This window comes from Coffea arabica, chromosome 3c (genome assembly GCF_036785885.1).
Source record: "Coffea arabica cultivar ET-39 chromosome 3c, Coffea Arabica ET-39 HiFi, whole genome shotgun sequence".
NCBI lineage: Eukaryota > Viridiplantae > Streptophyta > Magnoliopsida > Gentianales > Rubiaceae > Coffea > Coffea arabica.
The window spans coordinates 5,816,415-5,959,356 of record NC_092314.1 but is presented as its reverse complement, the minus strand read 5'-3'; the positions used below and the strand labels follow the sequence as shown (position 1 = coordinate 5,959,356).

The 142,942-nt window shown below is 35.1% G+C and overlaps 15 protein-coding genes across 29 annotated transcripts; 7 read left to right on the top strand and 8 right to left on the bottom strand.

Annotated features, from left to right (window-relative positions):
• Nucleotides 1–10,546: 10,546 nt before the first annotated feature.
• Nucleotides 10,547–13,458, top strand: LOC113735449 (uncharacterized). Its single transcript, XM_072082891.1, has 4 exons — nt 10,547–10,564; nt 11,112–11,235; nt 11,375–11,415; nt 12,814–13,458. The coding sequence occupies exons 1-4, from the start codon at nt 10,547–10,549 to the stop codon at nt 13,342–13,344; spliced, it is 714 nt and encodes a 237-aa protein (XP_071938992.1). The 3' UTR covers nt 13,345–13,458.
• A 3,670-nt stretch (nt 13,459–17,128) lies between these two features.
• LOC113735446 (F-box/kelch-repeat protein KIB1-like) lies at nt 17,129–18,241 on the top strand. Its single transcript, XM_027262451.2, has one exon. It carries the CDS (start codon nt 17,129–17,131, stop codon nt 18,239–18,241), a length of 1,113 nt encoding a protein of 370 aa, XP_027118252.2.
• Nucleotides 18,242–22,282: 4,041 nt separating this feature from the next.
• On the top strand, nt 22,283–25,279 carry LOC113735445 (uncharacterized). Of its 2 annotated transcripts, none has more exons than XR_011841520.1 (2): nt 22,283–22,685; nt 24,111–25,279. XR_011841520.1 is itself a non-coding variant. In XM_027262450.2 (2 exons), the coding sequence occupies exons 1-2, from the start codon at nt 22,326–22,328 to the stop codon at nt 24,644–24,646; spliced, it is 891 nt and encodes a 296-aa protein (XP_027118251.2). In that variant the 5' UTR covers nt 22,283–22,325; the 3' UTR covers nt 24,647–25,279. The 2 variants fall into 2 exon arrangements, 1 of the variants encoding a protein (XP_027118251.2); XM_027262450.2 differs by having other exon boundaries at nt 24,116–25,279.
• A 275-nt stretch (nt 25,280–25,554) lies between these two features.
• LOC113735444 (carboxyl-terminal-processing peptidase 2, chloroplastic-like) lies at nt 25,555–31,460 on the bottom strand. Of its 2 annotated transcripts, XM_072082073.1 has the most exons (12): nt 31,269–31,460; nt 30,802–30,951; nt 30,035–30,117; nt 29,699–29,907; nt 29,237–29,305; nt 28,718–28,836; nt 27,998–28,073; nt 27,839–27,880; nt 27,230–27,338; nt 26,423–26,520; nt 26,228–26,321; nt 25,555–26,142 (listed from the first exon to the last, which is right to left on the bottom strand). In XM_072082073.1, the coding sequence occupies exons 1-12, from the start codon at nt 31,312–31,314 to the stop codon at nt 26,017–26,019; spliced, it is 1,221 nt and encodes a 406-aa protein (XP_071938174.1). In that variant the 5' UTR covers nt 31,315–31,460; the 3' UTR covers nt 25,555–26,016. The 2 variants fall into 2 exon arrangements, with proteins under 2 accessions (XP_071938174.1, XP_071938175.1); XM_072082074.1 differs by lacking the exon at nt 31,269–31,460 and having other exon boundaries at nt 29,699–29,911; nt 30,802–30,942.
• Nucleotides 31,461–41,279: 9,819 nt separating this feature from the next.
• On the bottom strand, nt 41,280–43,280 carry LOC140037598 (ammonium transporter 1 member 1-like). Its single transcript, XM_072082071.1, has one exon. The coding sequence runs from the start codon at nt 43,157–43,159 to the stop codon at nt 41,657–41,659; it is 1,503 nt and encodes a 500-aa protein (XP_071938172.1). The 5' UTR covers nt 43,160–43,280; the 3' UTR covers nt 41,280–41,656.
• An 11,585-nt stretch (nt 43,281–54,865) lies between these two features.
• Nucleotides 54,866–65,913, bottom strand: LOC140004541 (DEAD-box ATP-dependent RNA helicase 13-like). 3 transcript variants are annotated; one of them, XM_072082068.1, is made up of 15 exons: nt 65,618–65,913; nt 64,805–65,116; nt 63,793–63,965; nt 63,517–63,711; nt 62,452–62,628; nt 61,248–61,630; nt 60,878–61,058; nt 59,369–59,491; nt 59,174–59,290; nt 58,381–58,485; nt 57,900–58,040; nt 57,600–57,665; nt 56,362–56,520; nt 55,498–55,579; nt 54,866–55,405 (listed from the first exon to the last, which is right to left on the bottom strand). In XM_072082068.1, exons 1-15 carry the CDS (start codon nt 65,802–65,804, stop codon nt 55,353–55,355), a joined length of 2,454 nt encoding a protein of 817 aa, XP_071938169.1. In that variant the 5' UTR covers nt 65,805–65,913; the 3' UTR covers nt 54,866–55,352. The 3 variants fall into 3 exon arrangements, with proteins under 3 accessions (XP_071938169.1, XP_071938170.1, XP_071938171.1); XM_072082069.1 differs by having other exon boundaries at nt 61,248–61,555; XM_072082070.1 differs by lacking the exon at nt 55,498–55,579.
• Nucleotides 65,914–71,585: 5,672 nt separating this feature from the next.
• Nucleotides 71,586–75,099, top strand: LOC140037597 (haloacid dehalogenase-like hydrolase domain-containing protein At2g33255). Its single transcript, XM_072082067.1, has 5 exons — nt 71,586–72,037; nt 72,443–72,485; nt 73,297–73,357; nt 73,882–74,016; nt 74,606–75,099. Exons 1-5 carry the CDS (start codon nt 71,602–71,604, stop codon nt 74,768–74,770), a joined length of 840 nt encoding a protein of 279 aa, XP_071938168.1. The 5' UTR covers nt 71,586–71,601; the 3' UTR covers nt 74,771–75,099.
• Nucleotides 75,100–77,653: 2,554 nt separating this feature from the next.
• On the top strand, nt 77,654–79,657 carry LOC140038027 (uncharacterized). Its single transcript, XM_072083213.1, has 4 exons — nt 77,654–78,438; nt 78,527–78,652; nt 78,993–79,164; nt 79,288–79,657. The coding sequence occupies exons 1-3, from the start codon at nt 77,872–77,874 to the stop codon at nt 79,149–79,151; spliced, it is 852 nt and encodes a 283-aa protein (XP_071939314.1). The 5' UTR covers nt 77,654–77,871; the 3' UTR covers nt 79,152–79,164; nt 79,288–79,657.
• A 2,271-nt stretch (nt 79,658–81,928) lies between these two features.
• Nucleotides 81,929–83,188, bottom strand: LOC140037776 (F-box/kelch-repeat protein At3g23880-like). Its single transcript, XM_072082890.1, has one exon. The coding sequence runs from the start codon at nt 83,186–83,188 to the stop codon at nt 81,929–81,931; it is 1,260 nt and encodes a 419-aa protein (XP_071938991.1).
• Nucleotides 83,189–88,460: 5,272 nt separating this feature from the next.
• LOC113736242 (probable folate-biopterin transporter 9, chloroplastic) lies at nt 88,461–93,010 on the top strand. 10 transcript variants are annotated; one of them, XR_011841519.1, is made up of 4 exons: nt 88,461–89,384; nt 90,443–91,716; nt 91,829–91,927; nt 92,532–93,010. XR_011841519.1 is itself a non-coding variant. In XM_027263122.2 (2 exons), the coding sequence occupies exons 1-2, from the start codon at nt 88,877–88,879 to the stop codon at nt 91,597–91,599; spliced, it is 1,665 nt and encodes a 554-aa protein (XP_027118923.2). In that variant the 5' UTR covers nt 88,462–88,876; the 3' UTR covers nt 91,600–93,010. The 10 variants fall into 10 exon arrangements, 3 of the variants coding, with proteins under 3 accessions (XP_027118923.2, XP_027118926.2, XP_027118925.2); XR_011841518.1 differs by having other exon boundaries at nt 92,455–93,010; XR_011841517.1 differs by having other exon boundaries at nt 92,443–93,010.
• Nucleotides 92,812–93,686, bottom strand: LOC140037775 (uncharacterized). The gene is made up of 2 exons (XM_072082889.1): nt 93,467–93,686; nt 92,812–93,146 (listed from the first exon to the last, which is right to left on the bottom strand). The coding sequence occupies exons 1-2, from the start codon at nt 93,684–93,686 to the stop codon at nt 92,812–92,814; spliced, it is 555 nt and encodes a 184-aa protein (XP_071938990.1).
• Nucleotides 93,687–95,172: 1,486 nt separating this feature from the next.
• LOC113736241 (UPF0481 protein At3g47200-like) lies at nt 95,173–97,590 on the bottom strand. Of its 2 annotated transcripts, none has more exons than XM_072082065.1 (2): nt 97,325–97,590; nt 95,173–96,628 (listed from the first exon to the last, which is right to left on the bottom strand). In XM_072082065.1, the coding sequence occupies exon 2, from the start codon at nt 96,587–96,589 to the stop codon at nt 95,324–95,326; it is 1,266 nt and encodes a 421-aa protein (XP_071938166.1). In that variant the 5' UTR covers nt 96,590–96,628; nt 97,325–97,590; the 3' UTR covers nt 95,173–95,323. The 2 variants fall into 2 exon arrangements, with proteins under 2 accessions (XP_071938166.1, XP_071938167.1); XM_072082066.1 differs by having other exon boundaries at nt 95,173–96,625.
• Nucleotides 97,591–105,317: 7,727 nt separating this feature from the next.
• LOC113735429 (UPF0481 protein At3g47200-like) lies at nt 105,318–108,088 on the bottom strand. Its single transcript, XM_072082063.1, has 2 exons — nt 107,828–108,088; nt 105,318–106,721 (listed from the first exon to the last, which is right to left on the bottom strand). Exon 2 carries the CDS (start codon nt 106,683–106,685, stop codon nt 105,423–105,425), a length of 1,263 nt encoding a protein of 420 aa, XP_071938164.1. The 5' UTR covers nt 106,686–106,721; nt 107,828–108,088; the 3' UTR covers nt 105,318–105,422.
• Nucleotides 108,089–110,783: 2,695 nt separating this feature from the next.
• Nucleotides 110,784–114,000, bottom strand: LOC140037774 (UPF0481 protein At3g47200-like). The gene is made up of 3 exons (XM_072082888.1): nt 113,774–114,000; nt 111,281–111,845; nt 110,784–111,170 (listed from the first exon to the last, which is right to left on the bottom strand). Exons 1-3 carry the CDS (start codon nt 113,998–114,000, stop codon nt 110,784–110,786), a joined length of 1,179 nt encoding a protein of 392 aa, XP_071938989.1.
• A 20,744-nt stretch (nt 114,001–134,744) lies between these two features.
• On the top strand, nt 134,745–135,260 carry LOC140038187 (uncharacterized). Its single transcript, XM_072083291.1, has one exon. It carries the CDS (start codon nt 134,745–134,747, stop codon nt 135,258–135,260), a length of 516 nt encoding a protein of 171 aa, XP_071939392.1.
• The last annotated feature ends 7,682 nt before the right edge of the window (nt 135,261–142,942 follow it).

The following is a 142,942-nucleotide window of genomic DNA, read 5'->3' as shown; positions in this document are numbered from 1 at the left end:
GCGGGCACTGGGGAGCTAATTGGCAAGAAGAGGACGTTTACGTTTAAGTCAAAAGAGGAGACTCAGGGCCAATGGACTATGTACGAGTACTATATTGATGGTGATTGTTTGGAAAGGCTAAACAACGAATTAGATACTTCTTTAGTACTTTGTCGGATAAAGAGAGATGACTCCAAAAGCTCTAAAGGAAGAAAACTAGTATCAAGATCAAGATATGGCATTGTCGAATCCAATGATCAGGGGTTGACTAAATCAGCAAAGAGAAAATCGGACATTGATCAATTTGGAAGCACTAAGAATTTGAGAACTAACCCTACTGATTCGCCTGACGTCCAGGAATTGATGATATCAGACTCTAGTGCTAACGATTGCTCTGATTGGAGTACTAGTATGGTACTAAGTACCAGTACTCCACCTACAGCATCAAACATGAACAATGAGGAGCCAGATATTGCCGGCAGCTGTGGAGCTATTATTGATGCAGCCCTTGGAGATATTGTGCATGACCCTTCTTTTTCAATGTTTTACCAGTTGAAGACGATTCTAATGGTTGGATCACCATGGAGGAACTGGATCCTAATTGGATACCAAGTATGCCTCTAATTGTTTAACAGAAGAATCTAGTAGTCCATTTAAAAACTTAATTAGTATTTGATTCCTAAATTTGATACCTAATGATGTTATTTAAATATTTTGTTCCAAGATCATCAGCCATGTCTGACAACATTCTATGAGAAATCACACTTGGTTTTGACCTCTATGGATAATTTGATAACAAAGTTCAAAGAAACTAAGATACAAATTGAAGAGTTATATTAGTTTCTTTTCCTCCTATTTCGATGTAATTACTTTACTTTTTATGTACGTATATGTATTGGAAAATAGATCTTTTCTTGTGCATAAAGCCCAAAGTATGGTTTTTTTTTATAAATGGCTGTCAAAATGTAGCATGTGAGAATCATATCCTACTTTTTGTTAATAATTCCACTCTAATTCCTGTGAAGAAGGAAAACCATTTCCTATCAATTCAATATAAAGAAAAAAAAGAAGAAGTAAGTATTTCATTTGTATCATTTTTGTGCATTAAACCACCTAACTAATTATTCTATACAATGTGTCACAAAAAGTGTTATCTAACTTTAATTTGCGCATTAGCATATTGAATGTGCACATTCACTTATGAAGCTGGATATATGTATAACAAAATAGGAATGTACATATTTCATTCTTCTTATTTGCAGGCGTGATGTTTTCCAAATCATTCATGTTTCTAGTATCCAAACTTATGTTTCAACTCCTTAGATTATTATTGTTCTTGCCCTTAATCCCAACTCTTATGGTATACGTACTAAGCAATACAGGTTTTACTATAAATATGGAAGAATAAAGTCTTTTACATATTCTCACCTAATGCATTTGTGAGTGAAAATTATGTAACTTTTGTTTCAGATATTTTGTATAATTTTTTAATTAATGTATTTTGGTTAGATTTTTTTCTTAACAATTTTCATTCTCTAACAATTCCGTATGGATTGTTATTTTCTGGAGTTTTTGTAGAAAAATATATTATGTATAACGATTTGATGTATGTAAGATAAAAAGGTAATTGAGAATATATTCATGGAGAAGTAAAAATTTGTTTTTAGAAAACTCCAATCCAAATATGTCCTTAGATCACGAAGTTAACAAAAACAATTTTCTTTGAAAGTCTAAGTTAGTTCAAAATAAAAAGTCTCCCTGTTATAAATATTCCTTTAATATCTATTTAATTTTTGGGCCATCACAAGACAATGTTCAATTTCGATGGACATAGCACCCTATACAACAAATCCCTTCCAATTCAAGATTTTGTTCCTCAAAAAACAAATTAAAAAAGCTAAATTTGTGCTGAAAAATTTATGTCACTATACTGTACTACCTACAAACCGCATTTAACTGTTTGCTTGAAGTGAAATAATTGCAAGAAAGATCACTACAAAACATAAATTGGCACCTAATGGATCTCAGCTAAAGAGAATTTTTCAACTTTTCCAATTCCAAAACTATTTCCTTCCAATTCAAGATTTTATTCCTAAAAAAAATTAGAAACTCTTTTCTTGTAAAACTTTATATCAACATTAAATGGAAAACCACATTTACTGTTTTTTTAGGTACCACATTTACTATTTGCTTGAAGTAAAATAATTTCGGAAACATCGCAATGGATCATCCGTTAGTGCATAATAGACCTTAACTAAAGAGAATATTTTTAACTTTTCCATGATGCAAACCTTTCCGAATTTCTTTGGGAGAAAAAGAAGAAAATAGAAAAGTGGAATAGGGACAATTTCCACTTACTTGGGGTTTGTAATATGAGTATAACATTGAGGTTTAAAGTGGCGTTTTGGTGAAAGACATAACCTAATGAAACCACTATTCAATTAGTCTCAATCTGAATAACATTCCAATTCCAATTCCAAGTAGCATTGGCCTTACTTGATTACAATTCCAAATTCAGTAGTATTTCCAAAGCAATGTCCTTTTCTTAACAAATTGACATAAAGGTAATTTTATTTCGAATCTAACTATAATTCCAAATTTACTCTAAAATAAACAAATACCCTCAAAAATATTAGAATGGCATTATAATTTGCAACCATAGAACAATTACAATTAATCTTAGGCAACGATATTATTGAAAAGTGAAAACTAAGTCACCAAATCACCAAATCATATTGATGCTTTTAATGTAGTACAGATATAGATAAAATATAGTATAGATAAGAGAAAATTGAAACAAAAACAAGAAAACCAAAATCAGAGTTTATTTTATTGAGTTCAGAGGGCATCCCAAATCCCACTAGGGCCAATCTCATCTTTTGCCTTATTGTCTTGTTTAAGGTCTAGCCTTCCAAACTAGTTGGACCAAGATCCGCATTAATTAAACACCCTTGATAATAACAATTTGGTGGATAACAATTAGGTAAATTATTAGAATTCAATTGAATCTTGAATATCTCAGAGTTTCGTACATCACGAGTTACAAAAGTTAAAGGCAATGTCTGAAGACAAGGCCAATGCTTTTCCCCAAAAAAAAAAAAAAAAAGGAATGCCAATGTAATAATCTCTATAGATTTGCATTGACAAAAAAAAAATTTTATATCAACCCTTCTCTGAAGAGAAGTTCAGCAAATTAACTAAAACTATATGTTCAGGAACGTAAACCCTTCATACGATGATACTCGAATCTATCTTGAACAAACTCGACAAACAAACATAAGGGTAAAAAAAACTCTGCTGAATTTATTCTATGAAGACAACCTCACTGTGTATACGGCTGTATATCTTAGTCAAAAAACCTACCATGCTGATGATGGTGGCTTTATATGGACAATGAAAACTAACAAGTTATCACAACAAATTTACAGGTTGAAATTGAAACAAATCATCCATAGTTGATGAAGAATCCCCGTTTGAGTTTACTTGCTTTACATTCTTCAGATCAAACGGGTTTGAGTAGTTGTTAACACTTGCACTTGACTCCTCCTGGACTAATTTCAAGCCAGAAGACTCAATCCCATCTCCACGATACTGGATATAACCTCTTCTGAAATTCTCAGTCTCCTCAGGTTGTTTGCCTTCCCCAGAAACTGATTTTCTCTTGCCTAATGTTGCCTTAGGAACTGAATTTCCCATCATTGGTTCGACTATTACCTCGTCATCTTCATTAAATTGCACCATGGCAAACCTGGAATTCTTCCAAGATAGAAGTCTTCCTCCCTTGGAGCTTTTCGAGTCATCCCTCTTTATCTTACAAAGTACATAATTGTTTTCTAAATTTATCCCTTGCAAACCTGCACCAGCAAGCTCATACTCGTGCATCGTCCAATGGCCGACAGTCTCCTCCTTGGATCGATAGGTGAACGTCCTCTTGTTGCCAATCAGCTGATAACCCCATCCCCAGTTCTTCATGATAGGCTCTGGCGCTGAATTGTTATGCCAATTGCCACAACCCGCGATTCTCTTCTTATTCTTGTCGCTGAACTTTCCAACATTCAACAGCTTTGTGAAAACATATAGTACCTTCTGATGAACAAACACCTTACCAAAAGCATCCACCACTGGTGTCTGCCATGGAGCATCCTCGCCAAACAGAATCCAAGGCGTTGCTGTCTCGTTCTCCCCATAGATATCTCTTTCTATCGTGAATTTGTCTGATGGTAATGGCTGTTCCGTTGCCTTGTTCTTTAGATAGTAGATGATCAACTCTTCATCTGTGGGGCAGAAACGTACTCCAAAAGGTAAATTGTCCATGTTGGATTTCGTTGCTATTCCTTCTCAGAAAGAACGCTCAATTTCCAAATTCTGTTTGCTTGGCGCCAATGAGTCACTGATTGGCTTTTCGTGATGGTTAGGAAATTCTGATGTTATTTAAACGGGAAATTCTGATGGTATTTAAATTGCATTTTTGTTATTGATTTATTGTTTCCTATTCTTTCTATGATTCCCTAAGTTGGCTGGTCCCAAAAGGAAACTGGACTCCAAGTCCAAGTCAGATTTGGATTTGATATTCGCAATAGGGAACAGGGAGACTTATAAATACCACAACTTCAAAGACAGAGAAAACCACTGGCTTCATGATCTTTCCCTCTGATTTGTTCCGATATTTTCTCCGGAATTATTTATTATTTGTGGGAACCGAGCAGAGAAGATTCTGGACTTTAAAAGAAGGGGATTAAGATTTTTCATAAAATTTGAGTGCAGTCCCTGAAGGAAGCCTGTAATTTACTTTGGAGACCAAAAGTTCTAAAAATTGTTGTAGCACCACATGAGTAATTCTTTTTCCTTTCATTCTCTTGGGTAAATTGGACTACTCTCCGACTCCTCCTCAATTTCAAATGGTTATCACTTTATGCCAAATTCCAATTCTAAGAGTTTTAACCTAACTTAAATTAAAAGGAGACAAATTGGTGATTTTTTTAAGCATCACTTTATTGCTTTTATTATTTTCCTATCAACATACAAAAATTGAAAGCATAAAATGCTCTACATTCAACAAAACTCGGTGGCAAATTGTGTTATGTTTAGTGAAAAAGCTTTTGTAACATAAGGCCAAGCTAATATTAATTAATTTGGTTTTATGGACCAAAAATAGGAGCTCAAGATTTTTTATTTGATAACTATTAACAACCATGCTTCAAGGCTTATTTAGTTGCACACTAGAATTTGTAGAAGAAGAGGAGCTAATAAGGGAAGACAGTTAAGAGATTCTTAGGATTGGAAAAAAAGATTTCAAAAATTATCATTAAACATTTGAAGTAATGTAGAAGATTACAAAACAAATACTATGCTATCGAATAAGAATTGGATCTCATGATTATAAGAATGTAATATTGCTAACCAAATCAATTTGGACGGTTAATTTTAACATTAATTAGTTATGAGTTGCAAATTTTCTAAAGTAACTATCTCTTCATCTTTGACCTCAATGATCAGATGTTAGTTTCTAAAAAATATTAAATCACGAAAGTGCATAATTATAAATGGTAACAATAAATATGAATAAGCACACTTAGACTAAAAAAAATTGTGCGCTTGAAAAATAAAAAATACAATAGAAAATATTCATATCACTTAATAAGACACAAATGATAAAATTACAGTGAAAATTTTTCACATACACCCGTCTAATCTATGTGGAGCCTGGAGTTTAGCATAACTGTAACAAAGTCCACTCCTTACAAGTCCAAGAGGTTCGGTTTATTTATAAAGTACAATTGCAAGGGTAAATATAAAGAAGATGACAGGAAAGAAATGCGTAAATACAAGTTGTGTTGGGGACAAAAGCTAATATTCATAACGATCCCTTTTCCTAAAGCTTGAGGATGGTAACGACTAACGACTAATGAAGACCACTAACACTTGTGGTCTTCTCCTCCAACCGTGTCATTCTCCCTCTCCTCCACTTCTCATACTGCACCACCACCACTACCACCGTCAACAACCACCAGGAAGTTGGCAGCCACCCCTTCAGCTCATGTCCACCGCAACCACTACTGTTAGGGTTAGCCCAAGAATAAACAAACTAAAGTTAGAACAAAATAGGCGGTATAACCGACCATATAAGAATTAGGCGGTAGACACCAGCCATATAATACTTAGCCGGTAAAATCGACCATATAAAAGGGTTGTGGCAATCCAATAAAGACAAATAACAAAGCAAAATAAAAGACACAGAAATTTACGTGGTTCGATTAAATTGACCTACGTCCATGGGCGGAGGAGGAGCGAAGAACATATACAAAAATCGTAGGAAAGTGGTTCCTAAACCAAAAGACACCTAATACTAAAACACAAGAGAACCCAAATATTTCTACTACAAAAGGTTTAATGACCCAAAGACCCAAATAGCCTACTAATACTCTCTTAGTTTGGTGCACTTGAAACCTTCAATAACATCTTCTATTTATAGGAAACTAAAGGGAGGCTTTCTTTGTCTTCTGTCGATGTGGGACGAAACATTGGTCAATAAATCTCCACCTTGATGAGTCCCCAACATCGAGAGATTATAAACTTGTTCCACCTTCTCCATATAAGCCCCAACGGGCCATATCACAAACAATGAACACCAACCAAGTCCAAGCACTGCTTGAACTCGTAAACTTGAAGAGGTTTTGTAAACATGTCAGCAGGATTCTCCTTGGTATTGATCTTTCGAACAAGGACTTTCCCTGTAGCAATGATATCCCGGATAAAGTAATATTTTATACCAATATGCTTTGTTCTCTCATGATACATCTGGCCTTTAGTCAAGTGTATAGCATTTTGATTATCACAGTGAATAACCGTAACACCCTGATGTAGATTAAACTCGCCAAATAATTCCTTCAACCATAAGGCTTCTTTGATTGCCTCGGTCACTGTCATGTATTCTGCCTCAGTAGTAGATAGAGGCACAACGGGTTGTAAAGTAGCTTTTCAACTGACTGCACAACCACAAATGCAGAATACGTAGCCTGAAAGTCATTTTCTTCTGTCAAGATCCCCGGCGTAATCTGAATCTACAAAACCAACCAGAGTGGTTTTATTTTTGCCAAACTCCAAACAAGCATTTGAAATCCCTTGGAAGTATCAGAGAATCCACTTCACAATCTGCCAATGTTCTTTACCTGGACAAAACATATAACTACTAACAATACTGACTACTTGTGAAATATCTGGATGACTACAAACCATTACATACATAATACTGCCAACTGCAATGGAATAAGGAACCCGTGCCATATAATCTTCCTATTCATCTAACTGTGGTGACTGAGTAGCAGATAACCGAAAATGGTTAGCAAGAGGAGTACTTACAGGTTTTGCATCTTTCATGTCAAAACGCTCCAAGACTTTTTTCAGGTAATTTTCTTGGATCAAATACAACTTCGCTGCTCCTCGATCTCGCTTAATATCCATGCCAAGAATTTTCTTAGCTGCTCCCAAATCTTTCATACCAAATTCACTTCTTAGCTGTAATTTCAATTTGTGAATTATCGACAAATTCTTGGCAGCAATGAGTATGTCATCAATATACAGCAATAAATAGATAAAAGAATCATCATCTAACTTTCAGAATTAAACACAACTATCATACATACTTCTCAAATAACCATGACTCAACATAAAGGAATCAAACCTTTTATATCATTGTCTTGGAAACTGCTTCAATCCATATAAGGATTTTTTCAACAAACAAATATGGTCTTCCTTACCTTCAATCTCAAAATCCTGGAGTTGTTTCATATAAATTTGTTCTTCAAGTTCGCCATGTAATCTAACTCCAAATTATACATGGCAACTAAAACAAGTAAAACATGAATAGAGCTATGTTTAACAACGAGTGAAAACACATCATTAAAATCAACACTTTGTACCTGACTATAGTCCTTTGCAACCAATCGTGTTTTATTCCTTGCATTTTCAACCTCTGGAATACCTTCTTTCTTCTTGAAGACTCATTTGTATCCAACAATTTTCTTATCTGACGGCGGCTTTACAAGAACCCAAGTTTCATTCTGATGAAAAGATTCAATTTCTTCATTCATCGCAATCAATCACTTTGCAGAATCATTACAAGAAACTACTTCTGAATAACTAGAAAGGTCACCAACTGTGTCAGTTTCTTCAGAAATAGACAAAGCATATGCAGCTAAATTTGCATATCTTTGTGGTGGTCGAATATCTCTCCTTAGTCTATCTCTGGCTATGAAATACTACTCTTCTTTTGAACTATCTTCAATAGTAGATTCAGATGCATCTACTGGCACTTGCTGAATAGAAGAGTTAGAAGGATCACAACTACCGATTTCAAATTCCACCTGCTTCTATGTACTATCATCGGTATCACAAGAACTAGAAGACTCCTTCTTGGAAGATAACATAGACAATTCATCAAAAGTAACATCTCTACTGATCACAAATTTTGGAGATTTGGGATCAGAACACCATAATCTGTATCATTTCACCCCAAAAGCATACCCAAGAAAAATAAACTTTTTAACTCTAAACTCCAATTTTTCATCATTCACATGCATGTATGCTGGACATCCAAAAACTTTCAAATTGAAGTAATCAGTAGGAGTACCTGATCAAACTTCCTCAGGAGTTTTGAAATTAAGAGATGCAGAAGGAGAACAGTTGATAATATAACAGGCCATATTGATCGCCTCTGTCCAAAAGTCGTTTGTCAACCCTGCATTAGAGATCATACATCTCGCTCTCTCCAAAAGCGTTCTGTTCATATGTTCGGTCACACCATTTTGTTGAGGCGTCATTCTGACAGTGCAATGGCAAACAATTTCTTCATTTTTATAGAATCTATCAAATTCACCTCCACAAAATTTTATGCCATTATCTGTTCTCAACCGCTTAATATATTTTCCTATTTGCTTCTTAATCAAAACTTTTCAGTACTTGAAAGTTAGGAAAACATCATTTTTATACTTAAGAAAATATACCCAAATTTTCCTTGAATAATCATCAATGAAAGTCAACATGTACCTGACACCTCCTTTAGAAGGAGCACGAGAAGGCCCCCAGAGATCTGAATGAATGTAGTCTAAAGTTCTTTGTCCTGTGAACTGCCGGCAACTGGAAGCTAACTCTCTTCTGCTTTCCAAAAATGCAATATTCACAGAATCCCATCTTTCCAATACTTTGACTATCAAGAAGACCTCGTTTGCATAAAATAGATAAGCCTTTCTCGCTCATATGCCCCAATCTCATGTGCCATAATTTGGTGAAATTGGAATCGGACAAAGTTGATGTAGAAACAGCAGCAGCACCTATAACAGTAGATCCCTGCAAAATATATAAAATACCAGATCTGTGTGTCTTCATAACAACAAAAGCATCTCGACTGATTTTGAGAACTCCACCTCCAAATAAATGCCTGCACCTAATAGACTTAAGAGTGCCCAAAGAGATGAGGTTTTTTCTTCAAATCTGGAATATGTCTAATATTTGTGAGCATCCTCACAATATCATCATACACTTTAATCAGGATTGTGCCTTTGCCAACAACTTTACAAACAGCGTTGCTACCCATTAGGACAACTCCACCTTCAGTTGATTCATATGTTAAAAATCAATCCCTATTGGGACACATATAATATGAACAATCTGAATCTAAAATTCACTCATTGTTAGACCTAAAATTATTTTCTGTTGCACAGAAAATGGTTCCACCATTCTCATCAACTGTAATATTAGCATCGGTGGTCTCACTCTTTTTCTCCTTTTACTTTTCTTTAATTTTCAATTTAAAGCAATCAGAGATAACATGGCCCTTCTTTTTACAATAGCTGCGCACCACATTTTTATGTCTGGATTTAGATCTACTTCTATTTTCTATATTTCTCATTTCAGATCTATCTCGAACAAACAAGCCATCGACTTAACTCCCACTAGTTTCCCTTGTAATATCCATATCTATCTGCTCTTTAGATTTTAATGCAGATTTAATTTTCAGATACGAATTGTTTCCATTCCAAAAATCATAATATCACGGAAATACTTAAAGGACTGGAGAAAGGAACACAAAGGTAATAGGACTTGATCTTCATCATTAATTTTTGAATCTAGATTCTCCAAATCCATTATAATGGAATCAAATTTATCAAGATGGGAGAGTATAGATGTACTTTCAGACATCCGAAACATGTACAAACTCTACTTCAGATATAGGCAATTCTCGACTGTTTTCTTCATATACAAGACTTTCAATTTATCCCACATAACCTTGGCCGAATTCTTCATTGCTACCTCATGCAATACCTCATCGAAGAGATTTAAAATTATGTTGGATCTGGTCTTCTTATCCATATCGGCGAAATCCGCATCCTTTATATCTTCTGGCTTTTTCTCAATTCTTTGAATTGCCAAATCAACTCCGTCTTGAACAAGAATGGCTTTCATTTTGAGTTGCCACATTCCGAAGTTGACATTCCTGTTGAATTTCTCGACAACCGTTTTTGTTATCGTTATTGTCTCAAAAAACTGGTCAAACAAATATGCAAGTCTCATGAGTAGGTCCCACAGGGTAAGCGGGCCCCACAGGTTGAATGGGTCCTACCAGATGAACAGGCCCCACAGGATGAATGGGCCCCACCAGATGAACCTGTCTTACAAAATATATCAATCAACTCTGATATCAGTTTGTTAGAACTGACTCAGGAATAAACAAACTAAAGTTAGAACAAAATAGGTGGTATAACCGACCATATAAAACTTAGGTGGTAGACACCTGTCATATAATACTTAGGCGGTAAAATCGACCATATAAAAGGGTTGTGGTAACCCAATAAAGACAAATAACAAAGTAAAATAAAAGACACAGAAATTTACGTGTTTCGGTCAAATTGACCTATGTCCACAGGCGGAGGAGGAGCAAATCTTTCATTATGAAAAAGATATACAAAAGCCGTGAGAAAGTGGTTCCTAGGCCAAAAGACACCTAACACTAAAACACAAGAGAGTCCAAAGTATTTCTACTACAAAAGATTTAATGACCCAAAGACCCAAATAGCCTACTAATGCTCTCTTGGTTTGGTGCACTTGAAACCTTCAATAACCTCTTCTATTTATAGGAAACTAAGGGGAGGCTTTCTTTGTCTTCTGATGATGTGGGACGAAGCATCGGTCAACAACTACTATACTGTACAACCATAACCTTCTTCTCCAACCAGTGCTCCAAATTTGTAGGTGTCGCAGGTGGGACTCCAATGCAGAGTCTTACAGAACCCGGAACTTCAATCATAGTTTTGATGAAAAAGAAGATGATGATGATGATGATGATGATGATGATGATGATGATGACACTGGAAATGATGACATTGTGGAATAAGGCTAGGGGTTCTTGAAGATTATATTGACAGTATCTGGATTATTAAGGTATTCCTTTCTTTGTTTTTCTGTGCTTTTCTTATAAGAGAATGGTTATTCTTGTGTTGAAATTGAAGTTTTCAGTTCCATATTAAGTTAATTATGTTTTTAAGCATGGACTTAGAGGAATTGTTTATGCTAATGGTTTTCTTGGATGTATGAAAGTTTTAACTGGCACTGTTTTTGAAGTGTTTCTCTTGTAAATGGTTCCTTTAATATCTGCTAAGCAGGTACTTAATCTGAATTTCCTTGAGTTTGATGTAGTGGTACAGAAAAATGAGTACTTAAGAATTTAGCTAATCAGATGTTAATTGCAGTTGATGATGTAATTATGCTTGATCCTACAATAAGTGCTAAAAGAAATTGCAAAAGAAAAGGTAATGATTGGGGAAGGGAAGAAACTAAAACTAACTCGATTTCTCCTGATCAAAGTGTTTCATAATTTCCTGCATCTTTTACCAAACAAATTTACTGTGACAAAGAACCAAATATGTCGGGAATCCAATTCTAATTCATTGCAAATGAGAAGTCTGCAATAGCATAGAATTCCAAATAAATTGCTGATTTTGGCTGTTCTGTTGCATATAGTACTTTTGTGCACTGTAGTATATGTATTACTTTATACATTCCCCTGCATTCTTCACATAGCTACAGACCAAATAGACATCTAACTTTTTCTAACTCATGTTTCCTTTAATAGTGGCTAGATTACATTCAGTGATTACTAAATTCTGGACTTAGATGAAGAGACAACAACTGGAGTAGAGACCATGTATGCATAAGAATGTTGTCAGATCAAGCCTCAAGGTCTTTGCTAGAAAAGAACTATCGACCTTTATCATCCCATTTTTATTTGGTAAAAAGCTATACAACATAAAATTTTTCATAGAGGTCAAACCGACTTTACAATGGAGAACAATTGGTGAAACTTTAGAAAGGAATTAAACTACATCAAGTGTAACTACAATTTTGTAAACTCTACAACCATATTATTCTGAAATTTTAACATTGAATTGTTAAATGTCTTGAGAGTTTATGACGCGTGCTAAATTTTAAACTAAATATAGGTCAAACAGTGTCTAAATGGAATGCTAGAAAAATAGAATGTTAATAGAATGCAAGGACTTGCAGGCATCAAATCCAACACATTGAAGGTGATCAATGGTGAAATTTTGCATTCCTCACATGTAACATGTAATTAAGTAGAGTAAGTTCGATTCTACCCATGAGTTGTTAAGCAATATAGCACTTCAAATGTACTCTTTTGGGGTTTTATCCAATTAATGCTTCAAATGAAGCTACACTTTGCATTATCCAAATAAAGGCATTTCCACAGCTTTTGGTTTCAAGTTGGAATAAAACTGGTCTAAGTTGTGTTTTTAAAAAATCTCCTGTTGGCCAGTGCAGGTCTTCAGATCGTTTGGTTGTGCACTTCCCTTCATCCTTGTTTCAATACTGCTAGCAACTGGTCCGAAAGCATTTCTTATGGCTTTAGCGCTTCCTCTTGGGCAGTCTACTTTTTCATTTGCAATCCAAAAGATGCGGGGTGGGAAAGACAAGAGACCAAAGCGCAAGACCAAGACTAAGAGTAGATCATATCCCCGTTCTTCAAGAACTGTCAAGCGGGGTAAAGAAAAAAGAGCAACGAATCCAGGGAAGAAAAAAGCAAAGATGGGGTATCAATCATGGGTTCCTGGACGTGATGATTCAACTGATCAAGTTGAAAAGAATGCACCAACATTTGGCGGATGGGATGAGCTAGACGGTTTGAGTGAGTTTGATATAGGATCTTCAAGTAGTTCAGGTCAAAGTGTAGGCAAATCAAAGAATTCACCTCCAGAGAACGGTAGGTTGAGTATGAGAACTGAGAAAAGTGATACACCTTTGTTGTTGAGATTGCTCATCGCGGTTTTCCCATTTTTGGCTAAGATGCTGTAGTTATAGGGAAAAAAAAAATCTTGAATCTGCAGCACTATTTGGTGTCATTTCCCGCATATTTCACTTTGGTCAGTGAAACCTAAAAGGCTGGGAAAGACAAGTTACAAGCAATTTTACAATACATACATGTAGGTACGGTTTTGACTTATGAATCTACAATGAAACCCTGGGTTTGTAGGATGACTTCAAGGCTATGTTTTGGTATCGTTGATTAAAAACCATACCAGAATTGAACCAACGCCAGTCGATGCAGTAGTTGGTGCGTTTTACTGGCACTCAACTGGGGAAGGAATGTCAGCTATGGGGACGCTGGAACCGAAGTCTATACCTCAAATCAACATTGCATTATAGGGCTTTTCTAGTCTCAGCATTTTCTGGTAAATGTCATCTCTCAAGTAGCATTTGGACTTGAAACTCTCAAGATTCTTATATGATGCAGAATGCCCCAAAGATTGGAAGTGGAGTTCCGGTTCTCAAGATTCCAACTTGACTCCACCTTTTCTCTAGTTCAACCCAACCCCACCCCAGGGCAACAGCCCTGTCGAGTTCCACCTCTGAATCATTTCAAAACAACAGAAATGCAAGACTAATAATCCAGGATACATCTTAAATTAGTATGCAACTGCACTAATCTGTTTTTTTTGTTCACTTTCTGTTTTGTCATGGAACTTCTCATACGCCAGATTTAATAGCTCCCGTGCCACTGGTGTAGGAGAATTTAGGGTAGGTATCTTATTCCTCCAACCAGTTTAACGTTACAACCATGCTTGAGGGGTTTATGATACGAAAGAATAAGGCCATCAAGCTGATTTTAATATGTCAATGATTACAAAAATTTCTGCCGAAAATCCCAATTGGATTGTAAAAATTGTTGCTGCTCTAACATCTGAATGAAACTTTTAACTTTAATATTCCTTTAATATCTATTTAACTTTTTGGGCCATCACAAGACAATGTTCAATTTCGATGGACATACCACCCTATACAAAAATTTCCTTCCAATTTAAGATTTTGTTCCTCAAAAAACAAATTAAAAAAGCTAAATTTGTGCTGAAAAAATTTATGTCACTATACTGTACTACCTACAAACCGCATTTACTTGTTTGCTTGAAGTGAAATAATTGCAAGAAAGATCACAACAAAACATAAATTGGCACCTAATGGATCTCAGCTAAAGAGAATCTTTCAACTTTTCCAATTCCAAAACAATTTCCTTCCAATTCAAGATTTTATTCCTAAAAAAAATTAGAAACTCTTTTCATTGTAAAACTTTATATCAACATTACATGGAAAACCACATTTACTGTTTTTTTTAGGTACCACATTTACCATTTGCTTGAAGTAAAACAATTTCGGAAACATCACAATGGATCATCCGTTAGTGCCTAATAGACCTTAACTAAAGAGAATATTTTTAACTTTTCCATGATGCAAACCTTTCCGAATTTCTTTGGGAGAAAAAGAAGAAAATAGAAAAATGGAATGGGGACAATTTCCACTTACTTGGGGTTTGTAATATGAGTATAACATTGAGGTTTAAAGTGGCGTTTTGGTGAAAGACATAACCTAATGAAACCACTATTCAATTAGTCTCAATCTGAATAACATTCCAATTCCAATTCCAAGTAGCATTGGCCTTACTTGATTACAATTCCAAATTCAGTAGTATTTCCAAAGCAATGTCCTTTTCTTAACAAATTGACATAAAGGTAATTTTATTTCGAATCTAACTATAATTCCAAATTTACTCTAAGATAAACAAATACCCTCAAAAATATTAGAATGGCATTATAATTTGCAACCATAGAACAATTACAATTAATCTTAGGCAATGATATTATTGAAAAGTGAAAACTAAGTCACCAAATCATATTGATGCTTTTAATGTAGTACAGATATAGATAAAATATAGTATAGATAAGAGAAAATTGAAACAAAAACAAGAAAACCAAAATCAGAGTTTATTTTATTGAGTTCAGAGGGCATCCCAAATCCCACTAGGGCCAATCTCATCTTTTGCCTTATTGTCTTGTTTAAGGTCTAGCCTTCCAAATTAGTTGGACCAAGATCCGCATTAATTAAACACCCTTGATAATAACAATTTGGTGGATAACAATTAGGTAAATTATTAGAATTCAATTGAATCTTGAATATCTCAGAGTTTCGTACATCACGAGTTACAAAAGTTAAAGGCAATGTCTGAAGACAAGGCCAATGCTTTTCCGGGAAAGGGAAAAAAAAAAAAAAGAATGCCAATGAAATAATCTCTATAGATTTGCATTGACCAAAAATAAATAAAAAAAAAATTTAAGAACGTCAACCCTTCATACGATGATACTCTCGTCTATCCCGAACAAACAAACATAAGGGTAAAAAAATCTCTGCTGAATTTATTCTACGAAGGTTGGACAACCTCACTGTGTATACGGCTGTATAGCTTAGTCCAAAAACCTACCATGCTGATGATGGTGGCTTTATATGGACAATGAAAACTAACAAGTTATCACGACAAATTTACAGGTTGAAATTGAAACAAATCATCCATAGTTGATGAAGAATCCCCGTTTGAGTTTCCTTGCTTTACATTCTTCAGATCAAACGGGTTTGAGTAGTTGTTAACACTTGTACTTGACTCCTCCTGGACTAATTTCAAGCCAGAAGATTCAATCCCATCTCCACGATACTGGATATAACCTCTTCTGAAATTCTCAGTCTCCTCAGGTTGTTTGCCTTCCCCAGAAACTGATTTTCTCTTGCCTAATGTTGCCTTAGGAACTGAATTTCCCATCACTGGTTCGACTATTACCTCGTCATCTTCATTAAATTGCACCATGGCAAACCTGGAATTCTTCCAAGATAGAAGTCTTCCTCCCTTGGAGCTTTTCGAGTCATCCCTCTTTATCTTACAAAGTACATAATTGTTTTCTAAATTTATCCCTTGCAAACTTGCACCACCAAGCTCATACTCGTGCATCGTCCAATGGCCGACAGTCTCCTCCTTGGATCGATAGGTGAACGTCCTCTTGTTGCCAATCAGCTGATAACCCCATCCCCAGTTCTTCATGATAGGCTCTGGTGCCGAATTGTTATGCCAATTGCCACAACCCGCGATTCTCTTCTTATTCTTGTCGCTGGACTTTCCAACATTCAACAGCTTTGTGAAAACATAGAGTACCTTCTGATGAACAAACACCTTACCAAAAGCATCCACCACTGGTGTCTGCCATGGAGCATCCTCGCCAAACAGAATCCAAGGCGTTGCTGTCTCGTTCTCCCCATAGATATCTCTTTCTATCGTGAATTTGTCTGATGGTAATGGCTGTTCCGTTACCTTGTTTTTTAGATAGTGCGTGATCAACTCTTCATCTGTGGGGCAGAAACGTACTCCAAAAGGTAAATTGTCCATGTTGGATTTCGTTGCTATTCCTTCTCTGAAAGAACGCTCAATTCCCAAATTCTGTTTGCTTGGCGCCAATGAGTTACTGATTGGCTTTTCGTGATGGTGAGAAAATTCTGATGTTATTTAAACGGGAAATTCTGATGGTATTTAAATTCCACTTTTGTTATTGATTTATTGTTTCCTATTCTTTCTATGATTCCCTAAGTTGGCTGGATCCAAAAAGGATGCTAGACTCCAAGTCCAAGTCAAATTTGGATTGATATTCGCAATAGGGAACAGGGAGACTTATAAATACCACAACTTCAAAGACAGGGAAGACCACCGCTTCAAATACTTGAATCCTTCCACTTCATATCTTATTTTTTCTAAGAATCAAGAATCAATATGGCGAATAATAAGAAACCCGTTTCTTCATCATCAGGTCCACTTCTGATCGTTCCTCTCGATAAAATAACTAGTCAGCCTAATTGCAGACTTGGCTTATTCAGTCTGAAAGACAAGACAGCCTATGATCTCAACCTTGTTTTTGAAGAATCTGAAGATGTTATTGCTTCAGAATACGAGGATAATCGGATTGTCGGCTCCTCTCATGGATGGGTGATGATATTAAGCAAGAATTCTGAGTTTACTCTGATGAATGTACTCTCAAGGAGTATTATTCAACTTCCGCAGGCAAAAGTAAAGCCTAGTTCCCATACATCTTCAGAACAGTTACGACGAACCCTGATTGATAAAGCAATTTTATCTGTTGATCCATCTCACAATGACAACTACAAGGTCATAATCATTTATGGTTTGAACAAGAAACTTGCTTTTCACTGTTGTGGAGACAAAACATGGACAACCTTTGGTGAGACTCAATATTACCATGATCTTGTATGGTTTAGCAATATGCTCTATACGTTGAGAGGAGGGATTACAATCGAGGGATGGGATTTTGCTGATTCTTGTACACCTACGAGAAAGGTATGTGTACAGTGCAGCTATACACCAATCTTGTCTTTTCCTTCTGATCGTTGTACTACTCAATGGTACTTAGTGCCATTGTTGGGGGAGATGTTGTTCATTGTTAGGTTCGTTGGGGAGTTCGTGAATCATGAAGGTGAGCTGCTTTGTGAAGGAGATCTTCTAGGTGAAGAAGATATCCATCCTTTGACTTGTCCATATAGGACGTTTTACTTCCAAGTTTACAAGGTAGATGTGATTGAAAAGAAAGTGGAAGAGGTCCGATCTTTGAAGGATCAAGTGATTTTTCTTGGCGGAAATCATAGCATTTCAGTTTCTGCTAGAGATTACCAAGAGCTCAAGGGAAACTCAATTTATTTCACAGATGATTATTGGGACCGGATGTTTGAAGATTACTTGTATGGAGGTCATGATATTGGCGTCTTTAGCTTAGAAGATAAGAGTATTAGTCCAATTTATGAGTGTGATTTTGTGCAAAGATTTTACCCAACACCCTTTTGGATCATGCCCAATAATTGTAACTGGAGTTAGTGATTCTCAGGAAACTCATGACGTACCGGTCAGACTATAAGTTCAACTTTAGTAAATTTGCAGATACTTTGAACCAATACCCTTCAAGCCTCAAGATAGATTATATGTTTCTTTGGCCGCTTTAATTTTCGTAAGTTTTTAGCTTGTCTCGACACTTTGGCATCAAGCAGACTAGAGAACTCAAACGCGTACACTGAAAAACATCTGCATAAATCTTGGAAGATTGGATTCTAGCTTCTGATTGCTTTATGCTTGTTCCGAGAAACAAGGATAAAACATCATCACAACCTCCCAGTCACCACTTAATAGTGTGTAGTCATAATGACAAGTCCAATTGCTCCCTCCATAACATGCCACAGAGGAGGCCAAGACCAAGGCCAGTCATGCTAGACTTGTTCTTACCATAATGCAATCAATCATGAGCACAATTAGAGAACTACTTCAGGTAAAAGGGGTTTATCAACAAACAGGACATCAATACTTGGACGAAGTGTTAGAAAGTACCACAACAAAGAAATATGCATTTTCACAGAAATCCATTCAGATCATACACTCATTCAATGCATCTCATTATGAGTTCCCCTCTGCTCGATCAAAAAAGATGAAACAATGATATTCTGTAATACCAATGCATTAACGCATTCACAAGATGCACAACAGTATCATCAAGAGATTGTCCATGATCAAACAAAGATTTAAGTAAGAATGCAATCTCTCCAACAGTTTCACCCTTCAATCACCAACCATGAAAATTTATGCCACACACACAATCCTTGATAATAAACCTCTAAACTGAGCCACACACATTCTCAAAATTGAGGAACAAAACTAAAGAGCTGATAGTTTACTTCATTCCTTCCAAATTGTAATAACAATTGCAGAAACTTCCTTTGAGATAAAATTACACACACTACTGTTTTGAAGAGAGCGTATATGAGTGTACCTAAGAAGCCTAGCACGCAGTAAATTTATCATGGAAGCCCAGATGCCAATTTGCCAGATAAAACTAAAAACTATCAATACTTGTAACTAATTCACCCATTTCTCAGATAACACAGACAGAGAATAGAACAAGAAAAAAAATTCCAATGAATTTCAGCAGCAGAAATTCAATTATGTATATAAAATTCCATAATCCAACATCCACAAAACCACTATTTCATCAATAATTCTCATAACTAATTACATAACATAGGCAATTAGGGTTTAGAAATCGAAATTTCAAAATTAGCATATTCTGTAACTGTAATTAGTGTATTTTGCTAAAAAATTTTAATTTACAGGTTATATCGTACACACTAGTGATTTACAGGTCACCCTTTTGGGTTCTCTACCAAATTAGCTTAGCTGAATTAGCGTTCCCACATCGGTATAACTGTCATCAATATCCTGAGGTACATTAGGATGTAATAACAGATATACTGATTAAATTTAGCTATTTATTTGGCTGTTACCATTTTCCATAGTTTTTAGCTTATCTTGATAGTTTTCCATGTTCTGTTATGCAGACTAAAGAACTCAAAACATATCCACTGAAACATCTGCAAAAATCTTGAACTATGGATTCTAGCTTTTGATAGCTTGATGCTTGCTTCCAAAGCAACAATAACCAAAATCATCACAGCCTCCCCAATCCCCAGTTTAAGAGTATGTAGTTTCATCCATTTAAGTGCAATTTGCTCCCTCCAAAACATGCTACAGGGGAGGCCGAGGAAAATCATGCTGGACTATGGCTCACCGGATTGCAAACAAGCATAAGCACTATTAGAGAACTACTCCAGGTGAAAGGTTTCTATGAGAAATCATAAAGGTACTAAGCCCAAAAATAAATAAATAAATAAATTGCAAGCAAACAGTGCATAAAGTAATAGGCATTTTCTCAGAAATCCAATTAGATTAAGATTCCCCTCTACTTGATCAAAAAAGATTCAACAACGATTATATCTAACACTAATGCATTGATGGGTTAACAAAATGACGAAAATATCAATACATCGTCCTTAATCAAACAAGATGAAGTAAGAAAGCAACCTCTCAAACAGATTCATGCTCCATTCCTGTTCCAACTATGAAATTCTGTACCACACGTAAAATTCTTCAAAATAAACCTCTCAATCAAGCCTCATTCTCAAAAAATGAGGAAGGAAACTTAAGAGCTGATGGTTGAATTCGTTCCTGCCAATTCATTAAAACCTAGTTGCTGAAACTTCCTTAGAAATAAAAACCCACAAAACTACTGCTTTGGAGAAAGCATACATTCCTGCAAATGAAGTCTTAACAGGCAGTAAATTTGTCCAGAAAATGCAGACGCCAATCCCACAGCTTAAACTAGAAATTAGCAAAAAGAAGTAATTAATACCCACAGAATTCAAATAAACAACCAGAAAAAAATACGAGAACAAAAACAAATTGAAAAACTTCAGCAGCGGATAATTCAATTATCTTTATAAAATTCCATAATCCAACATCCACAAAACCACCATTCCATCAACAGCCTCATAACTAATCACATAACATACGTAATTAGAGTTTAGAAACCGAAAATTCAAAACCCTGGGGATGGGCGATTAAGGACTGGTAATAACTAGCAATTGATTATTATTTTAGTTGATGTCGGAGTCGTCGAAGTCGTCCTGGAAAGAATTGAAGAAATCAGCATCGGCGAGACGGTGGTGTTCCATGGCGGCGATAGGCCCTTCTCCGCCGCCGAAGATCTCTAGGGCTTCAGCATCGTCCACGTCCATAGCGACGGTTGTTCCTTGCTCCTCCAGGTCCGCAAAGAAATCGATCGGCATTGGCTTCATAATCTTTCCCTCTGATTTTTTCTGATTTTTTTTTCCTGAATTATTTATTATTGTGGGAACCGAGAAGAGAAGATTCTGGACTTTAAAAGAAGGGGATGAAGATTTTCATAAAATTTGAGTGCAGTCCCTGACGGAAGCTTGTAATTTACTTTGGAGACCGCAAGTTCTAACAATTGTAGTAGCACCACATGAGTAATTCTCTGTCCTTTCATTCTCTTGGATAAGTTGGACTACTCTTCCACACCTCCTCAATTTCAAATGGTTATCACTTTATGCCAAATTCCAATTCTAAGGGATTTAACCTAATTTAAATTAAAAGGAGACAAATTGGTGATTTTTTTAAAGCTTTACTTTATTGTTTTTATTATTTTCCTATCAACATACAAAAACTAAAAGTATAAAATGCTCTACATTCAACATAATTCGATAGCAAATTGTGTTATGTTTAGTAAAAAAAAGTTTATGTAACATAAGGCCAAGCTAATATTAATTAATTTGGTGTTATCAACCAAAAATATGAGCTCAAAATTTTTTAGTTGATAACTATTAACAGCCATGCTTCAAGTCTTATTTGGTTGCACACTAGAATGTGCAGAAGAAGAGGAGCTAATAAGGGAAGAAAGTTAGGAAATTCTTAGGATTGGAAAGAAAGATTTCAGAAATTATCATTAACCATTTGAAATAATGTATAAGATTACAAAAAAAAAATTACTATACTATCGAATAAGAATGGGATCTCATGATTATGAGAACGTAAAATTGCTAACCAAATCAATTTGGACAGTTAATTTTGACATTAATTAGTTATGAGTTGCAAAATTTCTAAAGTAACTATCTCTTCATCTTTGACCTCAATGATGAGATGTTAGTTTCTAAAAAAAATTAAATCAAGAAAGTGCATAATTATAAATGGTAACAATAAATATGAACAAGCACACTTAGATTAACAAAATGTGTGTGCTTGGAAAATAAAAAATACAAAAAAGAGTATTCATATAGCTTATTAAGATACAAATAACAAAATTACAGTAAAAATTTTTCACACACACCTGTCTAATCCATGCGGAGCCTCGAGTTTAGTATAACTATAACAAAGTCCCCTCCTCACAAATCCATGAGGTTTGGTTTATTTATCCCAAATCTAAAGTTGCAATCACAAGGGTAAATATAAAGAAGATGACAGGAGAGAAATGCGTAAATATAAGTTGTGTTGGGGACAAAAGCTAATATCAGAACGATCCCTTTTCCCAAAGCTTGAGGATGGTAACGACTAACGACTAATGAAGACCACTAACACTTGTGGTCTTCACCTCCAACCGTGTCATTCTCCCTCTCCTCCACTTCTCATACTCCACCACCACTACCACCGTCAACAACCACCAGGGAGTTGGCAGCCACCCCTCCAGCTCACGTCCACCGCAACCACTACTATACCGTACAACCATAATCTTCTTCTCCAACCAGTGCTCCAAATTTGCAGGTGTCGCAGGTGGGACTCCAATGCAGAGTCTTTCAGAACCCGGAACTTCAATCATAATTTTGATGAAGAAGAAGATGATGATGACACTGGAAATGATGACATTGTGGAACAAGGGCTGGGGGTTCTTGAAGATTATATTGACAGTATTTGGATTATTAAGGTATTCCTTTCTTTGTTTTTCTGTGCTTTTCTTATAAGAGAATGATTATTCTTGTGTTGAAATGGAAGTTTTCAGTTCCATATTAAGTTAATAATGTTTTTAAGCATGGACTCAGAGGAATTGTTCATGCTAATGGTTTTGTTGGATGAATGAAAGTTTTAACTGGCACTATTTTTGAAGTGTTTCTCTTGTAAATGGTTCCTTTAATATCTGCTACGTAAGTACTTAAGCTCAACTTCCTTGAGTTTGATGTAGTGGTACAGAAAAATGAGTACTTAAGAATTTAGCTAATCAGATGCTAATTGCAGTTGATGATGTAACTATGCTTGATCCTACAATAAGTGCTAAAAGAAATTGCAAAAGAAAAGGTAAACATTGAGGAAGGGAAGAAACTAAAACTAACTCGATTTCTCCTGATCAAAGTGTTTCCTAATTTCCTGCATCCTTTACCAAACAAATTTACTGTGACAAAGAACCAAATCTGTTGGGAATCCAATTCTAATTCATTGCAAATGAGAAGTCTGCAATAACATAGAATTCCAAATAAATTGCTGATTTTGGCTGTTCTGCTGCATATTGTACTTTTGTGCACTGTAGTACATGTATTACTTTATACCTTCCCCTGCATTCTTCACATAGCTACATGACAATTTTCTGCAGACCAAATAGACATCTAACTTTTTCCAACTCATGTTTCCTTTAATAGTGACTAGACTACATTCAGTCATTACTAAATTCTGGACTTAGATGAAGAGACCACTTCCACTTCGCTATGTATGCAAAAGAATGCTGTCAGATGGAGCCTCAAGGTCTTTGCTAGAAAAGTACTATCGGCCTTTATCATCCGATTTTTATTTGGTAAAAGGCTACGCAACATAAAATTTTTCATAGAGGTCAAACCGACTTTACAATGGGGAACAATTGGTGAAACTTTAGAATATACCCATGATATTCAGAAAAGGAATTGAATTACATCAAGTGTAACTACTATTTTGTAAACTCTACAAGCATATTATTCTAAAATTTTACCATTGAATTGTTAAATGTCTTGAGAGTTTATGATGCATGCTAAATTTTAAACTAAATATAGGTCAAACAGTGTCTAATTGGAATGCTGGAAAAATAGAATGTTAATAGAATGCAAGGACTTGCAAGTATCAAATCCAACACATTGAAGGTGATCAATGGTGAAATTTTGCATTCCTCACATGTAACATGTAATTAAGTAGAGTAAGTTCGATTCTACCCATGAGTTGTTAAGCAATATAGCACTTCAAATGTACTCTTTTGAGGTTTTATCCAATTAATGCTTCAAATTAAGCTACACTTTGCATTATCCAAATAAAGACATTTCCACAGCTTTTGGTTTCAAGTTGGAATAAAACTGGTCTAAGTTGTGTTTTTAAAAAATCTCTTGTTGGCCAGGGCAGGTCTTCAGATCGTTTGGTTGGGCACTTCCCTTCATCCTTGTTTCAATACTGCTAGCAACTGGTCTGAAAGCATTTCTTATGGCTTTAGCGCTTCCTCTTGGGCAGTCTACTTTTTCATTTGCAATCCAAAAGATGCGGGGTGGGAAAGACAAGAGACCAAAGCACAAGACCAAGACTAAGAGTAGATCATATCCCCGATCTTCAAGAACTGTCGAGCGGGGTAAAGAAAAAAGAGCAACAAATCCAGGAAAGAAAAAAGCAAAGATGGGGTATCAATCATGGGTTCCTGGACATGATGATTCAACTGATCAAGTTGAAAAGAATGCACCAACATTTGGCGGATGGGATGAGTTAGACGGTTTGAGTGAGTTTGATATAGGATCTTCAAGTAGTTCAGGTCAAAGTGTAGGCAAATCAAAGAATTCACCTCCAGAGAACGGTAGGTTGAGTATGAGAACTGAGAAAAGTGATACACCTTTGTTGTTGAGATTGCTCATCGCGGTTTTCCCATTTTTGGCTAAGATGCTGTAGTTATAGCGAAAAAAAAAATTTCTTGAATCTGCAGCACTATTTGGTGTCATTTCCCGCATATTTCACTTTGGTCAGTGAAACCTAAAAGGCTGGGAAAGACAAGTTACAAGCAATTTTACAATACATACATGTAGGTACGGTTATGAATCTACAATGAAACCTTGGGTTTGTAGGATGACTTCAAGGCTATGTTTTGGTATCGTTGATTAAAAACTATACCAGAATTGAACCAACGCCAGTCGATGCAGTAGTTGGTGCGTTTTACTGGCACTCAACTGGGGAAAGAATGTCAGCTATGGGGACGCTGGAACCGAAGTCTATACCTCAAATCAACATTGCATTATAGGGCTTTTCTAGTCTCAGCATTTTCTGATAAATGTCATCTCTCAAGTAGCCTTTGGACTTGAAACTCTCAAGATTCTTATTTGATGCAGAATGCCCCAAAGATTGGAAGTGGAGTTGCTGTTCAAACATAAAGTGCCTTACTTGTGACTCCACCTTTTCTCTAGCTCAACCCAACCCTAACCCAGGGTAGCAGCCCTGACGAGTTCCACCTCTGAATCAATCCAAAACAACAGATATGCAAGACTAATAATCCAGGATATATCTTAAATTAGTATGCAACTGCACTAATCTGTTTTTTTTTTTGTTCACTTTCTGTTTTGTCATGGAACTTCTCATACGCCAGATTCAATAGTTCGCGTACCACTGGTGTAGGAGAATTTAGGGTGGGTATCTTATTCCTCCAGCCAGTTTAACGTTACAACCATGCTTGAGAGGTTTATGATACGAAATAAGGCCATCAAGCTGATTTTAATATGTCAATGATTACAAAATTTCTCCCGAAAATCCCAATTGGATTATAAAAATAGTTGCAGCTCTAACATCTGAATGAAACTTTTGTATCATCGGAGAAAGAAGAATCAGTTATTGCTTTAATATCCCACAGTACCAAAAGTTATGGTGCTTCTGGCTCCCTTGCAGGGTTTTGGACTAATATTTGTATCAGTGTGGTTACAACAATTCCACCCATCCAAATGAAGGATTGTGCTTAGGGAATTACAGCATGAGACAAATGTTCTAGATTTGGAGTACATCAGCGGACAATTTATGGCTCAATCAATTCCTCTTTCTATAGTTTCAAAGGGCCAAATCTCAGGAAGAAAAAAGCAAAAAAAAAAGGGGGGGGGGGGGGGGTCTTCGACTCCTCGTAGAGCGCACCCGAAGCGAGAAGTCTGGAGTTTCTGTATTTCCCAATTGGGGAGAAACAATGTAAGATTGCACGTTAAACCAGTAATTTGTCAGCTCGCTCTGCCGGCATATCTACAGTTGCAAAAGAATCCAAAGTGACCACATTTGGAAGGATTCTGTCATCTTGCGAAGAGTTTAACTTCGTCAAGATAGCAAGCAGAGACTGGGTCCTGAAGGCAGCCGCAAAAACTCTCATCATCTCTAGGAAATGATGCTGGAAGACGATAATCCGGGATTATGCCAATCTACAATAAATAATAAATGTATTATGTTTATCAGACAATAGGATTTTCTTTTATAAGAAGACATGGAATATGTGCCATGATAGACCTTGTCTATATCTGTATGAGCTGGAGTCTCATAACGAGCAACTGTTACTGCCAAGCCAGAGCCATCAGATAGCTCAAAAACAGACTGAATCTTGCTGTACATAGGAAGCAATCAAGCCTAGTTAGAACAACATAAGAATACTATAACATTTTGATAGAAGTACCAACATGTGAGTAAAAAGTATGTGCAGCCCACCCTTTTCCAAAAGTTTGTTCTCCAAAAAGCGTAGCTCGCTTATTATCCTTCAAAGCACCAGCCAGAATTTCACTTGCACTGGCAGTTCCTTTATTCACCTTCAAGTAGCATGGGAAAGAAAATGAGAAGAAAAGGAACAGATACTAATATTTTGTTCTGATAATTGGCAACTAAATTTTGTAATTCAAACAGCAGGATCCCTGGGTTTGAACATAATGGGTTTCAAAACACTATGTCAGATCAACTGCACAACATTTGAGATGGATGAAGTTGTTGAGCGATAAATTCCATCAAAGATTTTGACTGACTTCCTTTTCAGGGATGATAAAAACATCATATCTAATTGTAATCTGAAATCCGCTCTCGATCTTTATTAACTTCGAAATGATGGATTGCAACTCTTTGAGAAACTTTTGGTTACCACAGTCATAACAATGCTAAATTATAAGCTTTACATCCCACCCAAAAATCATATCCAGCCCAACAGTAACATAGAAACTCTAATGCCCAACTTTCCATTTTTTTCAAGTATAAACACACAACAGAAAACTGATTTATATGTTTATATCTTATACGTTTATATCAGTTGTAGGATATCATCGAGCAAGTTAAGGTATCAGGACTTGGAATCTAGATCCTTGAAGTTATGAGTCTCGAGCAAACCAACTCTATCAGCTAAACACAGTAAATAGCATAGGGACTCTTTTCATACAATTTAGTAGCTGATTGTATAGTAGAATACGGAAATATTCAATCAAATTGCCGAGCTTAAAATTACTCGAGTGGTTGAGAAACTGCTCAGCGTACCAGCACTACTAGAGGCTCTGAAGCTGCTACTGCATTGCTTCCATCTGTATCATATATATCTCGAACACCACGACTATCACAGATGTACACAATCACTCCTTTGTCCAGCCTGGTTAGGAACAGGAAGCAGAGGGAGTAAGGTGATTTTTGAAGATTTTTTTTTCCAAGCAAATAATCAACCTTGTTAAAAAATCAGTTCCTGATACATGCAAGGACGAATGAACAAGTTGATAAGCATGCATTCCTTCCAAAAGATACTCATGACAAGGGGTTTAAGAAAGCTACAAACTTCAAAGATTTCATACCTAGTTAAAACATCTAACATTAACAGTTTGCTGTTCAAAGATGCTATGAAGTATTTAACAGTAAGAAGCGTAAAATATAAACAAAAAGAACTGAAATAATGTTAAAACATCTACCAAAAATACTCATGACAAGGGGTTTAAGAAAGCTACAACACTTCAAGGATTTCATACCTAGTTAAAACATCTAATGTTAACTTAGTCTACTGTTGAAAGACGCTATGAAGTACTTAACAGCAAGAAGCATAAAATATAAATAAAAACAACTGAAATAATGTTGTGTGCAAGTATGCAGTAAGAAACTCACCAAATCTTGGCAATCTCAATTCCTTCTGGGAAAAGACCACCACTGCACCAAAATTTTAGTTTTTTAGAAAGCAAAACAGTGGAATAACTATAAGATGAAGCACATCAAAAGCAAAACAATGGAATAAATCTACGATGAAGCACATCAAAAGCATGTCACCTATTATCTCGGAGATCTAATACAAAGGCACTGACATTGTCCTTTCTCAGAGTTTCAATTGCTTCTTTTACTGCACCTAAAATGGATATTTGGCAGACGAAGGATTAAAGAGATATATTATCTAAATAGATCACTATATTAGCACAATGACGACAAAAGACAAAGGAATTTCACCATGCCCTCTGCCCTTAGTGAGGCATAGCTGCATCATCAAAGAACAAGAGTTTATTTTCAATAAGAAACTTTTATTAGTATGCTGTTTGCCTCTGAGGCAAAATTGAAAGACCATATTTCCAAAGGCCAGACAAAGTAGTAATGAAATTCCAGAAGGACACAATATTTCCCAAGTTACATATAGCTATAGGTACCAAAAACCACGTTCCAGTATGTGATGGGAACAGAACGATGTTTCAGAAGGGAACCAAAACATTTAGAGCAGGATTGTTAGTAAAGTAACAACATTGAAAATGGTTCAAAATAGCAGAATGACAAAGTTCAGATATTAAAAGGATTCTTCATAGATTGAACAGATATTAAAAGGATTCTTCCTATATTGAACAACTAACCAAAGGCTCGAAGGATGTTAGGGAAGATTTGTAAAAGTGAATTATTACCAAGTAGAAGTCAAGACAATAAAGATTGCTTCTCAAGCAGAAGAAAAGATTATATGAACTCAAATAATTTTCAAAATCTGATGTCAAATAAGTAGCTAAATTATACCAGATGCATTTTGGTTGAAAGATGTTAATTTGATATATCCAACCCGAGCGCCGTCCTTCCCCATACCAGGAGTCTTGCAAATTTTTGACTTCACAGGATTCAGTGAAACTCTCTCGCGTCTGAAAAGCAGCAGTAATTTTTTTCAATGAGTAAAAGTTTAAAATAGGACTTCGTAAAGTGTCAAGCATGTGATATCGACAAGCATGCCAATATAAACATATATCCAATCAATCTCTTCAAGTAGTAAATCATGTCCTTCGTGCCCCTTTTCCTCCAAAAAGAAAGTCAAAAGGAACTTCAGACATGAAGACCAATTTTTTTGAAAAATCTGATACTATATGCAACTTTATACCAATGGAGAGCACTAATTCGTACATATTTCTGATCAAGCAAAATCCATGATGCGGTATTTAAAAGAAAAATAAGCCAACGCAAAGATAATGGCATGAAAATTCAGACAAAGAACATGTCATTTTAGGCTAATAATTGTTTAAAATAAAGCAAACATGGTCAACGTACATCAAAGGGACATTCCTTATCTCTGAACCCTGACGTACAGTTAGGTCTACTCCTGTTCCTTCAGGTCCCCTGCATTCAGCTCAAATTTAGACCCACACAGCCACTTGAAATTTTCCATTAAAAAAATCTCGAATCTTTAGTTATCACTGCTTATCCAGGAAAGGACATTAAATACATGATACAAGTCCAGGTATCTATTGGTTTGTTTTGCTCGTCTCTTTTGCCCCCCCATCCCCCCCCCCCCCCCCAAAAAAAAAAAATCTTTCACATTCTTTTTTTGGGGGTGTGTGGAATTTCAGTTGTTCCCTTTTTTTCGCATTCATGTAATGAGAAAACAAAAACTCTATGTCAGTTCATCCCTTCTCCTGGAATATCTTGTATGATTCAGTTAAAGAAGCAATGGCCCCACCCCACTTCATTTATTGTTGGATAAAGCAGGCAATTGGTATAAAACAAACTCACTGCAAGTGCTCAGCAGCATCATAAATGGTCATGCTTTCTGTACTTTTATCATCAATTGCCAGGATCAAATCACCAGGAGAAATTCCCGCTCTATATGCAGGACCTCCTGGAGCAGCTGAAATAACCACCAGTCCAGAGGATAATCCATCCTTTCCTGTAGGATAGCCAATTGACAGCCCTACTCCAGTCAGAGAACTTTGTGTTCCTGACTGCCTTCAAAGAATGTTTAAGACTTTTTAATTTCAGGGAGCATCGGTGAAATCAATGATTGTTCAAGCTAATTTGCCACACAAACTGAATATAGCATACAGGAAACAGAAGTTAAGAGCTCCATACCCGCAGATTCTTGAACTTTTCAGGCTCCAGAAACCGGCTGAAAGGATCATCTAAAGTAGAAATCATCTTCCTTATCGCTGCATCTGAAAGGAAGTGAACAAAGGCGACACATTCTATAAATGGTAAAAGAAAATTGTACCAATGAGTATAAACAAGAAAATACAAATTCTTCAGCTTTAGTATTCTTTTTCTTTCTTTCTTTCTTTCTTTCTTTCTTTCTTTCTTTTCCTTATTAGGACCTGCAAGCTTGTAGATCTGCAAAATTGCATTTTTTTTGTAGGTATACAAATTTAAAACTTAATGGAAATTTCCCAGATGTTCGAAATGCATAATCTTTTCTAAACCATATGCAGTAAAACATCATGATGTTAGCTTCAGAAATTTATAGTAGCTGAGAAAGACTATGTAAACAATAGGGCGAAAGTAGAATGAAACTCGAGTTCCCCATGAGAAAACTATAAAACAATACAAGGTCCATATTTGTTCATTTGGCCATGTAAAGATATGCAGATGTCCTCTCACCCAAAGAAAGCACAAATGTATCGAAAAGACAAGCTAGTAATCAACCGTTCAGCAAATGATAACCACCATATATTAATCCTACAAAATTTCTTAACACAATATTGACTCAGTGGATGCTGTTGGTTAAAGAAATTTTTGACCATCACATAGGGATGCAAGGAAAACATGCTGATTCTACCATACTAATTTATATGCAATGACAGGTATATCTACCTATTACAGCTCAAGGAGATCAAAATTCGTACATGTCTCTTCTCGAGTGGTCATTGGCTCGTTGCGCAGCGCATTTTCCCTGTATCTAAACCAACTCTGTCCATTGAATGTTTTATCAACATAAGCCCTATCAATTGTTCTCCATGCTTCCAGAAAAAGAAGATTTTCTTCACTCAAGGCCCCTACAGTGTACCATTCTTAATCATATCAACAAAGTACATCATCAAATCATTCATCATCAAAGAACAGTTAACAAACACTAACAAAAGTTACATCTTGTTTTATTCATGTCATTTTAGGATATCCCATCAATAATAATTATATAACCACAAAACCAAAAACACCAAACATGCATTTGCCACATCAAGAAAAAGGGCCATAATCAAGGGGTAATAACAACTTCATCACTGTATGTCAGCTAAAAATATGCAATAATGTCAACTTATAGGAAAACTGGGTATATTATAAAACAGCAATGCAGGCAAGCAGAAACACTTACAACAAGGACTTTTGCTAACAGCAGCAGAAAGTGTCACAGCCAACATTACTCCACAAACCACCCGGCAGAAGGAAAGAAGAAATCTTTCATTAAATTTTGCTGACAATTTACTCAAACTCTTGCTACATTGCTGAAAAGTGAATCTTTTATTAAACCTCCAAACTGGTTGGAGATCAAATTTCTTCTTCCGGGAAGCATTTTTATGGTAGTAAACTTTATTTACACGACAAAGGGACACCAAAGACCCGGTCTTTTCAGTTGGTCTCAGCAATTTTTGAGACTTCCATGGAAGCTCCTACATATATCAAAATGATCAAACTTAGGCCGATAAATCAATTGAGAATTGATTATTTTTCCGGATTTTTATTAACGGTGGTGAAGAGTTCCAGTACCTGAGAATCGATTGGGGGATTTTTGAGATGATTAAAGATCGGGAAGAAATTGAAGCAGCAGTGGTTGTAAAAGTTCCCAAGATTAGTTCCATTGATAAGTGGTTCTTTCCAGCCAGAAATATGATTTATAATTTTGAAATGGGATAATTTTAGAAACCTACTTTGAGGTTTCTGACCATTTCACTGGGCTCCCTTCAAGTTTTGAAAACTGCACTAATCTCCCCTAAGGTTTATTATTTTGTAATATTTAGATCCAATCAACAATTAAAAATTGATATTACGAGAAAAGATAACATGATTCCACCGTTGCCCGTCGTCTACTAAATTATTTAGTTAATCTAATATCAGTCCAAATATTAAAGAATATATTAAAATTTGTTGTTTATCATTAGGGATTAAATCGCATATGGCATCAAAAAGAGTATATCATTGTATATATTTCACTAAATATAAGATTCAAATAACTCATTTCAATTACAAATCTATTGTCAAATATGATTAACAATAATTAATCAAAAAAATCTGTAACCAAAATATTACAAAAAGTGAACCTCAATACCATAAAAATCTTAATGACTAACCGCAATATGCTAACAAGAATGTTTATGATATTAAAGTTTGTTCACTGTAATATTTTGATTGGAAATATTTTGATTATTGGTTGTTGATCATCTTTGACAATGGGTATGTAACTAAAAAAGAATAATTTGGATCTTATATTAAATGAAGAATATAAAATAATATATTCTTTGATATTATAAAATATTTTTTGATAATATATTCTTTGATATTAATGTAACTAAAATATTTTTTGATATTATATGTGATTTGATTTCTAATGATAAACAGTAAATTTTTTGGTGTTTTTCTTTAATGTGTGAGTTTGTATTAAATTAATTAAATAATATAGCAAATGAGGGACAATGATGAAATCATATTATTTTCACTTTTCTAATATCACTTTTCAATTATTGATTGGGACATAAATGTTACAAGATAATTAATTTCAAAAGAGGTTAGCATAATTTTTGAAATCTAAAGGGAAAGCTAGTGAAATAGTTAAAAATCTCAAGGAAGGTTTTTGAAATTTCGTTTTAATTTTAATATACTAGAAAATTTTATTTTATTTTGGGCCTTTAATTTTTTATTCTTTATATGAAAAGTAAAGGTTTTTATATACAATACCCACGAACTGACCTTTTTTCCTTTTCATTTTAAAATAGGTTATCAGAATTTGGTGGTGTAGGATTATTCTTAGCATTTTTCTTTTTCTTGTGGTGATGATCGTTTTTGGACTTTTTATACTCCATTATATTCCTTCTTCATGTGTGGTTGGAGCTTTGAAGTTCACTTATTTTATTGTAGGATTTCGTAAATTGTTTCTTGTTAAAGTAAATGATACTTATCTTACCATTAGAAAAACCAACAACAAAAATGGGACTAATCTTGAACATATTAGTTAGGAGACCAAAATTTACTCGTAGAGCAGTTATAATAAAACACAAATTTTATTGGTAAACTAATTGATTGCATATTGGTTAATTGATATCAGCAAATTTGTTTCTACCACATAACTACTAATGGTATTATCTTAATATATTTTGCTGAATAAACTTCCTTTCAATATCAACTTTTTCTTTGGAAACTTTCCGAAGGAAAAAAAAAAAGTTTTTCCTTTGGAAGGGAAACAAAGATCATCTTGTCTTTTTTTTTTCTAATTACAAAAAAGTAATCTAGTCCCAAAACAAAAGCACCCCAGTATTTCAAAATTTTTCCCTTATGAAAAAAAAAAACCATCATAATTCATATAAATGCACTTCTTAGGTTGTATAATTATAATAGTCAACCTCATTTACAAAAAAAAAAAATTATAATCAACCACCTGAAAAAGTTTCAAATTTTATTTGGGTTAGCTAAAATAGTAATCTTGATAGTTGGTTACAAACAAACCAAACCCTTAATGATGATTCAAACTCAATTAATTCATTAAGGGCTTGATTTTAGTTTGACTTTCAATGCATTCGATCTCGAATTCAAATAAGTATTAAAATTCAATCAAAGTATCGAATCAAATTTGAATTTGTATATATTCGGTTCATTAAATCTTGTATATTGAAATATTTTTTATTTAAAATATTTATTATTATTTTATGTAAAATTATACATGTGTAATTTGTTGTATCGATATTATATATGCAACACTAATAATCTAATATTTTAATTAAATAAATTTCTAGGTTGAGAATCGAATCAAGCCTATCAAATATAAAGCCGAATTTGAGTTTATAAGATTTTAACTGAATTTGAGCTCGAGTCCAAAAATTCGAATTGGAACTAACAATTTGAAATGGAGTATCATTGTGGATCTTAAACGCAACAAGCGCAAGGAATGTTGGATCTTCAACTTGTCCCGGACTCGTCTTTTCACTCTGTAGGAGTCAAAAACTTGTTGTGGGCCTGTTCCAAGCCCATAGACTTTAAGTTAATAAATTTTGTAGACATTTAGAGCAAGAAAATACTGATTTATCTCAGACAAAAAAATAATAATAATAAATACCAATTTTGGGCATGGCCATGAGATTTGAACCAGGGAATATTGTGCGGGGCATGAAGGTAAATCCACTTTACCCAACAACATACCAACAAAAGATTTAAGTATGTGCTACTTATAGACTGTCCTTTTTGGGGGACAAAAATAATTTACTTAGACTAACATCATGCTTTTTTAAAATTGCAAAATATGATTCTTTTTTCTTTTTTTTTGTCAAGAGAGACTCCAAACTTTACAAAGAGAAAAGGGAAAAGGGGTAAAGTTGAGAGTTTAACTAGAAATGACATACTTATTGTTTCTACTAGCTAAATTAGGTCTTGATGATAGATAATGCGATTTTAGCAGGGGATGTATATATTAGCACAAAATAATCGATCTCTTATTTCGATTGAAAAAGAAAATAAATTGTCTCTGGATTTTGAGTTTGTACATCTATTATTAAGAAATTAGGGTGTCCATTTTCCCATATCTATCACAGTTAAATCATTTAGTTTATTTTTAGGACAATTTTCAATTGTACCCACCTATGCCTTGTTTATCACTATTGCCCAATGTGAATCGACGCTACCTTCGGTCTCCAACGGGTAGCTCAATCGATGTGATTGTTCTTCTTTAGATATGTCCACTAAAATTCGAGTCCCACTGTTAAATCACTCGAAAAGGATTGGGGGCCCTCTCCCGAATCGCAGGAAATTAGTCGGGCCAAAGTCCCGAACACCCCGTCAACGAAAAAAAAAATCGACCCTACCTTAATGTTGTTGTCGTCATAGTACCCAAAAGACCGCCAACTAGAATGATAATTTATGTCTCAACACTATTTGTTGAGTTGCCTTTTCAAAAGATTTGGACTAAGTCAACTTCAAATTGATTGTAATTTTTTTTCACAAGCAAAGGTATCCCTCAGACTCTATAAGAAATTGACACCAATATCCATATCATGTTTGCACCACTAAAATTTGTGCCCCTCTTTATTTTTTTTTTCTTTTCTTTTGTGGGGTTAATGCTTTCAACAGGTTATTTAGGAACCTTCCTTGCAATGTTGTTTGATGTTCTTTGTTAAAAAGAGGTTCATTCATTATTGTTGCTTTGGAAATTTTCCTTTGCAACAGTCAACAGATGTGCATATAAAGCTAAAGCAGCTCTCAAAAGTCTTCCACGACATTGATGCATACCAAACAACAGCCCACCAAACTATTGTAGCTTTGCATTTAGGATTCAACTTTTGACTGAAATTTTCTTTTTTTTCCAAAGAAGTGGTTGGATAAGTGAGAAGTTTCCAAGGGCTGATGGCATAAGTGGTAAGTAAAAATTTGCATTTCAGAGAAAACGATCTACTAAATGCAACACTGTAGGCAATGAATGATAATGATCAGATGAAAAAAAAAAACTTACAACACATGTCCCACTCTTCTCTACTTGTGAAAGCAAAGGAAAAAAGGTAAAGGTCCCCTTTTACCTTCCTTTCCATAAAGTTATACCTGTTTTATTTGAGTAAGTGTTATAATTATCGAGTGAAACAAAATTAAGGAAGTCCTTAAATCATCAAAAATAAAGTGTCTAAAGAATAAAGAACCAGATATAAATAGAGAAAGGGATAATATCATAAATCTCTTCTGAAGTTTATGACAATTTCACTGAGTTTCTTTGAAATTTTTTAAAAAATTACACATACGTCCCTTGAATTGACATTTTTGATAACCAAACCTTACATTTTGTCAAAATTTAAGTGAAAATCCTAAAATGCTCTCAGTTCATAAAGTTTTTATTAATTATCCCAAATAATTTAGCACAATGGTAAGAAAATAGTGTCAAGTTTCTAATACCCGTTTAGTATTTGATAAGCAACAATAACAATTCCATTATTATTATAAACAATTTTTCATTGTGTGTTGATTGTGGTTTTATATTCTTTCTAATTAGAGAAGAAGGTATTGTCATAATTCTTTTAGAGCTTCTCGAAATTTTGACCAGTGGAACTATTATGATTTGAAAGGAGTTTTGGGTGATTTCCTTTTTAGAGTTATTGTTGCTTTTGATATAAAAGAAAAAGATTGAAAAAAAATTGGTCACGTGCAAAGTTGTCCCAAAAAAAAAAGTCACTAGTCTAACATATGATATTGATACAGGCTAAAATCAATATTGATAGTTATGTCATACGTGGCTTTACTAGCAAGATATATAAAAGGATAATTAAGAAGAGAAAAAGAAAAAAATAAAAAATAAAAAACTCATTTTTTGTATAGGCATACACCCAACAAGGAGTTTTATTGAAATGTCAAGGCTATTATCATTTCAAATGAATACGGGTAACATGTGTAATTTATAAAAATCTCGAGGGAACTTAGTAAAATTATCAAAAACTCAGGAGAGGTTTCTGGAATTATCCTTAAGATAAAATACAACAAATTGACAAAAATCTTAACTGATAACTTTAAGATCAGATGCGCATCCCATTAATGTATCACAGTCGTAGAGTTGATTGGAAATCGAGCTCAAATTCAAAAAAAAAAAAAAATGAGCTCCTTAAAAAATAAACTTCTGTTGAGTTTTCTACTGGTGGGGCACAGGCAAAATTCAATAAAATAAATGAGTGATTCCAATTGACAAAAAGCTCTCTCGAATTGTCTATCATTAATCTTGAAAAATAGAATGCTCAATGTATTGTTGTCATTGTAAACCTTTTGGTGTCCCGCGATTGCATTATGTTTCGACTAATTTAAAATCGAGTACTGTCTCGCTTGATCTCTTTCAGAGGATGTCTTCTAATGTTATTTTCTCTATTTAGAAGATTAAAATCCGAAATCATATTTAAGGAGAATCAAATTCTTTGTCGCTTGACTAAAAAACATTAATAAATAGCATGGTTAATATAGTGTACCTTATATGTCATGATGCTATTTCAATTATGACAAGGGACATGTACGCGTCCAAATCCAGCTAGTCAGGAGTCATGATTGTTGTCTTATTTATTTCTTTATTAAAGTTGTGCAACTTTACTTGCTATTCCACAGCGTGAGCAGTATTGCAAAGCTTGACTTGCTTTTCTACCAAATTGGAACTTTAATGATTTGTCTGAGGTTGCATGCTTTACACCACAATAATTGGAGATACAAAACATCGATCGGGTGATTATTTTTTCAAATATATTTATTTATATTATTGTTAGAATTTTTAATACATCTTTTTATTTTTCTAATTACCTTTTTATCTCATTTTCTGAACAGCGATTTCTTCTGAATACCGCAGGTTACAGAGATTTTCTGTTGAATTTTTTTAGAACTTATGTCGATTACTTAACCAAAAAAAAAAAGGAATTTATAGTGATTACTGATAATTTGACTTGGGAGAGTGAAAATCAAAAAGTTATTTGAAAAAAATTAGAAGGCCCAATAATGAGAATGCGGATATTTGCTCCCTTAACAAATTTTCGAAGTTTAAGGACAATTTCAATCCGCTTGATTTTTCGTTACTTTGTAAACAAAAAATTACCTGAATTTATTAGATTCAATTGACTAGTTCCAAGGCCTATGGGTGTCTTCAAGGGAGAATCTTCATAAATGCTACGTTTAGCACCCTTTGAATTTACAATGCATGCACTTCAAAGAAGGACGCAATGTCAAGAATATCATCAAATTTAGAGGGCCAACTTAAATGGGATTTTGGAAAATCAGCAGCTGAAACATTACATCCTAGACCTTTACATAAACCTGGTTGGGTTCATGTTGAACTTGAGCTTTATAGTTTCAATTGACAAAAAGGAATTCTCTTATGTAAAATCATACTGATTCTTGACGAGGAGAAGTATCTAGGTCACAATTCCTTAGAAACTAATTAGGTTTTCCCAGGACTTGAGGTGATTTGTTGATGTTTGGATTAATCAAGAAAATTAGGCGCGCCATTAGAAGTGCCGTGTTAATGTCTATTTAGATATGAAGCAGTTGTGATTACCCTTGTTTGGATTGCTGTTTTCCATCGAAAAATTACGTCGTTTTCCGTAAACACATTTTCCTATTACCTTTTTCCCTCACATACATCAAATCGTTACAGTAATTTTTCCATGAAAAATGATGAAAAATGCAATCCAAACGGGTAAATTTCAGTATTATACATGCTAAGTATAATTGAATATGATCAGACATGAAACTTAGACATAATTTTTGACGAAACTGAAAGTTAGAAATGGCAAACAGAATGGACGTTTTACTTGTTTGTCCACTGGCATAAATGTCTATTTCCTCTTTCAAGAAATATTACTACTGTAAGCTGTGAAGTCCTTTGGCACGAGGTTAACAAGAGGGAAATTTCCTTACCTTCATCTTTATGAATGTATCTTTGAGATTCACTGGAAAAAACCAAAAGAAAAGAAACTATAGATTTAAAGTTCTTATAGCTTTTACTGCCTAGTCCAACTTTTGTGGACTTTGGGTTTATTCTCAGTTGATTATTTTAATTGATTATAGATTCTAATTTTGAATAATCAGTTTTTGTGTTTTGATTAAAGGTTTTTTAATGACCAAAAAACCCAAAATCTATAATCACCAAAAGAATAGCTTTTGCTAATTCTATAATCAGTTTCTATAATTAGATTTTGTAAAATCTAAAGCAACCGAAAACAAAGCTTTAATCCTGAGTCTCATCTACATTCTACAGATGATGATTGTTAAAGCAACTCATGAGATTTTTGCTATATCAAATAAGATTCCACTTATAACAAGTGATTTTAAATCACGATATTATTAAGCGATGCATATAAATATGAGAATAATTTCTAAAATCAAGAAAGTGGATTATACATTAATTAATTCGTTTCTATCGCTTGATGTAGGATTTTTCAAAATCTTTTCTGTTATCATCAGTGTTGGGGGACCAGTGGATGCGTTGTCTTCAGGTAATTATAGCTTACATTATTGTTAGATAAAACAGATTATTTTTTTTGGGAAAGGCCAAGAGGAATTCTCTTGACCAAAGGATAAAACAAATTAATTGACCAAAGGAATTCTCTTATGTAAAATCATACTGATTCTAGACAAGAGGAGATGTATGTGGGACACAATTCCTTAGAAAGTAATATGTAACTAATTAGGTTTTTGCAGGACTTGAGGTTATTTGTTGATGTTTGGATTAATCAAGAAAATTAGGTGTGCCATTAGAAATGCCGTATTAATGTCTATTTAAAGTAGATGTGAATACCAGGACACTTAAATTTCAGCATTGTACACGCTAAGTATATAATTGAATATGATCAGACATGAAACTTGACATAAATTCCGACTCCTGCATATTACATGACACCTTGAAAATCTTTGGACTAGGCCTTCATTCCCGATTAAGAGTTGAACTCTGCAAGTGCTCCTCGAGCTGAATCGAGATTAGTTTCAATGAAGGTGAAGATACCGGATACTTAAAGCAAAAAAAAAAAAAAAAAAGGTTAGAAAATGTTATGATTTTTTTTTATTGTTTTTGTGTTCTGGTTAAAGATTTTTTAATGACAAAAAAAAACTAAAATATATAATCACCAAAGGAGTAGCTTTTGCTGATTCTAATTCTTCTTTATAATCAGTGTCTATAATTAGATTTTGTAAAATCTAAAACAAAGCTTAATCCTGAGTCTCATGTACATTCTACGGATAATGATTGTTAAAGCAACTCATAAGATTTGTGCGATATCAAATAAGAGTCCACCTATAACAAGTGATTCTAAATCATGATACTGTTTTTAAAGGATGGATACAATCATTAGAATTCCTAAAATCAAGGAAGTAGATTATTCATTGGTTGGTTTGTTTCTATCGCTTAACGTATGATTTTTCAAAATCCTATCTATTATATATATATATATATATATATATATATATATATATATATATATATATAAAGTTTTGTGTGACCATCCAAGCCTACTGTCACTGTTGGGGCCAGTGAATGCGTTGTCTTCAAGTAAATATAGCTTACATTATTGTTAGGTAAAACAAAAAAAAAAAATTTTGGGGAAGGCCAAAATAAAATAAAATCAATTACATGTTTGACAGGCAAGAGATGTACTAATAATTGAGCAAAAAAACTAAGAACATGACAAAGAAAAAAAAATAAAGAGGACAAAGAAAATTAATTGTAGTTCCGACGTGTATACTTTCGCGACCTGTCACAACGTGTATGGATTCCGATTCTCGGTATTCTTCAGTCTCAGTCGGATATCCATTCCCTGACAACCATAATTTTCCCAGGTTTTTAGCATCACAAGAGATTCTTTCCAGTTCACATAAAAGTGTCTGGTCCCCGTGACAGTAGGAATAGATGCTCTCAATCTGAGAATCTTCCACCATATTTGATTAACTGAATGACTGATTCTGTAATTATCACCAATAAAAATCAATGCATGTGATTCCCACTCAAAGAATTAATTAATTTAGCAATTCATATTTTTTAATGTTTCAGAGTTTGTTAAGTGGTTTTTTAATCTGCCATCCCATCTCATCTAAGCACCCATATATATTACAAGAATACTTTTGCCAAAATTAATTGAGGACCCCGATGGTTTAATTAATTGGGTTTTTCTAATGAGTGCTTATTAGATTTACACTTAATTTATCACGTGAATGTACACAGTAACAATTACTGTTCTTACTTGTATATATACACATTTCCTCGTTTACCTTACTTCTTTTTTTTTTTTGATTAATTTAATGCCTAAACTAGATTTTAGTGAGTGTTTATTAGACAAACAACAGCTAATTTGAGCGTTCGAATTTTTTGCATTCTACGATTGAAACTGGTGTGTTATCCATTTTTGTTTCATACTTTTATATTCTACGGTATAGTATTCAATTTTCACATCTGTTCTTTGATATCTATGTATCGATTTGTCCATGTTTCATATTCTACAATATAGTATCCATTTTTCACATATGTTATTTGATATCTATATATGTAAAGAAAAACCATGATGTACTATGCAATGTATATGGGTAAAAACTATTATTGAATCAACATCGGGTTAAAGATCCTCTAAAGCAAAGCTCATTGGTTCCAATAATCTTTGCTTTTTTCATCAATCTAAAGGACAAAAAATTAAGAATGCAAAGATTATTTAATTCCAACAAGGATTCAACTGCTGGTTGAAAACCGCACAAAGAACAAGAAAAGTCTCATAGTCATAGTCTCAATTCTCCACATAGATGATGAAATGATAGTGGCTTCATGGACCTCTGAACTATGGCATGGAAGTCAAAGAAGTAACAATTAAATACAGTCCATGCTCACATTATCTTCAACATCATCCACCCAATACCAACCCAAAAGGACAAAAAAAGTCTTATCTTACATTCATTTCACTGCCATTCTTTTTTGGGTTTTTTGGTAATCTTCTACCTAGACACCCTAATAACTATGCTAGTAGTAGTGATAAAATAAAATAAAATCCTCAAGAGAAGACAATAATAAAATCCCTAACTTGAACCAGCTGGTTCAATCTTCCTCATTGGAATTGAATTCTTATTTGAATCCTCTTCATCATGGTAAACATATGCAAATCCACCATGCCGGGTCATATCCATACCCGCCGTTTCATCCTCAGCTGAGATTCTAAGAAGCTTCAACTTATGAAGAATGAAGAAAAGAGGACCCATTGTGGCACTGACCCATCCCAAAATCACCAGAACCTGAATCACATGAGCAGCCAATAGCCTTCCACCGCCGCCCATAAACAACCCGTATGGCCGGGTCGATTTACCCGGAATCGGGTAAACTTCATTCACGTACTTCTCAGCAGCGAACAACGCCGTAAAAATCACTCCCCAGGCCCCACATCCTCCATGCAGCTGAGCAGCCTCCAGTGGATCGTCAAATTTGACTTTCTCGGCCAACATGTTGCACCCAATCAACACCAACGCCGCCACGAACCCGCAGACGATCGCCGCCCACGGCTCCACCACCGAACACCCTGCTGTGATGGCAGCGAAGCCGCCCAAAAGGCCGTTACAAACGTCCGTGACATTCCAATGTCCAGACAAAATTCTCTTCCCAAACAATGTGGTCAGCGCGGCGGTGCAGCCCGCCAAGGTGGTGGTGACCGCGGTGCGCCCCACGGCACTCCACTGACCATAATAAGGTTGGTTTCCTACGTTGTAAGTAACAAAAATCTTGTTAAACGAACCGGGATTAAATCCGTACCATCCAAACCATAACAAGAAAGTGCCCAGAACAACCAATGATGCGCTGTGGCCGCGCAAGGCAACAGAACGGCCTGTCCGGTCGAACCGGCCGATTCTCGGTCCCTCCACCAGTGCACCGTACAAGCCCGCGATTCCTCCGACCATATGAACAACCCCAGACCCCGCGAAATCTATCACCCCGGATCCGAATAAGAGGTTTCCGTTGTTACTAGCGCTCGCCCAGCCATCGGCTGACCAGAACCAATGGGAAACCACCGGGTAAACAAACCCGGTTAGGAATGATGAGTAGATTAGATAAGCGACGAACTGGGTTCTTTCAGCTATGGAGCCGCTGGTGATGCCGGCGGCTGCTATAGCAAAAGCCCATTGGTAGAGGAAATTACTGTAGTCGAAAGATGAAGATGGGATTTGTTTAAGTCCGAAGAAGTGTTTGCCGATGAAGCCGTTGGAGGGGCCGCCGAAGGCGAAGGCAAAGCCGAAGAGGTAGTAGAAGAGACCGCCGGCTGCTGCGTCAAGCACGTTGGTGAGCATGATATTCATGGTGTTCTTGGCCCTGACGGAACCGGCGCAGAGCATGGCGAATCCCAACTGCATGGAGAAGACCAAGTAAGCAGAGAAGAGAAGGTATGTGGTGTCGATGGCATAGCCGGTGTCGGTGAACCTGTCGGAGACGGCTGTGAACTGGTTGCAGATGTATTCGGCTGCTGCGGTGGCGTTGGTGGTGTTGGGGCCGAAAAAGGGTGCTAGCTGATCCGCCGAGCAGCTCAGGGACGCCATGGGGAAAGTATTTTTCTCTGAGAATTTATTCAGTAATTTTGAGAATGAAAATATATGGAGAGAGTTTTTTGTGTTTTAGCGCACAAGGAAAGGAGGTGTCATAGGAAGCTTAGAAGTCAGAATTTGGTGGGTATTAGACTATTAGATGGGGATTGGATCCTGTTTTATAGCGAGGCGGTCTTTGACTTGTCTTCGTTTTGTTTTGGTTTTAGAGTCCTAGTATTAGTGGGAAATTAGCAATTGTTAAGAGTAAGTAATTTATCATATGGTGATTTTGCTCTTTGAATCAAATGTGTTTGATATAACAATTACTACTTCAAATACATTATTTTGCTTGCATTTTAAAAGGTGCTATCGTAATTATTTTAAAATAATATTTCAAATGATCTCTATTAAAATGCATAAATTATTTTTGTACTCGACATTGTCAAGAACAAACTTTTTGGCACTATGGCACTATCAAAATAAATTTTTCTTTTGAAATTTAAGAATTTTGCCTTAGTTTGGATGTTCTTTTGATGAGAGTAAAATAAATCTAAAATACAAGAAAATAATCAATATAAATGTGTGCATTTGAAATGTAAGTATTGATACTCTTTTTTTTTAAAAACAAAAACAAAAAACGGACTAAATTTGCACCCTACAGTTTTAATTTATTGCCCTAATGTATTAATAATTTGTACGACGAGCATTGATAACTCGCACTATTAGTATTAAAAGTTATATCAAAAGTTGTGAATTAAGGCTATAGGAGTTGGATTAATTAGGATTTAGATGAATGATGCGCTGCTAATCTAAAGGAAGGTACATTATTGATGCTTTTGAATTGGCTTTAAAAAAGATTAAACCATTAATTAGGGTGTGAATAAGTGATTTGCTGCTAATCTAAAGGTGGGTCCCTTAGATTTTCGGAGTTGGATGGCTGGAAAAGTCAAGAGGGAAATTTGCACGTGGTGTTCATACGGGGTTAAAAGTACAGTAGATTCATGGGGGAGATTACTGTATTTTTCTTTTCTGTTCTGGTAAATCACTGAAGTCACCTGAGATTTATGGTAATTAATGGCCTTTGTAAAAGAAAGGACCTTCATGATTATTACCGTTGCTTTTAATTTGACAGAGATCATATAGGTAATTAATCACTTGAGCAGGTTGGCTATGAGGATTTTATCTCTCCCGTCTTTTTTGGGGAGGGAAATTTATATACTGTCATATATATAAAATCTATTTAAATATATATATACAAGCACACGTACACACACATATTGCTCCTTTTACATTTAGACACTTTTTTTGTCTAACTTGTTGGAGGAAAAATTATTGGTGAAACTGTTTTTACTCTGTCTTAGCAAACAGACTATAATACCCTTCATATTTGGTCACGCGTCTTACAAGATGATAATTCCCGTTAGAGCATCCCCTCCATGACACGGCTCCAATGGGGAGCCGTGTCATGCGGATTACACGCATCATACATATGATGCGTGTAATCCTTTGATTTTTCTTCCCAATCATTTGTTTAATTTCTTACATAATTATTTTTAAAAAAATAACAATATATTATTTTTGAAACATAGAAAAAGATATATTATTCAAACTTAAAAATTAATAATATCATTTTTAGAAAATAAAAAAATTCAAAATGTACAAAATTTAACGAAAGTTAGTACTTTATTTTTTAAAAATAACAAAATTAGTTTTAAAAATTACTTTATTTATTTATGGGATATGAGTTATGCATTATTAAAATAAATATTTGATTAATTGTGGGCCCATGCTATTACACCTTGTGGAGTGTAATCCATTGTGAATGAAAGTGTAATAAAAGAGGAGAAAGTGAAATGCTGACGTGGCATGTGGATTACACTCCACAAAGTGTAATCCATTGTGGATGCTCTTATAGTTAACTGCTGGATTTGACAGAAGGGCCACTAATATGCTATTTTGTTAGATCGAGGACCAAACCTTTATGTTTAATTGTTGGAGGGCCATTGAGACTCTTTTCCCTACCCAATAAGTACCTTTCAATGCATCAGTTTTTCATCAACACGGTTCAGTATTATTTTAATGTAGGAGGAAGGAAGGGGCGTAAACTGCAGGATATTGAAGGAGGAATGAATCTACAAGACTAATCTAAGAAATCCAGATTAAATTAAACTAACAATACCAAATTAATAGTATATCATAAGCAGAAACCCCGGATAAACAATAATAATAAATAAATACGATTAAAGTCAAGATGATAAGCCATAGTTGAAGAGTCAGCAGTACACCAATCCTGATTATCACCTTGCTAATTATTTAAGCAATGAATGTCATTATCTGTATTACTATTACTTATCATTCAACAAACATGCCATTATGATGCAATATTTGACCTCTAGTACAGTTGACTTGCGCCTTAATCAGCTGGGCTGTCTCTGTTAATCCGTACTTAAACCAAAGTCCACTATTCTGCTAGCAAGAAAGTCCATTTTTGCTTCTAGAATTTGGGTTAATTTTTCTTACATGGTATACGTAAAAAGATATATATATTTTTTTTTACATTAGCATGTTTCAACGAATGATGGGGGAGGTATTGGTTGGTTGGTTGGTACGGGAGGATGGATTGTAAGTGAAAGGTCTTCAATTTGAGACCTCCCATTTATACTGTCAAAAAAAAAAAAAACGAATGATACACGACCTATTATTTGTTTGTTTATTTTTACACGTGTGACATGCATCCACAATTCTGTACCTGCTGATTCAAATAAAAACGATAGTGTAGAAAAGATGGTTAATTAATTGTTTTAATAAATTTGATTAACCAATTTGTAATGATCCATGAATTCGTCAACAAGTTACCAACTCGCTAAACATTTTTATTTTTGCATAAATCCTTCCATTTGCATACATGTACGTAATCAATGACGAAGGGAATTACAGAAGCTGCAACTTGAGAGGAAAGAAAGCAAAATTGAAGCTGACTCTTGAGAATTACTATAAAGAAACACAAATTGATAGGATTCCGCGATTAAATGAAGATCAATTAGAAGTGATTTAAAGAATTATTCCACTAATTGTCGCTGGGTGATAACCAAAACATTCTTAATCATCAGAGGGCAGCTAATGATAATTGGTGCAAAGTATTAATTAATTCTTGGTTGGTTGTACATTCTCGAATGAATTAACTAGTTGACAATGTAGAAGCCCAAGGCATTTGGCGAAAGGAAGTTTAGCTAGTTGTACTCAGTAAATTTAGCATCTAATTGTCCTTTTAAAAAAAAAAAAAAATCTTTAGTGGTTTCTATATGTTGCTAGAAAGAAAACTTTTGAAAAATGTCTTCTGTCAGCTCTTCGACCATGAACACTTGCTATTGTTTTCACTATTTGTATGGGGTACTTGTAGTGTTGACTATATTTACCAGGTAGGAATGATGCAGCTCAGAGGTATAACACTTCAAACAAGATCATCAAACTGATAGACCCGCATTCACTTGTAGATTAAGGAAAAAAAAGGAAAGAAAATGACTAGTTTTTGGACAAATTCCTCATGAATTAGACAAAGCAAAATTTTTTAAATTCCTATAACGTTTGCTTCATTTCTTTTGATTCGATTCAAGAATGAAAGCCCTTAAGAACATGTTGTAAGAGAGTCTGAATGGATGAATCTCAGCTGAGGTTCATAGTCTCTTGAGCCCGTTTCCATCAACCAAATAAGATAAAATAAAGGTCAAAATTGCCTTTTACTTTCCTAAAAAGATAATCCCAAAATTCCAAATAATAATATCAACATCAACTTCTGTAAATCAATTTTAGTAACTTGACGTCCATGTTGTGATATGAATCCGGAGTTTTGAAGATTCCGTTCAAATTATACGCGTTGTTGTTAGTTAATTGACCGAATTTGCTCCACACATTTGCGATAAACTATTGACAATTAATAATATTTGTGACTTGTGAGAAAGGATCAAGTGACGTGTACGGTAGCAACTCGATTGAAGTCCTTGGAACTTATTGCTTGCTTTTGTCAAGCAAATAGTACTGGACGATTTCTAGAAAGTCTCATAAATAAAATTTTTTCTTTTTTTTTTAAACAAAAAAAGTGACATGGATGGTTTTCCCCCACCAGAAATTATTCAAGTAGAAAGTTTTAATTTGTAAAATATGTTTGGTTTGAGAAACCTGTTTTGAATTTTAATGATGAAAGCTTGGTACAAGAATTTTTTTTTGTATTATGTAGAGTCAAACATGAATTTTACAATGCATACAAGTATCTATCACTCTCTAGGTTAGTTGCTTAACTTGGAACATTCTCATTTTCATATGTAGCAATTAATCAAAAGTTTATTGAACCCACAAATTTCATCTTTATGTAACAGACCAAAATCAAACTACAGTAATAGAATTATTCTCAAAATTAAAAAAAAAAATATATATATATATATACAATTTTAATTCTCACCATCCCTAATCATTAATTATAGAAAAATTAGGAACTGTTTGGTAAGTGAGTTTTCAAGACAAGGAATGAATTTCAATTTCAATCATAACCATACATAATATTTGTGTCAGGCCAATTAGAGTCAATTAATGGATTTCATAGACCCCTTCTACAAGTTTCATGATTGACAACTAAAGAGCACAGTTTCACTTATCCATTATTTTTGTGTTACCAAAGCTCATTGCTGTAAATTTACCCTTCATGAGGACCCAGGCGATATCGCTCATCCTCTGTGACTTCCTCTCATATCGTAATCTCTGAAGCTAATAGCCCTATGTTGATCCTTCAAACATCAACTCCTTACCCAATTTACAGTTAGTGTTGTTCCAAAAATGGGGAAAAAAGAGTAAAACTTACTTTAGTGGTATTGAGTTTAATTATTTTATTAACAGGATGAGGTTTTATATGCAAAAATAATCTGCATATAAATATATGCCATCATTTTGCCTTTTTTTTGTGTGTTGAAAGTTTTAATGTGTTTAATTGCTGTAGATGGCAAAGAAGGATGACGACTGCTACGGGAGACTCTCACGGATCAGTACAAACGAGTCTCCAGAGCTAGTTGATGACTTATATTCTGGGATAGTAAGTGTTAGTTGATTTTTTTTAGTTAATTTCTTGTTACCTTTTCCTTTCGAACATGTTTTTGACTTATTTCACCTTCAATTTTAAACACTCTAATATTTGTTAATTGCGAAATTTAGTCACGCGGGAAAGTGTTAAAGAAAGGAACACATGCGCGTAGATTTGGGTATGATCAAGTCATGTCATATAACCAAGAAAAGGTAAATCTTAACTCGTCTTTTTGTACAGTGACAACTCGATTGAATCCCTTCGGAACTTATCGCTTGCTTTTATCAAGCAAATAGTGCTGGACGATTTCTATGAAGTCTCATAAATAAAATTTCATCATTATTTTAATAAAAAAAAGTGACATGGATGGTTTTCCCCCCACCAGAAATTATTCAAGTAGAAAGAAAATGGATGGAACTCATTGTGGACCTTCGTGATACTCAGGAGACTCTCACGGATCAATACAAACGAGTTCCCAGAACTAGTTGATGACTTATACTCTGAGACAGTGACTGGTAGTTAATTTCTTGTTAACTTTTCCATTCAATCATGTTTTTGACTTATTTCACCTTCAATTTTAGACACTCAAATATTTGTTAATTGAGAAATCTAGCCACGCGGGAAAGTGTTAAAGAAAGGAACACATGCACGTAGATCTATCTTAACTCGTCTTTCTTAACGGAGGCAACTCGATTGAATCCCTTCGGAACTTGTCACATGCTTTTGTCAAGCAAATAGTGCTGGACGATTTCTATGAATTCTCATAAATAAAATTTCTTCTTTTTTTAATAAAAAAAAAAGTGGCATGGAAGGTTTTCCCCTTACTAGAAATTATTCAAGTAGAAAGTTTTGACTCGTAAAATATGTTTGGTTCGAGAAATTGGTTTTGAATTTTAATGATGAAAGCTTGGTACAAGAATTTTTTTTGTATTATGTAGAGTCAAACATGAATTTTACAATGCATGCAAGTATCTATCACTCTCTGTGTTAGTTGATTTAACTTGGAACATTCTCGTTTTCAAATGTAGCAATTAATCAAAAGTTTATTGACCACACAAGTTTCATCTTTAAATAACAGACCAAAATCAAACTACAGTAACAAAATTATTCTCAAAATTTAAAAAAATATATACAAGTTTAATCCTCACCATCCTTAACAATTAATTATAGAAAAGTTAGAAACTGTTTCGTAAGTGAGTTTTCAAGACAAGGAATGAATTTCAATTTCAATCATAACCATACATATATATTTGTGTAAGGTCAATTAGAGTCAATAAATGGATTTCATAGACCTCTTCTATAGGTTTCATGATTTACTACTAAAGTGCATAGTTTCACTTATCCATTATTTTGTGCTACCAAAGCTCATTGCTGTAAATTTACCCTTCATGAGAACCCAGGCGATATCGCTTATCCTTTGTGACTTCCTCTCATATCGGAATCTCTCAAGCTAATGGCCCTATGTTAATCCTTAAAACATCAACTCTTTACCCAATTTACAGTTAGTGTTGTTTTAAAAATGGGAAAAAAGAGAAAAACTTACTTTAGCGGAATTGAGTTTAATTATTTTACTAATAGGATGTGGTTTTGTACGCAAAAATAATCTGCATATAAATATGTGCCATCATTTTGCCCTTTTTTTTTTTTGAAAGTTTTAATGTGTTTAATTGCTGTGGATGGCGAAGAAGGATGACAACTGATGCAGGAGACTCTCACGGATCAGTACAAACGAGTCCCCAGAGCTAGTTGATGACTTATACTCTGAGATAGTAACTAGTAGTTAATTTTTTTTAGTTAATTTCTTGTTCTTTTTCCATTCGATCATGTTTTTTACTTATTTCACTTTTAACTTTAGATACTCTAATATTTGTTAATTATGAAATCTGGTCAAGTGGAAAAGAGAGAAACACATGTGCGTAGATCTGGGTATGATCAAGTCATGTCACATAATCAGGAAAAGGTAAATCTTAACTCGTCTTTCTGTACGGTAGCAACACGATTGAATCCCTTCGGAACTTATCGCTTGCTTTTGTCAAGCAAATCATGTTTGACGATTTCTTGGAAGTCTCATAAATAAAATTTCTTATTTTTTTTTAATAGAAAAAGTGACATGGATAGTTTCCCCCCACTAGAAATTATTCAAGTAGAAAGTTATAACTTGTAAAATATGTTTGGTTCGAGAAATTGGTTTTGAATTTTAATGATGAAAGCTTGGTACAAGAATTTCTTTTGCATTATGTAGAGTCAAACATGAATTTTAGAATGCATGCAAGTATCTATCACTCTCTAGGTTAGTTGATTTAACTTGGAACATTCTCATTTTCAAATATAGCAATTAATCAAAAGTTAATTGACCCCACAAGTTTCATCTTTATATGACAGACCAAAATCAAACTACAGTAACAAAATTATTCTCAAAACAAAAAAATATATATACAAGTTTAATCCTCACCATCCCTAATAATTAATTATAGAAAAGTTAGGAACTGTTTGGTAAGTGAGTTTTCAAGACAAGGAATGAATTTCAATTTCAATCATAACCATACATAATATTTGTGTCAGGTCAATTAGAGTCAATTAATGGATTTCATAGACCCCTTCTATAGGTTTCATGATTAATAACTAAAGAGTAGAGTTTCACTTATCCATTATTTTTGTGTTACCAAAGCTCATTGTTGTAAATTTACCCTTCATGAGGACCCAGACAATATTGCTTATCTTTTGTGACTTCCTCTCATATCGTAATCTCTGAAGCTAATAGCCCTATGTTGATCCTTGAAACATCAACTCCTTACCCAATTTACAGTTAGTGTTGTTCCAAAAATGGGGAAAAAAGAGTAAAACTTACTTTAGTGGTATTGAGTTTAATTATTTTATTAACAGCATGAGGTTTTATACGCAAAAATAATCTGCATATAAATATGTGCCATCATTTTGCCTTTTTTTTTGTGTGTTGAAAGTTTTAATGTGATTAATTGCTGTAGATGGCAAAGAAGGATGACGACTGCTGTAGGAGACTCTTACGGATCAGTACAAATGAGTCCCCAAAACTAGTTGATGACTTATATTCTGAGATAGTAACTAGTAGTTAATTTTTTTAGTTAATTTCTTGTTACCTTTTCCATTCGATCATGTTTTTGACTTATTTCACCTTCAATTTTAGACACTCTAATATTTGTTAATTGCGAAATCTGACCGCACGGGAAAGTGTTAAAGAAAGGAACACCTGCGCGTAGATCTGGGTATGAATAAGTCATGTCACATAACTAGGAAAAGGTAAATCTTAACTCGTCTTTCTGTACGGAGGCAACTCGATTGAATCCCTTCGGAACTTATCGCTTGCTTTTTGTCAAGAAAATAGTGCTAGACGATTTCTATGAAGTCACATAAATAAAATTTCTTCTTTTTTTTTTAATAAAAAAAGTGACATGGATGGTTTTCCCCCTACCAGAAATTATTCAAGTAGAAAGTTTTAATTTGTAAATTATGTTTGGTTCAAGAAACCGGTTTCGAATTTTAATGATGAAAGCTTGTCAAACATGAATTTTACAACGCATACAAGTATCTATCACCTTCTAGGTTAATTGATTTAACTTGGAACATTCGCTTTGTCATATGTAGCAGTTAATCAAAAGTTTATTGACCCCACAAGTTTCGCCTTTATATAACATACCAAAAGCAAACTACATTAACAGAATTATTCTCAAAATTAAAAAAAATGTATGCAATTTTAATCCTCACCATCCCTAATAATTAATTATAGAAAAGTTAGGAACTGTTTGGTAAGTGAGTTTTCAAGACAAGGAATGAATTTCAATTTCAATCATAACCATACATAATATTTGTGTAAGGTCAATTAGAGTCAATGAATGGATTTCATAGACCCCTTCTACAGGTTTCATGATTACTCACTTATTCATTATTTTTGTGTTACTAAAACTCATTGCTGTAGATTTACCTGACACTTTATGGGTTTTTATCAAACTTATTACCACTAGCATTTTAACCCGTGCTATGCACGGGGTTATATTTTAAATCAAAATAATATTGTATATATTTATATATTGTGGTACAGAATATATATACTAAAAGTTTTTAAGAAGTGTATGCTTAATATGTTGAAAAAAATTTTAATTTATAATATTTACATGATAGAGGAATTGTTAACGCATTTAATGAGAGGGTTAGGTTGGATGGTAAGGTGAGAAGAATTTTTTTTTAAAAATAATTTATCAATATCCGACAAAATATATTATGTTATACCCATATATCAAAACTTATAATATAAAAAAAATAAATTATAACCAATTTATTTTCTTCAATTTTTAGAAAAAAAATTCTTTCTCCTATCTTGTGCCCCTAAAATTGTTGACTGCATTTAGATTAGCATTTGTCATAAACTTTAACGTAGATTTTTAAAAAAATCTCTGCAATATGTATTTTTAGAGTTCTCAAAATTATTAAAAATCACCATTCTTGTGTATATTTCATATCCCTGCGGTTGCGACCCTTTCGGCTTTTCTCCTTTCTCCGCCCATCATTGTAATCCACATTTTTTTCTTCAGCCTTTCCTGCCACTTGTCAACTCCTCACCATTCCCTTCCCTCTCCCACCCACCTAACCTCTAGATTTATATCCTTGCAACCCAATATATTTAACTTTACCTACCATAATGAAAATATAAAACTAAAAATTGATTACAACAGTTGCAATTATTAGCATCTAAAAATTGAAATGAAAAACTGATAATATCTATAATACCTTCAAGTACTACAATCAATAAATATATATATATATATATATATATATATATAAACATAGGAAATACATATTTACATATGAAGATAGCAATAAGACTACATAAATAATTAATGATGCCAAAAGATATCCTTAGTGTTTGGGTTTTGCATTCTTATTCAAATGTAATCAGGGTCAAATTTGACTTAGATATATAGAAATTAATTAGTATCTTAGGGTCAAATATTTTATATCTTTCTCTTAAACTATAATCTTACTTTTTAAAAATTTTTGGTAGAATTAGTATTGTTATTATCATTATTTTTATCAAAAATGAATCTTTCAAATAAAATTTCCACGTTAAAAGGCCAGTAGTGCTTTTTTTATATTTAGTGATTTCATAATTTAGATTTCATGAATGGTACTATTCATAATTTTTTATATCCCTGACATTATTTCTTTTCTTTTTTGTTTTCTATTTAATTTCGCCATTTTACTTAGAATTACTAAGTTAAAAGATAAAATATTATCATTTACTTTTTTTACTTTTACTAAGTTTGGCAATGTTTTATCCTTATTTACCCTCCCACTAATAAATTTCAAATCAAATTCCTATATAATTGGAGTCACTTCTTACTTATTTAAATTAGAAAGGCACGAAAGCCACTTCTTATTTAGGAAAATATTATTTGCACTCCATTTTTTTATAATTTGCAATTCTGTCATTTATTTTATCATATAGTCTAATTAATAAAAACCATAATCAAAATGATTATGGAAGTGTAAATAATATTTCCCCTTACTTATTATTTAAATTAAGAAGGCACGAAAAGGATGTTATATTTGTTATCTCTTCTTATGATCTTATAGAAGTCTTAATTGGAGTAGAATTGTAAATAACACACTGCAATCAGGAAATGTGATGAGCTGAAGTTTAAATAGGATAACATGCGCATTAACTAACAATTTGAAATGAAATGATTTTAAAAAATAACAAATTATTTCAAATCTGAAGAGTAGATGTGGAGGTTTGTTGCTGAAAACCCCTTCTCAAATTTGGTAAATAGCTGTTTCTAGTGAAATTATGTTGTTATATCTTATTATTGGGTTGGTGGAGTTTTAATTGGAGTGAAATTGTTAATTGGAGGAGTATTAATTGGAGTGGGAAGATGTGCGAAGGAAGGAGTGTTAGTCGGAGTAGAATTCTTATTTAATGGAAACTTAGTGGTATGTCTCAATCGTGAACATGATATATTTTACGAAATAAATTAAATATAAAATGCTAGAAAATTAGAATTGAGGGTGGAAAGGTGTGCGGAAGTTTATTGCTAAAAATCCCTTCTCAAATTTATATAGATATAGATTCCTCAGTTTATCATACCCCCATGCAGTGATAGTTTTTGTGAAACTTGAATCAAATGGCTCCTTACGCTTAATCAATTACGGTTGGTTCCAATAATATTCAGCCTGTCTTAGTCGTACCGCACGCTCTAAAAGTGAACAATGTCAAGGTCTGTTATGCAGATGAATACATGACTAATCGAGAACCACACAAATGGATGCAAAAGTCTACAGCTAAAATTCAAAAAACTCATGCAAGTTGTTTGCCCGTTTTCTGCCCTGCATTTAAGAAATGCACGTAATCATAGTCAAATGCAAACTCATTACCAGATCGTTTGCTTTTCATAGGAAAATGACTAATAAATGTCAAAGCTTGAGCCCAAAATTAGCACCACCATCCATATAACAAAAGCGGAAAAAAGAAAGGTTTGATTGATTCCCATATTTTCAGTGAAGTTGACGGATTGAAATTTTCCAGTGTGCGCCTAATGCACTCTGCCAATGATTAGAAGAAACACAAGGGCATGGCAGAGCCTTTAATCAGAATTACCAGAGTTACAGGTAAACCCATAGAATGGAGCAAAAAACATATAAAATCAAACAACTAAAATAGGTTCCCACAGGAATAGGTGGGACTTCCAAGTACAAGTATAGGCATTCTACTGGGATGCTATGACAAGAATTGCATTTAAAAGAAAACAACTAGTATATGTTAGTGTAATTTTCTTTGACAATGCCTTGGCACTTTCAGAAAGGAAACATACAATCAAGTATTGCCATCAAAATATCCCTAAACACCTAAGTAAATCTTTGTGTCAAGAATGAAAATGATTTTTTCACTAATTGAAGCTGTAGAATAGTTGTGGAGCTATCCATGAGATGTTTTTCGTAAAGTTGCTGCCATTGCAAAAAGAATCAACCAACAATGCATGGTGTCGACTAGATTCCTTTCCCATCATTCCCCCCAGGACCAGGCTGTGCCACTGTTAAACTGACCTATCAGAAGAATTACGTGCTGAATCGTTTTCTTTTAGAATCTTTAGTAGTACTCCAACGGCTTCACTAACTTCCCCCTTTTAGCTTCTTCCTCTGCTTTCGCCTTTGATCATGCAAACCTGGATGGGTGAAAAGAAATATCAATGAGTATTATGCTCTAGAAAAAGAAATGGGATGAAGATGAGAACTGTCATGATAAGATAAACACTACGTTTTTTCTGTTCTTTCCTCTTCCTTCTCAAGTTTTCCATGTTCTTTCTTTTCTCTGCAATCTCTTTCAGATCTTGGCAGGCCTGAATATGAGAAAGAATGCAGTGATTTTAGTGAATGCAAAGATGCATAATCACCAGCTTTAAAGAAAGTTAAAAGCGTAAAATCATTTGGAAGGTTGAATAGGACACCAAGCAGTAAGCTGTGCACAAGTTGGCATATGGTGAAGATTTTAGCATGCAGAACTAAAGTTAATCTCCATTAACAGAGTAGAAACCCGAAAAAAATCTTCCCTGTCTGACCAAACCTAGACAGAAAGGTAACCAATATTTAGTTCAGAAGACCAAAAAATTGGTTTAGATTGGGTTTCCTGTACTTAAAAGTGGAGAAACCAAACCAAACTTGAACTTCAAAAGTACCATATCATGCACTGGAGAAAACCATTTACCTATTATAAGTTCATAACTGGCATAGTGAAGAACTATGTAATATGTATTAGCAAAATTAATCAGCATGTATAAATGACTTGCTGTGGCAATGCTATGGATGCAAATTGCTCCAAATCAGCAGAACACACATTGACCTGAATGGAGAGCGAGTAGCCTGGTTATTGGTCCCAACCTTCATTAAAATATGATTTGAGTAAATTAACACTGAAAAAACCAAAATTCAAGACCACACCGCAGTACGCTCTGGGTAAAATTTTTGGAAACTCCATCATTGTGGATATTGGTACATCAACAGAAAAAGTAAGAGTTATCATCTATCGAAATAGAGCACATAACACTCAACAACACAGATGGGTCTGATTATACATACTAAAACACTGAAAAGGACAAAACAGTTCAGAAAACTGCAGCATTACCTCTTCTCCAATGCTTCTAAGTGCCTGAAGAGGTTCCACGCAATCCTGGCCAATAATCACCAATTTTCTCCTTTTGTTTTGTGCTGAAGTATTTGAATCTGCAAGTTTCTGCCTAGCTAATTCCTCAAGTTGGTTTTGAAGGACAGGTGAAACACCAGCCTGAGAAAAAATCAGTCATCTGCTTTCTGTTTTAGAACTAACAAAAGCTAAGCTAGTTTTTATTCAGAAAATCATCAAGGTAATTAGAAGTATGTTTCCACTGAACTATGTTACACACCCTCTGTGACAAAATCATGATGAGGATCTTAAGTTTCACTGTATAGCTGTATAATCAAGTTTTCCCGACAGTCCATCACAAGTCTCTACAGCCATTAAAAAGAAAACAACAGCACATTGCAATAAACAAGTACCAAATGTATATTATAAGCCTCAAATCTTCACTTTCAGAAACTTCAAACTGCATCTGTGAATGACATCTTATTTTCACCCTGTTATTGAAATTTCAATGCTTCACATTGAAGTCAGAAATTCAAATTCTTCAAGATAAAACATGAAGCTTGATTCTCCACTATGTAAATCTGACATGACTTCCTGAATGTAACAGCTAGATATTTTTTCAAGAAACACGCTTAAAACACAGAGAGCTAATGAATGAGAAAATTCAAAGTGTACAATAGGCTCAATATACTCAAAATATTCACTTCAATTTACATATGCATCCAGTTTGTCTTCAATAGAGCTATAACTTCTTAAGCCAAAGCTTTCTTCACCTCAATCACCAACTCTTTTTTGAACAAGAGCAATCCAAATAAACTGAATAGGAACTCTCAAACTCAGCCCATGGTACTTACAACTTCTGTATCATTGATCATTTTACAAATAGATTTCTTCAATTTTGCTATTCAAGAGGATAAACTTATGTTGTGTCACCAAAGTAGAAATAAAATTTGTAATTTCATGTTATTGAGCACCTCAAAATATGATCTAAATTAATGCTCTTATTTTCAAATTATTTTACTCTGATCTCTCTGATTCATAAATTGCACCCACCAGTTGAAACTAACTGAAGTAAACTAAGTCCTAGCTTAATTGAACCATACAGACATGTACAAGAAAATATACATACTATTACCGAGTAAAAACCCAAAAAACATAAATCTGTATTGTACACATAGATTACTGTATGTAGGCATATGTGTATAAAGATATCTATACAAGTCTAAACCTTATTCACTTACCCCTGCCAAGAAGCGATTCGAAAATGTTTTGGGTTGCAATGGCCGAGAGAGAAGAGTATTCAACTCCTGCAAATTTAGAAAAGGAAAAAAAAAAAAAAAACCACCTTTAAAATGATGCACTCATTAAGTGAATTTAACTTCATAAACTTACTTCGCTACGATTAAATCCAATATAAAGTATCAGCTGATAACAACAAAGGGTACATATGAAGATTCAATTATGGTGCAGTGACAAATAAAAAATGACAAAGAAGTGTCTGCAGTGTGCAATGGCAAAGGATAGCTATGAGAAGAGGATACCTGTTGCATCTTTTTTAGGTGAGCAGAAGAGGCTTTCTTCTGTTTGTGTTTGTTCACTCTTTCATCCTCACTATCATTATCATCTAGAACTAATTCAATTGACTCTGCATTCCTCTCAAGCCAGCTCTTCTTGGCTTTTTCCTGGAACATAAAATTTAGAAATGTAGTAAATGCACAAGAAAAGGAGAAATGAAGAAAATTGGTGCAGAAAATCACAGCTAAAGACAACCATTCACTTCAAATCTCCGGTAATCAGTTATCCCTGAAATATTAAAACTTGATAAAGACAATAACACATCTGAACAATTCCAATCCTATTGTAACAGGATGATGTGGATATCCTACTACTCATTTTAATTTTAGATCACTGCCTCCAAGTGCTAATTGTTATTTTTTTACAAAAAGAAATTCTGATAATAAAAACATGAAATATAAATCCCATAGGTCGACCGAAAATGAAAAACACAAATAGTTTTAATACCTGGGAGTCTTTCCGCAAGATTTTATCTATTTGACGAGCAAGAGATAATCGTTTCATAACCTCCGGCATGTATGAAATGTCTATAGGAAATCTCCGAAAATTTTCCTGTAAAAAAAAAAAGTAATGGCATCTTAATGAAAATTTAAATATGACTCAAAATTTTTTTTTTTCTGAAGTAAGCATGTCAGGGCAATTTAATCTAACCCTACATGTCAAACGGCTCCCTCCTTCCTCTCCTAATACACCCATTGAAACATTGAAAACAAAGGCATCCACAGAGAGGACTATAAGAAGGAGAACCAGCAAAGCTAAGCAAAAACTTTTTGCAAACTTCATAGCCTGTTCCATGGTTATATTAAATCATGTAGAGGATAAGGCAAGCAACCACCACCGTGATAACATGTGTAAAATGAGGGAGAGGACCAGTCTGTCAATATAAGATTACAGGGTATGCGAACAAATTGGTTCATAATTATCTTTTAGTCACAAACTTGAGCATGAAGTACTCCAATGAATCAGAAAAAACAAATTCCAGACAACACTTGAGTACATATACATGTTACTGGCCAGACAGTTTCATCTAGCTGCCCTCTATAAGACAGTTAAAACTCATCTTGTACCATAAACCATGCAGTATGTCAGACATGTAACAACTTCAACTGCACTCTTTCATAACATCCCAGTCTATAAAGATACACTAATTCCATTCCATTTATACACTAATAATCTCTTCCGTCAGATAGTCAATGCATCTACCAACCATGAGTGAAGTCAAACAAAAATTAACACTTACCTTTGCAAATGATTTGCACAAACCAGCAAATTTTGATGTTTCATTTGGGGAGATTAGAGCGATACTGCATCCATCAGAAAGAGCCCTGGCTGTTCTTCCACTTCTATGAACATAAACCTATGAAAATGATGTTCATTCAGTCAACATAGTAACATCCCACAAATTTACTCATATTTATTGTTGGAGTTTACTAACTTCAGCTGAATGCGGAAGCTGGTAGTGAATGACGGTTCGTACACCAGGAATATCAAGTCCTCTTGCTGCAACATCAGTGGCAATAAGTATACCATGCTCAGTAGCACGAAAACGATCAACTGCCTGCAATGACGAGTAGGACTAAGAACAGATGGTACAAAAGTAGAAGGGAAGCTAGATTTGGATGAAAAATTCTAACAAAGAAGAGACTTCACAACAGGAAAAAAGAGAATATGATCTTCCTTGTTTCGCTGTCTTCTAATAGTTATAAATTGAGCAAAAAATTTTGAGTTCTCTCCTGCAGAAAATTACAGGGACCATTATCCTTCCCTCAAGTTTAGACTTAACAACCTCAAAGAGACAATCAGTTACATGTTAACCATTATACTGCAGAACCAAGGACAAGAAACACCAGCAATTCTACAATTGCTAATAACTGAAAAGAATAAGGTCTTTGATGACATTGTTTGTCTGAAATATATAGCACAAGCAAGCAGTAGTATGATCCAAGGAACCAATAGCAGATCCCCTTTAACTTCAGCTTTAGAAGGCTAGGCACTTTATTAAATTATCAAATTAACTAATAAGAAAAGGTCAACCTTAGATATTAGTTTTTTATACAAAAGGAAAATCCCTTTACATCAACCTCTCCATTCTGTTGTTGAGCAAGTGCTCGAAATCTTATGTCCTAGTCCTGGTGAATTGACTTTCTCATTAAAATTATCCCAAGTGAATGAAATGTATGACGTGTCTTAGCTGTTACATTTGTACTTTTTAGGTGGAATGAGGTTCTCTTGCTAAAAGTCCAAAACAAGGAAAATGGTTTGAATGAACCACCTAAGTCTCTTGGTATTAGTTCAACCCAACTATATGAAAGCCTCATTCCATACCACATACAGTTACCCATTATCTTCTATTGTACTTTCAATTCTACTCTTCTCCTAGCTTTAAGTGTCAATAATTATCAAACCCACTCTTCTTAAATGGTTTGTAGATGCCATAAATAATAATGAAAAACTTATCTGATTTCCTAGAGAGATTCGTAAGTTCTCTCTAATTACACCTTATATAACCAATATTTCATCAGATTGTTCCAAATTCTTCCACCTCCTACCATATCCATCCCAAGATTATCCCACAAAATATAGTTTATGTTTTCAAACACATCACAATTAGTTAATCTGAATTGTTTTCTCCAAATTTTGCATGTTACTACCAGACGAATCCACAAATTATACAAGATACCATGGGATCCACAAATAAGGTTATCTCATATTACACTGGTATCAACATTGTTAAAAGAGTCTTCATCAAATTTTGAAGGGCATAGGGAAATCAGCAAAGAGCACTTAGGTCAACTGGATGTTTGTTTTTAATAGAAAACATTTGTGGGCGTGGTAATGTCTTAAAATCCTGTAAACCGAATCCTGGAACATATCTCAGAAAGAAAACAAGTACGTGCAAGGGAGCACATAAAACCAAAAATCCAAGAGTAACTGAAGGACAAACCTTAAGGCGTGCTCGCTGCTGCATTTGGGCATGCAGGGTCCAAACGTTTATGTCAAGGATGCGCAGAATGGAAGATATGTGGCGTAAAGCCGCAATTGATGTGCAGAAAATAATGGTTCGGCCTTGTCCATGGAGGCTTAATAGATAGAATAAATAAGCATCTTTATCTTCTTCCTTGCACCTGCAAACTTAATGCAACAGTTAAATCTAACTGGAGAGATTAGGACAACCAACAGAAGGATGAGAAATACGGAACCCAGCAATAAATTTCAAGGAAATTTCCAATGCTAATTAAGTCAGATACCCAAGCCTTCTATAAGAGCAAAAATTTTGAATGCCAAACAAAGAAGTTAAAGAGAACAAAACATACTCAATAAATGATTCCTCCAAATTATGTGCCAGAATTGAGGCGTTGGTTAGATCAATAATAGCAGCACTTGCCCTCATTCCAGCTCGCTCAGAGAGAGTTTCTATGGAATTTAACCCGTCATTTGGCTTAGACTTCAGGGATCCATGCTTTAGCTTCTTACGAAAATCAGCAGAAAGCGCAATAGTAGCAGAGAAAACAAAAGTTTGCCTTTTCTTTCTTTGCAAGCTTGAAACTGTAACACAGTTTTCTGTATTATGAGATTGAGCATCATCTGATCCACTAGTCACCGGAAGCATATCAATTATGGACTGCAACTCACGAAAATGGCCATTTTCAATCATGCGATCAGCCTCATCCAGCACAAAAAAAGACAGCGAATGAAGCTGCAGAAGCGATTGGGTGGGTGAAGAAATAGTTTGAAGAAAATTTTCAAAAAGAAAATTAAATGCTAGACTCATGATGCTGCAAAAAAAAAAGGCAACAAAAGCCCTGGTGGAAGTGACTTTGGGACTTGATGCTGACCACAGAATTCAAGATACTACACATCAGGAAACAGTGCTTCAACAGACAAAGGTGGTCCCAAGTTTAGTGATATTGACAATAGGATCAGCAACTGCAAAGAAAATTTTTCATTTTCCAATGGCACTTTTGCATCCTCTCTGACCACTCTTTAACAATGCAGTGTACCATCTTCTTCCCATCCCCCAAAAAAACAACCAAAAAGAAAAAAAGGATGAGATAAAACTCTCCACACGTGAATATAATATCATTTTTGGGACACCATTTTAACCCATCAGCTTTTTACACTTCTCACGGATATTATCATGTCTGATTAGCTTACTTCTAAACTACCATGAGGCATGATCACTGTAGCCTTTGTGTCAATGAACACTCTTAAATGACAATAAAAAGTTATTAATTATCTAGTTCCATAATGTGATATTGTCAGAACCTTAAATAAGTACTGGAATCAGAATTCAAAGCATTTATCAGGATGATGAGATATGAAAGCACAACCCACGAGGGAAACTTGACAACTTAAGTGGTAGCCCATGATTCTGCAATTCATTCAAATAACTAAAAACACAATTAGCAATGAAAGCAAATGCTTTGAACACCTCTTCCCCACTTAGCAAACTGTAAAACTAGCATAAAAATCTTTTATCAGTTGCATACCAAGTATACCAAGTAAATGAGCACAAACCTCTGTAAGATGAACCGCTCCACCTGACATGAGCTCCCATAATCTCCCTGGAGTTCCAACAACAATCTCAGGCCTTGATTTAAGTAGTCTTTCCTGTTTCTCTGTTGACATCCCACCAACAATGGGCACCACCCTAACATTGGTAGGCTTTGCAACTTCCTTGAGATGATCTGTGACCTATAGGAAAGAGCCAAGAAAGACAACAACGACAATTAGCATTACAGACAACAAAAACGTCTAAAGCTCACCTTTTTCTTTTTATTTATCTTCCGACTTAGGATTTCAATTTTCTTTTTCAATATCACAGGATATGTATAGCTTGATGATCAGTCATAGTACCACTTGCAGTAATCCTGTTTAGGCAAAGTCTGAGATGTTAAACAATTCAAACAAATGCATAGCTAACTAATCCAGCCAACACTCCAAAACTAGCCAGGTTAATACTCATTCTCCTGCAGAATACAGTAACTACAAGGCAGGATGGGAAACTTTCATAGAGTAAGTATAGCCTACCTTACCTTTGATTCTAAATGGAGACTACAGTAACTACAAGGCAGGAAACTTTAGCACTCTTGGATCATGTGGTTGATTCTGAGCCACCCAAGCAAGATCCAACAATAGCAATCCATGCTACATTAACTATTAAAGAACAGACTAATAATGACATAACCAGCAGGCCGATTTTCTGACTAGGACTAAATATCATTACTGCCCCCACAAATTTCCAATTCTTAACTTCATACAGTCATGTATAAGAAACAAGCATTTGTTAATCAAGCCTTCCTTGCAGATGATGATCAGGACCTCTAACCACATCCAGAAAAATGTGAGATTTCTTATAATCTATATGATAAATTCAAATTCAACTTCAACGTGATAATAACCAAACATTAAAAGTAGGAATAGAAGTAAACAAGATACTAGAGGAGTTGTAGTGCAGTTTACCCCAAATCAAATAAGTCTTACAACCTCAAGAGAGCATAGAATGGTAAATCAGCTAATTCTTTATTCCATAGGATTGACAAACCAAATGATCAGAAGCATGAGAGAAGTCTATAGGAGTACCTGAAGTGCAAGTTCTCTAGTAGGAGTAATTATGAGAGCCCGTAAAAAGCCTCTTGAAGCAATTCTTTCATCTGCCTCTTCATATTCTGAAATCAGCCTCTCAACTTTGTCTCGTTCTTCTAGAAGTCGTTGTAGAATGGGCAAACCAAATGCAAGTGTTTTACCAGACCCAGTCTCTGCAGCACCGACAACATCCTGTCAACCAAACTCAACAACATGAATATCATATTATCTTTGCTTTAAGCAAAAGTTACAACCGGTCAATTAAAACTCAACCTTTCCTTGATGAGCTGCAGCAGGAATACATGCTTTCTGTATTGGTGTTGGTTCTTTAAATTTCAGCCTGTGTATTGATTTCATTAGCAGAGGATGAAGTCTAAGCTCATTCCATGCCAAGTATTCACTTTCATCAACCGATTCCTCATCAACATCCTCCTTGCCATCGGCAACTAAAGAGCAACATTTTTTAGGTCACGTTTCTTTAGAACTACATAGTATTTAACAGCAACAGTCCGATGGAATTACCCAATCACAGCCAAACATTCACTAAAGCCGAAAAAATAATCAATCAAATCCACTAGGAACTGTCTACCAAAAAATAAGTTCCTATTAAATAAACTCAACAACAACAAATATATTGTCAGACCTGAGGAAATGATTCGCAGACATGATAGACAAGATAATATCAGCAGAATACCAACATATCAGCTAATTTTTCTTCTTAAACACATACTATGCATCTCAAAGTATAACTCACGGTAGTTGCATTTCAATGTTGAGTTTATGAGGTTTTTACTGTTATTATCCAAAATGGAAAAAAAAATAAAAGTCACAACACCGTCAGACGTGCATCAAAAGTTTTTGAAGAGTCCAAGTGTTTCACATATGTGCAAAAATGCATGTACTTTGATTATGAGAATATTCATGTTTCCAAGAAATAAAACCATAGTAAAACAAATCCATCACCAACACACTAATACTCTATGTATGATATTAAATTAGAAGAAATGAAGTCCACATGGTGCTGACCACTGATACTTGACGAATGTAAAAAGTCAGAAATTGAATCCCTAATCAGTAGCACATTATATGAATTATATTGCAACTAAGAAAAGCCACCTTGGAATATTAACAAATGACCACATTCAGTATATACATAAGATAAGCAAGTATTAGTAACATACAGTTAAAAGAGGACCTAGAACTTGATAGCAGTAATATCACATATAAGGAACAACAGAAAGAGCGGTATCACCTAAACAGGCAAGAAGACTAATGCAACACTCACCGGCTGCTAGTTCTGCATTTTCCTCAGCTGCATTTTCCAACTTACCCTTCTTTTGAGTTTTATTCTTTTTTTTCTTCTTTCTCTTCTTATTTTGTTTCAATTCTTTCAGTTCCCACTCCACCACCTCCTCCTCTTCAGGTCTCTCTTCATTTCCACCCTCATCCTCAGCCACAGAACTGTCATCATGTTCACTTACCTTCCTTTTCTTCGATTTTGACTTCCTTTTCAATATTTTCTCTGCGCTTTCATTTTGGGGCTTTGGAATGTCCAATGCATACTCTGTCTCATCAATTTCTTCGAGCGACAGAAATCCTACATTCATTAAAAATCGAAACCAACATCAAAAAAATCAAACAAAAAGCTCCATCTCAGTCCAACAATCATAAAATTCAAATTAATAACAAGACAACCTTAAAACTCAGCAACAAAAAACTAAACTTTCACAAAGTATCTAAATTATAGTAACAACCTCCATTCAATTCCCTAAAAGAGCTTAACTTTTACTTTGCTTTTCTGGTATAATAATTTAAGCAAAAAAAAAAAATTCAATCTTTAGAAACTGGAAGTTTTCAAAGCTTAATAGTTATCACAATTTCCACAAGAAAACCGTGAAAATCCAATGACTTGATGCAATTAAGTTAACTAACACGGACTTTAATCAAGAGTAAGCATAAAAACAAAATGGTCTTATTTTTCACGCAAGTTTGATCTAAATCTTCTTCTCCCAATAAAAATCTAACCATACAAGTCAGAAAAAGAATTGAAATTTATCACCAAATTTAAATTTGATAAGAAAAGGTAGGGGGAGGGAACCTCCTTCGAGCTCATTGGAGCCAATAAGGAAAGAATAAGCATCGTCTTTATCGGGGAGAGATGGGTTCCAGGGAAGTGAGTCAAACCGTTCGAGTTGCTCCTCCGATTTAACTCGGGCTCGTTTCTTTTCCTTCTTTAGCTTCTTCTTGGTCTGGTTATTTCTGCCACTGGAAGGCCCGGAAGCCATTTTGGTCTTCAAAGGAAAAAGGAGAAAACAAGAGAGAAGACAGGGTTTAACAGTGTTTGAACGGCCTCCGCTGGAGGCGTTGCATTAAGGAGTGGCACCTTAGAACGGTGATTTTGCAGCTTAAGTACTTTTTTTTTTTTTTACAATTTGTTTTTTATTGAAAGAAAATAAATAAATTCTACTTATGAATTTATTTTGATTAGCAATTTAGTGGTATGTAAAATAAATATTGCCTAAGATAAATGGTTTTCAATTGTTTTAAGAGTTTAGTTGGAGAGAAGAAAAGAAAAGAATTACTAGTTTTCACTGTTGCTCAAGTTGGCTTCTTGGCTTGTACGTTTATCCTTTTATATTATGCTTAGTGATAAATTCTACTCATAAATTTACAAAGGAAAAGAAAAGCAACAAAGAGACAGTTTAAAAATATATAATGGGTGTAAAACTTAGTAGTTTTCTTGAATACAATTAGATGAAAACATACTAGTTTTTTTTTTTTTTTTGGTTCCAACTCATAGTTTCTTTATTTTTGCAATTGCAATTTAGAATTACAAAGACATCGAGAAAAAAAATTACCACAAAGTAAGCAAGGTAAGAACATAGTTTAATGGTCAAATTTTGTGTTGACAATAAAATCTCTATAAATTAATAATCTTGAAACCATACAAATTACAGAGGTATTAATTAATTGACAAATTAATAATTTATTAATTTATCAAGGGTACTTAAAATTGAAAAAAAAAACCCATTTAATCAATTAAAATTTTATTTTATTTTATAAAAATATAAATTATTCTATTAATAAAAGGAGGCTAAAAGTCTATAGAATATAAACTAATCCATATCTACTTGATTTGCAAATATAATTCAATTCTATTAATGTATGTAGCTGATTAAACTTTTATTTTGGTTTATAAAAATATATATCCTTATATTATATAAGATTGAGTTTTGATCAAAGAGGAGGTTGAATTTCAACCACATAGATAGGGACTTTTTGGGAATTCCTTATATTATGAAGTGTTTTGCAAGCTGAAGGTACAAGTCAGGAAAGCCTGTAATTGGGTATATTAACCGAAATGGTCTCCTTTATAGACATTAAAAACTTTAAATGTGGTTGCGTGTTTGGGTATTTATAGTATGTGCAATTAATCTGGAGTCATTTGTTGCTTTTGGTACAACTCATATAAGCATGTGGGTTTGTGTAATTATTGAAATGGCCTTTACACAGCACACATTCAGCTCTTGAGCCGCAGACAGATGTTTGGGACTCGCGCTTTGGCTGAAATTGCCTAAAATGAGTCTTGGCCGCTCTCACAGACAACCGTTTGTGTTTGTAACTTGAACAGCCTTTTTCCTCGTTGTTCTTGGCCACTGTTGCCTAATGTTTCATGAGCTTTCCGGATAGCTTCATGTTTGCATTTGGGTATTAGTTTTTGTATTCATTGGATGTTGTCTCGTGATATTGTTAGCTTTGCCGTCCTGATTCCCAGCTTGTCTTTTCATTCTTTCTCAGGTGTGAACTCCGCTATGTTGCTGTCATTTATGCCTGAATTTAACGGCCATAAACATGGGTTTATTAATGACTCCATGTCTGGCCTTTGGGATTGGGTCTGTTTCCCCCCTTTCAGCTTCGGGGATTGGGATTTTCCATGCCTCTTCCTTTCCCTTCTCATCCGAGTTCATGCCCGAATGACCCTATTTCTTTGACATTATAGCCTCAATTAAATAGCCAAGCGTTTGTAAGTTAATGCCTAAACGGCTGAGCATTGATTATGCTTATTTCAATGCCTCATCTTTCGTCTTCTTCGATTTTACCCTTTTAATATTCTGGGATTTGAGCTATTTTTTATGCCTTTCTACCGAGTATCTCAGAAATGCTCTTTAGCCGCAACTACTCCCGGTGGTTCAGCTTGAGGTAAGATTTTTTCCGCAATTTTGTCGTTCATGTGGGTGGTTTGGGCCGTGTGTGGCATCGATGTGTGCTTAATTCCTAAACTTTGACACTTGGCCCTTGTAATTTAGCTGCAACATATAGATTTTTTCACAAATTTAGAAGGCCTCTGTAATTTGACTGGTTTGCTTATAATGTTATAGGTTCGGGATAACAGTAAGAAAAAGCTCTCGGTGGGGTTTCTGAAATAAGGTTAGCTTTCTGGGTATCAAGTCATTTGTGTGGTTTTCTAATATTTGTCATTACGGAACAACATCTGCATCCTGGAATACCGGAAGTGCAATAAGCGCAACTGAAGTAGCCGACAACCCAGACTTCAACTCTAAAGGAACACAAATGGATGTTGTAATACAAGCAGTGGAGACAAAGAAAAGAGACAGCACAACCACTTTGGCACCCTCATTGTCTACAAAATCCAGTGAAGGAACCAATGGTACAACCCCTGCAAAACAAAATGAAGAAATCACCAAAAAGCAACGTATCTGAATGCTGCCTATTACAGCATCTAAAAGATTTTACTACTATTACTATCACTAAATAAGTGGACATACATAATGTCCTTTTGAACTACTTTATTATTTACTGGATCATGGGAAACCTATTTGTCGGTACATTTTTGGGAATTTGCTGCATCTACTTATTTGTCTTTGGAAACTTGCTGATTCTAATATTGGGTGGTTCTTATGTTGTTTGTCTCGTAATTGTATCTGCCTCTAATTATGTCGCACAGTGTACTATTTTTAGTTCAATGAAAACACTTCTTTAACCACATGTACTAAACACCCGCGCGATGTGCGGGCACTGCCCCCTAGTTCTATTAATAAAAGGAAGCTAAAAGTCTATAGAATATAAACCAATTCATATCTACTTGATTTGCAAGTATAATGTAATTCTATTAATGCAGGTAGCTGATAGACTCAAGAATATTAAATATAAACCAATATATATCTACTTGATTTGCAAGTACAATTTAATTCTATTAATGTATGTAGTTGATAGACTTAAGCATATTAAAGGACAGATGTCTACCCTCACATTATTAAATGCATACCATGGGTCAAATTAACAATATTATGTATACAAATGATACGGAAGTGTTATTATAATAAACAAATAATTGATCAAATGCATAAAGCATTATGTGAGTATAGTAAGGAACGCCCACATGTACTTAAAAACAATTCTAGTAATGATTTTGAAAAAAAAAATAACAATAGACTCATATTTTAGGAAAAAATGATATTTAATTTTAGTGAATTATTAATTTATGATATGAACGGCATCAAAGTGTTATGTAAAGTTTTTTTTTAAAAAAATTATTATCTTATTATTTTATCAAAATTATTAATTTGGCTTATTAACCTAAGTTGAGATGGAAAAAATTATTAATCAATAGAGATTATTAATTATTATTCAACAAACAAATCTAGAGTTGTGACACCACAAGACTAAAACACTTCTCTGCCATTGAGGCTGGGCAAAAGATGGTTTGCCCATTCATACTCCCAGATTCTTATTGCATATTTAGCTCAAAACTAATGGAAATAACTTGATGTTTGATACGCCAATTTGATTGTTTACCAGATCATTTGAAGCAAAAACATAATAATGAATGGACTCTCCATCTGATGAAGATAGTGAAGAGACTTGAGGATGTGTCATAATACCATGGCGACACACTCTTCAGGCAGATTTATTTGGAAAACCTATAATGGATCGGAGAGAACTATGTCTGTATTTGGAGTAGGGCATTAAGAATGCAGCATGCTGTTCTTGATTCCGATAAGAAATTTACGAGCATTTGAGTGTTGTCACAATCGACTATTTTCACCACTTGATTGTGTATCATTTCCCATCCAGATTCTCCTATCTCCGTAACGCTCCAACTTCAGAGTTACATGATCATCCGGTTGCTCCTATCGAATGTGTGGTCATCTCTAGTAAAAAAGATTTGGCAAATTGGAGACACACCTCGATCCACATTAATTTTCAAATTAAACATTTCTTTCCAAATTGTCGATTCTCTTGATTTCAGGTGGATCATTTGAAATTGATAATGAAATATCGGATTAATCAATCTCAACTTTTTGATGGATTTTTGAGCCATGTTTTTGGCCTTTGTTGAATGAATCTTGATCGCTGGAGAACTATATACGATGATATTAGCAGCTGCTCTACTCTGCTTCACTCTCATATCTACTCTACTCTGCTAGGTTGGATTGATTTTATTTACAGTTCTTAAAAAGAAACTGTCAATAGTAGACGGAGAAACTGTTTTCACCAAAATCAAATCATGAAAGAATTTGATTTGAAAGTGACTAGTACAAATCAAAATTTACATTAAGACTCCAAATGAGTCGTGTGGAGTCTAATAGAGTCAAGTTTTGACTAAACGAGTTAAGTTCGACTCAATTTTAATTTGGTTCGAACCCGAACTTGAGTTCAATGAGCTTTCATTCTAAAACTCGAGTTTGAGTTCGAACTCCAATTCGAGCCTTGTGAGCTTGAGTGTGTACCTATTTGACCTTAAATAAAATAAAAAATAATTTTTATATTTTTCAAAATGGACAATATTGACATTTCACCCTAATTAAACAATAAAAATATGGGGGACATGCATGTAATTTCACCATTGAAAATATAAAGTATTAAAACTAAATTCGAATTGGCTCGACGAGCTAACGAGTTGAGTATCGACCCTACTTACTCACCATGCTAGCTCAACTTTGACCATATTCGAGTCAAACTTTAACTGAGTCAACTTGCAAGCGCTCGCAAACTGACTTGACTCGTTTCTAAGTTCTAACCCTAATCAAGACCGAGGTGGACAGTGGAGGATATTATAATAATATTGATTGATACATCAATTTTTGCATTGTTAAAATTTGATTGGATGTTCTTCGCCTTTCTTCAATCTTGAATGGTTGAGAATGTATCACCATGATAGTAAGAGCTGCACTGCTCCGTTCTGCTGTCTACTTTGGCGGGCCAATTTTGTTAAATGGTTTCTTGATTTTGATTTTTCTTCAGAACAAGAGAATGTAAGCTGAATTGGATATTGAGAATCTGATAGAGCTTGAAAAGAAACATATCCACTCGTGGATACTTGTGGATTGGTGATGCTTCTGGCTATTGTGGGGAGGAGTAACCGTTGAGGTAGATACAGACTTATAGGTGGTGGTGGGAAATAACTGATTTAACCCAAAGAGAAAAATTTGAAGATGGAAAATAGAAAAAGGAAAGATCTGCCAACCCTTTTGCCAAAGATGAAAGTTCTTTTCATATACCTGTTGAGTGGTAGAATGAAAAACTTCCATTCTATAACATCTTCTTCTCCAGATGAATTTATTAAGTAACATTTGAGCATCTATAAATAAAGTGGAAGCCAAGAAGGAAAGATTTTTAAATTCCTTAATAAATTGAGAGAAATGGAATGTAACAAAACAAAAATCAAAACAGAGGATGGCTTGGGTTTCATGAGGAATTTTTTTCTTTCTCTCATAATGACATTCAACAAAAATAGGCATCTTTAGTACAACTAGTTTATTTCAAAATTATACATTACGAATTTCTCGTAACGTCGAGTTTTGGACTTACTATCTAATTATATGCTGCCAATACCAAAAAAAAAAGAAAAAACAACTACCCTAAACAATAGAATTTCTAACTATCATGCTAACTAATATAATCTTTTAGGAAAAAATAATTAAAACATCAAAATCTTTTTTTTAATAGTAAAAAATTTTATATAAACTTAATTCATATAAAAATAATTTATTTTTAAATTGTGCACACACTAATAAGAGCGTCTACCACGCAGTCACACACTATTATTCCCTTATCCAAATGTTCAATGGCCTTAATCCTCCTCACTATCAGACCATTCCCACGCTCCCACTTGTATCGGCTCCCAATTTCCATCAGATGCCCTTGCTCCCCGCCCTTTCTAGAGCCATCTTCTCCTCCTCAGTTCACCCCCTCCCAAGGTCATTTTCGTCAATGAGCAACTTTGTCACCCCTTCCTCTTCCTCCGTCAAGGCCCGTTTGAGAGGCGTGGTGTTTGACATGGACGGAACCCTGACGGTCCCCGCCATCGACTTCCCGGCAATGTACAAGGCCGTACTGGGAGAAGAGGAGTATGTATCAATTCGAAAGCAGAAACCTTCGGGCATTGATATTTTGCAGCAAATTGAAGATTGGAGCCCGGATAAACAGCGTCAGGCTTACGAAATTATTGCTGATTATGAAAAGCAAGGCCTTGATCGCCTCGAAATCATGCCTGGTCAGCCTCCATTTTTTTATTTTTAAGTTTCTTGGTGTTTTTGTGAGTTGATTCATCTGTTATTGTGTCTAATTCAATGCATTTGTGAGAATGTACGAGTCTCTCAGCACGTGGCCCCAGTTCTGTTATGTCCGATCATCATGCCTAATATGCAGTTAAAGAATGTACAAGCTTTTAGCATGTGGTACAAGTTGATACAGGGTTAGTCATAGTGGAGTGGCAGGAGTTTCTGCATTGTGACATGGAACTTTAAAACATCAAAATGAACAAAAAAAAAAGATCTTGGATTTGCGTTAATCCTGACCTTTTTGGATTACTTAGTTATTTAAAAGCATTTCAGTTAATTACCATGATTACTTGATGTCATAACAAATTTAACTTTTGTACAGTACTATTGCATTTCAGGTGCATCAGAACTTTGTGCTTTTCTTGATTCAAGAAGCATTAGGTAAAGTTTAAATTGATCCCTTTCCCGTCTTGCATTTTTCTGCAATCTGGCTGTTAGAGCTATAGAGCCTTTTGTTTTTTCATGAATGTTTATACTTACAATTCTTAGATTTTAGCACCTCTTGGTGTCATGATTGGGATGGTAAATGGATACACATCTTGTGTTAAATTTTCACTAACCAAGTTTACTGACTTTGCCCCTACATTTTTGATGAGATGTTTCCACTTTTCCCGGAAGACTTAACACATATATTATATTTGTTAGTCCATGATATCTGCAAACAGCAAAACTTTGAGTCCTATTATGGGGCTGTTGCTGCTAAGTGGAGTTTTGCACTAATTGATATTTGCTAAATTTGTCATGCTAATAGTTCTTCTGTCTTCTTGAATTGTTGAAACTTGGCAATTGGATTGAGGATTTTTCTATAAGCTAGACTACCGATTGCTACTCAATTCATTCTTTCAACTAATAATACATAATACTTCTGTTCACTTTCCTATACTTTGTTTGCAGTTTCTTCTGAATATGGTAGACTTGGGGTTGCACATCAATAACTCAATATTGAGCCATCTGGTGTGTGAATGAGTTATGGTAGCTTGTTTTTAGTCCTCAGCATTCAATCATGCAGCAGAAACAATTTTGTTCTTAAATTTGTATTCCATTAGGTGTAATTTTTTTTTTAAAAAAATTAATGCTCATTGATTTAAAATGTAAAAGACTTGGGAGTAATTAACTGTTTGACTATTCATTTTCTGGACTTGAGTCATTTCTGTCATTTTATTCAGTTGAAATTTTCTAATTGGATTTTCAGGAGGGGATTAATAACTAGAAATGTCAAGACTGCAGTTGATTTGTTCCATGAACGCTTTGGTGTAAGTTTTCCTGTGTTTTATAGCCTTATAAAGATAATTGGTCCTTCATATAGACCTGCTTATTTACCTTATTACATGATAAAACTTCTGAGGAAGGAAATATGTAAGCATTGATCGCATCAGAATAACCTGTGCTGTTTTCAAGTTAATTTCTAATTTTCTCTTCCCTTTTCTGTTTCGTTTCTGTGGTCATCATTTTTTGGTTTGAGTTGAGAGTGGATGGATGGGAAAGTGGTGTTCTAATCCCGTTTTGTCTTTCGCTTTCTCTCTAAATATCTCCATTAACTTATGCAAATGAGAACAAATGCATACAAGTTAGATACATTTTAGTTCTGTTTCTGTTTCTGTTCTATCTTTCTTTTTAAAAACATTCCTCTTTCCTAAGTTTCATTTGCTGAAAAGTATTTCTAGTTCTTTGGAACGTGTCAATTTAACACCAGAATCTAGTTTTGCATCAGATATTCTCGTAGTTCTTTCTTAGCGTTGATGCTTGTAATCTTACTCCATTTTTATTGTTGCTGCAGATAACATTTTCTCCAGCATTAAGCCGGGAGTTTCGTCCTTATAAACCAGATCCAGCACCGCTGCTGCATATTTGTTCAACATGGGAAGTTCGACCTAGTGAAGTAATGATGATAGGAGATAGTCTTAAAGATGATGTAAGCTCTTCTCCAGTTGAAAATTTCAATTATGTGTTCGGCCCAACTTGAACATTGGGGATCAACTGTGTTATTTGCTTCTTATTCTTATCTCTTTTTTTTCCTTGTAAATTCCTGTGGTGAATTTTTGAGGGGTAATGGTCAATTAACCATGTCTAACCTGTTAATGGTTTCTAGATGAGGAACTCTGTTTCTTCCAGTATGGATACACTTCAGCAGATGAATTTGGTATCATACAATAGGATTTGTGATTGGATATTTGCAATGCTGTTGAATGTTATCTATTTCTAAACCATGAAATCCATTTAGCACAACTTCAGTTTTTATTTATACAGTCTTTTCTTTTTCTTTGTAATTATTATATACTTCTCTTTATTTTGCTTCAAATTTGGGCAAATTGAAAAATACATGTGCTCTGTAAATTGCTTACTCGCTATTGTCCTTGCACTTTCTTGTATCATTGTAGTCTTTTAACGGGATTCTTGCTTTTTATATAATTGTGTCAAGTAAGAATTTCTGACAATGTCACCCAATTTACTGCACGCTCACCATTTTGCATTGACTGATTCTTATATTGCGCCCTTTGCAGGTGGCTTGTGGGAACCGAGCTGGCACTTTTACATGCTTGCTTGATGAAACTGGGAAGTATGACTCTCCAAGGTATGAGCACGTGGAGTATAAACCAGATTACAAGGTTTCTTGTCTAGCTGACATTCATTCACTATTGGAAGCAAACTTTGAACTGGAACCTTGAAGGCAAAGTTGAGGGACAGCGCGGCGCAAAACTGATTGCATGAACAAAGCTAAAAGTGGTCCTAATATGATCCTTTACTGATCATCCAATGCTTTTTGGGTATAAGCTCTTTGAAAAATGAGGAGTAAAGATCACATTTTGGTCAGCGAAATGATCAACTTTTTAGCTAGCTTCATAGTATATTTAGCTGATGAATGGAGCTCTACATGGCCTTTACACAGAAGGCAGTTTGTATGTAAATCCTGGACAGGTTGGCCAGTGCCTTTGATGTGTGAAGCCAACACTTTACTATCATACTCTCCAATGAAGAGGAAGTTATATTGTTGATATATTTGCCCTAAATAATGTTGAATTAGTTTTTAATCGCATTATATCTTCAAAATATTCCTCTTTCATTCCATTCTTGATGACGAATCTTTCAGCCGTTTGACATATTTGTCCTTTCAATTAGATAGATCACAATATGGATAACAACTAGCTGAGTTACTAAAAATTCCTAACAAGTCAAGTTACTAAAAATTCCTATTATACTCGTACTTTTTTCACTAACAGGACAGGATAGGACATCACTCCTAAAACATATATTAATCTAAATCTTCCAAAATATACTTCACCAATAATACTTTAATATGCTATAGGGATCCAAACGAGAAAAATAGTGGAAATAGAAGAACCATATGATGAAAAAACAAAGGGAATTTCGCCATTTTGGTACTGCACTTTTTTACTGAAACCAATTTCATCATTGATGAATTATTTTGGAAAAATCGTTCAAAACGTCCCTCACATTTTACAAGATGACTTTTTCGTCCCTCACTTTTAAAAGTGTAATTTTACGTCCCTTACAAATTCACATTGACTAAATTTGGCCCCTACCTAAGTTTCCGACTAGTTTTTGGCCGGAATCTACCATATGACTTGCATGTGATCATTTTTTAAGGGCAAAATTGTCAAATCAAATTTTTACATAATCTGATTCATAGTCCCTCACATTTCACAAAATGAATTTTTTCGTCCCCAATATTTTATAAAATAAATTATTTTGTTTCTGACATTTCAAAAAATCCACGTATATGTATATTTGATTTTACCTGAACAGTATGAATAACATGTAATTTATCTCTATTGGATTTCAATTGAACATGCTAATCGTAGTTATACACATGCTATTCAATAGATATATATAGGGGTTTAAAACTAATAATTTTATTTGAAACCCATGTATATATTTATATGATTTCACCATTTGAACATATTCAATATTTGTAACCTTTCTCTTTTGGTAATAATTTATTTATTGAGTTGCATAATAAAATCATCTAATTAATGGATCCTAACTCAAATTCTATAATTGTACTAACAAATTTCAGTTTAAATCTGAAATTTCTACTCGACATTTTTAAGACCAACAGTTAAATTACTTGTCTTGTGATTGTTTTAAAATTTGAAAGTGTCAATCATTTATTTCTTTTTGTCATACTTTTCTTTTGTTTACTTTTTCAATCCAAATTTAATTTGATATAAACACTCGATAATATTTAGGATTAAATGTCTTCTTTATTTTCAAATTTCGAGTAAAAGAAAATGAATATAAGTGAAAAACTAACAATTTTTTTAAACCTATGTATATATCTATTTGATTTCACTTGAGTAGTATGAATAGTATGCAATATATCTCTATTTGATTTCACATGCTATTCGTACTGTTTAGGTGAAATCAAATAGATATATACATGGATTTAAAAAAAATTATTCACACACATAATCAATAAAAGATGAAAAAAATTCATTTTGTGAAATGTAAGGGACAAAAAATTTTATTTTATGAAATGTGAGAGATTATGAATCGAATTATATAAAATTTGATTTGACAATTTTACCCTTAAAATATGATCACGTGCAAGGCACGTGGTGAATTCTGACCAAAAACTAGTCGGAAACCTAGGTAGGGACCAAATTTGATCAATGTGAATTTGTAAAGGACGTAAAATTACATTTTTAAAAGTGAGTGACAAAAAAAGTTATTTTACAAAATATAAGAGACGTTTTGAATGATTTTTCCAATTATTTTAACCAATTTAGTCCTCTAATAAGTTTTTTACTTTTGACGTTATTTTACTCAATTCGCGTGGACTTATAGGGGCATAATCATCACATTGGTCTAATCTTCTGCAATTAATAGAGGTACTTGAAAAAATATCAAATTTTACCATCACAAATCACAAACAAACAAAGTTAATTTAAAAAAATATATACCAAGTTTCACCTTCACAAATCACAAGCAAAGAAAGTAAAATTTCAGAAGCACCATCCCAAAGTAAAAGCCTATCTATAAGTACTTTAACAAGATTTTCACATCCCCAAATCTATTCATGTGCCAACGTAGACATATAATATTAAGAAAGTAGACCCCTGCCCCTATACATAGATTAAATATTTTAGATTCGAAGTTAATGTTTAGTTGATCATGTTGACAACTTAGCCTGATTGTTGCCATCCTTGTCACCTTCGCTATCATCCATTGCCGGAGCTTCCAATCTTCCTAGTTCATTTCTGGTCGCCATTGTGATTGCGAAAAAGCCCTAGTTGTTCTCCCAATTTCTTCCATTTCTATTCCATTTTTTGAAGTTAATCACAGAGTTGGGTATTCATCTGTTAATTGCAAAAGATTAGATCAATGTCCTGATTATGCTCCTGTAGGTTCACTGAGTAAAATGTGGTAAAAAAGTCTTACATTGAAAGCAAAAAACTTGTTAGAGGACTAAATTGGTTAAAACCATTCATTAAGGACCAAATTGATTTTAGTAAAAAAATGTTCAGGACCGAAATGGAGAAATTCCCAAAAACACAAGAAGGAAAAATAAACAATCGGCAACAAAAGACTCTCAATCAGAGAGTAGGAGGTGCTGGAACAGGAAACCCTTCTGGGAGGTTGATGTCATTTATCCCTCAGGTCATTCACCAAAATTATGTATATATAGTTAATAGTCATCACATTTTCAAAGGCATTTCAATATCTCGTGTAGAGTATTTCACCAGTCGGCTGAAATAAGAAAATCTCCCACCTGTAAAACGCAAAATTGACGAGCAGTTATCAGGAAATGGAACTCTTCCAAGAAATTCAAGAAGTAGAGGAATCTGGTTTTGATTCTGCCGCCGTCCGCCACCATCTCAATTCCACCACCGTCACTACTTCCACCACCCTTGAGACGTGCACTGGCTGTGGTTCCATAAAGAGAAGATCACCTTCCTCATCTTCATTTTCCCAGGAACCTTCTCCCAAAAGGGCCACCCATTATCCCCCTCCATCCAGCACCACAACAACCAGCACCTCTCCGCCACTATTACCATCACCGCCACCATCTTCTTCCAATGCAATGCATGCCAATAATCTCCACCATTCACTCTCTGAGACTACTGCTTTAACTCAGCTGACGAATCCCCAGTCACCTGACTATTTGTCCAAGGCTAATGCTGATATATCAGCATCTGCATCACCATCTGCGGTGGCAGTGGGAGCCTCACTGACATTGCCACCACTTCCTCCGGTGACTCTTTGGAGGCTTCTATCTGATCACACTTCTTCAGAGTTTCAGCCAACGCCTCAGCCTGCAAGAAGAACCCTGTTGAGGTCTCCAACTTCTGATCAAGAAAGTCTTGAATCCAAGGTTTGTTCTTGAATGTTAAAGTTTCTGTCTTTTCATATTGGATTCTAATTTGATTGCCAAGCAAATTGATTTTTGTTTAAATTTGCAGAGCTTGAAGAAAATAAAGCAGAAATTGAAGGTAATGAGCCAATGGGTAGAAAAAGTCATGAGAGAAGAAGATGAAGAATATACACATTCTGAAGAAGAAAACTGCAATATCAATTCCAATTCAAAGGTTTGCGAGTGTTTCTTTTTAAATTTGCTTTAGAGTTTGGGTTCCATATGAATTTGCTTCATAATCAAAAACATTATTTTGGAAGCTTGACAGGAACAATAATTCGAGTTAATTGCAGAAAGACTAACTTGTATCGGTTCCATGATTTGCTTTCCTTTTATGCAACTGCAGTTTTAGTTTCTTTCTAATCTTGTTTTTGATCGTGTGCCTGAATGACTGATACCAAAATGAGTAGCTTGGGATAGTTCTTTGCTGTATTAATTATTTGATGGATTTGTGTTATAACAAGTTGATTGGTAATTTTTCTGGCTGCAATTATTGTGGTGTTTTATTGCTGCAGCAGGATGCATCTGAGAAAGGTGCAGAGGCTCAGCCTGAGGAAGCTGTGTGGGTTGAGAAGAGAAATGGGGAGGACTTAGTTCTTCACTTCAAATGTCCCTGTTCCAAGGGCTATGAGATTTTTCTTTCTGGAAACACCTGTTACTACCGATTAATGTAGTCCTCCATTTTAGGTAAATTTTATTGGCAATAATACTTGAATTTTCTCAGGTCTTATATCTTACTGCCTTTTATTTCTCATTGCAGTTTGCTTTGTGAGGTTAACAACTCATATTTTGCTTTCCATTCTGCTGCAGGTTGACTCAAGGCTGTTTCAAAGAAATTGCCTTTCAAATTTGATTGGACAGAGTATTTTCCAGAATGGTGGATTTGTACATTGATTTTCTGATGGAATACTTTCTAGTTGGTCTCATTTTGCATCTGGTTATCTAGGCAAATCTAGTTTATATTCTTGGTGAATTTGTTGTAGAAGTAGAAATTGTAAGCTCTGTACAGGGAGGATAGATGAAGAATTCACAAATTCTTTATAGATAGCTTTATAGTAAAACTGTGGATGAATCTATTCTGTTACTTCCTTTTCAGTTGTTTTTTTTTTCCGGACCTTTTCAGTTGTTTACTTCATGAAATAACAAGGCATGAGAATACATTCTTTGAAGTCTTATCAAATGACCTTCTGACCATGATGTCCTTACCTTATCAATGCTAATGCAATAGATATGACAAATAGTGATAATCATGATAATGATGTTGTATTTAAAAGTTGCATTAGATGATAATGCGCTGATATGACAAAATAGTCTTAATCAATAGGGACCTTTAACAAAATCACAATGATGTCTCACTTGAACTATATTCATCAAACATCATTTCTTGCGATTACTTTAGACGTGACTGCATAATTATCGGATATCACCTTGCTGTTGTTGAGAAATGATATATGCAAAATTAGAAGGTAAATTGCAAAATTGAAAAATGTGATTTAAAAGGAAGTGTTCCATGAAATATTTGGCTAGCCAAACCAAGAGCTTTGGGTATAAACCTGTGATAGAATTGAGGGGGTGAAGGACTAGTATATCTAACATTTGATTAGCATTACATTGGCTAAACAAGGAAGTCACAAAAATAGAGCACAATGACCAATGGCCTATGGAGTGATGGCCACCACAAAAGCAAGTGGTCAAGAATTAGAATCCTGCTTCGTATCAATGGTTACTTAACACGTGACTTCTTCTAAATTCGTCGGGTGCTTGGTGCACCCGTTGGTCTCTAAGATTAATTTCGTTTGAAATCGTCTGTCTTGAATTTCGTTTATATTCCGTTTGTCCTATTTTTGTTTAACTACCACGTGTATTGATTAATCACTCTTATTAGAATTCTATTATGAATAAATCTAACAATCAATAATTCTTAAGATTCTGTTGGGGGATAATTCCAACAACATGATGCACGTGATAGTTAAATAAAGACGAAACAGAGACAAATTCAATCTAACTATCACATGTATTGATTAATAACTTTTATTAGGATTCTATTATGAATAAATCTAGCAATCAATAACTCTTGAAATTCTGTTTGAGCGTAATTTCAGCAATAACTCTTGAAATTCGTTTATGTTCCGTTTGTTCCATTTTTGTTTAACTATCACGTGTATTGATTAATAACTCTTATTAGAATTCTACTATGAATAAATCTAACAATCAATAATTCTTAAGATTCTGTTGGGGGATAATTCTAACAACATGATGCACGTGATAGTTAAATAAAGACGAAACAGAGACAAATTCAATCTAACTATCACATGTATTGATTAATAACTTTTATTAGGATTCTATTATGAATAAATCTAGCAACCAATAACTCTTGAAATTCTGTTTGAGCGTAATTTCAGCAATATAATACACGTGACAATTAAATAAAATCGAAACAGATGAAACAAAGAAAAAAATTCAAAATGGATGATTTGAAGCTGGTTAATTTGGACCTGTCTCAGCTCTGCGGTTCATTTGGGCTTGTCTCCCATTCCTATGCATAACACAAAAAGCCAAAAAAAAAGAAGGCACAAAACATCCATGATGACCACATGTCAAAGTCATATGGGCCATGGGCTCATGAACATTCCCGCCAATAATATCACATCAAGACCACAAAGCATTATCCAAGGCTTACAGGACAAAGCAAGTACCATTTCTCTTTGTTGGCTGAATGGGTCCCTTCGAATCTATTTTGTGAAAAGACTAAATTTTTTTTTTCTTTTCCACCAAAACTTCCCAAAAAAATTACAGCGGCCAGCGTCAACATCTCAAGAATCAGCCTTGCAATTAACTAATAATCTAAATACAGTAGCTTATTTGTCTTTCCTTAGCTTAAAAAAAAAATACTAAATTTATACGTCTAATCACTAAGCATCAGCTGGAAGCCTCCTCAGCTCTGGCTTTATTTGGATAGAATATTATTTTAAATAATTATTTAGAATAATTATTGTAACATTTTTTTTGAGATATGATGTACGTGAGATAAAAAAAGTGATTGAAAATATAAAAAAATAAATTGAGAAATATGTTTATGATATAAGCGAAATTTTTTTTTTCTTTCTTTCTAATTTGTACTCGAAAAACAAATTATAGGACTTGAAGTTCTTGCCCTTGTTCTTCTATTCTAGATTCCTCTCTTCTATCCTAGCTAACACCTCTTACTTTTTCCGGTTAGATTCCATGTTGAGAAGGCTAAAGCTTCAAATACTTTTTCTTGTTGTGTGAGGATTTAGAAGGTCTCAAAGCCTGTTTTTTGATCTGCATACATTGCATCAGCTCCAAGCCTGCAATCCTTAATTCTTCAAACCATGCTTTGTACATAACTTTGCATTGAGTCTAGAGCAATGCTCTTGAGTTCTTAACCATCTTGCCTCAAGTTCTCGTGCTCAAAAGATCTTGTAAAACTTTAAGATAATCGCATATTTAATCCATCATGGGCATCAAGCAAAACTAAACTTTCATCATACTCATCCACCTTAAGAAAACCAGGAAGATACCGCAATTTATATCTCATGTTGAGATTCTTGTATGTACCATCTTCCGGATTAAAAAGTACCAAACTGGACTCAAGTTTCAGCAATAACTCCCCCCTCTTTGTTAAGAACACAGGTTGGACATCAATGTCGAATCCAAGCCGACATTCAAGACCTGCAGGATAGCGAATCGAGCACATTTTGGTCCAAGATTGTGTAGCTCCATAGTCGGTCATAATCCAGACATCTACCTCGGGAATTTGAATCCAAAGGAAAGCAAGGCATCCTTCCCCTAGAACTCCTATACTCCATCCTTTACCACTCGACTTTCCCTTATAATTTTCAGGAAATTCTATCACCCCACAAGTCTCATGAGCCAAATCAAAACTAACAATTTTACCAACTTCTTTGCGTGGACAATAGCGATCTTCCTCCTCGTGACTAAAATTTGCGTTCCAATGGAGCTTCCCGCCAACAAAACATCCCCCTTTAAGTTGCCAAATGGGATAGTTTATGGAATACTCATTCCTCTTCCAGGAATTAGTCCTTTGACTATAAATTTCAACAACTTGACCCTCAGCATTCTCAAACGGGCTGGCACGGAAAAATACGATCAATTTGTAATCATCATGCAACTCATCATACCCGAACCCATATGCTGCAACACCAGAATTCCCGAAATGAGGCAGTTTCCAGTATTTCCTGATCGATGGGTTCCATAAGAATAAACGTCGGTCAGGGGTAGAATCCGAAGCAAACGGCCAAAAGATTATGTCTTGCATTGCAATGCAAACCAACCCGTTACATGCACCCAAAATTTCAATTGATTTTTCCGTGGGAGGTTGAATTTTTGTAGCCTCAGTCATGGACGATGCAACCATATGTGTTACCATGTTGATTGCCTCAATCGTGGGCGAATATAACACAGAGTCAAGATTACATTCTGTGAGGTAATCAAGGTCAGGGACACCTTTAAAACTAGAGAAAATCAGCTTACGGTGAGCAGTATTGCGGGCGTTAGATGTTTCCTTGAGATGGGTTTTGATGAATTCAGGGCTTGAGATTAAAGAATTCCAAGATTTCGAAACGCACCTGAATCTCAAAAGGGACTTGACTGGGAGCCGTATGAGGATATCAAAGACGAGTTCAGTAGGGAGATGAGAATAGGAAACCTTGGGAGCTTTGCTTTCCATTATTCAAGGAATTTATTTTAGGGTTGCCTGCCACACCGCAAGTTAAATAAATTAAATAAAACAAAAGCCTCAAAAGATTAGTAAAGATAGAAACAACAGGGGGCTAAAGAAGAAGAAGATGGAAATAGTAAAGGAGCTAAAATCAAAATCAAATTCTGATTAGGAAACATGGGGCTAAACGGAGAAGAAGAAGATAGAGATGGTAAAGGAGCAAAAATCAAGTTCTGATTAGGTAAAATGAGCTAAAAATCCATTTTCCCCGGTTGGAGGTGGGACTAAGAAAGCCCCATTCCACCTCAAAGTTTTCCCTGTGTTGCGTTTTGTATCCCAATAACCTAACTTTTGTAGCATCCTACCAATGTGCTATTTATTAGTTCGTATGAGGGAATATAAATCAAGCTATATAGAACTTTAGCAGTGTTAGAAGTTGATTTGATATCTAAATGGAACTATTCAAAAATTTTAGTAGTTTCTGAAATTGATTTATTATTTGGTAACTAGATCAGATCAGAATTAGTGTCAAAGTTGGTTTAAGAAATATAGTTGAGTTGGGTTTTGATGTTACTATTGGAATAGGTTGTATTTCTCTTTAAGGACTGTGAGGTAGATTGGGGAAAATTTAGGAAAATCATCCGCAAGTTTGCAGTTTTGAGTACGGGATAGATTGAAAACTTTAGTTCCTCCTGTACCATACTTGTCTTCGTTGCCATCCTTATTTTATGTTATAATTCTTGAGTTTGGCTTATCTTGATTATGATCACAAAACACGGCAAGACACCCTTTCTCTAAACCTCCTATAGTCCATCTACAGAAATGATCCCTTGGATAATTCGGCTGTCCCATATTTTCTGGAGTCCAACCTCCGCAAAGGTCTCATTAGCCAAATCAAAACTAACAAATTTCTTCTTACAATGGTGGTAATAACCAATGTTTTAAAAACCGGACCGTTAATTGAACCGGTGAAGTGAAAGGGTCGAGGTTCAACCGGTCGGATCGGTTCAACCTCGGTTCAATGAATTTTTTAAAAAATAATTTATATAAATATATATATGTACAAAATAAGACATGTAATGGACTAATTTAATATTTTATATGATGAAAAGTTTACTATTTTTTAATAACTTGGATTTTTAAAAATAAAATTTTTAAATTATAAGTTAAAACAAATAAATTTCATCTCAATTTCAATTATATCTAAATCCAACCCCAAAATATCACAATATTTTGAAATTATACAAAATTCATGTATCTGAGAATTTAGATATTATGAATTTAAATTTTAATTTACGTTTTGAGATTTAGATATTGCAATTTAAAAAAGAAAATTTGGAGTTCGAAGGAAATCAAGAAAATCGAAAATAGAAATGTAAACTTGATAAGAAACAAAAAATAAGATAAAAGTGAGTGGTTGTGGCATTAAATAATTTGGGTTAAAAAAAATTCTTTTTTAACTTTTTTCAATTTAATGGACAAAAACAAAATTAAAAGATGGAAGAAAACATTAATAAATTAAAAATAAAGAGGTTTGATTAAAAAGGGAGTGACAAAAGAAAATATGATAGAGAGAGAGAGAGAGAGAGAGTTGAAAATTAAAAAGAAAGAGCCATGAGGGGATGAGATTTTGTAAGAAAAATGGAAAAGAGAAATATGAGTATTTGATTTATATAAATAAGTTATCAAAAAAAACTAATAAGATGTGATGGTGCAACGGTTAATACATTGGTCTTTTATTACAAAGGTCTCGGGTTCGAATCTTGATTGTTGCATTTTGCAAAACTTAAAAAAAAAAAAAAAAAAAAGGGGGGAAAGCTGAAAACCGGAAAACCGCCGGTTCAATCCGGTTCGGCAGTTTTCACGGTTCAACCGGTTTTTGACCGGGTTTCTAGCAAAGTCAACAATGTCATTGAACCGGACCGGTGCCATGGCCGGTTCGCGGTTCAACCGGTCGAACCGGCCGGTCCGGTCCGGTTTTCAAAACATTGGTAATAACTAGGACTCAAACGAGTCGAGTCAAGTTGAGTTTTGATCTAATCGAGTCAACTCTCAACTTAATTTTATCAAACTCGAATTCGAATTCGATCTCAACAAGCTTTTAATGTAAAGGTTGACCTCGAGATTGAATTCAAATTTGAGTCGAGTTTTAAAAAAATAAAAAATAATTATTTTATTTTTTATAAATGAATAAAATAATAATTTTTCTTAATAAAAAAAAATATTACTTGAACTTGGTATTGATCAAGTTTAAGTCAAATTCTGACTTGAGCTGCTCGCAACCTGTGAGTGGTTTGACTCGTATGCAATTCTAGTAATAACAAATTTGCAGCTCGATAATAGTAATGACAAATTTTTTTTTACAACATTGGTAATGACTACCTAAAAGTCGCGGTCCAGTGAAGCTTGCCGTTTGAGGATGTGCTGCCAGTTTTGGTATTAACACACCAATCCTTAATAACAAGACTATGTTTGGCATCCTGGCTCCTCTCCCAAGCATTAGTCCTTTTGAGTATAAACTTTAACCACTTGCTCATCTGGATCAAGAGCCAAGCATAGACCTAAAATAGCAACAGCTTTGTAATCATCGTGCAATTCATCATGCCCAAATCCGTATGCAAGAAGACAGCTACATACGGCAGTAGAATCCGTGTACTGGAATTCAAGACCAGAATCAGGCAGTCTTTTGTATTTCCTGTTGGGTGGGTTCCACAAAAGAGCAAGTTATATGGATCGTCACCAAACTTTTGGAATCGTTGAACTTTGACCATTGAATTATTAAAAGTTTAGTTTTGATCACTGAATTATTTAAAATTTAGAATTCAGATAATTTCGTTAGGTTAAATCGTTAAACATGACAGATCTGAACGCTCGCACGATTCACGAGACAAAAGAAAGGGGTATGGTTAACCACTAAATTTGACGGAATGACTCGAAATGTAAACTTTAGATAGTTCAATGGTCAAAACCAGACTTTTAATAGTTAAGTGGCCAAAATTCAACAATTCCTAAAGTTCAATGGCCATGTGGATAATTTGCTCTCCACAAAAATAAATGTCACTCTTGGTAACAATGCAAACCGTTCCATTATGCGGACAAGCAAATTCCCACATTATGATGGATTTAAAAAATTGTTCCACAAAAGGGTTGTTTGTTGTGCTGACTTACACCAAAGGGATCCTCGCAATTGAGGAATGCAAGCTCTAAGAGTTTGCGTTCCTCAAATGGGAGAATAGCAGACTTTCTGTTCCAAGGAAAGAAATGTATTTCTTCCTCCTTTCTCCGATAATTACCAATTGTATTCAATTGAACAAGTCAAGTTTCTCTTTAACAGATGTTTGCCAACTTCTGTAAGAAAAGTCAGCAACCATAAATGAGAATTGCTGTCCTTTTTGTTGAAATATGAATCAGAACTTAGTAAATTTGGCTATATCTCGCACAAAATGCGAGCTCGTCAAGCTTGCATTTTGCAATTGTGAAAATCTCTCTAGCACACGTCACAACCTACCCTTTTGAATAATAGATTTTAGATTTCATCATAATCTTGGAATTTTCTCTTTGTTTCAACCAAGACTTTCGCATTTGTCATGACACAATCCTGTCAGTACTAGGGGCATTCACACTTCGGGGAAACCCGAATAACAGGCCGATCCAATTTAGATTAGAAAGATTGAATATCAATAAAACAGAATTCAGAAAACCGATTAAGATCCAGTATTAAAATTTGATAAAATAGTTTGGGAAAATTTGGTAAAACAATTCGGGAATGGATATTGAAATTCGATTTCCAAATTCTCAATTGTCGATAGAATTACCCAATTTCATAGTTTAATAAAATATTTTGATAATTCATGCCAACTAATATATCATATAACATATTAATGGATTATTCAATAGTGCTATAAGTTATAATTTATGCTTATAAACAAATATGTGACCTTAAAAATGTATTAATTAACATATTAATAATTTTTATATTGTTAATTGTATATTAAATATCTTTAACTAATCTATATTAGAAAATCAGTCTAAAACTTTGGATTGAAATTGAATGTTGACCTTGTTAAAAAAAAATAAAAAAACTAAAGTATTGAATAATTTTTTGACCGAATTATCAATTACCTACCCGTGAACACCCCTCGTGACTGCATGAAATGTTTGATGCAGAAAAAGTATTGCTCTTGAAACTATATTTATTAGTGGATAGATCGTAGATCTAATCCATGGCAAATATGATAAAACCAGAATTGGAACATAATATTGACACATGGACAATTTCGCTTCGACCATTATGCCTATGAAACTACTGGAAACCATGATGTGCCTGGTTGCAACTGAGTATTCTCTTTGAATCGTGATAATCATGTTGTATCTAAAAAGTTGCATCCGGTGATAATGCGCTCATATGACGAAATAGTCTTTAATCAATTAGGACCTTTCGATAAAGTCACAATTATGTCTCACTTGAACTAAAAATCCATCAAACTTCATTTCTTGCGATTACTTTAGACTTGACTGCATAATTATTGGATATCACCCTGTTGTTGTTGAGAGGCACGATATATGAGATATGATAAATGCGAAATTAGAACATAAATTGTAAAATTGGAAAATATGATTTAAAAGGAAATATTCCATAAAATATTTGGCTAGACAAACCAAGAGCTTTGAGTTTAAAACTTTGATAGTACTAAGGAGGTGAATGACTAGCACATTTAACATGTGATTAGCATTACATTGCTAAATAAGGATATCACAAAAATAGAGCACAAAAACTAGTGGCCTATTGGGCCGATGGTTACCACAGAAGCACTCGCAAGCATCTTTGTGGGATGAGTGATTAAGAGTTAGAACTTGTCCCCCATCAAATGTCATTTAATTTGTGATTTTTTCTAAATTTAATGAGTACTTAATGTATTTATCTAATTCGACGGTGATTCAGTTCCTGTCGATTCTTAGAATCCCGTTGGATGCAGCTGGACCGTCGCAGATGTATGGCACAAAAAAAAAAAAAAAAAAAAAAAAAAGGTACCGGACAAAACAACCATGGTGACTGACATGTCAAAGTCATATGTCGGACATCAATAGTCATTGTTCCTCGGTGTGGGCCGTAGGCATATGAACATCCCAGAAGCCCACAATGTATTTGTCCAAGGCCTAAGGCGCGTGTAGCACAAAACAAGTCCCATTTCTCTATGTTGGCCGAATGGGTCCCCTCGAATCTATTTAGAAAAGACTAATTTCATTTTTCTTTTCCACCAAAATTTCCCAAAAAAATTACAGCGGCCAGCATCAACATCTGAAGAATCAGCCTTGTAATTAACTAATCTAAATACAGTAGCTTATTTGTCTTTCCTGCGCTTAAAAAAATACTAAATCTAAATATCTAATCACACTAATGAGTAATCCTCAGCTGGAAGCCTCTTCATCTCTCTCTTTCTTTCTAAACTGGTCTCAAAATACGAATTATAGGACCTGAGGTTCTTGCCCTCACTCTTCTATTCTAGATTCCTCTCTTCTATCTTGGCTAACACCTCTTACCTTTTCCAGTTAGATTCCATGTTTGAAGACTAAAGATTAAAATACTTATTCTTCTTGTGTGAGGATTCAGAAGGTCTCACGTCTATCACAGACCTGTTTTTTTTTTTCTACATACATTGCATCTGCTCCAGCCTGCAGCCCTTAATTCTTCAGACCATGCTTTCTACATTGGTTTTCAGTGGAAAACCAGTATGTTCAAGAATCCAGAATCCCAGAAAAGATCAATCTCGCTATCATTCAATCACCAAAATCCAGTCTTGTCAACAGCAAAATCCCAATACCGAGAATTCTGTCAGCAAGTTTTGGACAGGGCCTAGGCCTAAACCCCACCTCATAAACCCTTTGATAACAACTACTGAACAGAACCCTGTTGATGAAGCCGCTAAAAATGGAGCCTTTGAGGGAACAAATGGTTCTCTGCAAAAGGGTTTTCAGCAGATGTTGGCTTTGTGTGGATTCGGATACTGGGTGAATGGCTTCAGGTGCTTTCCTTGGTTGGGACTCAACTTTCATATGGCTAGTAATCTTTGTATGCAGCCTTCAAATCTGCAGATGGTACAGAATTTTGGTAGTCTTCCAATGGTGGCCAAGCCTCTGTATGGGGTATTGTCTGATGCTCTGTATATTGGGCGGGCTCGTAGAATACCTTATGTATCCATTGGAGGTAACTGTGCTTCCCCATACCATTTTTGGTAATATTCTGCTGCCAAAATTTAAAGTTGAGATAATCGCTTTGCTGTTTAGCCATTCTTTTTTTTCTTTGTTTTTATTTTGTTGTGAGATTGGTTGATTAGGTATTTGATTGAATTTCTTTTTCATATCCTTTCTTGCTATTGAGGTCTCATATGCTTAACCTTTGTAACATCTACAATTTAGAAACCCCTTTTGTGTGTTTTTATGTATCTGATTTACTGCATTACAATTTTTTTCTTCAGAATGTATGAGGTTCCGAGGATAATATAGGAGTGGAGTCTGGTTGATAGAATTTTTAACTTCCTGTAATATAAGTAAAAAGAAAAACTGAAATTAAACTCGTAGTCAGAAGAAATGTGTGACTCAAGCAAAGCTTTTGACTCCTTTATCACATGTGATGATGCACAAGGACTTTGACTTTCAAATTTGGATGGCTTTTTATTTTGCTTCCCTTTTGCCATCTTGTTACATCAGTACGTGAACTGGAATTCTTAACTTTTGTGATTGTATCCGTTTAAAGTTAATGCTAGCTGGCATTATTTAATGCGGCCTAGAAAATTTGTAAACACTTGAGAACAATCATTGTCTTTGAGGCTAAGATTGCACATATAATTTCATATTAAAATGAATGCTATATTGCCAGAAATATTTGGGTAATTATTTACTGTAAATTTTATGTATCAATATGTTAGAATATTTTTTAAAATTCATTTTAATTCTCTGAATACTTCATGGTTGATAACACCAGAAAATCGAGTCATTTTTTGGTTGTGTTTTAAAACACATTATCCTTTTGATGGTTGATGGTTATTTTGTGGTAGGTTGAAGCCTTGTGGTCTGATCAAGCATGATAACTGATATGATTTGGGTTCTATCTTATGTTATGGCCAGAAACTTGTGCTTATTGTCTGGCAAACTTGTATGAAGTGTATGTTCTGGTAAATTTGAGGTACTAGCTCTCTAAGATTTTCTTAGCATGTTGTACAGGCATTGTAGTGAAAGAAGTTAACAATTTATTCTATGGGTTAGTCTTTCTTCAGGTTCTGTCTTGGGGATCATTGGCATTAATTCCAGTTGCAAGTGAAGCTCTTTCAATTCTTCTTGCATGTGTTCTGCTCAGTAATCTTGGGGCATCTATTGCAGAAGTTGCAAAGGATGCTCTTGTTGCAGAGTACGGTCAAAAAAACAAGATGCCTGGTCTGCAATCATATGCATTCATGGCCTTAGCAGCTGGTGGGATTCTAGGGAACTTGTTAGGTGGTTATTTCTTACTACAAACTCAGCAACCCAAGTCCATGTTCCTATCATTTTCTGTTTTACTGGCTTTTCAACTTACCATAACTCTGGGAATGAAAGAGGATTCTCTTGGTTTACCTCAAACATCAAGTCACTCTTTGGTGAGGAAATCAATCTCAGAAAGTATTAGAAAACAGTACTTTGATCTTCTGGTTGCGGCAAGGGAGGAGAGTATCTCTCGTCCTCTCATCTGGATTGTTGCTTCCACTGCAACTGTTCCAATCTTGTCAGGCTCCATATTTTGCTATCAGACGCAATGCCTAAATCTCGATCCATCAGTTATAGGGATGTCAAAGGTGATTGGCCAGTTAATGCTTCTTGTGATGACTGTATCGTATGATCGACTTTGGAAACATGTTCCCATGAGAAAACTAGTTGGCATTGTGCAGATTTTGTATGCTTCCTCTGTTCTTCTTGATCTTATACTTGTGACACAGGTGAATCTTTGGTGGGGGATTCCTAATGAGGCTTTTGTTTTTTGCTTTTCTGGAGTAGCAGAAACTCTAGCACAATTTAAGCTCTTGCCTTTCCATGTGCTTTTTGCAAGTTTAGCTCCACCTGGCTGTGAAGGATCTTTAATGTCTTTTCTGGCTTCGGCTTTGTGCTTGTCGTCAATAGCTAGTGGTTTCTTTGGTGTTGGATTTGCCTCTGTTATTGGCATCACATCTAATGATTACACAAGTTTACCTACCGGGATTGTCATGCAGTTTCTTGCAGCATTACTGCCATTGCTCTGGATTAATCGTGTGCCTGCAACACATCCTTCAGCTGAAAAGGAAAGCAAGAAAGGTAGGAGTAGGAGGACCCGGAGAACTAGAAGGGTGGGGAGAGTTGGATTTGGTTCAATATACTCTTATAGACGTGAAAGAGAACCTGACTTTCTGAGGTGAGAATCTAGTGCAAAGTTCTGGTGGTATTGTACAATTATCCATGAACAGAAGCACAGAATTCAGGAAACACGTTCCTCATCTCCCAAGATTTCAACTCATCAAGTTTCTGTGGGATAGGTGCGTATTGCTTTTGAAACGTCATAGAAGACATGGGTAAATTCAATCTTAAGCGAGCTCTGAGAAGTAATTTCCACTGATAGCAAGCTTGGATGTTCTGTGACCTTTCCAGGAGACATAACTCAAAATAGACCTGAGTGGTAATAAAAGTTAGCAGGCTCGGTGAAGTTGCCTTGCAACAAACTCTCATGCTGATGAATAAATGAGCCAGGTAGGAATGCTGTTCTAATGTTTGCTTGTACAAATGTTTGGTTGGAAAAATTCAACCATCATTACTTGTGGAATTAAGCATCCCAGAATTGTATATGCAAGTTGAAGAGAGTTTTTTTTTCATCATAGATGTTAAAAATTTCTTGTTTATCAGAAACACATGGAAAAGTAACTGAGACAAGAGATTAAGACTTAACACAACTAGCTTCGTCTAATTTGGTTACTGCACAGTGACCTCCAGAACGGAAAACATTGTCTGCGCAATTGTTTAGTAGAGTCCCTTTTGCTTAGCTCTTGGCACAGTTTGTACTAAAGAAAGCTTTGAACAAAACAACATGTGCAACTGATTCTGAATTAGAAGAACTGCATAAAACACTGAAAATTTATGTCTTGGATAAAATACATAGTCATATCACACACAAATAAAGGCTGGCTTGTAGGCCAGCATAAGCATTTTCCCTCTTAAGAGCACCAGCAACTGGCTAATGGATTTTGTTTGCATTAATGAAAATTCAGTTTCTGGAACAGATTACAAGAAGAGGAAAAAGAAGCCCAGAGAAAGAGGAACAAAACAACTTTCAAATGTCTATTTTTCCTTCTTGTAGTGTTGCAGGATGAAAAATTGGTCTGTACAGAGTTTAGGAGAAGCAACAAAGTGGCAGCCAGAATGGAAATAATGGACCACAGGGTCCTGAGATAATTCTTCATCAGGTGCGCCTTCCAGATATTTGGTTGCCAGCTACACTGCTTGTTAACTGTCTTAAAAAGTCTCAGGTAGCAGAAATTATCTGAGAGTAGCACATCCTCGGCAAGTTTGTTAAACATGGTAGAGACAGCCAACCAATTTCTTACAATCCATCTGTGGCGATGCTTTTCAACATCCCCTTAAGCATCAATTAGGAAGTCCATGAATGTTACATGATCAGTCACACATCTGTAATCCTCATAGACGGTAAGCATGTATTCTTCATATGCCATTAAATTTCTGAAGAAAGTTTCTGTAACATCTCCTACAGGAAAAGGAGTGATTTTTATTACCCCATTTTTGAACGTAATGTGGAGCCATGATACACCTTTCTCAGCCTTCTCAAACTTAATTACTCTTAGTTGTAGCTCCAAGGTGGGTTTTATGAACTCAAATTGGGGATTATCATAGAAATCCTTGATTTCAGGAAATGAATAACACCAGCTTTTGCGCATGAGATCAAGAAGATGAATGCCTGACCATCAGAAATTCTTGTACTAAAACTGTAGACCATCACAATGCGGAAAAAATCCATTGGTAAAATAGAGAATTCCAATATCACTAAGGTTCTCTTCCCTGTCTGGAAACTTAATCATGCCAAACAACTGAACCAGGAGAAATAGGGGCAGCGCTGATTTCGAATAATAATAGGTCTCTGTGTACTGATATTTTAAGCCATCCCATCTGGAAGATGGAATCCTCATCATTCCGCAATTCACGCTGGTAGGATTTCCTTAAAAGTATCGGTGAGGAAGCAGCCATCTAGGCACATCATTTCCACAAATTCGTCATTACCTAGACTGATTTCTTCTGCATAACACCTTCGAGTGCGCTCTTCAAGCTGTGACGAGGCTACAATGTATCTTTCCACACTTGACTCGCCTCTTTGAAGAAGAAGCTCTTGCAAATACATCAGCCTATGCTCTTCCACATTTGGTAATTTACTTTTACCATGGTGATGAGGTCCAATAGCAACAATTTCATGCCTGACGGTTGTGCCTCCGTAGCCTGTCATGGACTCTGAATATACATTTCTCATCTGATGTTTCTGATATCTGAGAAAGCTTCCTATCGAGACGAATAGAAATCCGTTTTAGCATTTCTTCAGGCATCCTCTTCAGAGAATAAAGTGCTGCACTGAAAGATTAACAAAAATCAGTCTAATTAAGTTCATTAGCAACTGCTTGAACCAGGTTTATACTGATTTCTGGGTGCTGATTCTGATTTTTAAAAGTTTTTATTGTATGAAGCTAGTCATCATGGAAAGCTAGGTAAGGGCTGAATACAAATCGATGTCACCAGCAGCCCTTATCGCTTTGGAGGGACACACAATCTTGGCTATTCTATTGTGTTGTTTAGGCATTTGTCTTCCAATCTCACTCAATTGATCTAGTTAGAAATTGTACAAGTTTAGCCACATATATGCAATTATCCTAGAAGATAAAAGAGGAAAAGTAAACGGAATCAAAAGACAAGCAAAGGCTACTAAACAAAAAGTATCAGACATATTTTCTGAGAAATAGATGAAATGCTTCGAAAAGACCTTGGAAATAGTTTGTTAGCAGTAGGAATCTTGGATGCATATACAAGAAACAATATATCAACAACACTCTCAGTCAGTACAACTTTTATTACTATGGAATGGGGAAATGGTTATATACTAAGTTAGATATAAAACTCAGTTATAGGACAATATGAACTTATATGACTCAATTCAAAGGAGAAATTTTTTCAACTAGTTTGCTAGTCAGATTTCCAATATATTTCACAGCAAAAAATTTACCTGGACAAGAGGAGAGTGTAAGGTGTCACCTTTCGGATATATTAGTCTGGTGGCATATGTCTAACCTTATAGAGAAAAGGGTACTAAAGAGTACAGAAAGAAAATTTAAGAGTGGCGTTATTGAAACATTGGCTGTTATCTTGTGGTCGATGAAGAATAAATTTTTTTTCCTGTTTTTGGTATACAAATTTAAATAGTTGAAAAATAACTTAATTAATAGTCTACCCACTTAATTAAAGCCTTCTCATTTGCACCTAAGAACTACTTAAAATTTGCGTAAGGACTTAATTTTGGTACTAGCAAGCATGACAGATCTACCTATTGTACTGTTTCTTTTCTTCTTTTAGTCTTTATGCTTTACTTAGCATTCTACCCAATGTGGAAGCAGTGCACTTTATTGCCTTTTCTCTGCTTTCTTCTTTAGATCCTGCAGTATTATGTGTTTTCAGTACACTAATTTTGGTAGAATTTTGATCTAACTTCTATTATACTATACAATAGTATGCCAAGGTTTTTTTTTGCTAAAGATGAAGAATGCTAAAGGTTCATTCTTTAACTCTTTCTCTGCAGTTTATTGGGTTCTCATCTTCATCCTTTGCATTTAGTAGTACTCTCCAACTACAGTAACTACAGTACATAAATTAATTAAAAATTAAGATTGGACCAGTGCTAGGTAACACTCACTATGGTCACACACAGACACAAATACATATATAGGTATAGAAAATTATGTAGACAGATGTATTAAGAAAATATACAAGACACATGAGAGTCCTTTTACATCAGACAGATCAAGAATTTGTTACAGGTACAATGACTTTATTCGTATTTAAGTTCAATGACTAACAAATCACACAACTAGCTTTCTTCTATTTCGTATACTGTAGGATGGAAAATATGGCCTGCACACTTGTTAGGAAAAGCAAGGCACATGCAGCCAGAAACGAAATGAAAGCCCACGGGGTATTAAAATATTTCCTCACTAGGTTCGCCCTCCAAATATGCCAGCGCTTGCGAGTGTACTTGTCCACATCATCAAAAATTTTGATGTAACAGAATCTCCCGCCAACATGAACATGGTTGCATAGCTTGTTAAACATTGTAGAGGCTGCTTCATCACTACCTAACCAATTCTCGATGATATCATGTCTGCGAAGCGTTTCAACATCGGATGCGGAATCTATGAGACAATCTATGAAGATTATGTAATCAGTTATACACCTCCATGTCTTAGATGGAATAGACGTATACTCTTCATATGCAATCAAGTTTCTGAAGAAGGATTCTGTATAATCATGCACAACTAAAGGAGGGATTTTAAGTACACCATTTTCGAAAGTGATATGGAACAAGGATTCACTATCCTCTGCCTTCTTGAACTTGATTCCACTTTGTCGGAGCTCACCAGCTGATTTTATGAACAGATTTGAGCCCGTACGATTGGAATTCGTGGTTGAGGAAAGTGTTTCAGAAAATGAGGCAGACAGAATTTTGTGCATGAGGCCAAGCAGATGAACCGGCTTATATTGTTCAAAGATTGGAGAATGAGAATTTAGACCTGGATTAGGCATGTTCCAAAACACATGGAGAGCAATAGCTAGGTCAATAAGGTTCTCTTCTTCGCTTCGTGATGACTTGGTCATATCGAACAGTTTCTGCAGGACAAAAAAGGGCAACTGATTCTCAAATAACATAAGGTCATTATTAGTGGCTGGGGATAGCCAAAGCATCTGAAAAATGGGGTCATTCTGCCAGTGTGATCCTCGACTTGTCCTTTTCCTCAAGAACTCGATGACAAAGCAGCCATCAAGGCATAGCATGTAAACAAAATCATCTTCACTAAGATTGATTTCTTCTGCGTAACACCTTCGAGCTTGATCTTGAAGATCAGCCAAAGCTATGATGTATTCCTCAGCACTCTCACCTGTACGACGAAGAAGCTCATTGAAGTACCTTCGCTTATGCTTCTCCATCTCTTTCAGTTTAGGCTTACCGCGGTGATAAGGTCCGATGGAAACCACTCGTGGCTCGTATGCCTCTTCATTTGCACTTCGTAGTTGACCATGGACTTTGAAGATCGATGGCTTCTCCGATGTATCCAATAGGTCAGAAAGATTTTGATCAGTTCTAGACATCTCTTGTTGAGTACGTATAAACAAGAGGAAAAATTGCTGCTGGAGAAAACAACAAGAGGATCAGCCAATTGGGGGAGGTATGGGTTGGGAGAGGAAGTGCGAATAAGAGATCTTAGGTTTGAACCTTTTCACTTACACCATAAAAAAAGTTTTTTTTTAAAAGAAGGAAGGATCAGCTAATTTAACCATTAAGGTTGATTCCTATTGGAGTGAATCTTAAGGTCCGAGCTAGATAACTGTCCCAAAAATCCTTTTTTTTTTTTTTTTTTTAACATTTTGAGTGATTGATGGCATCTTGTTGTTTCTTGGTATAGTTGACTTGCACCAGAACATAACCTTCTGATCAGACAGTGGATTAAAATTCTTGAATGATAAAGACGAGCCTCAAAATTAGCTCTTAACCAAGTTTAATCTAGAAGCAGTCATATATGAAGAAAATGAAAATCTTGTTCATACACCAAAGTTAAATTTGCAAGATATAGATGAAAGCTATGAAGCATAGTCGATGTCAGACAATCAACACTTAGACAAGAAGGTAATTGCGAGCATATATACGTGGAATCTGTTAATGCTTAGAAACTTGATTAGAGCCTGTACAGTCCGTACCTTAATAATCTGGAAAATTTTGTCAAATTGCAGTTACCAAGAATGTATAGGATTAGCCGGAAAACTGTTCCTTTGATTATAAATGCTTATGTAATTTAGGGAAAAGGGATGATTAATAAGAAAACTCACTCGGATGGTTGCAAATAAGAAGGGGATCTTCGATTATAAACTGGAGGAGCGATTCCTTCTTCTTTTCTGAATTCAGCAATGAAGTTGCAGGAGCTTGAGTTGATTTTTATATCAACAAAGAAAGTTCTCAGAGATAAAACAGCTCTTTTCTTTTTTTTTGGTCTTGCGAGGAATTGCTGTGTTTTGAGCTGGCCAAGCGTGTTGACGGGCCGAGTTTGACAACTGGTTTAGATTTTCATATCTATGTAGGGACTTTCCTTGATTGATTTTCATAGCTTTGTCTTTTGTAGTTGGCAATTAGTACAAACTAGTGGATTCCTTTTATAATTTCTCCGCCTGAAGACGCTAAAATACCACTCAAATAACATAAATTAATGCTTATGTAATTGATTTGTACGTGAACTATGGTGCACATGAAGGAACAAAAACTTTTGAAAATCTCTGAAAATGTCCTTTTACGTGCCCATTCATTTTGTTTGTTTCGTATCACAGGGGTGGGAAAGTTTTACTATTTAGCTATAGGGGTGGGGAAGGTTTACCATTTCTGGATTGAAATCAAAGGTTCTTATCTTCATCCAATTCAGTCACAAATAAAATGATGAAGTTTTTAGGTAGTGCTTGTTACATTATCTAACGGAGCTTTAGATGGTGTTTACACAAAAACTTTTCCCGCTTGTATGTGATTTTAGAGACATTGGCCGCTATATGTATTCTATGCGTACACTGTACTGTCAGGCTCTCCAATGGATAGGAAGTTATCATTACTTGTGCAATGTTTGATAATCTTTTTTTTAATATTGAAAATCAATTCGTTCAGAATTTTTTTTAGTTTTCGAATCCTAAAAAGCTAAAGAATTCACAAACCCGAACAACCTTTGCTTTTAAAAAAAAAAAAATAAAATTTCAATGTAGAAGAGTTATTGGTTACAACCTAGAGATACAGAATTTAAAGGACCTTGCACGCTTCTTCTGCAACTGCATGTTCTCACCGTTCTCTATGATACTCATAAATTCAACTGTTGACTATGCAATCAGCTAGACTATAGTAGTAACGGCCACATGATTATTTTGGGTGATTATGTGATTTGAATCCCTGTGCTTTTGCTTTCTATTTGCTTTGTATCTTTGATTGACACCATCTGGTTGATTTTGGTCAAAACATGAAGAAGCTAATTTCCAGAGGAAGGTGGCTAGCGAGATTGGGTGATTGAAAGACAATACAATATAAAAGTTGGCAGGCATGTTATCTCCTTTTGATCGGGTTTCGACTTAGTTTTGTTTCTATAAGACATTGAACAATTGGTTCCGCACCCTACCACAAAGATATATTCACATTAATTGCATCCCGAATGTTTCATTGGCCATTTATCTAAAGATAGAGGTAGGATCATGACAGAGTGAATTCTCAAAAGTTGGGGACTTTTTTTTTTTCGAAACCAGATAAACTCTGAAAGAGTAACATTTTTCAAAACTCTCAAGGCAATAGACATGAACTTGTAGCGATTATTAGTGTAACTGATATTTTTCTATTATTAATTTTCTACACCTTATCAAGTGCAAAATTAAAATATTTCTTATACCCAATACCCAAAAAAAAAAAATTTCCCTTTAATAAGTGGGGGAACATTTACAAATTAGTAGGGTAGAAACAAATTTTCTGAAAAAGTCTATAGATGAAAATGAAAATGTCCCATGGCTTTTGGGGGCACCGTGGTGCTTGGCTGTATAGATATATACAAATATGACAAAGACAGAACACACACACACACATAGGGCAAACGCACTAAACCACTAATCTGTTGCCAATGCTTGAGATTGTGAGTACATATTAGCCTTGCACCAAGTTTTCAACTCTTCTATATCCTCCACCAATCTCAAGTGCCCCTACCCTGTACATATACTCGTCGTTCCTTGAGAATATTGTTTAAGTGAAGCTTCTTAGCAATGTCCTACTCTTCCAAGGTTTTCAATTGGGTTGTTTTATTCTAGTCTTAAGCATTTGACTTGAGTGTAAAATAGATAACTTGGAATTAACTTGCACCCGAATTAACTTGTACCAAAATAGATAACTACTGTGTGTTTGGTTTACACTTTATTTATACTTTATTTACATATATTGATTTATTTGCATCATCAACATATTTTCAACCACCTTTCTATCTCATATACACCACATCAAAAAAGTGTTACGGTATTTTTTTCAAAAAAATTATCCCAAATAATCTCCTATCCAAACACAGGCGCTCTAGTTACATAAAGTTGAACTTCACTCTCTTCTATGAGATTTACTCATAATAATAAGGGTAAATTCCACTTTACCCTCCTGTGGTTTAGCGTTTTTTCACAAAACCCCCCTATGGTTTCAAAAGCTATACATAACCCCCTTATGGTTTGGATTAAAGTGTCAAAGTAACGGAAATAGTCACTCGTAACGGCGTCACCTAAAATGTCAAAAATACCCTTATGTAAGGTTAAAATTTATGTATTAACCAAGGGGGGTTATGTGTATATTTTAAAAATCATAAGGGGGTTATATGGTAAAATATTAAACCATAAAGGGGTTATATGGTAAAATATAAAAATCATAGGGGGTTAATGTGTCATGTATTTATAAGGGTAATTTCGACATTTTTAGAAGTTCCGTTACGAGTGACTATTTCCGTTACCTTGACACTTTAATCCAAACCATGAGGGGGTTATGTATAACTTTTGAAACTATAGGGGGGTTATGTAAAAAAAGGGTAAACCACAGGGGGGTAAAATGTAATTTACCCTAATAATAATAGTTTTAAAATTAACAAGAATTTTTTGTTATTGATTACGAACAAGTCCAAACGTATATATAGGCACAAACACTTATAATATATATATATATATAGCACAAACGTAAAGCTGTGCTTTTACAGTCAAAAGTAAACAAAAATGACCAAACCAGAATACAAGCTACATATATTCGTAGTCTCTATGAAATTAAGATATATAAGCTAGGAATAATTAACAAGGAAGGAGAAGAAGATTAGTACTTAACTGTTCCCAGTACATGATGGATCCAAATTGATAATAAATCATAAACCCATAAGAACAATCAAAGGAGAAACGATATTGAGGCAAAGGAAAATTTTTTATTAATCAAACGAGACTCCTCCTTAGTGGCTGACTTCTATTGCTAATAAGGGATTCAATCCCATGTGACCACTCTGCCAACCAAACAATAATACTAGCCAATCCCTTAATGCCACATGGAAATATAAATAAATAGCCCAAAGCTTGGTTTCTATTTCTACACTACATTTAGCCCTTGCACCAACGATATTTTCAACCCAATATTTCCTCTAGTAATCACAATTGCCCTATTTATAACACTGGCGGTTTCTGTGCAACGTCCTATCCTACTCTTCAGTAGGGATGGCAATGCGCGGGCACCCGCCCCGCGAGGGGCTCACGGGGCGGGGGTGGGGCGGGGGCGGGGGGGGGGGGAAATTTTTTCCCCCGCTTAGAAACGGGGCGGGGGGCGGGGGAGTATACCCCCACCCCATCCCCCGCCCCGCCACCCGCAAAAGAAAAAAAAAATATATATATATAAATGACTATATATTATATTTAAGTTAATTAGTTATAAACTTATGATAATGATATTATTAGTTAGATGTATTATATAATGTATATTAGTTTATGTAATATAATTGATATTATCAATTATATGAATAATTATACATGTCTACTAATAGAATTTATTAATTAGTTATACTAAATTTACTAATACATTTATACTAAATTTCTAATTACACTTAATAGAATAACACTTTTTTCTCAAAAAAAGTACAAACACAATGATGAATTAGTGATTGCATTTGTACTAAAAGTGAAAATTTGACTATTTTAGTTATATTTATTTCATCATATTGGATTGTATTCAAATAACTTCTGTTTGATTGTTTTTATGAGTTTCAATTGTAAAATTACAATGAATAATAATTTGGTGATGTGTTGATATTTTAGTATTTGATTATTTATTAAAATTTAATTATAATAAAATTTTATTAATCCCGCGGGGGAAGCGGGGCAAGGCGGGGCGGGGGCGGGGTCCGGCGGGGGGAGCGGGATGCGGGGGACGGGGCGGGGGACGGGGGAGGGGTCCCCCGCTCCAACCCCGCCCCGTTGCCATCCCTACTCTTCAGGTTCTTTTAATCCGTTGCTTAAGCTTTTATCTTGAGTACATAAAGGTTACTAAATTTGAATAATGGAATATCATTTCTGTTTGCTTTTGTCATATGCTGTACTAAAGTTGGAACCCTTTTAATTTGAAATGTATTTTCATGTTGAATTAATTATGCATTATAAATGGGGCTCCTTTTTTGAGTAACCAAGTGTCTTTTTAAACACAATTCCATCACGATCCAGTTTCTTTCATTTTTTTTTTAGAAGTGTATCGCAAGCTACCTTTCCTATTTTACCTGAGCGGTTTCCAATTACTTTCTTTGTTCTTTTTTTTTTTTTTGGGGAAAGGGGGGGGGGGGGGGGGTTGGGTTTGACCTACTGCTTGAAATAACACCTTGAAACGAATTATATGAATGATAAGTTCAAAACGGTGGCTGATGTGATCTTTTGTTGATTACCCAGTGCATTTGGATAAAAGCTTCTTCTATAATGAGGAATGAAAATATATTATGCATTACATCCTGGATTGAAATCAAAGGTTCTTTTCTTCATCCAATTGGTCAAAATAAAATGATGAATTTTTTAAGAATTATGCAATTATCATAGATTAGTATGTGATCTTCTGATTTCTATTATGCATACTTTTATATATAGAAGGCATTTGATTCGTCAAGGTCAAATTAATCAATAATTGATTGTTTAGAAGCAAATGGGATGCATCTTTTCATGGAATGCAAATCAAACCGGGATGGGAAAAAAATGAGAAACCATTTGGAAGAAATCAGATAGCATTTAGTTCTGAATGTTCACAAGAAATAAGATACATGGAAATTCGCAGCAAACCGATATAATGGGTTGAAAAGCTCATTTATGCACACAGTGTTTCTGAGGCACCTTAACTTTGCTTATCGTTTAGGACAAGTAAATGGTGTCAAATTCAAGGCTGAGACATGAGAACGTAGAAATTTTGGATTTTAATTCCTCAACAACTTTTTCGTTTTTTAAATTTCACCCCTTCCTTACTAAAAAAAAAATAAAGTAAATAGTGTCAAACCCATGAACAAATAAATTTTGCTGTGAAGATTTAGCATTAAGAATCTCTAAGCTTCGGCAAAGATGGTGATTTGAAATGGACTAGGACGGAGGATATACATGGCAGCTTTAGATTTTGAGGATGGATTAATCATATCTGTCCAAGTTAGCCCTAATCTTCGTGGTCTGCATAAAGCTAAGGATTCTTCTAAGGATGTGAATTGGGATTGGTATAAACCAAATCCCACCGTTGTCCTTCTCAATAAGCAAAAATTAAGCCATGATGATATCCTAGAAATACACCCATTCATGTATAGGGATAATTACATCTACACCCCTCATGGTTTAACCAAACTACCATTGTACCCCTTAAACTTCTGAAAACAACAGTCACCCCCTTTGACTTAACAGAGGCTAAATGGTGTTAAACTTATTCTTGTGTGGACGTAACTACCCTCCCAAAACTTTACACATTATCAAAATACAAAAAAGAAAAATAAGGCAAAATAAAAGAATAAATAAGTGGCCAAGGTTTAAAAACAAAATGGCTAAAGAAAACCAATTATGCCTAGACCACCACACCACCATAAGTCCATGACAGCACCACCAAAAGAAATCCACCATGACTGCTCTACCATTCATCCCCTCTAACCATGAATTACCTTATCTAATTTGCAAAACCCATCGTTAAGAACACTTCTCCCAGTCTTATTCTTCCTCCCCATTCTAACCCATAAGACCACAACCATCGGATTTATCTTCTCTTCCTTTTTTGTTTTTAAACTCTAGAAGAATATATAGTGCTAGACTATGTATGCCCACAACATGAGCAATGATAGAGTGAATATGAATTGATTGTAGCAGGCAAACTTGTGTTTTCAATTTTATGGTGGTGGTGTTTATATTGAGAGTGCAACAACTTGTTTCCTAAATAAATTGATTTCTTCCTCGTCTCAATTACTACGGACTTGACAAATTCAATCTAACCTTTTTGTCATCGCCACTCTATGTCTCCATTTTTACATCTTTTCTTTGTAGGTGGCTAGATTTCTCTATTTTTAAATCTATTCTATAAGGGTGGCTAGTGGTGTATTTCATTATGATCTTCCCTTCCTTTTTGGAAGATTTTGCTTTTTATTATGTTTTAATACATAGTACTATAGAATTGTTAAAAAGGAATTACATTAAATAGGAATTAGATATGGTATATCTGGAAGGGCTATATTGGATTTTCATACTATTCTTTTAAGTGATTGGGTTAACAACCGTTTGTACACTAACGGGAAGGGGTTATGTGTTATACGAATGCAAAGTCAAAGGGAGGGACTGTTATATTCCAAAGCTTTTGGGGTCTGTTAGTAATTTGGTCAAAATATAGGGGAGGTAAATGCAATTAACCCTTATATATATATATGAACAACCTCGAGAATTAAAGCCATTAAAAGATAGCTTTTAACTGAAATAGCACTATCATTCATTAATTTCACCCATCATTAATAGAAAAGAAAAGAAAGAAGAATACTTAATTAACTGAAAAAATTTACTTAAATGACATAAAAGAGCACATTCAAATGAGCATTTCATCAAATTAATAGACGAATACTCTTTACCTACTTCATCCATATAAATATTAGACGAACTGGTACTGACTTTTGTTGGACACATAAAAAGAAGAAGGATAGAAGGAAAAGCAAAAGAATTGCAAAAGAAGTGATTTCGGATACTTATATTGAACATGCCTTTCTAAAATTTATATTTTGGTGAAGCCTTCTAGATTTCCTCCGATATTAATTCATCGATAAGCACATATTGGTGGATGACCACAAAGAAGGAGTTTAGTTTGATTATTTCACCAAAAAAGGAGGAAGAGCTATTAGGAAGGGGGAACGCATAAAAGGATTCGATTGGGTGAAGGAGGAGGAACGAGTCAAGAGATTTACAGAAGCTCAGACGAGCACGAAATCAGGCACAATTTTAAGCTGCTATGCAATTTTGTTTTGAAAATATTTTTAGCCATTTTTCATTTTTCTCAAATACCAATATAGCTATATAGAATAAACTCTTGGCAACCAAAGACTTCAGCTATAATTGTTTTAACTTCTTGTCACAAATCACACAAATACGAACAGGCATGCACAATACATTGGTGATCATCATATTGTCAGTGATCGTCATTGATGAAGCTATAAGAGATAGGTTTCTTTTTGTTTTTGCTCTTCACCCTCCAGCAACCAGATTCTATTTTTTTGGTTTTCATTCATCGACTTTGGGTTTTGACTTTTTGAACTACATCTTAATCTTCATGCAGAAAAGTTTACAAAAATAAATTCATCTGTAAAAGGCCATAATATAATAGCATGGCAGGTAACTTCTTTTTTTTTTTTTTTTTCTTTTTCCCCATATTTTGGTAATTGCTTGATTTGTTTTTTCTTTTTATGGGTAAGCATTTGAATTTTGCTTTTCCTCCCTTTTCTAGGAGATTAAATTATTTTCCCCTCAAATTCCGTTGTATCTTTGTTTTCGTGTTAAGGTTTTGGTGAAACTTTCTTGTTGGCTCCCACATCAAGCACTTCAAAGTTGGAACAATGGGGAGTTTGAAATATGTCAATACCTGAAAAGAGTGTTCAGTTTTCTGATGTTGAGACAGAGGTTCACTACAATTTTTTGCTTTTATGGGCACTCTTTTTCTCTTTCCCGCATTTCCTTTTTCAGGTTTCTTTCATAATGGTATATATTTCCAAAGTTTAGTTTCGTTGCTATGCTAATGTTCATTATTGGCAGAACATGCATTTAGGAGTTCATATAATGCAATATCCAAGACATTAGAGTCCTTTTACAGATCAAGAATTTGTCACAAGTACAATGACTAACAAATTACACAACAGGCAACTAGCTTACTTTAAATTCGTTAAGTCGAAGAATACTGTAGGATGAAAACTGTGGTCTGCACAATTGCTAGGAAAACCAGGAAAATTGTAGTCGCAAATGAAATGGAAGACGACGGGCTTTTAAAATATCTCCTCTGTAGCTCCGCCCTCCAAATATTCTCGCGCTTGCTAGAGTACTTGTCCACTTCATCAAAAATTTTGGTGTAACAGAATCTCCCGCCAATATGAACATGTTTGCTTAGCTTGTTAAACATTGTAGAGAGTGCTTCATCATTACGCAACCCCTTCATGATGATATGCTGTCTGCGAAGCGCTTCAACATCGGATGGGGAATCTATGAGAAAATCTATGAAGATTATGTAATCAGTTATACACCTCCATGTCTCAGTTGGATTAGACATGTACTCTTCATATGCAATCAAATTTCTGAAGACGGATTCTGTATGATCTTCCACAACTAAAGGAGGGATTTCAAGTACATCATTTTCGAAAGTGATATGGAACAAGGATTTACTATCCTCTGCCTTCTTGAACTTGATTCCACTTTGTAGGAGCTCACCAGCTGATTTTATGAACAGATTTGAGTCCGTACGATTGGAATTCATGGTTGAAGGAAGTGTTTCAGAAAATGAGGCAGACAGAATTTTGTGCATGAGGCCAAGCAGATGAACCGCCTTATAATATTCGCGGATTGTAGAATGAGAATTTAGACCTGGATGGGGAAAGTTCCCGAGCAGAGGGAGATGAATAGCTAGGTCAATAAGGTTTTCTTCTCCGGGCGACTTGGTCATGTCAAACAGCTGAAGCAGGACAAAAAAGGGCAACTGATTCTCAAATAATATAAGGTCATTCTTAGTGGCTGAGAATAGCCAAAGCATCTGAAAAATGGGGTCATTCTGCCAGTGTGGTCCTGGATATCCACATTTCCTCAAGAACTCGATGACAAAGCAGCCATCAAGGCATAGCATTTTAACAAAATCATCATTAGTAAGATTGATTTTTCCTGCGTAACACCTTCGAGCTTGATCTTGAAGATCAGCCAAAGCTATGATGTATTCCTCAGCTCTCTCACCTCTACGACGAAGAAGCTCATTGAAGTACCTTTCCTTATGCTCCTCCATCTCTTCCAGTTTAGGCTTACCATGGTGATAAGGTCCGATGGAAACCACTTGTGGCTCGTATGCCTCTTCATTTTCACTTCGTAGTTGACCATGGATTTTGAAGATCGATGGCTTCTCCGATGTATCAAATAGGTCAGAAAGCTCTTGCTCAATTCTAGACATCTCTTGTTGAGTACGTATAAACAAGAGGAAAAATTGCTGCGGGAGAAAACATCAAGAGGATCAGCCAATTGGGGGAGGTATGGGTTGGGAGAGGGAGTGCGAGTGACAGGTCTTAGGTTCGAACCCTTCCACTTGCACCATAAAAAGAATTTAAGAAAAAATGAAGGATCAGCTAATTTAACCATTAAGGTTGATTCCTATTGGAGTGAATCTTAAGGTCCGAGCTAGATAACTGTCCCAAAAATCTTTTTTTTTTTTTTTAACATTTTGAGTGATTGATGGCATCTTGTTGTTTCTTGGTATAGTTGACTTGCACCAGAACATAACCTTCTGATCAGACAGTGGATTAAAATTCTTGAATGATAAAGACGAGCCTCAAAATTAGCTCTTAACCAAGTTTAATCTAGAAGCAGTCATATATGAAGAAAATGAAAATCTTGTTCATACACCGAAGTTAAATTTGCAAGATATAGATGAAAGCTATGAAACATAGTGGATGTCAGACAATCAACACTTGACAAGAAGGTAATTGCAGTTACCGAGAAATGTATAGGATTAGCCGGAAAACTGTTCCTGCTACTAAGAATCATAATGAGGACATAAATGTTGAGTTTTCTGTATTTTATTCAAACTAAAGGCCAATAAGAAAAGTTTATGAAATTTAGAAATCATCAGTGAGTAACTTACCGTTCTGACTAACACAATATTAATACCACTTGGGCGATAATACAATAAGAATCCCAAATTACCTACGGATATAGCACAAATGTAATATGATACCATGAACAACTCCGGTATCATAATTTCTAAATAAGAATCAAGCTTAGCAAGCTAAATTTGGTGTATGTGAATGGCAATCTGGTATTCCAAATAGCAAAATATAAGCTCCAGAAGCACTATCTGAACAATCTATGTGCTGCCTGAATGCATCCAATTTGACGACTTTTTTAGGCATAAGGGTTCAGATACAACTTATAGCTACAATGGAGTTTCGTGCTTTGTCTTTAGTAGTTGGCAATTAGTACAAACTAGTGGATTCCTTTTATAAATTCTCCACCTGAAGACGCTAAAATACCACTCAAATAACATAAATAAATGCTTATATAATATAGGGAAAAGGGATGATTAATAAGAAAACTCACTCGGATGGTTGCAAATAAGAAGGGGATCTTTGATTATAAACTGGAGGAGCGATTCCTTCTTCTTTTCTGAATTCAGCAATGAAGTTGTAGGAGCTTGAGTTGATTTTTATACCAACAAAGAAAGTTCTCAGAGGTAAAACTGCTCTTTTCTTGTTTTTTAGTCTTGCGAGGAATTGCTGTGTTTTCAGCTGGCCAAAGACATTGAACAATTGGTTCTGCACATTACCACAAAGATATATTCACATTAATTGCATCCCGAATGTTTCATTAGCCATTTATCTATAGATAGAGGTAGGATCATGACAGAGTGAATTCTCAAAAGTTGGGGACTTTTTTTTTTTTTTTTTTTTAAACAAGATAAACTCTGAAAGAGTAACATTTTTCAAAACTCTCAAGGCAATAGACATGAACTTGTAGCGATTATTAGTGTAACTGATATTTTTCTATTATTAATTTTCTACACCTTATCAAGTGCAAAATTAAAATATTTCTTATACCCAATACCCAAAAAAAAATTTTCCCTTTAATAAGTGGGGGAACATTTACAAATTAGTAGGGTAGAAACAAATTTTCTGAAAAAGTCTATAGATGAAAATGAAAATGTCCCATGGCTTTTGGGGGAACCGTGGTCCTTGGCTGATTTGGCTGTATAGATATATACAAATATGACAAAGACAGAACACACACACACACATGGGGCAAACGCATTAAACCACTAATCTGTTGCCAATGCTTGAGATTGTGAGTACGTATTAGCCTTGCAAATTGGTAGGGTAGAAACAAATTTTCTGAAAAAGTCTACAGATGAAAATGAAAATGTCCCATGGCTTTTGGGGGCACCGTGGTGCTTGGCTGGTTTGGCTGTATGGATATATACAAATATGACAAAGACAGAACACACACACACACACATAGGGCAAACGCACTAAACCACTAATCTGTTGCCCATGCTTGAGATTGTGAGTACATATTAGCCTTGCACCAAGTTTTCAACTCTTCTATATCCTCCACCAATCTCAAGTGCCCCTACCCTGTACATATACTCGTCGTTCCTTGAGAATATTGTTTAAGTTAAGTTTCTTAGCAATGTCCTACTCTTCCAAGGTTTTCAATTGGGTTGTTTTATTCTTGTCTTAAGCATTTGACTTGAGTGTAAAATAGATAACTTGGAATTAACTTGTACTCGAATTTCAATTCCTGTGTATTTGATTTACACTTTATTTACATCTTATTTACACATACTGACTTACTTGCATCATTAACATATTTTTTAACCACCTTTTTATCTCACATACACCATATAAAAAAAGTGTTACTTTAATTTTTTCAAAAAATTATCCCAAATTCTCCTAACAAACTACTACTATGCTAAAGAAAGAAACAAACTCACTAATAAATATAAATTCATAAATGAATGTGGCCCATTGGATTGTCATAAGTTACTGATGACTTTTAACACTTCCCACCAGCACTGATTTTCCTTGTAGTCATGCGAGCATCTCTTGAAATTGTATTAACTTGGAAGGAGTTAAACTCTTTGTGAATGTATTTGTAACTTGGTCATTTGTGTTGACATGCTTCAAGTCAACTGCACCTTGCAACACCTTCTCTCAAACAAAGTTCACCTTAGCTCTCTGTTATTTTTTAAGCAGTTTATATATTTGATCCTTGAAACTATTTAAAGTCTCACAATAGTACTTCAAGTTTATTATTTGTTAGTCCCTAAACTATTTTTAATGTCCCATGGAAGTCCACGTCTACTTTTAAATCTTCGCCATTCACCAGCATATTCTTTTTCTTGAGCATCTAAATCTTCAGGCGAGAGGGTGGGAGAGTTGATGAGCCTTCAAGGGGACGATCCTTTGAGTTGTCAGTGGGGAGGCTGGGAGAGTTAATGAGCATTTGAATTTTCAGGGGGAGTTCCTTTGAGTTGTCAGGGGAGGTTGGGAGAGTTGATGACTGATGCGATTGTCCAGAACACGATCCGAACTAGGTAGGAACAGGCTGAGCGAATTGAGAGGGAACGAACTGGCACTAGCAAGGTGAGCGAACTGGCCTACAATAAGGATGAACAATGGGATTAACTTTCTGTTGTGACTCTGACGGTTAAGTCAGTTCGAAACAATTAGGATTGGTATAAACCAAATCCATCGTTGTCCTTCTCAATAGATTCATCAAATGTCATTCATGCGAAAAATAAGCCATAGATATCATAGAAATACACCCATTTATGTATAGGGATAATTACATCTACACCCCTTATGGTTTAGTCAAACTACTGTTGTACCCCTCAAACTTTTGAAAGCAACAATCACCTTTTGACTTAACGGAGGCTAAATGGTGTTAAACTTATTCTTGTGTGGACTTAACTACCCTCCCAAAACTTTATACATTATTAAATACAAAAAAGAAAAATAACAATCATAAATATAACAAAAGGCAAAATAAAAGATCCTGCAGTATTATATGTTTTCAGTACACTAATTTTGTAAGAATTTCGATCTAACGGTGTCTAACTTCTATTATATACAATAGTATGCTCAAGGATTTTTTTTTGCCAGATGAATGCTAAAGGTTGTTCATTCTTTAACTCTTTCTTTGCAGTTTATTGGGTTCTCATCTTCATCCTTTGCATTTAGTAGTACTCTCCAACTACAATAACTACAATACATAAATAATTAAAAATTAAGATTGGACCAGTGCTAGGTAACACTCAAATCTAGCCCCTCACTATGGTCATACACAGTGCTAGGTAACACTCAAATCTAGCCCCTCACTATGGTCAGACACAGGCACAAATACATATATAGATATAGAAACTTATGTAGACAGATGTATTAAGAAAATATACAAGACACACGAGAGTTCTTTACATCATACAGATCAAGAATTTGTTACAAGTACATTGACTTTATTCGTATTTTAAGTACAATGACTAACAAATCACACAACTAGCTTACTTCTGTTTCGTATATTGTAGGATGGAAAATATGGCCTGCACAATTGCTAGGAGAAGCAAGGCACATGCAGCCAGAACCGCAATGAAAGACCACGGGTTATTAAAATATTTCCTCACTAGGTAAGCCCTCCAAATATGCCAGCGCTTGCGAGAGTACTTGTCCACATCATCAAAAATTTCGGTGTAACAGAATCTCCCGCCAAGATAAACATATTTGCTTAGCTTGTTAAACATTGTAGAGAGTGCTTCATCACTACCTAACCCATTCACGATGATATCATGGCTGCGAAGCGTTTCAACATCGGATGGGGAATCTATGAGAAAATCCATGAAGGTTATGTAATCACTTATGCACCTCGATGTCTCAGTTGGATTAGACATATACTGTTCACATGCAATCAAGTTTCTGAAGATGGATTCTGTATGATCATACACATCTAAAGGAGGGATTTTAAGTACACCATTTTTGAAAGTGATACGGAACAAGGATTTACAATCCTCTGCCTTCTCGAACTTGATTCCACTTTGTCGGAGCTCACCAGCTGATTTAGGAACAGCTTTGAGTCCGTACCATTGGAATTCGTGGTTGAATCAAGTGTTTCATCAGAAAATGAGGCAGACAGAATTTTATGCTTGAGGCCAAGAAGATGAACCGGCTTATAATGTTTGAAGATCATAGAATGAGAATTTAGACCTGGATCGGGCAAGTTCAACCACAGAGGGAGATCAATAGCTAGGTCAATAAGGTTCTCTTCTTCTCCTGGCGACTTGGTCATGTCAAACAGTTTCCGCAGGACAAAAAAGGGCAACTGATTCTCAAATAATATAAGGTCATTCTCAGTGGCTGCTTGTAGCCAATCCATCTGAAAAATGGGATCATTCTTCGTGTGCGATTCTGGTGTTTTATTTTTCCTCAAGAACTCGATGACAAAGCAGCCATCAAGGCATAGCATGTCAACAAAATCATCTTCACTAAGACTGATTTCTTCTGCGTAACACCTTCGAGCTTGATCTTGAAGATTAGCCAAAGCTATGTTGTATTCCTCAGCACTCTCACCTCTACGACGAAGAAGCTCATTGAAGTACTGATAAGAGTTTATTTTACGTATTTTTAGTGTGTTTTATTAGTTAATTTTGGTTTAATTATTTAGTTTTATAATTAAAATAACTAAGGTTTTGGTAAAAATCTACATTTTATGTTAAAGTGGCTAACATTGCATTTCTATTGATTTTTATGGGAAAAACTTCATATTTTGTAGGTTTAATGATTCAATCATCAATGAAGTATATTGAGAAGATATTTGGATGATTGAAGATGGATTAAAGTGGTGAAATTAAAATATGAAGTGTAAAAGGAAGAAATGCAATTTGAGGACAAAAAATCAAGAAAAGTCAGCTTTGACAACTCAGACACATTTTCGTATTTTGACTACATCAGGAGCTACAATGATCGGATTAAGGTGATCTTGGTACCATTTTGAAGCTAAGAGATATATCTACATTTGGTATGAAGACATCAAAGTCCAATTCAGCCGTTTTCTTGGTCAAAAGGTCGAAACACAGAAACTTATCTGGATGGTCGAAAGCTGAAGCCCAGAATTGACCAGTCTATGATATTTTGACCATATCTCCGTCCGCCGATCTCCAAATTAGATGATTCTTGAAGCATTGGAACGCTAATTCAAAGGGCTACAACTTTTGTGTTTTCTACAAAAGCCAGTTCGGCCTTCATCATGGAGAAAAATGCAGTTGACGTGAGGTCAAAAGTGAAAACGTGTATGGCAGCCGAATTTCTGTAATTTGCTCAGCCATTTTTCTCATCTTCACACTACTTTCCAGCTAGAGTTGAAAACGTAGGCTGCACATGCTTCAGAAGACATAAGGAAGAGATATAGCCAAGGTTCCAAGTCAAAAGTCATTATTTTTGACTCCCTTAACAAATTCAGATTTGGAGAATCATAGCAGAAATTTTGGACCAGTGGAAAGGCACCTCATATCAGTTTTATATAGAGAGCAATCAGATAGAGGAACATACGGGAGAAGCTTGGAAGAGCAGAAATGTAGTTTTTCCATTCTCTTAGTATTAGTTTAGCTTAGTATAGAGTAGTATAGTTCATCCATTCTTGTTTATTATCTAGATTAGGATGAAGATGGAGGATGAAGAAGGCAAGGAAGAAAGCTCATGTGACAAGGGTTGTATTCCTTCCAAACTCTTTATCTTTTGTACTTGATTCTAAGTTTGGTTAATATACAAGTTCTGGATTTTGTGTCTATTATGTGTTTCTAAAGTTTATGCCTTGGGTTTGGTAGAACTTTCTATGATTGTTAGTGTTTATTATTTGGTTATTTGATTGCTATGATTTGAGCAAGTTATTTAGCACTTTGGCTTCTTAAATCATGATTAATCTGGTACCATTAATTGTGATTATCTAAGGTGTTGTTTCTGCAATGAAAATTGAGATTTAACACTAGTTCAAGAAGTGCTAAACATAGGGAGTACACTCATGAAAGTAGAGGTGCACCTATGTGGTTTTTAGTGATTTATTTCATGTAATTTCACTGAAGAAATGAACTTGTAGCTAATTTCATAACCATGAGAATAGGTATGGATTAGTTATAAGTATAATTGATTCACTACGAAAGTAGGATTCAAATGCATAAGGAAATTACACCATAACTAGCCTAAATGTAGTAATTAATGATCCAAATATAGCACTTGCATAAGTAGTTAGGGATACCACAACCTAAGGAGCTTTTATTTGTTATTTTGTATAATTTGAGTAGGTAAAATTTGTTATAATTCATTGATCGTCTAAATAATAGAGAAGCTTTAGTAGTACCGGTAATTGCAATCTTCCTTGTGGGATCGACCCTTAATACCCTATACTCGCTCACGATTCGTATACTTGCGATAAATCGCGTGTGAGGTGTTTAGGAGTTTATAAATGTAAAACTTGATTAGAATGCGGTTAAATTGATATGTATACCCTGCGCACGTCAAGTACCTTAGCTTATGCTTCTCCATCTCTTTCAGTTTACGCTTACCGTGGTGATAAGGTCCGATGGAAACCACTTTTGGTTCGTATGCCTCTTCATTTTCACTTCGTAGTTGACCATGGATTTTGAAGATCGATGGCTTCTCCGATGCATCCGATAGGTCAGAACGCCTTTCATCAATGCGAATGGAGATTTCGTCAGATATGTCTTCGGACATCTTTGTTGAGTACGTATAAACAAGAGGAAAAATTGCTGCTGGAGAAAACAACAAGAGGATCAGCCAATTGGGGGAGGTATGGGTTGAGCGGTTTGGAGAGAGGGAGTGCGAGTAAGAGATCTTAGGTTCGAACCTTCCACTGGTATCATAAAAAAAAAATTTTTTTAAAAAAGAAGGATCAGCTAATTTAACATTTAAGGTTGATTCCTATTGGAGTGAATCTTAAGGTCCCAAAAATCTTATTTTTTTTTAAATACGTTGTGAGTGACTGATGACGTTTTGTTGTTTCTTGGGTATAGTTAACTTGCACCAGAACATGCCTTTTGATCAGACAGTAGATTAAAATTCTCTGAATGATAAAGAAGAGCCTAAAATTTGGCTCCAAACCATATTGAATGTAGAAGCAGTCAGAGATGAAGAAAAGGAAAATCTTATTCATACATCAAAGTTAATTTACAAGATATAGATGAAAGCTATGAAGCATAGTCGACGTCAGATGATCATCACTTGCCAATTCTTGGCTCGATTGGCTATATAGATATGTATATAAATGATAAAAGACAAGGAGAAAGCTAACATAGAAGACGTAACGTTAAGCTAACAAAATCTATTTAAGCAGATATATCTGTTAGCATGCAATTAAGATTTAGGTTTAAATAAAAAGAAAGCACTTGATTACAGAAGAAGAATACACTGAAGAATGTCAGTAACACTGAAGAATGTCAGCACCAAGGTCTTCAACTTTTCTATGCACTCTAGCAATCAAAACTGCCCGTGCATGCCTTGTATATATACTCGCAGTTCCTTGAGAATATATTGTTTTAAGTCAAGTTTCTTGGCAACGTCCTACTCTTCAAGGTTTTGCAATTGTGTTACTTTATTCTTTTCTTGGGCATTTGACTGTAGTATATAATAGATTGTAAAGACACTCATGGTAAATAAAGTTAAATACTCCCTCCGTACTTTTCGAGATTCTAATTCTTTATGGATTGTAATGTTGTTGAAATTTATGAGTTTGAGTTCCAGTTTTATCCTTATTTAATCGGATACCTAGTAGCAAGTTTGTAAGGTCATGTCAAGTCTCTTTATTTTGTGGGGCCATTTTAAAAGAGAAAGCCATTAAACTCAAACTCTTCTAAGGGAGAGTAAAGAGTAGGCCTCTCCGTTTTTCCATAAATTGAGTCAAAATTTTATACACACCAATATTACTCGTGACACGGAGGAGAGGAGTACCAGCAATCGAGGAAGCAATGGCAATAAGAAGTGCGTTGGAAATGGCCACAAATGCAGGATGGACTACAATAGAGGTCCAATCTGATTGCAAATGTGTGATAAGCCTAATCAACTCAAGCAATAGACAGGATTGTAAGCTGCAAACGATCCTGGATGACATTGAAGACTTGAAGAAGAACTTTGACTGTTGTGTGTTTTTGTTTATTCCCAGGACTGCTAATACTTGTAGCCATGCTTTGGCTCAATTTGCAGTTAAGTCAGTTAGGATAATTGAATGGGAGGGATCATTCCCATCTTGGTTATCAGAACTAGCTAGGAAAGATATGGGGGTAGTTATCCCATTTTGTAATTAACTCTTGTAATTTCAAGTGTTAATATATATAAAATTGGTATCGTTTGTCAAAAAAAAAAAAAACCAATATTACTCCCTTTGAATTGGTCTGTTTTGAAAGTTTTTCAATTACGTACAATATTCCATTAATACATAAACACTCAATAAAATATCAAAATAAAATTTTCATATATACTGATACAATAAAATTTTTTAAAAACACACCCAGAAACAGTAGATCCAATTATTTTTTAGAGAAACTATTTTAGTGGGCCTACCAAGTTTTTAATTGTTTTTTTTTAAATCGAGTGGAAGGGTAACTTAAAAAGATTATCAATAAAGGAAAGTAATTTGACAAATATTTTGAAAAGCTTCGGTTAATTCTTAATAGTGGCATGTCATAGCTTTTTGTGTTCATTTAACTTCTTGAATATTTAGCAAACCTAACCAATCAACACAAGGATCAAAGTTTTTTGGAAGTGTTTGCGCATAATTGCGGTTCACTAGGTTTCTTCGTGCTTAAATGGAGTTTTGATTATCAACTATCTCCATTGCATTTTGAGACAGTTTAAATTTCTCGTTGGTGTTTTATGCAGCGTATATAGTTATTTTGCATGGATTTCTATATGTTCATTTTCGTTAGACTAACGCAGGTAGCTGTTGTCTCAAGTTGGCATCCTTTTCTGACTCTAAATATGTAAAACAAAAGCTGCTGCTGAAAAGTGAAAATTACAAAACAAATTGATGGGTTTCAATTGGAATGAATCCACAATCCATTTGAGGTATGAAAAATATGATGCAACATGACTTTAGTTTAAAGAATTTTTGAGAGAAAAAACTGCCAAAAATTTTTCTTTTTTGGGGGAAGGAATTAAAGACATTGTTAGTATGGCTTCGATCTTATTCTCCTGTTCATAGATTAAGGAAGGAGGGGACAACCCTTTTGGTTGATCTAATTTCGCGAGGGGGGCAAAAAAAAATGTACGGATGGGTGAATTTATGTATATTGATGGTCATACTCTAGATTTCTAGGCCAAGGCCATCTGTGAGGAAGATAACTGCCACATTCTTAGTCAGATTTTTTTTTGCAAGTTGGGGTCTACATTAGGCCTTAATTTTCTTCAGAAATCTTGGTAGGAGTAATTTTTAGTTAAGTGGGAAATTTAACTATGAGAATGCGGTTGAATGGTCATTGACATCCAACTTTCGTTTTATACTGGACTTTGTTGCATGGCTAGCAGAGAGACAATAAGGAGACAGGTGGGGTGAGCTTAGTTCTTCATTTTTTAGGTGTTTCAGTGCCAAAGAATATGATTACATGACTAGAGGAGAAGAAGAAAAACTCTAACCTGTTACCAATGCGTGGTTTTGAATTCCAATATTTCCTCTAGCAATCCCAGCTGTCCTATATATATATATATATATATCGCAATTTCAATGTTGTAGCCTTCAAGTTTTCTTTTTCTTTTTTTGATCCTTGTCTTAAGCTCCTGACACAAGTATAATACTTCAAGATTCTCAAAGTTCAAAAAAAAAAGTTAAATAGAGGAATCTTTTGTGTTTGATTCTATCTTATGCTGTACTAAAGGTGGAATACTTCAAGACTCTCAAAGTAAAGACTAGGGTTTTGTAAAATCTCTCATGGTGACTAAAGTCGAGTAATCAGTGCAATCATTTGCATTTGCTCTTGGCTTATGGTCTTTGATCACTAAAAGTTTATAACCTAATATGGAATGTTAAGAAAGATTGATAGGATAATCAACAAGTGTTAAGACAAACCCTTAGCTTTCTGTTATACCTGGACAGAGAGCTTGGACAGGATACCTAGACAGAGGATCCCAGTCGGGCTTGTGGTAGCACCGTAGTGCTTGGCTGATTTGGCTGTATAGATATATACAAATATGAGAAATACAGAACACACACACACACACAGGGCAAACACACTAAACCACCAATCTGTTGCCAATGCTTGAGAATGTGAGTACATATTAGCCTTGCAGCAAGGTTTTCAACTCTTCTGTATCCTCTAGCAATATCAAGTGCCCCTACCCTCTACATGTACTCGAGATTCCTCGAGATATTGTCTAGTCAAGTTTCTTAGCAATGTCCTACTCTTCCAAGGTTTTCAACAGGGTTATTTTATTCTTGTCTCAAGCATTTGACTTGAGTATACAATAGATAACAAAGACACTCATGGTACGTAAAGTTGAATAATTATGAGCGGAATCATGTGCGTTTGATTTTGGCTTGTGCTGTACTGTGCAAATAACTTTTCACGGTTTCACAGCAAAGAATGTACCAAAAGCCCAGTGGAAGACAACACTACGAATATGTGCAACTTCGGTTTTGTAAAAACTCTCATGATGACATATTACGAACGTCTTGCAGGTTTGTCTTGGTCTTTTAAAGCGACATATATTCTAAGGTAGGGGAATGTTTACTTGGTTAAGTAATGTCTTTGGCCCCAATCCCAAGCCTAGTCCTTTTCAAGACAAGACCACCCAATTTAAAGCTAGCATTTAGTCGGTCCATGGGAAAAATGCCAAGAGGATCTTCTAATTCCATGTCGTCACAAAGTGATTTAGTCCAGTTGTCAGAACATTTTTCAGTCTCAATTAATTAGAAAATGCATCTTAAGAAGCCTGATGTAAGTTAACAAATAATAAAGCTATCTAGGACCCAATTTCCTTTCATTACCAAAAAAAAAAACTATTTAGGACCCTGATGGAAGAGTCGTCCCAAGAACATATAGGAAAGAGTTCAATCAAGCTAGATCGCGAGTCCTGCCGTGACTATGGTTAAAAACCAGCAAGGCAACTGACTGAACTCAATAATAGTAATAATGTTTGGATAGAGTATTATTTGAAATAATTACTGTGGCACTTTTTGTAATGTGATGTATGTGAAATAAAAAGTAGTTGAAAATATGAAAAGGTGAATTGAAAAATGTGTTTATGATACAAACGAAATATGATTGGAAATAATTTAACAATCCAAATACACTCACTATATTACACTACGTTTGTGCCACCAAAAAAAAAATATGCTTAGCATTACATGGCTCCAAGAATTATGCAATTATCATTAGATTAGTTTATGATCTTTTGATTTCTATTATGTGTGTACTTTATAAATAGAAGGTATTTGATTCATTAAGGCCAAATTAATGAATAATGGTTGTTTAGAAGCAGATGGGATGCATCTTCGATGGAATGCAAATCAAACCGAGATTGGAAAAAAAATAGAAAACCATTTGGAAGAAATCAGATAGCATGCATTTAGTATGGATGTTCACAAGAAATTAGAGACATGGAAATTCGCAGCAAATTAATATAATGAGTTGAAAAATTCATGGGATAATTTTAGAAACCTCCCCTGAGGTTTCTTATAATATCATTCAGCTCTCTTGAGGTCTTTAAAATCTCACTTACCTCCCTTGGATTGACATTTCTTATAACATTTTAACCCTTTTGGAGGAAATACAAGAAAGATAAAACTTTTGTTCCAATACTACCTTATATTATCCTACTTATGAAATTTAAAACAACAATAGAAAATAAAATAAGGTTAAATTTTTATAAGGTGTAAATTTCTTAACGTAAACTATTTATTTTAGTTGTATTGAAACAAAAACAAAATTTACACCTAGAAAAATCCACACATATGAAGAGATTATTTTAATTTCTAATACAACTTAACATACATCATGAATTAAAACATATTTACTCAAAAAATATCTTGACTTCCTTAATTGTAACTATGCACAAAATCTTGATTAGATTTAATTTATTCATGTCCTTTGCTATTCCACCATGACTCTAATATAAAGAAATATGAACCATTATTAGCTAGCAATTTGTTTTTTCAATTTACATTTTTTGCTTTTAAAATTTTATTTTGTTTTGGCTTTTTGGTTAAATGGTTATTAAGAGCAAGGGTAATGTTGTCAATTTGTGACCTTTGATAAGAATATTTAGTATTGTCAAGTTGACAAGGGAGTAAGTGAAATTTTAAAAACTTGAGGGGAGTTGAGTGATATTATAACAAAACTCAGGGGAGGTTTATGAAATTATCCCAAAATTCATTTATTGACATAGTGCTATTTAGATTCATGTTTCTAAGGCACTGTAATTTTGCTTATTGTTTAGGACAAGTAAATAGTGTCAAACCCAACGTTGAGATCCCCGAAAGTAGAGATTCTAAGTTCTAATCTCTTAACCCCCTCCCCGCTTAATCCCATTCCTCCCCCGTCAGGAAAAAAATTATAAAAAAATTAGTGTCATATCCATGAACAAACAAATTTGGCTGTGAAGGTTCAGCATCGGGCACAAGTTTCCCAACGGTAGCAACTTAGAGTTAACAGCATGGGAAAGCCACCAACATTTGCATTTCGAGTAGGCCTTTACATTGCCAGCAAGTTCCCAATGTTCACAATGTTAAATATGTAGGAAATTAAACCAAGCTATTTTAGTATTAGTTTCCTAATTCTTTTTGGTGTCTTGTTTGTCTAGTTTCCATATTAGATTAGGAAATTTCAATCACTTTCCAAATAAGTTTTGGTTTACAACTGTATTTGTTTTAGGAAATTTTGGAGTCTATAAATACTAACAGTCTAGTAGATTATTATTTGAAAAGTTGAGTTGAGTTTTAAAAGTAAGTTTGAAAGAAAATAGCATAGTTGAGAATTGTGAATTGTCGTGAGCAAAAGGCTATGACTTGATGTTTGTTATTGTTGAGTTTTGAGTTAATTAAATTATTGAATATTTGTTCTCCCCCTCTTCCCACATATTTTTATATGTGTTATAATTGCTTCCGTCGTGCACGTAATTTTTTATGCCAACAAGTGGTATCAGAGCTCTAGGCTTTAATCCTGGAGCTTGTTCATGAAATTAAAATATGGATCCGTATTATTTACCATGTTGTGTTGTTTTTATCTTTGATGGTAAAAATGATTTTGAGATTTGGAGGATGATGATGGAGAATTTTTTCAAAGCTATTGGAATTTGGGATATTGTTGAGAAAGGGTTCATGGAACGTGTACGAGACACAGAATTATTAGATGATGCAATTAAAGAGTTGGAGAGGGATAGATAGTTGGATTGTAAGGTATTCCACTATCTCAACACTCAAGTCCAGTTACATGTAGCGAAAAAATTCATACATGCAAAAACAACAAAAGAGGGTTGGAAAATTTTGATGAATTCTTATTGTGGTCACGATGAAGAAGAAATATGTGATGAAGAAGAAGAAAAAGAATATTTTGATGAGTCAAAAAAAGAAGAAATTGTGAGTGCACATGAAGATGAAGAATTTATGACTCAAAAAGAAATTTTGCAAGTGATTGAGAAAGAAGGCAAAAATAGTAGTGAAATTACTGATGTGATTGAATATTGTGACGATGTAGAAATTGTTCATTTTGCCAGACTGATGAATTTTTCGAAGAGAAAAATCAAGTGATGGACTTGGGTGAAATCAATTGTGAGGTGGACAAATTAATTGAAGGTTGTGATATTGCTAAAGTTGATGCAATTATTAGTGTTGAAAAACTAAAGGAAAAATATGGTGATGTTGAAAACTTCATTGGTAAAAATTATGAATTTTATATTTTTGGAGACTTTATTGGTGATATGGATGAATTGAATTGTGGAGTATCTAATGAAGAATTGGGGGATATATTTGATTTTTTTTTTAACAAGAGTGGTCAAGCCAAGAAATTATTCGAGAAGTACAAATTTCGTCCACTACCGCGTGTGAAAATGAAATTGGAGATCTATTGCAAGTTGGTATTGAATGCTGTTTATACTGTGACTGAATTTTTCATGGAGATTCAAGCTCGTGATGGCATTGGAGATGACAACATCAAGAGCTTGATTTAAGGGAGGCAATGTAGGAAATTAAACCAAGCCATTCTAGTATTAGTTTCCTAATTCGTTTTGGTGTCTTGTTTGTCTAGTTTCCATATTATATTAGGAAATCTCAATCAGTTTCCAAGTAAGTTTTGGTTTACAACTGCAGTTATTTTGGGAAATTTTGGAGTCTATAAATACTAACAGTCTAATAGGTTATTATTTGAAGAGTTGAGTTGAGTTTTAAGAGTAGGTTTGAGAGAAAATCGCATAGTTGAGATTTGAAAGTTGTCGTGAGCAAAAGGCTATGACTTGATGTTTGCTATTGGTGAGTTTTGAATTAATTAAATTATTGAGTATTTATTCTGCTCCTCTTCCCACGTATTTTTGTATGTGTTAGAATTGCTTCCGCCGTATGCGTAATTTTTTATACCAACAAATCTCTTGCATACCTGAAATTCAGATTTCTAAGGCATCAATTTGCTGATTTCTCAACAAATATATTTTTGTCTAATACACTAACCTTTAAGACTTGGTAACCGCCATTTGACAGAGTTCGATGACCGAGCCATTTACCAATAAGGTCTATTCTGAATCATGGCTCTCGGAAAGGTCGCGGAACATCCAAGAATGCAGTTAGCAAGAATCATTTCTCATTTCTCATTTCTCATTCAGTAAATTTTATACCTTAGTGGATTATAGTTCGATAAATTTTGTAAAAATTAGCCAGTATTATTTGAGATGGTTTCAGTGTTGTAATATGGCTAGAGCTAAACAAAATTAAGTACTCTATTACAAAAAAAATGCAACATCTTCTTTTCTCGTAAACGAATATTCAATTTCTGAAAAAGTTAATAAACTTGTGAATCTAACAATTAAAACATCACTAGGCATAGTTACAATACATGGATAGCAAAGATATGATTGAAATTTATTACGAGTGGAAAAAGGGTTGTTGGAATTGAAATAAACCAAACGAAACATTGATTTGAGCACCACTTTTTGTTATTTATCACATTGGAATGGAGGGACTACAATTTATATATGTATATTGAATCTATGTTTCTATATGTACATATATGCAATGTCTATTTGTGTATTTGTATGTTTTAGTATATAAATATAATATCTATATACAGATTTACACACACACTGCATAACACACACATACACACTATATATATTGGCTCGGGAAGAAACTTGATTATTTTCCCCATGAAAGGAAAATAATCAAGCGTAAATATTGTCATCTAAATATCCAATCTTTAACTCTACAATGTAACTCTTGTTTCATTTTGCCATTGTCAGTCAGTAGAATAGCTGATTGTGTAGCTTAAAAATCGTAATTGATGGACATATTACCGAAAAAAGCTTTACTAGATTGCATCCATTATAACCCAAAAATTTCTACAGAACCAAGAAATTTACATCATTTCCTAGCCAGAGAAACTTGTTCGGTTCACGAGGACAACTAGTAACAAAGTGAGAAATATAAGACAAAGAAACATTTAATGTTAGGGATACTAGTAATAGTGGGGTCTGCAGATGTATGTACGGTAGCTTTTTTTTTTTTTAGTAAGAAAATTTTGGTTGGATTCAGTTTCGATCACCAATAAGAGTCAAGGTATACTTTTAGGACCATAAACCACGGTTCTCACAAGTCGCCCATCAATTCATTCCTCACATTTGTAATGGAACTCAAACACACGAGTTTTGGTGAAAAAATGGCCTGTCTTTATTAACTAATAGTGCTGTTTGTTGAAATACCACTAATCATCCATGCTCCATGAACCATCCTAGGTCATGTCCTCATAATTTATTGCTTCTGGCACAGTTGCATTCATTAAACGCCAAGTAGTCGGTAGAGGAAGACTCGATGCTACTGCTGATGCATCTTGTTTTATTTGAGGCAGCGTCGACACAATATATGTGATCAGTTTTCTCCAGTAAATTACACGAGCCTTCTCATGTCAAACACTTTGAGGTTGCTGCCGCTGGTGGTGTTGCTGAAGTTGTCGCCCTCTCAGAAGGCGTGCTTTTGATTTTTCTGGCAAGACTAAGATGAGCCTTGCACATTTTTCTTCAAATGAGTCCTCCTGTAGTTCTTGATTTCATTGTATATTCTTTCTGGTAAGCTTCTAGGTAGCAATTGTTGAACGATAGACTTGAAATTGGCTAGGCATCTTATGATTGCCTGCCACGACATTAGCTTGTTATCGCAAGCAATTTCCTTAAGAAACTTAGAGTCAATGTACACTGTACTTTGGCTCAAATGTTCTTTAATCAATTTCATTTCAATCAAAAAATCATGTACCTAACGGCTAAATTCTTTGTTAAAGGAATTTTGTACTTAATTACTTCCTACAAAGAAACATAAAATTATGTCTATCTCATTTATCAACTACATCATTATGTTGTATGCAAATTTGATAATTCTTAAATAAAGTTTTGAATTCAGATGTGAAATTAATTTTCAATAGCAATTAAAATAAAGAATGATCTGCTGATTCAAATTAGCAAATATATTCTCAATTTCTTTCTTTATAGAGAGAGTGTAGTACTATTTTTGCTGTTATATCATATCGTACAATATATCAATGAAAATTTACAATATTAGTTGCAATGGAAAAGTAAAGGGAAAATCTAATTGGAACTTTGGTTTCTATCCTGTTAGGTGCATTTTTTGGTATGTACCCCGGTGTTTTTGGTTAACTAATTATCCATATAAATATCATTTTTTTAACTACATTTGCATAATTCTTTATATATACTCTCTTAGTTTCATTGTTAATATCAAGTTTTCAATTTACTAATGTACCAAAATAATAGTGACTATTTCAAATTCAACATGTCTTTACGGTCTTACTATTTAAAAGGGTTAATCTTATATACACTGATGGTGTATACAAAATCATGGTGAAATACTTGACAACTATATAAAATTTAAATTTAAATTTAAAATATAAATTAGTTGTCAAGCATACTATTTGTAAATGACTCAGTTAGTGGACTCTGTCAAGTGGCGTTTGCCTAGTCCTAAAAATTAGTAGTATATTAGGTAAAAACATGTCAGTTGAGAAATCAGGAAATTAATGCCTTTGAAATCTGAAATATCAGGTGTGCAAGAGATTTAACATTGTGGACATCGGGAACTTTCTGGCAATAATGTAAAGGGCTGCTTGGAATGCAAATGTTGGTGACTTCCCCTGTTTCTAAGATCATTTATGTAATTTCGCACGAAACTCAATTGGCTGTATATAAATACATATGGAAATGACAAATACGAGGAGAAAGCTGTATTTCAAAATTGCAGAACTGTTGGGTCAGGAAGATAGCATCTGTTTCTAACAACATACCATGCATCCGATTTTTGGGCAAAAAGCAATTAAATCTAAACCAATTCTTGCTACACAAGCTGTAATCAACAAGGCAAAGCAACTAAAGGAAAAGAAAAAGGAAAAATTAAAGGCTCGTGTATGGTTCATGTCGAACTACTTCACAGTGCTTGAAAAATCCGAGGATGGTGAAAGTTAGTCCAATTGCTGCCATCATTTGGGACAAGCCCGAAATGTACTTCAGATTTTTTCTCCACCTTGGGACGAAGTACTCATCAATTTGAAGTCTAACTTTGAGCAGGTTTTCACTGCTAACCGTATGAAACTCTTGAACCAGTTTCTTCAAAACTTTTGCCAATCTTTGCCTTTGCAATAGATTGCCCTCACAACGCCATTATCATGTAGAAGTTTTGCATCAATAGGCTTAGAGATCAATTCACTCATAAGTGTCAAGTATGAGCTGACTTCAAATTTCTCATTTCCATGTGGAGGGATTTGTAGCATCTCATAATAAATCAAATTTCTCAATATAGCCTCTAGATTGTCACTGACTGTCAAAACAGGAAAGAACAAAGTGGGAGTAAAAGCAAATGCAGCTATAGTTGAATTGGTAAAATCAATCTGCCTAATCCATATTCCCTTTTTAATGCCCTGACTTCAATGCCCTTTTTCCTCAATTCTACTGCACTTAGTATCCTAGTGACACAGACCGCACGCAGCCACGCGTACGACCGTGCCACGCGCCCGTGCCCCATTCCCGCGCACACCCGTCTGCGCCCATGCCTAGTCGCATGCGGCCATGCCCCGTCGGCCTGCATTCCGCACACCAGGGTTCTAGAATTGTATTGAACTCTCTAGAGTCCTTAATGGATAAGCATGCACCTTGAGGATAAGGATGCATGAACCTTATAGATAAGTTTTGACCATGTGGATAAGCTTTGACTTTGTAGATAAGGTTGTGTAGAGAATTCTAGGCACTTGTAATATTTTGGCTTTTGCTTATAAATAGGCCAAGCCCTTTTACTTGTTACAACCTTTGGCAACCCTTGGCAAGTTGTAAAGAAGTTTTGTATGTAATATAAGTTTTCTTTTGTCATACCAACATATCTTTGCATACTACTTTTGCACTTCCGCACATTAACCGCACATCGAATGTTAAGGTTGAACTAGTTAGGCGTTCATAACTTGAGACTTGAACATACGCTAGTGCCGCATAGGGTGTTGGCTTGTGGAAAAACAAGTAACCCGTGACAAGTGGTATCAGAGTTTGATACCGATTCTTGGCTGTCATGACCACAGGTTCCGACGTTACAAGGGAACCACAAGAGGAGCACGTCGCACGTCGCACGGAAGGCAGAGAGGACTGCTTGTGCTCGCAGCAAAGGCAAAAGGGACAGGTCGCCCGCACAAGACCCGATGGCAGCCCTTGAGGCGAGGTTAGCACACGTACAGCTAACCATAGGCAATCACCGCGACCGTTGGGATGAGCTAGACCAACGCATGGAGCAGTTCGATGCTACGGAGCTGCGTGAGAATATGCAAGGGTCGCTCAATGAGGTCATGAATCAACTACAAAAGGAAAATGATGCCATGCGGGAGATGATCGAGTCCCTACAAACCGAAGTTGTCCAACTCAAGATGGAGTTGGAAACGTGTAAGGTCCAACTAGCACGAGGTGCTAGTGTTATCGTGGCAGAACCGTCAACCATGTCGGAGGAGTTTGTGAAATTCAAAGCCGAGGTTGATGTGTTGCGGACACAAGGTGTGAGGACTCGCAAAATTTACTTATTTAATCTCCTATTTCTAGCTTATTTAATTATTTATTTGGTCTTTTACTCCGAATATTATTTTCTAAGCTCTTGAGACCTAATTACATGGAAATATAGTTTCATTATATTTTTAAAGTGACTTGTTGCAAAAATTAATTTCCGGAAGCCCGATAAGTGAAATAGTGCACGTGCATTTGGAACGATAACCGATTTGAGGATACACTGAGCTCGAAAAATTGGAGATACATGCCTTAGTCTTAAAATAGGTAATCTTATGAATAAATACTCAAGTGATAGTTATTAGTACTATCGTTATAAGAATTTCTCGGAAGTTTCGCGTTAATGCGCTTAAATTGGAGATACGCGTTTTCACACGCGCAATTTAAATTGAGGAACTTTAGACCCTTATTTTGGGACAATTAAGAGTGAATAATGTTTATATGAATATAAATGCATTAGAAGTTTAGTACACTAGTGAAACAAACGCGAGAGGGATCGAGCACAAAACGCGCGCGTGTGCGCACTTTTTGCGGTTGACTTTTGTGCACCCAATCCTTAGTCATTAAGCTTCCTTTGGAAGCCTCATTTCAGACCACAATTTCTCTCTCTTGCTCCCTCATCTGGCCGAACAACAAAGCAAGAAAAACAGCTCAAGAGTTCTTCCAATTCCTCCATCAAATCTTCACCAAATCTCTTCCAATTCACTCCAAATTCGAACTACACTTAGCTTAACACTTGAGGAGTATTTTGAGCTGCAAAAGGGAGCTGAAAAGCCACGGTTTTCTGGAGCAAAGAGTGACCAAAATTTCTGATCTAGTCATCCAAGAAGGTAGCAAATCATCCAACCCATAGATCTTAGTTTTTGTAAGATATATTGCACATATAAGGTTATATAATCATGTGGGTAGTCTTGTTTATGGTATAAAATGTGATTGTGGGCTCTTTGAATTCCCACACTTGGGTTGTTGTTGCTGATTTGATGAGTGATGGTGATTATATTGTTAGTTTAGTGGTTATAATGATGCATTAGTGGTGGGTAATTAGTAGAAACTTCATTGGGTGTAAGAAGCAAAAACTTCCGATTTTGCCCCTGCCATGTTCGGCCATTTTAAGGCCAGTTTTTAATGAACTAATGGCTTGAATTGGATGCTTATATGATGTATTAGAGGTGTGGAAAATTTCATTGGAAAATATTGAGGTTTGATTGAGCAAATGAATTTTTTTGAGAAACCAGCAAATCTGGAAAACTGATTCGCGTATGTCTCTGACCAGCAGTAGTATTTTGGCTATAACTCTGTCCTCGGATGTCAAAATCATGTGCCGTTGGTGGCGTTTAAAACTAGACATTCCTAGCTTTAATTTGGTATATAATGCACGTTCTGATTCTTTGTGAGCAAGCCGAACCAAATGTTTTAAGTTCGCTGTCCTGTTGCTCTGTTCATCTGGAATGAAGTGTTCAGGCAGCAACTTGATGCCCGAATTTGAACCAGATGGGTGCCGAATTTGGAAATGATTTCTTCTGTGATATTTTAGTCCTATGAATGTATTTTCCAACGGCGCAAGCCATGCTCGATTTCGAGCTATATTGACTGAGTTGTGACTGAAACAAGTGGACTGCTCTGTTTTGGAAAACCCTAATGTTTGGACTGGTTTGGAACAAAATCTTGGAGTGAACTTGTTAGTTGATGTTCTTGATATTAAACACTTACCAAAGGTATCATGGATGTATCTTAGACCCTTATTTCACAAATGAACCATGGTTGGATAACTTTCTTGGTTAAACGATTGGAAATTTGGAAAATGAAAGTCAAAGGCAGATTGCCTTAGGATTTTTCTTGAACTTTGATGGTTTAGTTAACTACCTTTCCGTGTGAATTTTTAAATGAAATTTGATAGAAGAGTAACCCTCATATGGAGGTTTAATTGTACAAAATTTGGTAATATTCTAAGACCATTTTGATATGCAAATGATGTCACAAAATTCGCTCATCGAATCTGGAAAACTTTTGTTTTCTCTTAGCCCATTGGCCAAATCTGATTTGGGGAGTTTTATTTCGAAAATTTGGATGTCAATGGTCTTTAAATTGCTCAGTGGATGTTTATGAACTCTTGGTTTCAATAATGGAGAGATTTGGAACTGATTTCATGGTACAAAAAGTTTGTAAACAAAAGAAAAGTGAGAAGGTAGTTTAGCCTTGAAACTCTTCATAAACTTTGGTTGTTTTAATGACTACCTTACCGTGAGAGTTTTTGTACGAAACTTAGTAGAAATGTTGTTCACACATGGAAGATTTAGTGTACCAAGTTTGATGTATTTCTAATGCCAACTTGATGACCAAATGATATTTCGAATCTAGTTTTAAACCTGGAAAATAGCCCAACAGTCTTAACTTTTTCAGCAACTTGGAGGTACTATATCTTGGTGCTCGAAACTCCGTTTCTCGTTCCGCTTGTTTTGTTATACTCTTGGATTGCAACACTAATTGATTTCCAAATTTCAAAGGTTAGTTCAAAACAAGTGAATTTTGCCGAATTTCTAAAGTTGGCCAAAAACCAACTTAAATCTGTCTTGGTAATTCAAGTTACCAACTTTGAGCCAAAATTTGAGTGCCTTTCACTTACATTCGTGGAAAAGTGTCTTCTAAGAACTTTTAGTACTTTGAAAGAGGATTCCAACAGTACCAAGTTTTCCAATTTTGGACTTGTGGAGAGTGAAATATGATTTTTCAAATATTGCTTGTTAAATCTGGAATTTTCTAACTTAAAGGAAACTAAGGGTTTCAAACCCTCCATTTTCCTTCAATATCATTTGATCGTTTTACATTTGATTTCAAAGACGAAAATCAGATTTGTCTTGTATTTTAAAACCCACTTTTGAACCTCGAGTTACACGAACTCTTAGACTCGTCTCTGCGTTAATTTCTTAGATTGTACTAGTGTACAATTTTCCTCGATAATTAGAATGATTTTGAGTGGTAGTTGATTATTGTTTGCTCAGGCACTCGAGGGAATCTCCCAGAGGAACTCGGAGCGGACACCTAAGACGCTTGTTTAAGAACTACTCGCTTGTTTTGACTAGGTGAGTGTTCCATATAGGAATACATAATTGGAATAAGTCTATGACATGCTTAACCCCTGGTCATTAGGTGTTAAGTGCTATATGTTAAGTATTTACCACACTCATGCATATTTGAATAGTGTATACTTGAATTACTCGACATGAAACACCTGAAGTATGTATATTTGAACTATTCGATATGAAACCCTTGAAGAGCATATTTACGTGACTACTTGAACTATTCGATATGAAATGCTTAAAGAGCATACTTATGTGATTACTTGAAATACTAGATATGAAATGTTTGGAGAGCATATTTACATGATGTGTTTAAATGATTAATTATGCTATGGAAGCATAAGTCGGTTGGAGTGAATCTCCTCGACTCTTACGTGGTGAAAGTGAAAAACGGCCAATGGCGGCCTATTGAAATGACATATGTCTACCAATTAACCGTAATTACTACCGTTAACCGTTTACCGTTTACCGTTAACCGTGTTTACTTACCGTTTTCTAATCTATTTGGTTATTTGCTTACTTGGTTATCTGCTTACGTGATCACCAACTTACTTGGTTACTTGACCACCTGATTACTTGATTATCATGAATCACATGTTATATGAAGCTGTCCATCATTATTAGGCGAGTGTGTACTTTACCTCACTCGACCTACTCAAATGATGAATTTTACCTTTTGTCGAATTACTTGGTTACTTGTGCATGTTGTAAGCTCTAAGCTGAACTTGGGCCCTGCCCTTGGTTACTGACCTACTCGAGCCAGGACTGGGCTCGGTCGGGTAGGTTGGAACCCTGGGCCACCGTTTCGGTATACTCGAGTATTACCACTGGAGGGATAAGGCGATGGCCAGACCGTACCGTGGGGATCAGAAGTCATAAGGTGCAGATGACCGACAGAGTTCCACTGGAACACCGTATCCTACCGTATATGTTTACCTTGTATCATGATAATTGTTTCATGCTAAAATGTCAACATGAAATCCTGAACTATGCCTGTGATATGCTCCATACCTGTTACCTGACCAATGTACTTATATCATGATACCTGTCTCATGATAAATGTCTCATACCATGATAAATGTCTCAAATTACTCGTACAATGATTATCACCTCATGATAACACGCCATTGTGTAACATTGAACCATGCATATGATATGCCCAACTTACTTGATTTATTTGAACTGTTAAAGTGTTTTGGAACCTCACTGGGCTGTGTAGCTCATCCCACGTTGTGGTTTTCTTTTACAGGGTTCGAGACCAAGGGTGCTCGTGAGTAGTACTAGATTATTTTCTTTTGAAAACTTTAAGTTATATTATAACGGATGGCTATTGTACCCTTTTCCGTTGGGTTGTATTAAGCTTGGAAGCTGCATAATTGTAAGTGTGAGATATTTGGAGTACTTTAATTATGTATTGAAGTTACTTAAAGTATTTCGAGCTTTTGAATGATGGATTGTAGTGAGTCCTGGCGAAAGCTGGGCAGGCGTCCCGCGGATACCCTTTGGTTCGCCTTAGGGAGAAGTGGGGGCGTTACACAAGGGCCAAGTGGTGCGACTGTGACCGCACCAAGAATGGAAGTTCTGCATCCAGAAGCTTTCGGTGGTGCGAGGAAAGCAAGGGAAATAGAGAATTTTCCTCTATGGGCTCGAACGGTACTTCGATGCCCTTGATATCGCAAGTGATGAGACTCGCTTGTGAACGGCTCCGCTATATTTGAAGGATTCTGCTTTGATATGGCGGAGACGTAAGAGTGATGAAGGACGCTGTGGTGAGGCTGCTATCACCACTTGGAGGGCGTTCAAGGCCGAGATTAAGGTCGAATTTGAGCCGGCCAATGCGAAGCATGAGGCAAGGGCCAAACTCCGCCATCTTCAGCATAAGAACGGTCATATGAAGGAGTATGTGGACGAGTTTTCCAATTTATTGTTGGAGATACCAAACATGGCACCCGCAGATGCTTTGTTTACGTTTCTTGATGGCCTACGACCGTGGGCTAAGCAACGAGTGGAGGACAAGGATCGGCGCAATGTCTCCCAAGCCATGAAAGCAGCCTAGCGTTTAATTGAGTTTCAATGGAAGGAACCAGCGAAGGACAAGAGCAAGAAGCCGGGCAATGGAAAGAGTGGGGGAGACCGGCAAAAACAAGCCCCACGATCGCAGACCGATAGAAACCAACAAAAGGAATGAGGCCCAAGCAACTTGAAGCCGGGGAAGAATTACGAGGGATGCTATACGTGTAAGATCAAGGATCATTATGCTCGTGACTGCCCAAGTCGTGACAGCCTTGCTGCAGTCGCGCAACAAGCTAGCTTGACGGAGGAACGGAAGGTTGCGTGTGTACAACCTGCAGAGGCCGTGCAGGCAACAAATGATCGAGATCGCATGTACCTCGACACACACATTAACGGGCATCAAACGATGGCTCTGCTGGACACAGGAGCGGATGTCAACTATATGAGTCAGGACACCACGCACAAGATGGGCCTTGCTTGGGTGTCGGCATCGGGCCGTTTTAAAGGCATTAATGGGGAGTGGACATGACTCGTGGGAGAGGCCAAGGAGGTACCCGTAAGCTTGGGACAATGGATGGGTACGACTAGCTTCTTCATGGTGCCGATCGACGACTACGAAGTGTTCTTTGGCATGCGCTTTCTCGACCAGTTGAGACCGATTTTGGTGCCACATACTGATACATTACACAAAGAGACAAGCCATGTGTGGTGAATGTATGTAGAGAAGCTGAAATTAGTCCCCGACAGTTGGAAAAGAGACTACGTAAGAATGAGCCGACCTTCGCGGCCATCTTTAGTGAAGAAGACCCGCCGCTGTACGAGTCTAAGGAGTCGGCGCCAATCCCGCATGAGATTGAGGTAGTTTTGGTAGAGTTTGAAGATGTGCTGCCGGAGGAACTACCGAGGGAGCTTCCCCCTAGGCGTGCCGTAGATCACGCAATAGAGCTGGTAGAAGGTGCGAAACCCGTCTCCCGGTCACCTTACCGAATGTCGCCCGAGGAGTTAGAGGAGTTGCGGAAGCAACTTGAAAAACTTTTGGAGTCAAAGTCTATCTTTCCCTCTAAGAGTCTCTTTGGTGTGCCTGTGCTCTTTCAACGTAAGAAGAACGGCACCTTGCGCATGTGTAACGATTACCATGTACTCAACAAGATAACGGTCAAGAACAAGTATCTTGTATCTCTTATAGCGGACTTGTTCGACCGACTACAGCCAGCAGTGATGCTATCCAAGCTTGAACTACGCAAGGGATATTATCAAGTGCGAATCAAGGCGATCACTACTAGGTATGGTTCTTACGAGTTTAAAATGATGTCATTTGGGTTGACAAATGCACCAGCTACCTTTTGCACATTGATGCAAGAAGTGTTGAATGAGTTTTTGGATAAGTTCGTCGTAGTTTATCTTGACGATATTGTCATATATAGTAGTAGCATGGAAGAGCATATTGAGCATTTAAGACAAGTGCTTGCTGTCTTAAGAGCTAACAAGCTATATGTCCGGAAGGAAAAATGCGAGTTTGGCTTGCACAAAGTCTCTTTCTTGGGCTATATTGTAAGGGGCGGTAAGATCTGCATGGATCCACAAAAGACCAAGGCCATTGTCGAGTGGCCAGTGCCAACTTTGCCCACGAAATTGTGGTCGTTCCTTGGGTTGGTGAATTATTATCGCCGTTTCATCGTAGGGCATTCCACAATTGCGGCTCCGCTAACAGATTTGCTGCGCAAAGGCAAGACGTGGACTTGGACGGCGCCTTGTCAAGCAGCGTTTGAGGCATTGAAGGATGCAATCACTAAAGAGCCGGTCTTGGGATTGCCTGATTTTGCCAAGCCATTCGAAATGTATGTAGATGCATCCGACATTGTCGTTAGAGGAGTTCTTATGCAAGACAGCCATCCGATAGCTTATGAGAGTCATAAACTAAGCGATGTGGAGAGACGATAGCCGATACATGAGAAGGAAATGCTTGCGGTCGTGCATTGCTTGCGAATCTGGGAGCACTACTTAAAGGCCACTACACCGTTTAAAATCAAGACGGACAATAGAGCAATGAGCTACCATCAGACACAAAAGAAATTATCAAGCAAGCAAGCACGGTGGTTGGATTATTTGGCTGAGTTCAAGTACCAGTTTGAATACAGTCCGAGCAAGACAAATGTGGTGGTCGACGCTCTTAGTCGTAAGAACGTCGTCGCGCCAGTCTACACGATGGAAGGGCTACTTTTAGAGCGCATCAAGAAAGGACTATTGTATGATGATCGTGCGCAAGCGCTTATGGAGTTAGCCAGCGAAGGTAAAACAAAAAAGTTTTGGCTCGAGGATGGGGTTCTCTACGCCAAAGGCCAACGGATTTACGTGTCTGACTGGGGGCACCTAAGGAGGAACATTCTTAAGGAATGTCACGATAGCCGCTATGCTGACCACCCTGGTACATATCGCACGTTGTCACTTGTACGAGAATGCTACTATTGGCCGAGCTTAAGGGACGATATCGATGATTACATGCACACTTGTTTTGTGTGCCAACAAGACAAGGTGGAAAATGAACCACCCACTGGACTGTTACAAGCCTTGCCAATACCGGGAAGTGTGTGGGAAAGTATTTCAATGGATTTCAAAGTCGGATTGCCTAAATCCGAGGGATGTACGAGCATCTTTGTCATAGTTAACTGATTGTCTAAATATGCTACGTTTATCCTAACCCCGAAAGAGTCCACTGCCGAAGTGACGGCCAAGCTCTTTATGAGCCATGTTGTTAAATATTGGGGGCTACCAGCAACGATCGTGAGCGACCGTGACTCACGATTCATAGGGAGGTTCTGGCAGGAGTTATTCCGTTTGCTTGGTTCAGGACTTAATATGTCCACAACCATGCACCCACATACGGATGGAGTAAATTATATGCTCGAAATATACCTTCGGCACTATGTGACGGTGTACCAACGAGATTGGGCAAAGTTGTTGGATGCTGCACAATTTTGCTTCAATCTTCAGAAAAATGAAAGCATTGGGAGGAGTCCGTTTGAGGTTGTTCTTGGGTTCCAGCCGACGACCTCCAAGGACATCATTGGAGGCTACAAATGCACAAGTTCTCCTGCCTACCATTTTGCCAATACTGCCAAGTATTGGCAAGAATAAGCAAAAATGGCCAAGTTATACTTGGAGAAGGCCCAACAACGAATGAAGAAGTGGGTGGATTGTAAGCGATCGTTTCGAGAGTTTAAGGAGGGGGACCAAGTGTTGGTGAAACTCTATCAACACGGACATATCCGCGAAGTGCACAAGAGTCTTATGCGACGATATAAAGGGCCGTTTACAGTGCTTAAGAAGATTGGCAATATGGCCTACAAGGTGGAGTTGCCCGAGGCTTTGTCCCAACTCCACCCGGTCTTTCATGTTAGCTTGCTCAAGCCGTTTCATAAGGATCCACATGATCCGGCAAGGAATATTTCAATGAGGGTACCTGTGGGCATGAAGGACGAGTACGACAAGGTTGCGGAAGAGATCGTAGCCGATCGTATCGTCCGACACAAGAATTGTGCACCATCAAAAGAGTTTCAGGTGCGTTGGCGTGGGCTACCCGAGCCTGAGATTAGTTGGAAGCCAGCTGAAAAATTGTGGCAATTCCAAGACCTCATACATGCCTATGAGGATGGCTAAGGCATTAGGGATGATGCCTTGAGTCGAGTGGGGGAGGATGACACGGACCGTACGCAACCGCGCGCACGACCGTGCCCATACGCCCGCACGCCCGTGCCTCATCTGCGAGCACGCCCGCGCGCAACCCTGTCTAGTCGCTTGCGGCCGTGCCTTGTCTGCCTGGGTTCCACACACCAGGATTTTAGAACTGTGTGGAACTCTCTAAAGTCCTTAATGGATAAGCATACACCTTGAGGATAAGGATGCATGAATCTTGTAGATAAGCTTTGACCATGTGGATAAGTTTTGACCTTGTAGATAAGGTTGTGTAGAGAATTCTAGGCACTTGTAGTATTTTGGCTTTTGCCTATAAATAGGCCAAGCCCTTTTACTTGTTACAACCTTTGGCAACCTTTTGCAACTTGTAAAGAAGTTTTGTGTGTAATATAAGCTTTCCTTTGCCACACCAACATATCTTTGCATACTACTTTTGCGCTTCCGCACTTCAACCGCGCATCGAGTGTTAAGGCTGAACTAACTAGGCGTTCATAGCTTGAGACTTGAACGTACGTTAGTACTGCACGGGGTGTTGGCTTGTGGAAAAACAGGCAGCCCGTGACACTAGGAACATCATCAGGTTCAAGGGGCTTGTACACTTGACCAATTTCTCTACTTGGCCCTAAGCCTAGGATTAAACTATGTAGACTCTCCAAAAGATTTGAAGATTCATCTGATGTTGAAGAAATGCCAAGATCCGGAGTTTGATCAATTGTGAGACCTCCTATCTTTAATAGTGCATAGAATGTCCTCTCCAATAAATCACAGGATTTCTTGACCTTCACTTCTTGTATCCTATGTCTAAAGTAAATGTGAGCCATAACCACTCTTAGTATATTGTAGGGAATTTGGTTTCCTACCAACAGAATGGACGAGATTATTCTTCCTTTGTTTTGCACTAAATGATGAAAATCCAAAAGATAGGCCTCACTATCTAAGGAATATTTCACTTCTTCGTGGTCAAGAATGAACAACACCAGCAGCATAAAAAAACAGCCATCCAATACCATCATCTCAACAAATCCATTGGGTGGCCAGAATGGCCACCCATACGCTTTAAAAGCTTCTCTTCGAATAGTTTGAATCCCCTCGCGAAGAGGAATGCTTGAGGCCATGTCTCCACTCGCAGCTATAGAATGACAATAAGCCGTCACTTTTACACTTTTAACCAGCTCATCTTGTCCAGGAAATGTATCAATGTACAATGGACCCAAAGCCACAACATTTTTAGGATAAGGACCATTTTCAGGTTTGTAGATATGAATAACTTCATCCATAATTCTTATTGCACAAAACATTGAAAAACTTAAACAGCATTTATCAAAATTTATTACTTATATATACAGCATATTAGGCAGAATTATGAACATTAAAAATGAAAGACATACAACAAACTCTTTCCGGAATTATGCTAAAATTTTGACTAAAACTAGTTGAAAAACTCCAACACCCATGATGCCATGACTGTAATGCATCTTCCTATAAGCAATAATGCCCCACAGAGATTCATAAAAGCATTGCCAAAGATTCACGATAAGCCAAAGAAAAAAGTAGCAAAGAGCTAAACGATAACTTCAAGAGTTTGTTAGCCAAACAGAGAAGTAGCATAGAAGAACTTTGCAGGACTAGGCCATCTCAGTGCTAAATACTAACCAGTATAATCTCATGTATAGTATAATTGACATCATAAGCTGAGGAAGAAAGATTGATTCATGCAAATTCCATTCATGTTACAACCAAAGAACATACTCTAGTTAAAATACCAACAGAAAAAATCAAATCTTTTACAAAGGGTTTGCATAACAACACACCCACTAATTTACCTGAAACAATTTTACTTGTGAAACACACAAATGTAGATAAAAATCAGAAAACGCATATAAAATAACAACCTCTAAAGTGTGATTTTTTTTTTTTGTGGAACACAAAAATTGAAAAACCCTTCTAACATGCTCAAATAAAATTACGCAGGTTGCCTGGTAACAGCCGTACTCATTTACTTGAAAAAAGAAAAAAAAGATGATAAAGATAAAAAAGCCCATCAAAATGTTCTTAGAATAAAAAAACCAGATCTTTAAACTCAAAGAAAATGAAGAGTATTTGTACATACCACCCACTACCACTAGCAGGCGGCAGCTAAACGAAAAGGTTGGCTTTGTGAAGTAGTGAAGGAAGATAGCAAGATCAACTCCCTTTGAGCAAGTATTCTGTAGAACCAGAAGATTTTGAGTGATTTTGGGGTTTAAGTGAGGGATTTTGAGCTTTAGCTGGCTAGCGAGTGAGTGTGTGAGAGTGTGTGTGTGTATGTGTGGGAGTGGGAGAGGAAGGACGGAGTGGTGACCAAGAAAGAAATGAGGAGTCTGTCATTGGTGGTGGAGGACTGCATCGTTGTTTCAAGAAAGGTGATAATATATTTACCACTTCCATTGCTAGTTAATAAGGGTTAAATAGCTAACACAAATAAAAGTGTTTTTGTTTTTTACCTCCAAAGTTTAAAAAGAAAAGCTGATCTACTGTTTGACCAATTGTTGTTTCTTTCATATTTACTATTTAGTTCTATTTTTTTATTTTTTAAAAATTGAACTTCCTTTTGATTTTCTGGTGCGGGTTTTATGTCAGTCTTTTTTTTTTTGGCCTTTTATGTTTTATGTCACATGCTTGATGCAACAAACATAAGTTGAAATCTTTGTAATATGCCTTAGAATGGAAATTTGGTATCCGCTGGAATAGTTAGTGAATAATACTTCCTCCGTCCCATTAAAAGTATCATTTTTTTATTTTAGAATGTTCCAAAATATTTGTTTGTCTTGTTGGAAAAGTTAAAACATCTTTTAGTATCTTTTTCCAATATAATTCTTCTTTCTAATCATATATATGTTACATTCAAATTTAAATTTTGAATTTATGGAGGTAAAACATAATATTAACTAAAAGTCAAGATACTGTTAACTTCTTGCACTAAAACAACTTTTCAATTTCCATTTCTAAATTTTGGAACCATGGTTTCTCTAATCCCTATGCAAGCTCGATTATATAACTACTCATGATTTATATATTTTATGAAGAAAAAAATCATTATTGTTTAATATCTAACAAATCTAAAAATTTCGATGTTTTAGTCTCTAGAAGTAAAAACAATCCAGTTTAGAATATGACGTAATTTTGAGCATAAATAATCTAAGAAGATGGGCTAAAAACTTGATCACACTTGCTGATCAAATTGAAGAAATAATCCATTTTAGTTTGTTCCAAAATTTTAGACTTGATGTAGTTCCACTATCCATTTTATTCTTGCAATTACAATCCATCCGTATCATATAAACCGAAAGACTTAGGTGGTATGTGGTAAGAGGGTTTCAGAACGGAGAATTAGAATAAATCTCATAATTGTTGTTTGGATTACTATTATTGGAATTGAAATTTGAAATCATATCCAAAAATTTGGAGTTCCCCAATTCCTTGGTAACCTGGAGGGTTTTGGACAAAACCCAAGTCAGATTTCCGTTTAGAAATGGGGCCTATCCCGCCACCCATTAAAAAAAATTAATATATAATTATATACATATATACATAATTATATATAATATATTTTAATTATAATATTTCATTATAATTATATATTTTATTATAATATAAGTATAACTATATAATATATATAATAATTATTATAATATAATAATAATAATAAATGTATTTATATTTATATTTATATTTATTATATACACATATATAATATATATTATAAATATATATTATAAATATTTAACTAAATATAATTATAATTATATAATATATAATATACATTTATTAATATTATATAATAATATATTAATATTATTTATAAATATATATTTATAAATGTATATTATATATGCATATAATTATAGTATATGTCTATATAATAATAATTTATTATATTTTTATTTTTATTTTTATAATAATATATAATAATTATTATATCTAATATATAATATATTAGTATAATTAATATATTTATATTTATATTTATATTATAATATTTATATAATTATATTTAATTATATATAATATTTAATCTAATTAGTTAGAAACTTATAATAATGATATTATTAGTTATATGTATTGTATAATGTATATTAGTATATGTGATATAATTGATATTATCAATTATACTAATAATTATACATGTTTACTAATAGAAATTATTAATTAGTTATACTAAATTTACTAACACATTTATACTAATACATTTAATTAGTGAAAATTTCTTATATCCCATTTTGAATGAGCCAATGAACCAAACATCAACTATAGTAATAATATATATTCCTGGTACTGAACCAAACAGATGTATTGGAATGAGTGACTCCATTCCAAACCCTGGATAAATAATCCTAAATTCGAATCTGATTCCAAAGTATGAACCAAACGCCACCTTATTATGCGATGCTTGCTTGACAACTTTGTGCATCTCAAGTTATCACAAATGGTTATCTTATTATCCAAACATTTCACAATTACAAACCGCTTAACTTCACCGGTTAGCTAATTTTTTTTATATTATCCTAATTTTTTTAATGATATATTATTTCTTTTTTCTATCCAAAATTTTCTTGCATTTTGTGTCATCAAAATAATTTTTGCAAAACGTATTCTTTATTAGTTGCACAGAGGTAGAGTGTTTTTAAAACAATCAATTTTGGAGGCTGCATTGGAGATTCAAACAGTTTCTAATAATGACATAAATACTTTGTAGTAATGATTAAGATAAGTAGAATTTGACATCAAACTCCATAGAGCACATAACATAACCAAAATCTATAGAGTACCTAACTCATATTGACATTACTATCATAAAATTCGAATTCGAAACATCAAATAATGGCTTTAATTTATACTAGTCTAAGAAAAAAGTGGACATTCTACACTCAAAATTCTTTGCATTTGCATATGAGGTTCAATTAGGTTGAGGAGACTCCGAGTCTTGTATTTTCACTTTTGAGCTCGGCTTGATAATCGAATCGAGCTATTTGAATTCAAATCGATTTTGGTCATCGCAAGCAAGCAGAATTGATCCATTTATAGCAATAAGATCATTAAAAAATGATCAATATATTCTGTTTGAGTTTAATGTCTAAAACCACTCATTTACAAATTAATGGTGGTTTATAAAATCTTTTCTACACAATAGAGAACATTATTCTTGGCTTAATGGCTTTTTGACTCCTATTTAAATTATAGTTATTATGGTGTCAGTTTGGATTGAAACAAATTTTGGGGCATAGGTCCGTAAAGATGAATATTTCGCATAAAACACACTACAAATATAGTTTATGAACCTTCATTGAGAGGAGAAGGCTGTGGTTAATCTGTTAGTCTAATCAGAATTTTATATATATATTGTAAATGGGAAATCTCGAACCCGACTTTTATATAATTATTGGATGGAAGCATCCTTCAAATCTCCATTTTGTCTTTAACGGTTGTGGGGTGTAATTTGGAATGTAAAAATTATACTAATGACTTCGTAGGAGTCAAAGTTGATTTGAATTGGATTTTCTAATTATAAAATATTAAGAAATCGGAAAGTATAAATATATAAATTTAGACATCATATTATCCAATCTTAATAAAGGTAGAAAAATTTTCTGTTACATATCGTTGTGTATTCTTTCAAGTCATTTTTAGGGTCTGTTTGGTTGGACTGAAGGGAAAATATTTTTCATCGAAGTTATTTTCCTGAAAAATCACTTCCTTCCCCACAATTTTCCAGTGTTTGGTTATTAAGTGAAAATATTTTCCAAATTCCCTTTTTCATAATTTTCCAGTGTTTAGTTTGTCAATAAAAATATTTTCTGATATGTTTGTTGATATGTTGCAAATATTTTTCTACTCTCAAAACATTCATTTCATTACAAGTTAATTTTAGTTTCTATCCATTATAATCATATTATCATTTCTATAAAATATTTATTCATATTACACCATGAATTCTTAAATGGAATTATTAATGATACTAATGAATTGGCTGGGAAAGAAGAGTTAAAAATCAAACGAAAACCTAGCTGAACACTATTCTTTATTGGTATGGTATCATGTCATTATGTTGTTCCTTTGAAAAGGGAGAAGAACCTAAATGCAGAGAATCCTATATTGGAATATAAACCAAGATTTTAGCTCCAGAATAAAAAACCTTACTCATGGTACAGAATTAGAACCATTGGTACATACAACCACCCTAATCAAGCCTAGACTCTAGAGTGACTCAAATCCCTGCTTTAAATGTTATCGGCCTCAGTTGGATAAAAAATCTGGAACAATTTAATACATACAGAAGCAAATATAAGCCAAAATATAAAATATTGCTCAACAAAAACGAAAATCATATCTCAAATGGAAAATGGTCCCAAAAATATCAGTTGCCCAGGTAGTAAATCATGGATACAAAAGGAAACATCTGTACAACACGTCACCAATGTTCATGTGAACGTTTTACAAGAAAAAACTTAGTGACCCGAGCTTTGAACAAATCCAGTTGACCTGCAGCTACAAATTCCCCAGGCCACAGTAGGTGGCAAGGTACTCAGTCAGCCCTCCTTTTTTCCACTTCTAGATCACTTCCAAGATTCAATGGTGCTGAAACACAACAGGAAAAATAAACATCTTAATACGTGATAGGATCTAGTTCTTTCTTAACTAACCGATGCTTTGTTTTTATTTTAACCTGCAACATGCGTTGATAACTCAGCAATGACACAATGGACATTGTGAATAGCCAGTAAATAAACCCTCTACAAGGATTTATTATCCATTCATTAATAATAAAAGTTCTCTGCGTACTGATTTTCAAACGATAATAGTTCTCTGTGCATAGTTTAAGCCATTCCAACTGGAAGATGGAATCCTCATCATTCCGCAATTCACACTGGTAGGATTTCCTTAAAAGTATCGATGAGGAAGCAGCCATCTAGGCACATCATTTCCACAAATTCGTCATTACTTGGACTGATTTTTTCTGCATAACACCTTCGAGTGCGCTCTTCAAGCTGTGACGAGGCTACAATGTATCATTCCACACTTGACTCGCCTCTTTGAAGAAGAAGCCCTTGCAAATACCTCAGCTTATGCTTTTCCATTTTTGGTAATTTACTTTTAGCATGATGATAAGGTCCAATAGCAACAATTTCTGGTTCGTATGCCTGAGGGTTGTGCCTCCGTAGCCCGTCATGGACTCTGAATATACATTGCTCATTTGATGTTTCTGATATCTGAGAAAGCTTTCGATCGAGACCAGTAGAAATAAATTTTAGCATTTCTCCGGGCACCCTCTTTGGAGAATAAAATGCTGCACGGAAAGATTAACAAAATCAGTCTAATTAAGTTGATTAGCAACTGCTTGAACCAGGTTTATACTGATTTCCGAGTGCTGATTCTGACTTTTAAAAGTTTTTGTCGTTTGAAGCTAGTCATCATGGAAAGTTAGGTAAGGGCTGAAAACAAATCAATGTCACCAGCCCGTATTGCTGGGAGGGATACATAATCTTGGCTATTCTATTGTCTTGTTCAGGCATTTGTCTTCCAATCTCATTCAATTGATCTAGTTAGAAATTGTACAAGTTTAGCCACATATATGCAATTATCCTAGAAGATAAAAGAGGAAAAGTAAA

Excerpts from the sequence above, each read along its gene's own strand:
- LOC113735449 (XM_072082891.1), top strand. Across the intron at positions 11,236-11,374 it reads CAAATTTGTAGGTGTCGCAG|GGGTTCTTGAAGATTATATT; the intron begins GTGGGACTCCAA and ends GAATAAGGCTAG. Across the intron at positions 11,416-12,813 it reads ACAGTATCTGGATTATTAAG|GTCTTCAGATCGTTTGGTTG; the intron begins GTATTCCTTTCT and ends TGGCCAGTGCAG.
- LOC113735446 (XM_027262451.2), top strand. The coding sequence starts at position 17,129 with ATGGCGAATAATAAGAAACCCGTTTCTTCATCATCAGGTCCACTTCTG.
- LOC113735445 (XM_027262450.2), top strand. The coding sequence starts at position 22,326 with ATGAAGACCACTAACACTTGTGGTCTTCACCTCCAACCGTGTCATTCT. Across the intron at positions 22,686-24,115 it reads ACAGTATTTGGATTATTAAG|GTCTTCAGATCGTTTGGTTG; the intron begins GTATTCCTTTCT and ends TGGCCAGGGCAG.
- LOC113735444 (XM_072082073.1), bottom strand. The coding sequence starts at position 31,314 with ATGTTGGCTGTGACACTTTCTGCTGCTGTTAGCAAAAGTCCTTGTT. Across the intron at positions 27,881-27,997 it reads TTAGATCTCCGAGATAATAG|TGGTGGTCTTTTCCCAGAAG; the intron begins GTGACATGCTTT and ends ATTTTGGTGCAG. Across the intron at positions 26,143-26,227 it reads CTCATACAGATATAGACAAG|ATTGGCATAATCCCGGATTA; the intron begins GTCTATCATGGC and ends TATTTATTGTAG.
- LOC140037598 (XM_072082071.1), bottom strand. The coding sequence starts at position 43,159 with ATGGCGTCCCTGAGCTGCTCGGCGGATCAGCTAGCACCCTTTTTCGGC.
- LOC140004541 (XM_072082068.1), bottom strand. The coding sequence starts at position 65,804 with ATGGCTTCCGGGCCTTCCAGTGGCAGAAATAACCAGACCAAGAAGAAG. Across the intron at positions 62,629-63,516 it reads CTAGAGAACTTGCACTTCAG|GTCACAGATCATCTCAAGGA; the intron begins GTACTCCTATAG and ends TCTTTCCTATAG. Across the intron at positions 55,406-55,497 it reads GAGGAAAGAACAGAAAAAAC|GTTTGCATGATCAAAGGCGA; the intron begins GTAGTGTTTATC and ends TCACCCATCCAG.
- LOC140037597 (XM_072082067.1), top strand. The coding sequence starts at position 71,602 with ATGTTCAATGGCCTTAATCCTCCTCACTATCAGACCATTCCCACGCTC. Across the intron at positions 72,486-73,296 it reads CTTGATTCAAGAAGCATTAG|GAGGGGATTAATAACTAGAA; the intron begins GTAAAGTTTAAA and ends TTGGATTTTCAG. Across the intron at positions 74,017-74,605 it reads GAGATAGTCTTAAAGATGAT|GTGGCTTGTGGGAACCGAGC; the intron begins GTAAGCTCTTCT and ends CGCCCTTTGCAG.
- LOC140038027 (XM_072083213.1), top strand. The coding sequence starts at position 77,872 with ATGGAACTCTTCCAAGAAATTCAAGAAGTAGAGGAATCTGGTTTTGAT. Across the intron at positions 78,439-78,526 it reads AAGAAAGTCTTGAATCCAAG|AGCTTGAAGAAAATAAAGCA; the intron begins GTTTGTTCTTGA and ends TTAAATTTGCAG. Across the intron at positions 78,653-78,992 it reads ATATCAATTCCAATTCAAAG|CAGGATGCATCTGAGAAAGG; the intron begins GTTTGCGAGTGT and ends TTATTGCTGCAG.
- LOC140037776 (XM_072082890.1), bottom strand. The coding sequence starts at position 83,188 with ATGGAAAGCAAAGCTCCCAAGGTTTCCTATTCTCATCTCCCTACTGAA.
- LOC113736242 (XM_027263122.2), top strand. The coding sequence starts at position 88,877 with ATGCTTTCTACATTGGTTTTCAGTGGAAAACCAGTATGTTCAAGAATC. Across the intron at positions 89,385-90,442 it reads ACCTTATGTATCCATTGGAG|TCTTTCTTCAGGTTCTGTCT; the intron begins GTAACTGTGCTT and ends TCTATGGGTTAG.
- LOC140037775 (XM_072082889.1), bottom strand. The coding sequence starts at position 93,686 with ATGACAGGCTACGGAGGCACAACCGTCAGGCATGAAATTGTTGCTATT. Across the intron at positions 93,147-93,466 it reads TGCAGAAGAAATCAGTCTAG|GCATTCATCTTCTTGATCTC; the intron begins GTAATGACGAAT and ends TCTGATGGTCAG.
- LOC113736241 (XM_072082065.1), bottom strand. The coding sequence starts at position 96,589 with ATGTCTAGAACTGATCAAAATCTTTCTGACCTATTGGATACATCGGAG.
- LOC113735429 (XM_072082063.1), bottom strand. The coding sequence starts at position 106,685 with ATGTCTAGAATTGAGCAAGAGCTTTCTGACCTATTTGATACATCGGAG.
- LOC140037774 (XM_072082888.1), bottom strand. The coding sequence starts at position 114,000 with ATGTCCGAAGACATATCTGACGAAATCTCCATTCGCATTGATGAAAGG. Across the intron at positions 111,846-113,773 it reads AGGTACTTGACGTGCGCAGG|AGGTGAGAGTGCTGAGGAAT; the intron begins GTATACATATCA and ends TCTTCGTCGTAG. Across the intron at positions 111,171-111,280 it reads GTTCGAGAAGGCAGAGGATT|TATATGTCTAATCCAACTGA; the intron begins GTAAATCCTTGT and ends GCATGTGAACAG.
- LOC140038187 (XM_072083291.1), top strand. The coding sequence starts at position 134,745 with ATGGCCAAGTTATACTTGGAGAAGGCCCAACAACGAATGAAGAAGTGG.